Source organism: Vitis riparia, chromosome 18, assembly GCF_004353265.1.
Source record: "Vitis riparia cultivar Riparia Gloire de Montpellier isolate 1030 chromosome 18, EGFV_Vit.rip_1.0, whole genome shotgun sequence".
NCBI lineage: Eukaryota > Viridiplantae > Streptophyta > Magnoliopsida > Vitales > Vitaceae > Vitis > Vitis riparia.
The window spans coordinates 22,158,958-22,303,136 of record NC_048448.1 but is presented as its reverse complement, the minus strand read 5'-3'; the positions used below and the strand labels follow the sequence as shown (position 1 = coordinate 22,303,136).

The 144,179-nt window shown below is 32.7% G+C and overlaps 5 protein-coding genes and 1 long non-coding RNA gene across 8 annotated transcripts in view; 5 read left to right on the top strand and 1 right to left on the bottom strand.

Moving 5' to 3' along the window:
• The first annotated feature begins 43,160 nt into the window (after positions 1-43,160).
• On the top strand, positions 43,161-45,092 carry LOC117907346 (pentatricopeptide repeat-containing protein At1g34160). The gene has a single exon (XM_034820854.1). It carries the CDS (start codon positions 43,194-43,196, stop codon positions 44,913-44,915), a length of 1,722 nt encoding a protein of 573 aa, XP_034676745.1. The 5' UTR covers positions 43,161-43,193; the 3' UTR covers positions 44,916-45,092.
• A 256-nt stretch (positions 45,093-45,348) lies between these two features.
• On the bottom strand, positions 45,349-56,773 carry LOC117907347 (very-long-chain aldehyde decarbonylase GL1-9-like). 2 transcript variants are annotated; one of them, XM_034820855.1, is made up of 3 exons: positions 56,596-56,773; positions 55,811-56,151; positions 45,349-46,256 (listed from the first exon to the last, which is right to left on the bottom strand). In XM_034820855.1, the coding sequence occupies exons 2-3, from the start codon at positions 56,039-56,041 to the stop codon at positions 45,714-45,716; spliced, it is 774 nt and encodes a 257-aa protein (XP_034676746.1). In that variant the 5' UTR covers positions 56,042-56,151; positions 56,596-56,773; the 3' UTR covers positions 45,349-45,713. The 2 variants fall into 2 exon arrangements, with proteins under 2 accessions (XP_034676746.1, XP_034676747.1); XM_034820856.1 differs by having other exon boundaries at positions 56,602-56,773.
• Positions 56,774-64,089: 7,316 nt separating this feature from the next.
• On the top strand, positions 64,090-64,399 carry LOC117906503. Its single transcript, XR_004649845.1, has 3 exons — positions 64,090-64,119; positions 64,215-64,290; positions 64,374-64,399. It is a non-coding gene; the product is annotated as an uncharacterized LOC117906503 (long non-coding RNA).
• A 21,950-nt stretch (positions 64,400-86,349) lies between these two features.
• Positions 86,350-91,866, top strand: LOC117907059 (NAC domain-containing protein 17-like). Its single transcript, XM_034820419.1, has 5 exons — positions 86,350-86,708; positions 88,077-88,354; positions 88,446-88,745; positions 90,306-90,873; positions 91,301-91,866. Exons 1-5 carry the CDS (start codon positions 86,510-86,512, stop codon positions 91,672-91,674), a joined length of 1,719 nt encoding a protein of 572 aa, XP_034676310.1. The 5' UTR covers positions 86,350-86,509; the 3' UTR covers positions 91,675-91,866.
• A 4,177-nt stretch (positions 91,867-96,043) lies between these two features.
• LOC117906905 (cleavage stimulating factor 64) lies at positions 96,044-120,211 on the top strand. The gene is made up of 10 exons (XM_034820178.1): positions 96,044-96,228; positions 96,361-96,439; positions 99,317-99,491; positions 102,288-102,321; positions 102,411-102,655; positions 102,739-102,816; positions 106,687-106,722; positions 106,814-107,353; positions 107,781-108,116; positions 119,763-120,211. Exons 1-10 carry the CDS (start codon positions 96,198-96,200, stop codon positions 119,889-119,891), a joined length of 1,683 nt encoding a protein of 560 aa, XP_034676069.1. The 5' UTR covers positions 96,044-96,197; the 3' UTR covers positions 119,892-120,211.
• Positions 120,212-136,184: 15,973 nt separating this feature from the next.
• The window catches only part of LOC117907973 (shikimate kinase 3, chloroplastic-like), a 10,912-nt gene continuing 2,917 nt past the window's right edge, over positions 136,185-144,179 (top strand). Inside the window, exons 1-6 of one of the 2 annotated variants that reach the window (XM_034821664.1) lie at positions 136,185-136,276; positions 136,480-136,755; positions 137,590-137,648; positions 137,820-137,871; positions 137,955-138,027; positions 138,676-138,763. In XM_034821664.1, coding sequence (XP_034677555.1) covers positions 136,569-136,755; positions 137,590-137,648; positions 137,820-137,871; positions 137,955-138,027; positions 138,676-138,763 — 459 coding nt within the window. In that variant the 5' untranslated portion in view covers positions 136,185-136,276; positions 136,480-136,568. Of the gene's footprint in view, positions 136,277-136,479; positions 136,756-137,589; positions 137,649-137,816; positions 137,872-137,954; positions 138,028-138,675; positions 138,764-144,179 lie in introns of both variants that reach the window. The other variant, XM_034821663.1, reaches the window with a different exon arrangement.

Below are 144,179 nucleotides of genomic sequence, written 5' to 3'. Positions count from 1 at the left end.
GAAAATAAATAAATAATAAAAAGATTTAAAAAATAAATTAGTAAATTAAATTAGATAAATAAATAAATTTAAAAGATTTAAAACCATTTAAAATACAGATTTTTAAAAATCAAATTTTGAAAATAAGTGTGAGGGATTAAAAAGATGAGAACACGTGGCCTTTGGGACGACATGCTGAAGGCGGCCATGTAATATCAGACGGAAGTGGGGCCTGGGTAGAGAGGAGTTGCATTGGTGGTGGTGAGTTGACCTGGCACTGTTTGTATTTAAAGAATTCCAAGGTCCCTTCCAACATCTAATTTCCACATTTTAGCTTCGTATGCTCATCTTGCCAAATTCTGTAGCATTCTTCTATGCATGGTTGAGGTCTCTCTCAAGATGGGATAGCCTCTTCAAGCCTTGTTGATAATGAAGAAGAGCAACTACCTCCGGGTTCGGCTTGTAGTTGGAAAACAAGTTATAATTGCCCACTGTTGGTGCATTGGGCGAACACATGTTCATGAGCTTAAAAAGGCCATGTGACTCAGATTCATTTGGAAGAAGAGTTCCTTGTTCAATCTTTCTCTTTAAGGAACTCCACATATCACATAGTTTTATAAACTTGTTGCAATTGAGTTATGCACAAGCTGGAAGGTTGGAAGGCTGGCTAGGAATAGCTTATGCATACTAGGATGCCCATGAATGCATGGGCAGTAAGATCAAAGGATCAAACACTTCAAGGAATAACGACAACACCAAAGTGCTTTTGCTTTTCCAACTACATCGGGACTTACGAAGCTGAAAATGGAGCTTTCAAAATCATGAATGCAAGTATCCCTCTATTCTTCTTCTCAAACGTAGTCGAAACCTTCCGAAGAAAGTTGCCTATCAACTCAAAGCTCTCACTGGTGGCATATTCGATCACACTGCGGAAATGGTTGACAAGGACGACGCATTGGCCCTTGTCAACAATGCAGAGAGGGGCATTCAAAATTGAGACGATGGGACCAAGTCCAAAGGAGGATCCGACGAGGTCCATGAGAAAGCTAATTGCTGCTTGGTTGTGTTGTTCTTCTCCTTCTCCTTCATCCTTGTTTGCGGCATTGTTTAGATGTCCATAAGCAGTTAAGATTTCTTTAGGTGAGCCAAACAACGAAGCGGATGGCCATGCGACAACTGAAAGATGGCTATGTTGGAAATGAGAACCGTTTGCCTCACAATTTCTCCTTGGTTCAGATTGAGATTGTTTCTCAAGGGTTTTGGCGGGTATGAAGGGTGGGGACACGAGGGTGGCCATGCACATAGGAGTGGGTGATGAAAATTGGTAGTGTTGGGGAACCAAAACTGAGTGGTGTTCGAAGGTCAACATTAAGTGGAAAAAATGGAGTTGGGTTGATCATGCATAGGCATTTACATACACGTGAAAAGAAATGTGGCAAGGTACTGATGGCTAGGTGAGTTACGGGTGTGGGGTAAGCTAGTGAGCATGATGATGGGTTAGGTTGATGGTGATGCAAATAAGGAGTGGGTGGTGAAAATTGATATAAGAGATGAGCTGAATGAGTGAGTGTGGTATGGGAAAGAGTAATGACTGTGTGGGCTGTGATAGGCTGGGAAGGATGATGGTGGGTAAGTGCCGATGGCTAGGTGGGTTACATGCATGGGTTAGGTGGGTGTGAAGAAATGGAGTTGTGTGGTGAGTATGGAATGAGTTTGGTGAATGGGTTAAAGGTAATGGGTATGGTGTCAAGTTTATGGTGAGCTTGCCGAGGGAAACAAAAATCTTGAGTGTTGATCCATGGAAGAGAAAATTGCATGACTAGAACTGATCCAGGTCCAGCTCACTGAATATCCATAGGAGAAACAAGCATCCCAGAAACATAAAAAAGTAATGGCATCAATGGCCTGAAGCCTTGAGGAACCATGGATGGGTCCATTTCATTTCGTCCATTTGCTATGTACCGATAGATTTGATAGTTTCGGTGCCACAATGGTTTTTGCTGATGTTGCATCTGTTGGGAGTTCCCACCTATCCTTTGTCCGGGCTACCCTTACCTTGATTGTAAGCGTGAGTATAACCTATAGTTTTCAGCAAACCTCGCATGGAACACCACAAAGCCACGACCTGTACCTCTGTATTCTTCACCATGAAGAAAAGCAAAACCCTATATTATATCTAGAGCAATTTTCATTCTTGTTGACCAAGTCATTGTAGCACACACTAGCGTAGCCATGCACACGTGGGAGTCGGGGACTTAGGAAGTGAATATTGGATATGAATTTCAAGTTCTCTGATCTTTGTTCAACTTTTGATGGTTCATTCAAGCACATGACCCTTGCATCAAATCGAATTTTTAGGCACAAAAATCTGACATCTTCAACTTTGTTCCCATTTGTATAGAACAACTAAACTTAGACGAATGTTGTCCCTTCTCAAGATCATCAAAAGCAGTTGGAGAGAGTAGGCAACAGTAAACTTCTGGATCCTCAAAGACTTCCCACAAAGACCCAATTTCCAAACCTCATGCAGAATACAATGTCAAGTTCTCTAACATATATTCTAGAGGCTTTACAAATGAAAGACGAATAGCTGACGAGCGTAGGCTAGCTTCTTTCCTGATGTTCTCTTTATGACTACATGTCAAGGGATTTAGAAGACAAGAAAGTGCACCATGGTTAATTATGCACTAGGTTTGCAAGATTGCTCTTAATAGATAGCAAGCATTCGTTTGTTGTTAAACAGTGTTGAGGACTTCGAGAGTCTTTGCTAAGAGCTGGTTTAGTTTGTAGATCCTTAAGTAGAAACCAGAGCAACTGAGTGGATAAGAAACAGGAGAATGAGTGGCCACATTGCCGGATGACTTCATCGGAGTAACCTCAAAGGCATGGGAGTCCCGAGATATCTCTGATGAGGTTGCTGAGATTATGTTGGGAAATGTAAGATTTGGAAATCAGGCTTCAATATGGACTAATATGGTTACAACTATCGGGAAGAAACTCACATATCTCAATTGTTGTTACTTCGGGTTAAGCTTCCTAAAGCTTTCTTGTGGGATAAGGACCCTCTTTCTAACAGCTTTCTACAACTTTTTAGTTATTTCGGTAAGAGTAGGAACACTAGTCAGTTTACTTGATGAAATAACCCAATGAATTGTCTTACAACATTCATCATATCCAAAACCAACCATGAGCCCTCATTAATAAATACTAGTAACTTCTCCACCAAGATTAATTACACTAATGCATAGACCAACTTGACAATCCCAAATCCTCATAGTCTCATCTTCACTACCGGTATATGGCTTATCAAACCTAAATGGCAAAATAATCCTAAATACAAAACTCCAATTAAGCTTTATAGCCAATATTTTGAACCAATAGACTAGAGCGCAGATATAATCACATAAACCCTCCATTGAGTTCATTTCTCTTCACAACCTCACTTTTCCAATCTTAGCAACTTGGCGATTGATGACCTCATCCCCACCATCAATAAGAAACAGAGAAAATAACAAAGATAAGCAAAAAAACATAGAAACAGGATATTAACTTAGCTTTATTTCACGGATTGTCAAATAGCAAGGAGAAGGTGGGATCAACAGGAAACAAGAGCATGATTTTTATATATCAAGTTTAGAGAATGAGCAATGCATCTGATATTTACAAAAGAAAACAAAAACACCAAAATAAAGCCAAAACAGAGCATGCATATAGAGAGTTAGATCCGACAAAGCAAACGAGTGGCCCTTGATGTCCACACCAATCAACAAAGCAATGCTTAGAAAAGTAACTGAAAATAAGAATGAAATAGTGTGAAAATGAGAGACAAGAAGCTCACAGTAGCTTTACCTAGAATGCTCCCTCATAACAAAGAGTCACATAGCTTCCAACTCTATTTTGTTTTCTATGAATCAACAAGATCTCCTTTCATCTTCTGCTTGCCCTCCATTTCTTGAATCACTCTCTTATAACACCCAATTCTCTCTTATGTTCTTTCTTTCCCTCCAAGTCTCCACTAGCTTTACTACTTCCCGTTCAGAGACGTTTCCATCCTAACCATCACCATGCCAAGATAGCAATGTCTTTTGCTACACACCTCATGCAGCTTGCTCTCCTGAAGAGATCATCTCCTACTAACCAACATGCTACTATTTGCTAACATTTTCTCTAAATGTAGAATGTGCCCCTTAAAACTCCACCATTTGGCAAAAGAAAATGGGAGCAAAAAAATAAAAATAAAATGGTCCTCCAAATAGGGGTTTACAAATATGCCCCTCTTTGGTAGAGCTCACGAGAAGGAATGTGAACATCGAAATGAAATGAGAGTGTGAATAATGAGTGTAACGTAGCGAACTCTAAAGAAGAAAAAGAAAGACCCCTAAAGGTACAGAAGTAAAACACAAACTCGCTCAAACCAACAAAGAAACAAAAGGATGTCTAAAATCCTAAGAGAATGGTAGCTCTTAGAGTGCCTCTAAAGTTGCGCTATGGATCTATACTCCCTCTAAGATGTCTTCAAATGTGACTCAAAAATCGATGTCAAAGTTGAGTAGCATTCAAACCACCTAGGAGCATAGGGACGAGCACAAAGAGAAAAACCATACGAGGACATAAAGCGTAGGGTATATAACAATATAATCAAGATACATGCTATGAACTCAAAGGGCTATATCACACACAATGGAGGAGGATAAACCCTAGAAAATCATAACTCCAAACACCTGAAATGTTGCTCTGAAAGCCAAGACCGAGACAGACAATTTTGAACAACTAAACTATGGCTCTGAATGCCTAACTATGAGCAATGGCTTTGAACGCTAAACTGAGAAATGACTTTGAACGCCTAAGTGAAAATATGGCTCTAAACACCTACGAGAGAAATGGCTCTGAACGCCCATGGAAATGATGGCTCTGAACGCCTATGAGAGGAATGGCTTTGAAGGCTTATGACTCTAAACGCCTGTGAGAGGAATGGCTCTGAAGGCCTATGGATTTGAATGCCTATGAAAGAAATAACTTTGAATGTCTATGAAAATGGTGGCTCTGAACGCCAATGAGGGGAATGACCCTGAACGCTTGTAGCTTTGAATGCCTATGAAGGAAATGACTTTGAACACCTATGAAAATGGTGGTTTTGAACGCCTATGGGGAGAATGGATCTGAAGGCCTATGGCTCTAAACGTTTAAAATTGCGGCTCTAAACACCTAAAATTGAGGCTCTAAACACCTAAACTGAAAAATATGGCTTTGAACACCTAAAACTGAAAAATGATGTCTTTGAACACCTAAAAATGTGGCTTTGAATGTCTAAACTGAAGAAAGTGGCTCTAAATGCCTATATTTAGTAAGATGGCTTTGAACACCTAAACTGAAAAAATGGCTCTGAACACCTAAACTGAAAAAATGGCTCTAAACGCCTAAGCTAAGAAAATGGCTCTGAACGGCTAACTGAGGATGGTGGCTCTGCACACCTAAGCTAAGAAAGTGGCTTTGAACACCTAAGTTGAGAAGTGGCTCTCTAAATGCCTAAAATTGTGGCTCTGAACGCCTAAAATGAAAGAAATGGCTCTGAATGCCTAAAAAGGGAAAATGACTCTGAATGCCTATGAAAGAAAGTGGTGGCTCTGAACGCCTATGGGAGGAATGGCTTTGAAGGCTTAAACCAAAAGTGGATGGCTTTAAAGGCCTAAAACTGTGCAAGGTGGCTCTGAACGCCTAAATTGTGGAAGGTAGCTATGAATGAGTAATTGAGGCAGGTGTCTCTGAATGCCTAAGTTAAACAAGATGGCTCTAAACGCCTAAACTGAAGATGGTGGCTCTGAATGCCTAAACTGAGAAATGTCTCTAAGTACCAAACTAAAAAAATACAACTTTGAACGCCAAACTGAAAAAATGTGGCTTTGAATGCCTAAACTGAAGAAGACGACTCTAAATGTCAAACTAAAAGAAAGTGACGACTCTAAATGCTAGGAATGTGGCTTTGAACACCGAACTAAAAGAAAATGACAACTCTAAATGCTAGAAATGTGGCTTTGAACGCCGAACTAAAGAAAACGACAACTCTAAATACTAGGAATGTGGCTAACGCCGAATTAAAGAAATATGGTGGCTTTGAATGCCAAACTGACCAATGACTCTGAATGTTGAACTAAAAATACGACTTTGAATGCTAAACTGAATATACGATGGCTCTAAATGCCGAATTGAAGAGGGTGATGGCTCTAAATGCTGAACTAAAAACTAATAGCTTTGAATGCTAGGAATGTGGCTTTGTACATCAAACTGAAGAAATATGGTGGCTCTGAATGCCAAATTGACCAATGGTTATGAATGTGGAATCGAAGAAAAATGATGGCTCTAAATGCCAAGTTGACCAATGGCTCTAAATGCCAAACTGTGAACGATGACTCTAAATGCCAAACTGTGAACAATGATTTTGAATAACTAAACTATGAACGACGACTCTAAACACTAAACTATGAACGATGGCTTTGAATGCCAAGAATACAACTCTGAACGCCATAACTATGGAGAGAAGGTGGTTTTGAACGACTAACTAAAAATTGATAGCTTTGAATGCTAGGAATGTGCACCAAGAATACGGCTCTGAACACCATAACTGTGAAGAGACGGTGGCTCTGAAAGCCTGAATTGTGGAGAGAAAGTGACTCTAAACGCCATAACTATGAAGAGATGGTGGCTCTAAATGTTATAACTATAAAGAGATGGTGGCTCTGAATGCAAAAAATTTGTGAGTGACGACTTTGAACGCCAAGAATGCGGCTCTTAACGCCATAACTGTAGAGGAATGGTGGCTCTGAATGCCAAGCTACGAGGAAATGATGAGATGAAATATGCCCCAACATAGCATGTCACCACAACTCTCGATCCATTGAAAGGGTCTAAAAGAGACTCCATGAGTCTCAAAAGATGCTTTACTGATGAGTCGAAATGGTCAAATCAACTATAAAATAAAGTCTCACAACCCATCTGACTAAATCACGTGGCCTAACGAAGTGTCATGATAATCTGGATGCCTCTAATTCGAAATGCCCTACTAGAGGAATCTGTCATCGTCTCAAAAGAACGATCCACTGGCAAGTCTCAAACAAAATAGTATATTAGGGAAACTATCATCGCCTCAACATAACGATCTACTAAGGAGTCATAGGTACCGGAATGGTCAAAACTCAAAAGTCATGCTCCCTTGAAGGCTCGTCTCGACAAAATCATCGAAACTATGACCAGCAAAGAATGTCATAAAAGTTAAGTGAGAAATCAATCATTTTGATAAAAAAAATAAAATAAAATGTCCCACTATAGCAACTGATGCATCATACCATGTAGGTAACCGAATGTCTCTAGCCAATCACCTCCGTATTAAAAAACCAAAACTATCCATAACTTAGAAAAGCATAAGCGTACCGATCTGCCCTGGTGATTCGACAGGAACCCAATGATGGCCTGAGGTGATCAAACTGTACTATCTCACTGAGAATCGACGTGTAGGAACCTATCCATCACTGGCTAGAAAGCGTTCCATCAAGGAACAAAGAATGTGAGTCAACCTATCAATGGCTCAACAACGTCCCACCGAGGAAGCCTATCTGTCAATAGCTTAAAAATGATCCACTAAGGTAACCAATGAGAAAGTTTGTCATTAACCCAAATGCTCCATTGGAAGTGATGAAAATGTGCAAGCCTATCCATGGCTCATAAATGATTTGCTAGAAAGTGAAGAAGGAGTCTATCATCAACTTAAAGATACTTCACTAGGGTTACAAAAGTGTGTGAGTCTGTCATCAGCTCAAAAATACCCCACTAAGGATGATAGACGTGAGCATGTTGGTGGCTGACTCGAGAATACTCTAATAAGGATGTCTAAGAAGTTTGGCATGTGTCATGATGAAACAATGGTATGAAAATCTATGCACCCTAAGATAACTCCATCGGAGAATCGTGTCAATATCGAAAAGTGTAAGTTTGAATGAATGGCCCAAAAGAGGCTCCACTGGGGAATCATGATAAAATAACAATGGACCATTAGTTCGACATGCATTTCGTAAGTGAAGAGGATCATGAAAAGCCATGAAGATCTATAAATCTCAACCAAAAGGGAAATATGCCTCAATATGGCATCAGATGTGCGGTAGGTGGGAAAATCAGACAACATCAAATCATTCATCATCAAATGTGTAATCCCAATCATTCATATCCATAGCTGAATCATATCCAAACATCAAAAGAGGCATCTCCCAGAAGAAGAAGCATGATGACATCTAAATATCAACAAAATCTCAAACACCTGTCCAAGTAGACATTGTCAAAGACAACATCTAATCTTATGGCCTCAGGGTGGTCTTAAGACACGAGACGAAACGTAGGCTAGGGTGATAGGGTAATAGAAATGAATGGAAACTAGGCTTAAATACCCAATGATCAAACTCATACCCTCGTGTATAAAATGAAACATGTATAGAAAATCTCATGAGCCATGGACCTGAGGATGCCTAATGTGAATATAATAGCAATAATGAGACAATGAAGAAAAACGAATTGATACTGAGATGTGTAAGAATGATGTAAAGAAAGTATCAAACTTGGAATAGGTCGCTATAAGAAAAGAACAATGGGATGAAATGAAGGGGATGAATCAAAAGCAATAACAAGGATGATAGCGAAACAAAGAACATACAAAAAAGAGTAATGATCAACTCAAATCAAACATAAAGTGAAGTCACATCAATAATGAATGCAATGATAGAAAAGACAATGACCTAGAGCCCTTAAGAGAATATCACTCATCTCACTTTAAAAAAGATATGACAAAATGGATATGAGAAAGAAAGGGTCTTGGAAAGCTCACATATGAACTCTCACCAATAAACATACTCAATAAAGTAACCCTCGGATATCAATGCACATGTTCAATGATGGAGAATACTATGCACATACACACATGGATTTTTTATTTATTTTTTATTTTACATATATTCAAATGTGCATACCTTGAACGTTAGCAAATAAGCTCCAAATATGAGATCAAAAAATGGATAGAGATACTCTCAAGTGCTAATGTGGCATAAAATCTCTTTGATGAGATAGCCTTCTCAAACTAAGGATCTCTAGATCAATGTCCGTGGGATAGATAATGGAAACGACGTGATTATCCTCCATGTAATGAATTGAGGATGATCAACAATTAGGGTGGAGTAAAGATGAAACAGAACAAGTAGCAAATAAGACTAAGAAGAGGATAAAGAACATGAACAATAATATGTGATGAAGTGTGTTAATGAGATGATAGAAAAAAAATAATGAGAAAGATGTGCCCATAGGCCTAGGGGTCATGAAACTCTCAAACAAAACATGCATACACTGAAGGGCCACTATTTCGGTGCAAAAATGTAAGTAGGCAATAAGAAATGAAAGCCATGATGTACATGCGAGCCTTAATGGGCTAACTGTCTATATGTCAAAAGAGGGATAACAAGGTATATGGCTAACTGAAATGATGCCCCCCCATCATATGACTATGGTCTCAAACATAATACTTCTTTACTTGATTTACATTTGTTGGCTCTGAGAATTGGTTTCCATCTAGATCCATCAACCATGCATCATCCTCTAGGGTCAACTCCCTAATGAAATAAGGTCCGCTCAAATTGGGTCTAAACATCCCTCTGGGATCTCTGATCAATCCTCTTATGACCTTCAAAACCAAGTCACCTCTCTGTAGTGGTCTAGGCTTAACCCGTTTTTTGAATGCACGAGTCATCTTCCTTTGATAGGCATGAACATGGTCTGTTACCCTCAATTTCCTCTAATCTAGGAGGCTAAGTAGATTGAATCAAGATTGAGCCTAGTCTGCCTCTGAAATCTACTACTCCAATGCTACCCTCAATAAATCCATTTCTATCTCAACTAGTAGCACTGCCTCCATACCATACACCAAAGAGTAGGGTGTGGCTCCCGTAGAGGTGCGAAAAGAAGTTCGATAAGCCCACAATGCAAATGGAAGCTTCTCTAATCAATATTGAGAAGTCTCAACCATCCTTTGTAAGATTCTCTTAATATTCTTATTTGCAACCTCTATTGCCCCATTAATCTATGGCTTGTATGCAGACGATTTATGACGCTAGATACTGTATCTCTGTAATAAAATGTCAACATCCGCTCTAAAATGTACTCCCCTTTCTGAAATCAACTCTTGAGGGACTCCATAGCGGCATATAATATGTGATTTGATGGAACTAACGACCCTAACTGATGTCAATCTCGCATATGAGGCAACCTCCACCCACTTTGTGAAGTACTCAATGACAATCAATATGAACTCATGACCATTGGAAGACTTCGGCAAAATCTTCCCAATAATGTTTATACCTCATACTGAAAATGGTCATGGTGAAGTCAATGCATGTAACTCTGAGAATGGCACGTGAATGAGGTTCTCATGCATCTGACACTCTGGACATCTTTGAACAAACTAACAATAGTCTATCTCCATAGTCAACCAGAAATAACCGGTCCTCATGATCTTACAGGTTAACATATGCCCTCCCATATGTGGTCCACAGACTTCTGCATGAACCTCTCTCATCACTCGATCGGCAAAGGCGCGGTCTAAGCACAATAGTAATATCCCATCAACTAATCGTCTATACAGTGTCTCCTCACAGATCACAAATCGGGTGGCTAATTGTCTCAATGCTCTCTTATCCTTGGTCGTAGCAACCTTAGGATCTGTGTCAAATCTCAAAAACCAGTATATGTCATGGTACCAAGGCAAACCATCATCTAACTTTGCTTCATCAATCAAGAAACAGTAAATAGGAACATATCTCGACTCAATCAGTAAAGGGAGAACAATGGTATTAGCAGGAATATCAATCATGGAAGTTAAAGTAGTTGAGACATCAACAAACTGGTTCTGCATTTTAGGCAAATGTGTATACCTTAAATCATCAAATCTCCCAATCAGTAGCTCTAAGTATGCATGGTAAGGCCTAGTCTTCCAATGACCCTGAATCTATCTCAATACCAAATTGAAGTCACCAAACACCTCCATCTATCTAATCCAGAGCTTAAGAGTTGTCTCTAACCCCAAGATACAAGCATCATACTCAACAATATTGTTCGTGGTAGGGTGTCGATCAGAGAACCCCAAACGAATAGATTTAGGAATGTGGTCACCATGAGGGGATATCAGTAAAACACCTATCCCATATCTAGAGTGGTTGGTTGCACCATCAAAGTACATGCGCCAACTTGACAAACTAGTCACTATAGTGATATCCTCATTTGGAAAGTCATCATTAATCGCTCTATCATTAAAAACTGGTAATAAGGCAAAGTGATCTGCAACAATGCTCCCTTTGATAGACTTCTGAGTAAGATAATGAATATCAAACTCAATCAGCAGTACCAACCATCTTATAAGTCAACTAACCAAAGCAGGTATGTCAAACAAATATCTCAAATGATCTAGATGGGATATCAAGTGCACTAAATACTCCATCATGTAATGTTTCAATGTCCGAGTAGCCCAAACCAATGCCAAATAGAAGCACTCAATCATGACATATCTTACCTCATAGTCTAACATCCTCTTAGTCGAATAATAAATAGCTTGCTCTTTTCCCGAATCATTGAGCTAAGCTAACATGCATCTTAAGGCTATGTCTGAGACTAACAAGTATAGAAGTAAAGGAAGATTTGGTGTAAAAGGCACTAAAACTGGAGGCAAAATAAAATACTCTTTGATCCTGTCAAATGCACATTGGCATTGATCATCTCAAATAGTAGGCTGACTCTTCTTCAAAAGTCGGAAAATAGGCTTGCAGATGTCTATCAGTCTTGCAATTAATCTGCTGATATATTGAAGTCTACCCAAAAGGCCTATGATCTCTCTCTCAGTCCTCCACACAGGCATGTCAAAGATGGCTTTGATCTTATCTGGATTCGCCTCTATGCTTCTGTAGACCCTCAATTTTGTCCCTTTAGCACATGTCTTTAAAATTCGTTTTCAATGCTCCACAATAGTTCCTTGGTGGCCCAGTACTACTCACCACTTACCTATTTCTGAGTCACCTTGGAGACTTTGGTTGAGGGATTATTTGATCCCTTATTGTGACCCTTGGCAGCCCTAACTTAGACTTAGGCTTTTCTTGTTTTTTTTTAGGATAGCTTTTAGATACACTTGGCCCATTAGGCACCACCCTAGGCCCACTTAGTCTCATCATAGGCCCGTTTAGGCACACTTGGCCCATTTAGATATTTTTAGTGTGACTCGTATGACTTGCATGGTTACGTGGCTTTTGGGCTCGGTTTTTGTTTATTGGTTTATTTTTATTTTATTTTATTTTATTATTTATTTTTATTTTTTATTTGTTTTTTTTTAGTTTTAGTTTTATGATTATCATTCACTTTTTATTGGTTATCTTCCTCTTTATATTATTTTCCTTAACTTATTTATTATTTATTTATTTATTTATTTATTTTTACCGTTTCCTAATTTATTTACTTGCTTATCCGTTCATTCAATTATTTAACTTAAAAAATTTCATGTTTTTGCAAGGAAACTTACTATTGGAGTTTAAGGAAGATGAGACTCTCTTTCGAAGGTTTTGGAGAGGAATTTGAAATTGGGAAGATTGCTTTTGAATTGGAAGATTTAAAAAAGGATAAGGAGAAAAGAAGAGAGAAAATAGGAGATTTCGCCTTTTTTTAAGGAGATTTAGGTTTTAGGAAAAAAGGGATATATATACGTGAGAGAGGAAGAAAAGAGAGAGTTTTTTTTTTTATTGTGGGAGGAGATTATTTTTTTTTGAGAGAACACACAAGAGAGAATTTTCGGAGCAAAGGGTCGTGATATTCTTTTTGAAATAGAGAGGAACAGAGGATTTTCTAGGAGGAGCTACCTTAACGCATCAAAGACGGATTTTTTCCATAACACAGGTTAGTTTTTGAAAGAGTTTTCATTTTTTTTATTATATATCTTTTTTTTCTTTTTTTCTTTTTAATTCCAATTTAATTTAGTATTAATTTATTTGTTAGTTTGAATGAGTTTGTGTGTTTTAATTTTGATTCATTATATTAGAAAAAAAAAAGAATGATTTGATCCCTATTTAATTTTGATTGATTGCATCAGATTGAAAACATTTGAGTTTTATTTATTCATTTATTCATGCATTTGCTACTCTTTTAATTACTTGTATTTCATTTATTTATTTATTGATAAAGTTGATCCCATATTTGAAAGTTCATATTTTTAGTATTCTTTGATTTAATGTGATTCATTTTAATTAGTTTAGATACTTGAATAATTTTAGTTCGTTAATAAAATTGATTCTATATTAAAAGTTCATGTCTTTAGTTTACTTTTGATCTAGTTTAATTCATCTATTTAATTCAAATATATTTATAGTTTTAGTTCATTGATAAAATTGATTTTATGTTTGAAAGTTTGCGTTTTTAGGTTGCTTTAATTTAATTTGATTCATTATAGTTAGTTTAGATATTTTTTATAGTTTAGTTCATTAATAGAATTGTCCCCATGTTTGAAAGTTTCAGTTTTTTTTTTAGTTTGCTTTGATTTAATAATTTGTATTCATTATTTTAGGTGTTTTTATAGTTTTAGTTTATTAATAAAATTGATCCCATGTTTGGAAGTTCATATTTTTAGTATTCTTTGATTTAATGTGATTCATTTTAATTAGTTTAGATACTTTTATAATTTTAGTTCATTAATAAAATTGATTCTATATTAAAAGTTCATGTCTTTAGTTTACTTTTGATTTAGTTTAATTCATCTATTTAGTTCAAATACATTTATAGTTTTAGTTCATTGATAAAATTGATTTTATGTTTGAAAGTTTGCGTTTTTAGGTTGCTTTAATTTAATTTGATTCATTATAGTTAGTTTAGATATTTTTTATAGTTTAGTTCATTAATAGAATTGTTCCCATGTTTGAAAGTTTCAGTTTTTTTTAGTTTGCTTTGATTTAATAATTTGTATTCATTATTTTAGGTGTTTTTATAGTTTTAGTTTATTAATAAAATTGATCCCATGTTTGGAAGTTCATATTTTTAGTATTCTTTGATTTAATGTGATTCATTTTAATTAGTTTAGATACTTTTATAATTTTAGTTCGTTAATAAAATTGATTCTATATTAAAAGTTCATGTCTTTAGTTTACTTTTGATTTAGTTTAATTCATCTATTTAGTTCAAATACATTTATAGTTTTAGTTCATTAATAAAATTGATATTATGTTTGAAAGTTTGCGTTTTTTAGGTTGCTTTAATTTAATTTGATTTATTATAGTTAGTTTAGATATTTTTTATAGTTTAGTTCATTAATAGAATTGTTCCCATGTTTGAAAGTTTCAGTTTTTTTTTTTTTTAGTTTGCTTTGATTTAATAATTTGTATTCATTATTTTAGGTGTTTTTATAGTTTTAGTTTATTAATAAAATTGATCCCATGTTTGGAAGTTCATATTTTTAGTATTCTTTGATTTAATGTGATTCATTTTAATTAGTTTAGATACTTTTATAGTTTTAGTTCATTAATAAAATTGATTCTATATTAAAAGTTCATGTCTTTAGTTTACTTTTGATTTAGTTTAATTCATCTATTTAGTTCAAATACATTTATAGTTTTAGTTCATTGATAAAATTGATTTTATGTTTGAAAGTTTGCGTTTTTAGGTTACTTTAATTTAATTTGATTCATTATAGTTAGTTTAGATATTTTTTATAGTTTAGTTCATTAATAAAATTGATCCCATGTTTGAAAGTTTCAGTTTTTTTTTTTTAGTTTGCTTTGATTTAATAATTTATTTTCATTATTTTAGGTGTTTTTATAGTTTTAGTTTATTAATAAAATTGATTTCATGTTTGGAAATTCATATTTTTAGTATTCTTTGATTTAATTTGGTTCCTTTTATATAGTTTATGTGTTTTTATAGTTTTATTTATTTATTGATAAAATTGATTCTTTATTTAAAAGTTCATGTTTTTAGTGTACTTTGATTTAATTTAATTCATTTATTTAGTTTAGATACTTTTATAATTTTTGGTTCATCAATAAAATTAATCCTATGCTTGAAAGTACATATCTTTAGTTTGATTTGATTTAGTTTGGCTCATTATAATTAACTTAAGCACTTTTATAATTGTAGTTCATTAGAAAAATTAATTCTATGTTTGAAAGTTCACGTTTTTAGTTTAATTTAGTCAAACTTGTTTTAATTAGTTTAGGAAATTCTATAATTTTAGTTCCTTACCTGAATTGATCTTTTTTTAGTTTTTGATTCAAAATCATTAATGTTAGATCCTGATCACCCTTATCTTAACTTATTGCTTTTAAAATCCTAGCGGTTAATTCATGAATTGATACTCTGTTAGTTTGTCTAATTTAGAATGTCTTGCCCGTTGCTTTAGTGATCCTTCATTTAATTTGATTTTCTTTTTTTGAGGCTTTTGGAAACTCATGAAGATTAGCCTCTATTCTCACCTTCAATTTTCTTGGTTGTCAAAAATTCTACTTTGTGATATTGTTCTCTTTTGTTTTGCTTGGTATTTTGATTCATACACTTTATTGCTTTCAAATTAATTTCTTTATTTTTTTTTTAATATAACACTATTCTCAAAATCTCATTTTCTTTAAAAATCCATTTCAAAAATTCATTTAGAGTTTTTAGAATCAAAATCTCATTTTTTTTAAAATAATGTGCAACCTTGTTTTGATCAGTTCACATCTTTCAAATAAAATTACAGTTTTGAATGAAACACGAATCAAAGCTTGTGGTCCCAAATAAATGGGATAGTTCTAAGCTAAATTCGTGTATATCGATTGGGGAATTGGTGAAACCCCTACATAAGAAAATCTTTTCAAAATTTATTTTTGTTGCCACATTTGACACTTGTTGAAATCACATCTATCTATTTTTTAGGAATTATATACAAGATGTATGTGATAATTGATGATTCCGTATACTTTGATCACTTTTGCTATGCTAATTAGATAACGAGCATGCTAGGATTTCTATATTTTATTATTTGTTATCTAACCCCTTACAACTTGAGGAAGCACGTTACAAATTATCTATGCTATCCAGGTATGTCCTCTATCACCTGCTTTCTAAATTATGTGAATATGCTCGTCATTGTGAAATAATGCTTATGTCTAATAATGTTTGAGTGTTCTGTTATATATGTTTCATTGTTTGCTTATTTCTAATAAAATACATGTTGGATGATATATTGTTTAAATTAACTATCGATGTTTTATGATAGCGCTTGAGAAGCGGTCCAGGTACGCATCCTAACCTTTCTTTATTATGATTTGATCTTGTTTGGCATGCTATTTTTTTTGGAACCACCTAGCCTACTTAGGTATCCATAATTAACCGATTAATTGCCACGTTTCCCTCAACTTAGTCAGTAGAGACCTTTTTAGGGCTTAGAGGGGTGCTACCTCCTAAAGGTACCTTCCCAATAAGTAACCTAATCCCCGGACCAAGACTCGGGTTTTTCAAAGACATGTCTTTTTTCCAAAAATTATGGAGTCACATTTTAGGGTTTTTCTTTCTTGTTTTATTTTTCCTTTAAAATAAAAATAAAATAAGTGGCGACTCCAACTTTTTCCAAAAATTAATTTTTCACCAAATAAAAAGCAAGTCTCGCCGATCGAGTGGGGGCGCACGTGAAAAATGCGGGTCCACAGCTTCTCTCACTGAACATGTATCCCGGTAGCTTCCCAGAAGTCACTCCAAAAGTGCACTTCTTGGGATTCAATCTCAATCTGAACTATATGATATTCTCAAAGAATTTCTCTAAAGCTATCAGGTGATCTGCTCTATCTCGAGATTTCACTATCATGTCGTCTACATAAACTCAACATCTCGATGCATCATGTCATGGAAAATGGTGGTCGTGACTCTGTGATAGGTAGTGCCAGCATTCTTTAACCCGAATGACATCACTCTATAACAGTAAGTACCTCACTCAATAATGAAGAATGTATTCTCCATGTCCTTTAGAGCCATCAAAATTTGATTATACTTGGAAAACCCGTCCATAAAGAACAACATCAAATGACTTACTGTACTGTGAGAAACAAGAAAATTATCTTTAGGATTAGCCTTGTTGAGATCTTGAAAATCAACACAAATTCTCACCTTGTCGTCTTTTTTAGGAACAGAGACAACATTGGCCAGCCACTCGGGATACTCGACTACTGATAAGAATCCCACATTGAGTTGCTTATGAATCTCCTCTTTCACCTACAAACTCCAAAGAGGATGCAATCGTCTCAACTTCTGCTTAACCGGTCTGGCATGAGGTGAAAATGGTAAGTGATGCTAGACTATGGATGGATCAAGGCTCAACATGTCCTCATAAGACCATGAAAAAACATCCAAATATGATCTGAGTAACTAGACGAGGTTATCTCCCATTTGTAGACAAATCCAATCCAATCATCAGCTTCCTAGGTTGGTATGTTGTACCAAAATCAACAATCTCAATGTCTGCTATGGTAGGCGAAACTCTCTCATCAGTGGGGCTCGAATCAAAAGCAGAAGAAGAGTCCTCATCTGAATTGTGTTGTAAAATCTCATCATCTATATCAAATATTTATTATGTAGGTGAATGAGGTGTAAATAAAGTGATGTCATAAGAGACAAGCAAATACTAAAAAAGACTCATATCCATATATGAAGAAAGAGTCGGTACATCTTCAGAATGAGAGACAAATCCTGACAGTACATCAAAAGAAAGTGGTAGGTCCACATGCTCGGACTCTACCACAACTGGGGTAATAATGCCCTTAAATACATCATCATCATGAGCAACAACAGTAAGTAACCCAGGAATAGGGATAAGTTAAACATCCTCAACCATCTCAATAGCAAGTACCCCAAATAGATTGAGTAGAGAAACAATCTTTAGTTGAACATCATCGATAATTTGACTCATGTCTACCACGAACATCTCATCACTATACTCATCATGTGAAATAACCCCATCTATCATGTCTGCAATCTCAACAGATGTCCCATACTCATCAGTTTCCTCTGGGAAATAAAGTGTTTGTAGGCTCGTATGGTTTGGAGATGGGAGAGTGACTAACATAGAAGTAGAAGTGTCAGGAGCTCCATCACTCAACTGCAACTGATGAACTAGACATTGAAGCTCAGTCTCCTGATCAACACTAAGTCCACTAGTGATCATCTCTAAATACATCTATGCCTCTGGTGCCCTCACAAAATAATCAACTAAGTTCATCCTGTATAGGCGAACAAGATAGTTAAATGGCATGTGGAGCAAATGAGCTTTGAGTCTCTCTTTCTGCAAAAGCACCATGTATCTGTAATCAGTCTCTGTACGAACAAAACCAAGACTGAAAGAAGTATCATGATCAATTATAGCAATTAACTTTCTAGAGCCATGCTGATGACGCCCCAAACCCAAGCCAAGTAAGAAAGACATAGATCTCATCATGTCTAAAACCACTGTACTACCATGCTCATCAAAGGAAAATACCACATAATCTCTACAAAATTGCTCAACCTCTATAGTCTGTATCTCATAAAAGGTGAAGCTAGTCAAAAATAGGTCGTTGTCGCTATGACCAATCTCTAATATTGGCTTTGAAGTAGAATAAGTGTCTCCAATAGACTATACAATAATGACTCTACCCTCATGTATAAACTTCACCTTTTGATGAAGGGAAAATGGTATAGTTCCTACACTATGAATCCAAGGCCTACCCAATAAAATGTTAAAGGATGTGAGGATCCTCAAAACCTAAAATAGAGTATGGAATGTGATTGAGCCTATCTACAAGTCCATTATCAACTTAGCTAAAACCTCTTTGTGTGTACTGTCATAGGCTCAAATTGTTTGAGAAGATAGCTCAAAGTTTAAAGGTCTGAAGCCAAGAATGACTGTTGTAGCTAGTGGACAAATGTTTAAGGCAAAGCCATTGTCTAGAATGATAGATAAAACTCAATGCCCGGAACAACCAACAAAAATGTAGAGAGGTAGAGTATGATCGAAACCCCCAAGGGGTAAATTGTCAATAGAAAAGATAATGCATGTGTTTCTGTCAGCTATCAACATATGGATCAATCCCTCAAGGGAGGTAGATGTCTCAACTCATATTTAACTCAACGCCCTGGTCAGTGTCTCCTAGTGAGATGTAGATGATGTCAAAAGACTCCAAATGGATATACGAGCCTGAGTACTTTACAGCTGCCTCAAAATCTCATTGTCCTCTCTTCTGATATCTTCTCGAGTGGCATCACCCTCTAAAGGTCTAGTAACTGTGTGAGGTTGTTGTCTATTACCCTGTCTCCACAGATGACATACTGAACATCTTAAGTAATCGTCTCATCAGGATCTCGACTCAATATAAACGGAAACTGAATGCTATAGCATAGGGTGAATCAACAACCCAATCGAAGTCAACTGCACTAGTGGTGTGTTATGAACCAATCTAAATAGTGTAGATGCTTATAGGTCTGAGATCATTCCATCAACCTCATAGTTCTCATCCACTACTATAGGCTCTGGCTCAGAATCATCCCAACTCAGCATGTTAATACGATCATCAAGCTTAGTGAAATCCATGAAGTGTATGTCGCCAGTTGGAGGAAGGACTGCATGTGAAGTATGAGCTGGTAGAAGGTTGGTGGTTACACTTGGATGACTTAAGTGAACTAAACCCTGATCTATCAAGTCCTAGATAGCATGCCTTAAAGTAGTACAACGATCAATCTCATGCACTGGCCCCTGATGGTATGCGTAGTGTAGATTCATTATAAACTGTGGCGGAATAGGCTGAGGCAATGGCCTAGAAGCAAAAAATATCAATAATCTAGTATCTATGAGCTTCTAAAGAGATTGGCTCAATGGCATACCCAACTTTGAAAACTATCTCAGTGTTCTCAAAGCAAAAAGAGCAGATGCCTATGGAGCTCTAGGTCTAAGGTATAAAGTTGGAGGTATCTCTGTGACCTGTGTTGTATAGCATGGTTGTACTAGAACAGGATATGAAATTGGAGGTCTCTTTATGCCCAGTACTGCATAACTCGGTTGTACTAGAGTGGGAGATGGGTAAGTTTGATTATACGACTGAGGAGGTACCCATGGCCTATATGGTGAGGTAAATAAGAAGGTTAAGTCCCAACAGGCTGTGAAATTGGTTGATGACGCTTGGGAGGCCTCAGACTTGTAGAAGTAATAGTACTCACATCTGTCCTTTATTCTCCAATTGGTTTCTTCCCATTCACATCAACAGGGGAAGAATCAGAACATAACCCTCTTGAAATACCATCATCCATGTCATATAGCGTTGAAACCAGAGATCCAAAGCCTGTAAAGGGTACTCCGACCACATGTCTGGCAATCCTAGGCTGTAGACTCCTCAAAATCATCTGTATCTGATCTTTCTCTAATGGTCTATCAACAATCTCTGCTATCTTCCCCCACCAATGGGAAATGAGATAAGAAATAGACTCATATGATCTCTGTCTCAAAGCCTCTAGTTCCCTTCTCGACACATCTATAACAATGTCAAATGAAAACTATTGTAAAAACTCTTAAGTTAAGTCATCCCATGTCCTACGTCATGAGGACTCCAAATATGCAAACCAACATTGGGTTGTGCCACTCAAAGATAAAGGGAACATGGTTATTATTTGTGACTCATCTAACTCATGGGCCTTCATCATAGTACTGTAGAGTCGAAGATGAATGTGGGGACAACCAACACCCGTGTACCTTTTAATGTCAAACATCTTGAACTTGGTCGTTAGATTAACCACTGGTATACTATTAAGATCATCTCAAACAACTGAACTATCAGATACTCTCAATTGCTTGATACGCTACTCGATACGATCAATGAGTGTATGAGCATCCTCATGGAATGTGGTGTGTATTGTTGTAGGTGAGATGACCTCGGATTGATTGTGTAATAGATAGGGTGGAGCCTGTGGCACTATTGACTAGGTGGTGGTGGTGGTGGTGGCAGTAGTGAATCATGAGGCACCTCGTCCTAAGCTATAGGCTGTCTACTTTACTTACTGCCCATCTTATGTCTAACATTGGTCAAGGTCTCTTGAATAGAAGCCATGGTGGTCATAAACTGGTCAACTATAACGGTATGTTGATCCATGTCTAATCTCAAGGGAGTGCGAACCAATCTGCCCTCTACTCTAACCTAAGATGGTAAATCCAGACTGAGAATGAAAATCCAATCCTACAAAGCATGAAACATGGGATAAGGTATGGCACGGGGAAAACGCAAAAAAAATGCTAATCTAAACTGGAAGAAACAAGTCAACACAAAGCAGAAGAGTAGTATAATTGTAACTCAAAATTCATATTGATCTTTAAACACTCTCAACTGGAGACCAAAGGAGAAAGAACTAGATCTGAACTGTAACTAAAAAGGCCCCGAAAGCTCTCAGATGCACCCATGTGTAGGAAAAGAATCCTGATCGAATGATCTAAGGCTCAACCTACAAGGTCAAGGTAGATCTAAAAGAGAAATGGTCAACTTTAAAAGATCCTTAGTAGAAGCGATCATACCCTCCGATAGTACGCAACCCTCTACACGCCTCTAAAGAGACGGAGCACTTCCATGCAAGGTGGTCATCCCATTCACCTATGCACTATCTTGACAACTTAGGGGGTTTTCTATAGTGAAAACTCTCACAACTCTCAACACTCAATAGTCAACTAAAGTAAAAATGACCATTATAGAGTAAGAAAAAAGGCAAAAAAACATGGAAAATGAGGCATGAAGCAAGATTCAGCTGCATGGAAATTTAGAACTCAAAAATATGATGACATTATATACTCTGACTTTGAGGACAAATTTAGAGTACTTCATGGAGTCCATTGTATACATACTATATATCATTTTGAAGCTTAGGAAGTCAAAAGTCTAACTCTTCAAATGGTGTGCAAATCAGAGCTGAAATGAAGAAGTTATGGCTATTTGAAGACAACTACACCAAATTGGAGGGTCATTTCGAAATGATTTCGAAATTCAACTTATGAATTCGAAATCCACTTCGAAATGAAACCAATTTTGAATTCACTCACTGCCACTTTGATGTTTCACCTCCTCTACCTTGGGAATTGCATCTAGGGCACTCCATCCACCTAAGTGGACCCCACACAAATAGAAATCACCATTTTATTTTATTTTATTTTTATCATTTTTAGGAAATTATTTTGTAATAAGTGGGCAATGAGAGTGTGCCACATGTTAGGTAATTGATGGTATTATATAAACTCTCTCAATTCTAGGTTTTAGGGATCTTGGATTTTTTTTCCGGAGAGTTTGACATTGAAGGTGCAAGAAGACGAGAACTTTGGTTTGTTTTCTTTTTCTTCTTTATTAAATAAATTGTTTTTAGTTTCTTTTGATTCAAATTATGGATTTTTACCCTATTATGGATTGTGAATGTGACATCACCCCCATAAGAGGCTAAGAGCCAACTTGGGGCTTGAAGCATGAAAATCTAAGGGCTAGGAAACCTATAAGGACAATGGGTAAATTATTATAATAATGAGATTAATTATTGGTTGGGTGACAATTTATCAATTTTTTTATTCTATTCTTGTGAGTTAGTTTAGGGAATGATACGGTAGGTTATTACCCGATACTAGTGATTCTTGGTAATTCTTGATCATTGGTTATTCTCGTCTTTCCTATCATTATTTGCCCCAAAAAAAAGCTATAAGGAGTATGAAGGGTTAAAAAGGCAAATCTTAAACTAGTAATTAATCTCATTCATTTGATGGGTTTATGAATCTATTTTAAAAAGGAAAAATTAGGTTTCAGATGCAATTTTGAGTTATAGAACTCAACTTGATCGCGAGCGACCAAGGATCCCAAAACCCTAAGATCATATTAATTAAAAGACCCTTGTTTTCTCTAATTTTTATACCCTAGGTTGGATTGTGGAAAACCCCAAACTTGAATCAATTGAATTTAAAATCAATATTCATTTTTTTATTAATTTAATTTCTTTTACTTAGTTTCACATTATTCATATATTTTTTTCACTTTAGGATTTAAACAAAAACAATTCATTTATTCTAGTATTGACAATTTCCATAAGCCAGTCCTTGAGGACGATACTCGGAATACTACAAAAGTTGTAGTGACTCTTTTTCTAGTTTTTCTTTACTAGAGTTGCTATGTAAAAAGGCTAACTATTTTGGTATAATAGAGAAGTTCGATCAGATAAAGCCCTAAAAAACAAGACATGATGTAATAAACTCTTGGATTTTATTATTTATTTAATAAAGTTTTAGTTCACTTTTATCTACCCTATTTCCATGCATTATATCTTGTAAGCACTCTAGCTTACATCTTTTGCATTGTACATGACTTGGGTGCAATAGGAGTTGCATGGAAAATTCAAGTCATGGATTCCTAGCAAATAGATGACTCCTTCATAGTTGATTCATGGGTTTATACAACTCATTAGAGGTTGTAGTACACCACTTCCTAATTGGAGGGATGATCGGTCTTGGCTATTGGGATGAGTTTCCCATGGTGAGTGCACTAATGTGTATGGTTACACATTAGACAAGACTTATGGTGAGTTATGACTTAAGGCTATCAAGTAGTCATGACTTCAATAAGTTGTTTCATTGTGTTATCTTTCAACCTTGAGAGAATATTGAGCTTGTACTAAAATTAGTAGTGGCTTTGACCTACGGGTGATATCATAAACCGATCATATATTCCCTATGGATTGGGTCATTATTAATGGAAACCAGTAGCAATAGGTATTCTCTATAAAAGCACCATGATATCTATTGGGATAGAGACATTGTGTCTCATTGGGTGATCTTAAGGACGTATGTTCATGGAAACTATGGTCATAGTAGTTCCTTAAGTGAAACTTGACATAAGATCTTTCAGAGTTTAGACATGTTAATTAAACACACAATAAAAGGATTTGTAACTCGAGAATAGTAGAGGTAGTCTTGAAAGTTTGATAGTTTTCACCTTATTAACTTACAAACAACAATTCATGGAGAAATTGAACATAATGGATAGCAGGTCATGAACCTGAGCACTTGGTGTCTCGTTGTTATTTACATAAGATAATGGAGTTTAGTTGATTTTCTATAGTGGAATATTGAATCAACTTCTGAATTGGATTATAAGGGAGTCAGTATTCCTATGGGTCCCGATGGTCCTTGCTCTGAGCTCATATGCCTTGTTAGCATGGGTTATAAGGGACAAATTGGCTCTAGGTTCACTTTTGTGCATAAAGGCGTTTTGGTAATTACGTAAGGTTGCATAAATAGAGGTAAGTGAACAAGGTCTCTAGATTGGGTTAATCGATTAATTAGTAGGTCTTGTTGGGTTAATTAATCAATTAGGACCCATTTTGGGCTAAATTAGGTGATCTAAGCCCTTAGTGGGCTCAAGTCACTTCAGCCCAATAGGAAACCCTATAAATAGCCCTTTCGAGGTTAGGGTTCCCATAGTTTTTTCTAGAGATTCGTATTCTAACTCCAGAGAGAGAGAGAGAGAAAGAGAGAGTCATAACCTCCACCATCACTTCTATTATCACCAAAAGTGTGTCAAGATCAAGGTTCGAGTTATCGGGCAAAACACTTCGGGTCTATGATACTTTTACGATTTTGTTCTTCATCTTCACCACGTGGATTTGATTCAAGAACATCCAAATCTGATGTATGGTTTTCGTCAGCACTTTTTGAATCCCTTTAAAGTTTAAAAATACTATTTTTTTTCGTTGTACATCGGATTTAGAAAAGCCTAGGATAGTTATGCATGTTCATAACCTGATCCGGTCTTGGGAAATGGAGAGATCCAGGTTTTTCCCATCATAACCAGTTTATTGTAAGGTATTGTCATGCCTTGTAACCACAAGAGTCACCATGCCATGCTCATGTCATGTCCCTCACTTTTGCATGTGTTAGCCATGTCTCACCATGCCTACCTCAATGTAGTTTTTGCAATAGCACCATGTCTCATCCAAGTCCATTTTTATTATGGTAGACATCATGCTTAGGGCTTGTCATTCCCATGCACAAGGCACAATAGGGAATGGGGACATCAAACCTATACGTATGAAAGCAGTATGCAACTATAAAGGCTTTAATAGAAATTTATAATCGTGAAAAACATCAATGTGAAACCAATTGGCAATCTCTTCTTTTCAAGCCCCATTAAGATCGGGACTTGGGGTAGTGCCTCTTACTATGTCAACCTTGGTACTGTTTTGTGATAACAGTGGGGTGGTGGCATAGTCTAAAGAACCAAGAAACCATAAAAAAGGTAAACACATTGAGAGAAAGTATCATTTGATATGTGAGATAGTAATGAGAGGAGATATGGCTATGGAAAAGGTCATTTCTACAAAGAACTTGATGGATCTCTTTACAAAGACTTTGTCTTCTAGGATCTTTTATCGTCATAGGGATATCTTAGGTGTCGGATGTGTTCCCAACATGCTTTAAGGCTAGTAGGAGTTTGTTGGAATGGAGCTCTGGAAAGCATGACATGATGTAATATAGATTGAGATTTATTTATAAATTTATATATTTATGTTTCTTAGTTTCCTTTTATCATGTCAATTGCATTAATTGGTTATTCGAGCATACACTCCCCACATCACTTGCATTGTATACGACTTAGGTACATTACGAGTTGTATAGAAGATCCATGTCATGGGTTCCTTGCATAGTGATAAGTTGTTCATAGTCGATTCATGGATTTGAGCAATCCATTTGTGACTGTAGTGCACTACCTCCTAATTTGAAGGATGACTTGTCTTGTCCAATTTTATTAAGGTTATATTTTGAATAATTTTTTTCATTCACCAAAGGCAATATTATAAAAGATAATACTATCATTGTAAAATTTGTATTAAATATTAAAAAAAATATCATGTAGTTTGAATTTTTTTGTAAAAATTATAGTTCAATAAAAATATTTGTGTACATGTATAAGTAATCTTGTTAAAGTAGCTTATAACTTTTAAAAAATATCCTATTTAAAAACTAATCTAATTATACTAACAAACAATCGATGAATTATCCAAAATTATTTATAAATAAAAAATAAAAACTAACCTTTGTTTGTTAATTATCAATCAAGGCATGAAAGTAAAACATAATAAATTAGATATTATCAACAAATAAATACCTTGATATATTTAAAATGGGGAGAAAATAATTTCTTCAACCAGAATTGGTCATCATTTTTATCTCTGAAATATGAAAATAAGAACATAGATAAGGTAAAAACCAATATATGTTAAAAAAAAAAAAAAAAAAAAAAAAAAAAAAAAAAAAAAAAATTGAGAATAAGAAAATGACAAACAGTAAATCAGAGAAGTTCATTGCCTAAGATGAAAGCTTAGTTTAGTATCAAATTTCATGGGAAGTTGTTATGAGATATGTATATATATAATATCAAAGGACTTAAAGTATGAGATATTTATTTAGGTTCAATTTTAATATCATGTAAATAAATGAAAGTCATAAATTTAAAGTTGAATTTTTTTTTTTTGGGAGAATTATGTTTTAGGGGTAGATGGACCCCCAAATTAACAAAAAGTCCGTGTAACTCTTCAAATTGAGTTGAAGGATATGAAATAGTAACGGACAAATATACCCTTTAAGAACACATATAAAATATTTTATAAAATTAAGTTAAATAATTTTTTTTCAATAATTTTTTTTTCAAATACTAAATTAAATAAAAGTGATTTTCAAAAATATTAAATTAAATTTTTTTTTCAAAAATATTAAATTAAATAAAACTATTTTAAAAATATTAAATTAAATAATTTTTTTAAATAGTTAAATATTTTTTTTCAATAATTTTTTTTCAAAAAATACTAAATTAAATAAAAGTGGTTTTCAAAAATATTAAATTAAAATTTTTTTTTCAAATTAAATAATTTTTTTCAAAAATATTAAATTAAATAATTTTTTTTCAAAAATATTAAATTAAATAAAACTATTTTAAAAAAAATATTAAATTAAATAATTTTTTTAAATATTAAGTTAAATAAAAGTATTTTTTTAAAATATTAAATTACATAAAAGTATTTTTTTAAAATATTAAATTACATAAAAGTATTTTTTTAAATATTAAATTAAATCAAAAATATTTTTTTTAAAATATTAAATTAAATAAAAGTATTTTTCAAAAATATTAATTTTTTTCTCAAAATCAACAAAAGGCATTTTTGAAAATACTGAAGGATAATATCCGTCAACTCAATTTCCATACTTTCATTTAGTCTTGGGCTCAATTTGAAAAGTTACACGGACCTTTTGTTAATTTGGGGGCCCATCTACCCCTAAAACATAATTCTCCCTTTTTTTTTTTTTAACCCTTCAATATTTATTCAAAAAACATCAAAAGATACATGAATATGAATTTATTATCAATTTAACTATCATAAAAGTTATTATAAAAATATGTGAATTTATTTATTATCAATTATACATGCATATGTATTTATTATTAATTTATTAATACATGATAGTTATTATGAAATATAAATTTATAAAATATAAAATAAATTATAAAATTCTGTGCAAAAATTATATAATTTTACAATGATTTACTGAAGTTTGAGTTTTTTTTTTACCCTTTCCGTATTATTTTATGAATCAAAACTAGTGTAAATGGGAACATTTAGTTGGGACAAAAATATTTTTTTGTCAACTTTTTATTTATTATAAATTCAGTTATTACAAAAAATATATATAAAAATTATTAAGTGAGCATACACTTTCTGTTATGATTCGTCATGAAATTAAAGGCAACATGGAGTTCACTGAGGAGGCGTGTTGGTTCCCAACTCATTAGGCTACAAATCTAATAAATATAATATTGAATAGTTTTAATTCATCACAAAATTAAAAGGAACATGAAGTTCATTGAGGAGGCGTGTTGATTTTCAAGTCATTAGGTTGCAAATCCAATAAGCATATTATTGAATAGTTTTTATCGTTTTGAAAATTAATATAAGTTGTTAGGTTATCGCTCTGGTTTTCTCATTCTATATTCACCCTAGGTATTTGATTCTGGTTCAAATTTTATCAATCAAAGATTAAAAATATAAATTAATTTGATGTAATTCTTTAATATAATTCTATCTATATCCATCATTTTCACTTCTTAAAATAATTAAAAATTGATTAATAAATTCATACAGATTAAGGACGTAACTTGGTTTAAATTCTTCTAGGTTTCCATATTATTTTTATGAATCAAAACTAATGTAAATGGGAACATTTTGTTGGGACAAAAAAAATTTTTTATCAACTTTTTATATTGATATGAGGTAGAGATGAATGTAATTTAATATTTATGTTGAACTTTTTTTAAAACTATTGAAAAATGGATATCATATATTTTTTTATCTGTTTTCCATATCGAAAAAATGTTTGTAAATTTTTTAATAGAAATTATTTTCTAAGATTTGTTATAAAAATATAGTATTTTCTAATAATATGATAATATTAAAACATAATTTAATTTTTTAAATTACTTTTATTTGCTTTCAATGAATTGTTTTAAAAAAAATGTAAAAAATAAGTATTATAAATGCATATGTATTTATTATTAATTTATTAATACAAGATAGTTATTATAAAATGTAAAATATGAAATATATTATAAAATTATATGCAATGTTTTCAAAACTAGATCGGTCATTGAATTAGAAAAGTTACCAGTTCACAGTTCATTGGTCGAACCGACGGTTGAACCGCAGTCGAACTGGTGACGTTATAAATATATATTTTATATATTATTAAAATTAAAAAAAATAAAATAATAAAAATAATAAATTCTATCTAAATTTTGACAACATCTACTTTATTTGTTGAGTTTTTTCACAAATTGTTTTACCTATAGAAGTCATCAATCATCATATATCATATCTTTAACATAATATAAGATGTTATACATTCATGATGTCAATCAATCCAATATTTATCAAATAATCAAACGATTGCCACCCTACATCTAAATATGAGCAATAAACCAACAATATCCAAATTATCAAAGAACTGTTAACACATTATCCATAAAAAATAATATAAATGTCAACCACAACACTTAAATAGTTAACTCAAAATATAACATGTCAATGTTTGAGTATCCATGAAGAACTTTTCATACTAATAAATATAAAACATGTCTTCATTCATTTTGAAAATTGGGATATGGAGATTCAAAATGAACATTTGGAAAACCAAAGTTTTCCACATCAAGCCCTTCTACAGCCACACCACCACCATCCTTGTCATCTAGTTACCATTTTCACATTAAAAATAAGAATAAAAAAATCATTGGCAAGTTTAAAATATTAAATAGGAAGTAGGTAACTAATAAAAAAGAACAAACACACTAATAAATTAAAATTATATTTTACCAGGTTGAATTACTTCACGTGAAGAATAAGTAAGGTCTCTTCCAAAACTTCCCAATCGATCATGAAACAACTTCATTTCATTCATCGTATCAAGCTTGCCTTTCAGAACTTTCTAATCAATAACATCCATGACACTTCCAAGAACAGTTGGCTTATTACAAAAAAAATTTATTGATCATATTCGAAACATGGATTCAACCAATAAGTTGTTGAATAAATGCTTTTCTTTAGTTGTTGATCCCAACGTTGCTTTATGATCTTCGTATAATTAAGGCTTGTATAGTTTTTTGTTGTGGTTAAATAATTTTTTGATACCCAAACAAGTCCTATACATGCCTTCATACACATATCCCATCGAAGGCCTCTCATCACAATCAACAATACACAATAAGCGCGTTAGTGGAGACATGAGATCACAACTATCAAACAATCATTCCAAAATTTATTATCCAAGATGATGGAAATTGCAACTCTACTTTTATTATCCCTTGAATATCTAGAGTCCACAAAGACCTTGCTAGTCACCAAAGCTTGCAAGTCATGTTTATGATCATGAAGACTCTTGAGTGCAATGAATGTAGTAGCAAAGCGAGTTGCACCAGGCTAGAGAATCTTTGTCCATTCTTATTTTTTTCTCAACCAACTTAACAAAACAACATGATTGTACGCAAAAATTGTCTTCCTTGATACATGTCTTATAAGTTTAGCAACATGGTCCATTTTACCAATATCCTTAAAAATTAAGACAATAAGTTGCACAAGGTGACAAATTGATGTGTTTATGCTTATGAGAAATCAATATCCCTATGACTACATAATTTTTTGCATTATCTGTCACTACATGAACCACATCGAGTGGACCCACCCATTCAATCACCTCATCAAATAACTAAAACAAATTAGTTGCATCCTTAACAATATTTGAAGCATCAACAGATTTCACAAATGATATTCCCTCAAGAGAATAAATAAGGAAGTTGATGAGTGTTCTTTGTCTGCTATCTATCCAACCATCACCCATTATTGTACATCCAACTTTTGCCCAAATTGCATGATAGGAGTCCACAAGTAACTGAACTTCCTTTTTGGCATCCTTTAAAAGATTAACTTGTAGTTAGTGGTCATTTAGACCCTTATATCCAGGATCAATTGTAGATATAGCATTCAACATTGGCTTGAAGTAGAAGGAAATCACAACATTAGTGGGAATGCATGCATCATAAAAGAATCTCCCAACAGTCATATATGCTCTCCAAACAGTTTCTTTCCTAACTAATACACTCTTAATGGAAGGTTGAGCTCCTTGAGTATTTCTTGGTGCAAAATACTTATCCACTATTGCTTTTTTTTCTTTTTCTACTACTAGTTGCCATAGGATTTTGCATCTCTTAAACCTCTTCTTCACTTTCTAACATATCCTCTTCAAATTGTGACACATTAGGACCATAAGGATTTCTATATTCATATGCTTCTTGGGTTGCTTTCTTGGAATTCACAAATTCCTGGAAAGAATTTTCCATTCGAAATCTAACATCAAAAGGAACCGATTTACATGGATTAGTATCCATTTTCACTCCAGCAAGGTGTTGCTACATTTTATGAGTACCCCTACCTTTTGCAATTTTTTTACAATACAAACAAAGGAGAGTTTTTCTTCCATTTGCATATCTTTCTTCAGAAACATGCTCCCATGCAAGGTCGGTCTTGCTTCTAGTTGTTTAGAAATTGGCAGTTGAATCTTGACCAGATGATGAGGTCAAGTTTGATTCCATTTTTTATTTCTCTATCAAATTATAAACAAAAATCACAATTTTAATCATAAAATTAAATAATCAAGTCATCAACAATTTAACTTAAAAAAAAATCAAGTCATCAATAATTTATCAAAAACCCCACATTAATTTAGAGAATCAAATTATCAACAATTTTAAAACTCAAAGAATTAAAGAATTTCAAATTTTTTACACAAAATTTTTTCAAAATTAGAAATTTACTTCAAATAAAATATTCATTCAACATTTAAAAATCAAAAAATTATTTTAATTCCTAATTTTTTAACTTTTCAATGATTTCATTAATTTATTTAAACTCAAATAAAAAAAAATAAAAATCAATAAATAAATAAATAAAAAGGAAAATAAAGTAAAAATATATATATAAAATCTAAAGTCTAAAACTCTAAACTAAAAAAAATATGGAAATGATTCAAATTTCAATTGCAATAAATAAATCAACAAAATTTTCAATAAATTAAATTTTCAATGTGCAATAAATAAAAAAAATGAAAAAATTATAATATTAAATATTAAACATAACATAAATTATAATCAACAAAAAATTAAGACATTAAATATTAAACATAAAATACAAGGATGAAAATATCGATAATAACGGATATATTGATACTTCGATTTTATAGATATATCGGATGTATCAGAGATATATCGGTGGATATTTTAGAAAAAAAAATCGATAGGCCTAAAATTGATCAAAATTCATGAAAATATAAGAAAAACCTCATAGAAATTTAATTAGAAATATAATAGACATTTTAAAGTTGTTTTGTTGAATAATTTAATATATGTATGATATGATTTATCATATATAATAATATCATATGGATCAATAAAAAATATGAATTTTATAAGTATACATTTATTATTAAATTACATCAAATATTATGTCATAATAATATTGTGATATTTGATTATAATATGTCTAATTTTAAAATATATTTAATATTAAAATTATAATTCATTTAATTCAATTATATTAAATGATATAAAATAAATGATGATATATGTATAGTTGTGATATTTAATAATAATGTTTATAACTTGAAAACATATTTTATGCATATTAATCTAATTTGGATGTATTTAATGAAAAAATAATAATGATAATTTGTCTAAGTATTTTTTATTTTAAAATTTTAATAATTTTATTCAAAAATTTATATTTATTTTATATGTAATTATTATATAAAAGTCACAATAAACAAAATTTATATATATATATATATATATATATATATATATATATATATATATATATATATATATATATATATATATATATATATATAAATTTAATCAACTGAAGCATGCTTGCTCGGATGGTGTTGGTGGGGGATTTATATATATAATACGTACATTTAATTAACAATAGCATGGTTGGCCAGCTGGTGATGGTGGGAAAGTGTGGGCTATGGGTAGGGGTTTATACTCAATAAAACAACATTGTTTTGATGAGGTAAAAAAATAAAATAAAATAAAATGGTTGAACTGTTCAGTTCATCAGTCTAACTACTAGTTCACCCTAGATCGGGTTCAACCATCCATCGGCTCAACTAATCGAACCGAAACCGCCATTGGACAACAATCGAACCATCTAGTGTGTCCGGTTTTTAAAACCATGATTATATGCAAAAATTATATAATTTTGAAATATAAATATAAAAATATTTAAAAATATAAAAATTATATTTTTAAAACCATCTAATTTGGTCGGGTTTTAAAATCATGATTATATGCAAAAATTATATAATTTTGAAATATAAATATAAAAATTATATCAAATAGATATGAATTATAAAGAATTTTCATAAAATATAAAAATTAATGAATTGATTATTAATGTATTAGTCTTATTTGTATCAAATAGATATGAATTACTACAAACGATTTTTTTTACCCTTCAATATCCATCGAAAAACTATCATGGGAAACATGAATGTGAATTTATTATATATTCATTGTAAAAGAAAAAATATGATTTGTAACGAAATTAAATGCAACATTATTTGATAATAGAGTTAACAAAGGAGGCATGCACTGGTTCCCAACTAACACATTATCTAATGATGGAGTTAATCGAGGAGAGGTGCACTAGTTCCCAACTGATACATCATCTAATGATGGTGTTAATCGAGGAGGCGTGCACAGATTCACAACTGATTAGCCTAAAATTTTGATAAATATATTATTTTCTATCATTCTTGAAAATTAATATAAGTTGCTAAGTTGTCACTCTAGTCTTCTCTTTTTATATTAGCCCTGGGTATTTGATTCTTGTTCAAATTTTATCAATCAAAGATTCAAAATGTAAATTAATTATACCTAATTCTTTAATATAATTCTATCTATATTCGCTATTTTCACTTTTTAGAATAACTAAAAATGGATTAAATAAATTTACACGAATTAAAAACATAACTTGGTTTAAATTCTTCTAGGTACAGTGATTTATTAAAGTTTAAGTATCATATATATATATATATATATATGTATATAAAATTTTCATATGATCAATAAAGTTTAATAGTTGGACATAAAATATTATATAAGTAAATTAAATTATTATAACTAAAAAATATTTAATTTAGATTTCAAAAGTCATTTTTTGTATTTATCCTTTTTTTTATCTTATTATATTTTTTAAAACTTAAATTATCATATTTTTTTGAAATTGGATTATAATCTCAACCAAGTTTTTTTTATAAAAATAATAATAATAATAATTTCTACAAAAAAGAAACATTATCTAAACTAATTTATAAGTTCTCCAAAAACATTATATGAATTAATTACATATAATAATAATAGGATATAAGCGTACATAATAAAAATGATTATTGTTATGCAATATTCTAAATGGAAAAAACACAACAAAAAAGAAAAAAATTGGAAAGAATGGGAAAGTGTATTGTGTATCAAAATCAAACCAACCATAATTAAACAACATTATAATCTATTTAAATCTTTTACAAAAGGTGGAGAATTCATTGGCTACCACACAAGTTTGGCAATGTTTTTCATTTTCGACTTCTCCAAAATAAGTGTCATTCCAGCCTTTGTCAACAACAACTCCTTTTTTTTTTTTACAACATCTTTCTACACAATAGATATTAAGTTCTTTATATTTAAGATTGTGGTTTCTAACCCACATTGTCAATATGAAAGACTTCGCTCTTGCTTTTCATTCCTCTAACTGGGTTGATTTCCTAACCACATCTAAAAACTATAACCCTTCATTTTCGTTTGAACTACCACCTCTGCACAATAAAATGATTTCATACACATGCATTGCTCCCATGTGGTTCACTGTAATTGCTTTCTTAGAAAGCGCAAAACCTTATTCTACTTTCTCTAAGCTAAAAAACTCTAACTATTCAAAAAAAAAAAAAAAAATCAACTCCAAAGAGGTTCACAAAAAATAAGACATAAATATTTATTCAAACATGACAACCAAATCTTCTAAAATCAAAGCTTACCATTCCTTGCCTATATAATGTCTTTGTATTTCCAACATCTTTGCAACTTTTTAAGAATAAAGCAATGTGACTTATAGCTTCAAACCATGGGTTGGCTAGGATTTTTTCTAACGAGATATATCAAATGATTTCTCTTTCCTTTGATGCCTTATGTAATTCACTACAACTATAAATTTAGATCGGATGATTAATCTTTATTTTTAACATAGCTATATATCTATATACAAATAGAAATAATTCACAGACTTGATGCATACCTTTTTCTGGCATTAAAGAAGTTAGTTGACGATGTTTTTGCAACACGAATCATGTTCTTGACCAATATTTTAATTGGAAGACACTAAAGATTACAACAAATGTGAGGATTCTTCATTTTCCAAAAAACAGAGAGATGGCCTGGTGAAATTTCTATAATGGATCACATTCAACTCCCTTGCCCTACTTGAAGAAAAAAGAAGTGGGTAACAACAACTAACACCCAAGAAGGCAATTTAAAGGCAATTTGGTGCATGACTGAGCCCACTATGATCATATGTGTGGCAATTCATGCATCCGCTTAAATTTAAATTTATTTAATAATTAAAAATATTTAAAATAACAATAAATAGAAAATTTGTTTAATATGGATAAACAAATCATATATAGGTGTATAAAATTTTAATATAATCAATAAAGTTTCATATTTGGCCATAAAATATTATATAAATAAATTAAATTATAACTAAAAAAGACTTCATTTGGAATTCCATCAAAAGTCTTTTTTTGTATTAATCCTTTTTTATCTTATTATATTTTTTATTTTAAAAACATAACAATTTATTAATTATTTTCTGTGAAAAAATTATATCACCTTCAAATATTAATTTTTTTTAAAAATAAAATAAAATAACCATTAAAATAATAATATATTATTATTATATGAATTCAATGCATATTAAAGAACAATTTTTGTTTAAACTTTGGATTCAAAAAACCAAATTAATTCGGATAATTTTTTGTATTTATGTGATTTTAATTTAAATCTCTATTTTATTGAATTAATTGATAATGAAAAAAAAATGATAAGCTATTAAAAGAGAATCATTATCTAGATTAACTTTTAAACATTATATAATTAAGTTTGTAAAAAGAAACATTATCTCAACTAATTTATAAGTTGCCTATAAACATTATTCGAATAATTGAATAAATTAAGAATGAAAAATAAAATTATGATAAGCTTTTAAAAGAGAATCATTATCTAGATCAACTTTTAAACATTATATAATTAAGTTTGTAAAAAGAATCATTATCTCAACGAAGTTTATATATATATATATATATATATATATATATATATATATATATATATATATATATATATATATATATATATATATAAATACTGATAATTTTTATTAAAGAGAAACATTATCTAAACTAATTTATAAGTTGTCTACAAACATTATTTGAATTAATTACATATCATAATGATAGGATACAAGTGTACATAATAAAAATGATAAGGTTATTTTTGGGGGAAAAAAGCGTTTAAACACTTTGTATTACATAGGTATTCAAAATGGTGGAACAAACTCAAGACACAAAAATAACATGAAGCTAATGTTAATAGCGAGTTGGGACGAGCTTCTTTGGTAAATGCAAAACCTCACTTATCTTTTATTCCATAAGTAGAACCTCTAAGTGATTTGACTCATCTCAATAATCAAGGTAACTATGGCTTTACACTGCTTAGTTCTGATCAAGATAATTACAATGGTTGGACTATTGATTCAGGGACAACTAATCACATGACATTCAATTCGAATGATTTTATCAAGATTACCCCACCATGACGAAGTAGTGTTGCTAATACTAATAGGGTCACATACCCAATTATGGGGGCTAAAATTGTTGCTCTCTCACCATCTTTCTCTTTATCTAATGCTTTACTAGTTCTATTCTTCTCAAATAAGTTGGTGTCTATAGGCCGAGCCACTGAAGAACTAAATTGTGTTGCTCTAATCTATCCTACTTTTTTGTTTTTTTTAGGATATTCTCACAAAGGAGATCAATAAGCATGGTACTAAGAAAGAGGGGTTATACTATATGGATGATTTTAGTCTTGGTAAAGCAAATAACATCGAATACTCAACTAGTGTCAAGGAAATACAGATTTGGCTATGGCATTAGCATTTGGGACATTGACCAAACTTCTCTATTGTACCAAAATATTTAACCTTTTTACATAACAACTTCGATCAAGAAAAACTAGAGAAAAAGTCACTACGGCTTTTGTAGTATTTCGGGTATCGTTCTCAAGGACTGGCTTATGAAAATTGTCAACACCGTAATAAATGAATTGTTTTTGTTTAAATCCTAAAGTGAAAAACAATATGAGAATAAAGTGAAACTAAGTAAAAGAAATTAAATTAATAACAAAAAGGATATTGATTTTAAATTCGATTGATTCAAGTTTGGGGCTTTCCACAATCCAACCTAGGGTATAGAAATTAGAGAAAACAAGGGTCTTTTAAGTAATATGATCTTAGGGTTTTGGGATCTTTGGTCGCTCGCGATCAAATTGAGTTCTATAACTCAAAACGGCATCCGAAACCTAATTTTTCCTTTTTAAAACAGATTCTCAAAACCATCAAATGAATGAGATTGATTACCAATTTAAGATTTGGTTTTTTAACCCTTCCTACTCCTTATAGTTTTTTTTTTGGGCAAATAACGATAGGGAAGACAAGGATAACTAATGATCAAGAATTACCGAGAATCACTAGTATCGGGTAATAACCTACCGTATCATTCCCTAAACTAACTCGCAAGGATAGGATAAAAAAAAAATTGATAAATTATCACCCAACCAATAATTAATCTCATTGTTATAATAATTTATCCATTGTCCCTATAGGTTTCCTAGCCCTTAGGTTTTCATGCTTCAAGCCCCAAGTTGGCTCTTAGCCTCTCATGGGGGTGATGTCACATTCACAATCCATAATAGGGTAAAAATCCATATTGAATCAAAAGAAACTAAAAACAATATATTTAATAAAGAAGAAAAAAAAAAAAAAACCAAAGTTTTCGTCTTCTTAACCTTCAATGGAAAAAGATCTAAGATCCCTAAAACCTAGAATTAAGAGAGTTTATATAATATCATAAATTGCCTAACATGTGGCACACTCTCATTGGCCACTTATTACAAAATAATTTCCTAAAAATGATTAAAAAATAATAAAATGGTGATTTCTAGTTGTGTGGGGTCCATTTAGGGCGGATAGAGTGCCCTAGATGCAATTCCCGATATAAAGTAAGTGAAACATCAAAGTGGCAGTGGAATTTGTGTCATTTCGAATTCATAAGTTGAATTTCAAAATCATAAGTTGAATTTCGAAATCATTTCGAAATGACCCTTCAACTTGGTACAGTTGTCTTCAAATGACCATAACTTCTTCATTTAAGCTCTGATTTGTACATCGTTTAAATTTTTGGACTTCTGATTTCTTGAGCTTCGAAATGATATATAGAATGTATAAAATGGACTCCATAAAGTGATCCAAATTTGTCTTCAAACTCAGAGTATATATTGTCATCCGATTTTTGAGTTCTGAATTTCTATGTAGCTGAATCTTGCTTCATGTCTCATTTCCCATGTTTTCTTGCCTTCTTTCTTACTCTATAATGGTCATTTCTCATCTTCCAAACTCATGATGTCCTTGTCTTGCCTTTTCTTATGGTCCATGAGTCTCGACTCACTTATTTCCTCATTTAGCCATTTCTTGATCTTTCAAAATCTAAAGTGATTCAACCTGCACCCTTTTCTTCCCTTGAACCTGAGATAAGTTTTCAAAGTACAAATTAAACTCATGGCTAGGGCCTTAGCATCGATTTAGGTCAAGTTGGGTGATTTGAATGTCCTTTAGTGCACAAATCATATCGAATATGTGCCATTAGAGCACATATTTTGGCTCCAATCAGACATCCATCATTCGATTATATGAAGTACTTGTTTCCAAAGTTATTTTCCAACTTACATGATTTAGATTTTAAATATGAAACTTGCATTATAGATAAAAGTCATTGCGTACCCTTTTCAATAAGCTTGAATAAAAGTGATATTCCCTTTGCATTAATTCATTATGATGTTTGGGGACCTTCCCCAGTTACTAATGTTTCTGGAATTTGCTGGTTTGTGACATTTGTTGATGATTGTACTCGAATGACTTGGTTCTATTTGTTAAAACATAAGATGAGATGTTGGGTGTGTTTTGATATTTTCATGCTATGATTGAGACTCAATTTTCAGCTAAAGCTCAAATTCTTCGTCTGACAATGGTGGACAATATGTGAATAAAGAATTTCAAGTTTACTTCCAGAATCATGTTCTTCATGAAACCTCTTATACTTAAACACCACAACAAAATGGAGTTGTCAAGCGAAAAAACAAACAAATTCTAGAAACTGCTCGAGCATTATTGATTGGAGCACATGTGCCAAGCTAGTACTGGGATAATGTTATGTTCATAAAACTACATCTATTGAGCTATATGCCCTCAAAGGTGTTGAATTTCAAGACTCAATTACAGGTTCTTTCTAATCATGTTTCTCTACCCTCTATTTTGTTGATTCCTCTTCGAGTTTTTTAATGTGTTACCTTCATTCATATCCATTAAAAAAAACGCACAAAGCTTGACCCTTGCAGAATTCATTGTATTTTTTTTTGGTATGACACATAGAAAAAGGGATAGCAATGTTACCATCATGCCACCAGGCATACCTATGTTACCATGGATGTTACTTTTGTGGAATCTGAAAGTTTTTTCTTTTCACCGATGTCCATACTTCTGTTAAGAGGGAGATATGATATGAACAACAAAATTGGTGGGATTGTGTTACATCTAAAGAAACTCCAATACAAATCGAAATTGAACAACTTGACAACCCAATAAGTGATCAAACGGTGGTTAGTAAAGAGAATAGAATCATTATTAAGTAGTAGGCTAGGAAAGTAGGGAGTGGCAATGAAGTTAAACCTAGACTGGAAATAGAAATCATAGTAACCAACCACTCTCCAATACTTTCCAATACCCAATGACCCGTCTCTTAAGAATACTCCTGAGATAAGCTCTCCTACTATGCCTTCTCCTCTTAATGACTTGGATACCTCTATCAATCATAACTTACATTTCAGACATAATTGTGGAAAGCCCCTAAATCGATACTCACAAGATTTTGAGGAAAAAAAGATCAAAATACCCAATTGCCAACCATGTATCAACTTGGAGATTATCATAACATCTCAAGGCGTTTGAACACAACTTGTCTTTATGCCATGTTCCAAACAGAATATGAGAAGCCTTAACAGATCCAAAGTGGGCATAAGTGATAAAAGAAGAAATTGAGGTGCTATAGAAAAATAAGACCTAGAATCTTGTTCCATTGCCAAAAAGAAAAAAGACAATAGGGTGCAAATGGATCTTATCCATTAAACATAAGACGGATGGATCCATTGAGATATATAAGGCAAGACTTGTGGCAAAGGATATGCATAAACATATGGCATAGACTATCAAGAGACTTTTTCACCAGTGGCAAAATTGAATACTATCAAGGTCTTGTTATCTCTTGCCACAAATTTAGACTGGCCATTGCACATGTTTGATGTAAAGAATGTCTTTCTTCATGATGATCTTGAGAAGGAGATTTATATGGATATTCCATTAGAATACACGACTTCCCCAAAAACAGAGGTTGTATATAAGTTGCAACATTCATTATATGGTCTAAAACAATCACCTCATGCTTGGTTTGGATGATTTAGTTTGGCTATGAGGAAGTACAATTTCTATCATAGCAACTCAGATCATACTTTATTCTTGAAACGTCAATAGGGAAAAGTAATCGCTTTAATAATCTATGTGGATAATATGATTATCACATGGGATGACAAGGAAGAGATCTCTAGACTTCAAAAAAGATTGGCAACCAAGTTTGAAATGAAGAATCTTGGAGGTCTCAAATATTTCTTAAGGATTGAAGTATCTAGACCAAGAAAATGTATATTTCTTTCTCAAAGGAAATATGTGCTAGATTTATTGTCTAAAGTGGGATTGCTTAACTATAAGCCAATCGATACTTCAATTGTCCATAATCACAAGCTTAGAAAGTACCTAGATCAAGTGCCAACTAACAAGGAAGGGTATCACAGATTAGTAGGCAAGCTAATCTATTTATCTCATACTCATCCGGATATTGCCTATGTCATAAGCATGGTTAGTCAGTTTATGCACTCACCTAGTGAAGATCATTTGGATGCAATACTTCGAATTCTTCATTATTTGAAGTCCGCTCCAAGGAAAGGACTTTTGTTCCCCAAGAATAATCATCTTAATATTGATGGTTATACAGATGTAGACTGGGCAGGGAGTGTTTCTAATAGAAAGTCTACATTGAGTTACTTCAACTTTGTAGGAGGCAATCTTGTCACATGGAGGAGCAAGAAGTAGAAGGTAGTGACATTATCCAATGCTAAAGCCGAGTTCAGAGGAATGGCCAACGGACTTTGTGAACTCCTTTGGCTTAAGAGATTGTTGACTAAGATTGGCTTTGCTCCCAATTTCAAAATGAACTTATTTTGTGACAATAAGGCAACCATTGAATTTCACCTAATCCAATCCAACATGTCCATACTAAACACATTAAGGTAGATCGAAATTTCATTATATAGAACCTTGTAATTTTTTGCTTTTTTACAAGGGTCAACCATATTCTTAACCTAAAATAGTTTACGTGATTGTCTCTCTATGCTGATATATACATTTATATTCATTCAATAAAATGTATGAAGAAAAATCTTCACTAACTATCAAGTTGCACACCAACATTTGTCTCGAAGCCTATATGTGAGTGTTAGCAGTGCTTGCCCATGTGTGGGTGTTAGTAAGGCTTGCTCACGTACCTTGCTTATGTTTGAAGCCTCGCATTGATGCCCCTAGGTGTGGCCTCGCCCAAGCCACCTTGCCTTCCTTGAGTTATATACCCCACCCTTAAAAGTATTAAAACCATGAATTCATTAAATGATATACAAGGTGGGTGGATGTATCCACTAATCATGTCTTTTGTATTCTTGGTGAAGATGTTGAGGCTTCAATTGCTACTTTGGTGGACAATGACTTGACTATGAATTTGCCTTGCTTTGGCAACACCTAGATGGTCACCACGCAAAAGAAGTTTTATTTTTTAAAAGGATGCTCCTGTAAGTTTTATATTATTCAATTCATCATTGAGGGTCTTGAATATCCTAGTTGGTAATGCTATAGCATAAAACTCATTGGATTAAGGAATTTTGAATTCACTCCATGTGGTGCTTTTACTTTTAAAAAGTTGAAGAATCACTTGTAGTGTTTCTACCATTTCTAACATTTTAAAAATAAAAATTATCAAATATTAGAAATCTAAGAAGTGTTTCTACTATTTCTAACACTTTTAAAATAAAAGTTTTCAAATATTAGAAAGATTAAAAGTGCTTCTTAAAATCACACTATCAAATAGACTCTTAATAAGTGATTCTTCTAAAGAACTTTTACTAAAATCACTTCAAATAAAAATACTATCAAATGTACTCTTAACCTGTTTTTATGATTGTACAAAAAAGAAATTTTTTAAATATATATTTCTGACTATAATGAAGGTAATATAAAGATATTTTACACTATATTTCTTTGTACTCTTTATGATATCCATTCCTAAGAATATATTTAAAACTAAATAATAATTTTTTGGATTTACTTAGAGTAAACCTGTCATCTACATGAAATCTAGTTTCCACCAGGTAACATAATTTTTTGCATTAGAGTTGTAGTACTTACATGGTATTAATATTAATTTTATCGATTTTGTGCATTGTCACAAAATCCACATATAGACTTTGTTTAAAAGGTGTTTTCGAAAACAATTTTAAAAACTATTTTATGATGTTTTGAAAAATAAAAAATCTATTTAGGAATTTAAAATATTTTTAACTTATTTTCTATATTTTTAAATATACTCTAAAAATAATTTTTACATATAATGTTTTATTTTTAATCATTTTTCATATTTTTAAAATAATCATAGAAAAAAAAAACAATAAAAATTAACTCTAATATGTTCCTCAAAAACATCTTATTCTCTGTTTTTAAAAATAGAAAGTTTTCTATTTTTTTTTATTGTGAACACACAGTCATTAAACATAACCATATCTTCTCTACTCATCTTTGAACCATTAACATATATTATTTTCAGGAGGCACTAATTAGCATCGATGTTGTATCCACTAATGAAACTGTCTTAAGTTTCTACTAGGATGTTGAAAGAAATCATGGTCTATGTGAGTCAGGTCTGAGCCTCCACCGAAGTTCATTTCTACTAGGAGGCTTGGTAGTTAGTTGGTAGTTAGTTGATATGGAGTTACAACGTTACATGTCCACTTGATCATCATCATATGGCATTCATGGATTCCATAATCCAAAAATGCACTACTCTCTCACACATCAAACAAGTCCAAGCCCACCTCCTCACCACCGGCCAATTCAACCTCCGCATCTCCCCCTCCCGCACCAGGCTCCTCGAGCACTGCGCCCTCTCTCCCTCCCCCGCCTACCTCCCCTACGCCGCTCACATCCACCGCCACATCCCCCACCCCTCCACCAACGACTTCAACGCCCTCCTCCGCGGCCTCGCCCGCAGCCCCCACCCCACCCACGCCCTCTCCTTCCTTCCCACCATCCCCCACCCCGACGCCCTCACCTTCTCTTTCTCCCTCATCGCCTCCGCCCGCGCCCTCGCCCTCTCCGAAACCTCCCAAATCCACTCCCACCTCCTCCGCCGCGGCTGCCACGCCGACATCCTCCTGGGGACCACATTAATCGACGCCTACGCCAAATGCGGCGATCTTGACAGCGCACAGCGCGTGTTCGATGAAATTCCTTTGCGAGATGTTGCCGCGTGGAACGCTCTCATTGCTGGGCTTGCTCAGGGGAGCAAGTCCAGCGAGGCGTTGGCTTTGTTCCATCGGATGAGAGCTGAGGGTGAGAAGATAAATGAAATCAGCGTTTTGGGCGCCCTCGCGGCTTGCTCGCAGCTCGGTGCTTTGCGGGCTGGCGAGGGGGTTCATGCGTGTGTGAGGAAGATGGATCTCGACATTAATGTGCAGGTCTGCAATGCGGTTATTGATATGTATGCAAAATGCGGGTTTGCCGATAAGGGTTTTCGTGTGTTTAGTACCATGACTTGTGGGAAGAGTGTGGTCACATGGAACACGATGATCATGGCCTTTGCAATGCATGGCGATGGATGCAGAGCTCTCGAGCTTTTTGAAGAAATGGGAAAAACCCAGGTTGAGATGGATAGTGTAACGTATCTGGCAGTGCTATGTGCCTGTAACCATGCAGGCTTGGTGGAAGAGGGGGTGAGGCTGTTTGATGAAATGGTAGGGCGTGGAGTGAATCGAAACGTGAAGCATTATGGGAGTGTGGTTGATTTGTTGGGTCGAGCTGGGAGGCTGGGTGAGGCTTATCGCATTATAAACTCAATGCCTATTGTCCCTGATGTTGTGCTTTGGCAGAGCTTGCTGGGGGCTTGTAAGACTTATGGGAATGTGGAGATGGCAGAAATGGCATCCCGGAAGCTAGTTGAGATGGGATCCAACAGTTGTGGGGATTTCGTGTTGCTGTCGAACGTGTACGCAGCACGGGAGAGGTGGGAAGATGTGGGGAGGGTGAGGGAGGCCATGAAGAGTAGGGATGTGAGGAAGGTGCCAGGGTTCAGTTACATCGAGGTTGAGGGTGTGATACACAAGTTCGTGAATGGTGATCAGTCTCACCCTGACTGGCGAGAGATTTATGCAAAGCTAGATGAGATTAGGTTTAGGATTAAGGCATTCGGGTATGTGGCTGAGACCAGTCTTGTGCTGCATGATATAGGGGAGGAGGACAAGGAGAATGCACTGTGCCATCACAGCGAGAAGTTGGCTGTGGCTTTTGGTTTGATCAGTACCAGTGAAGGGACCCCAATTCGAGTGAACAAGAACCTAAGAATATGTGGGGATTGTCATGTCGTGATTAAGCTTATTTCAAAGATTTATGATCGGGAAATTATTGTGAGGGATCGAGCAAGGTTTCACAGATTCAAGGATGGATCTTGTTCTTGCAGGGATTATTGGTGAAACTAACTTATTCTTTTGATGTAACAGAGCCATTACATGGTGATCCGACTAGCAGTTTCCAATCATGTCTGCATTCTTCTTAAAATAAGAAAAACAAGCATAAATATAAGAGGTCTACTAAATAATCGGAAGGTATTTTTCTATATATATAGATAAGGATATCACATATTCCACCCAGGTCCTATGACTTTGGATTAGAGTTTCATTCATTTGTACCCTCACATCTGGATCTCATTTGCCTCATTTACTTGTACCCTTATCCAATGATTTAGATTTCACTACACACGTTCAATGGCCAAAATAAGAAGTCCTATAAGTATCAGTTCAATTCCCCAGCATTTTATTAAATGCGAAGAAGGGAGATGGTCAAAATCCATTCGAGTGCCTCAGTGGAACTGCAGGAGCCCATCCAATGCTGAGCTTTGATATGTTGAGTACTGTTAAGTACATTAATTTTAACTAGATGAAAGATCAATACAATCATTTAGTACATCGATCCGAACCGGCTGAAAGATGTGAAGGTTGCATGCCCATAAAACAAGTATACTACACAAATACATAACCCTGGAGAAGACAAGGTTACAGGGTTCATGAGTGCTGTAATGGTGAAATTTACCATATCGACCAAATATAAAATGGTCTCAAGCAACCAGAAAAGGAATGAACAACTCCTACAAAATCAAACCTCAAAAGAATAGTAGTTCAGCTTCTCAAGAATGGCACAACCCCAACCGAAAAATGTTCCTGCATTGAATTGAGAGCTGGAAACAATACAAGGATGAATGGTCATTGGTGTAACTAGTCCTTTGTTAGTCTTGCCTCAAACCCCCCTTGAGGTCGCCTTACCAGTTTGTAAGGCATGTGAGTCCCAAGAAGTTTGTCCCATATGGGGAAGAAAGGCTGAGAATAGTTATATTTTAGGCCCTGGAGTTGATGATGGATGTCATGATAAGCAGTGTTGTTCTGGAATAAGAGATGGAAGATGTTGCCAGGCAGCCAGAGTCCACAGTGATCATCAACAGTTTTTATCACAGCAAAGCAGAAGAATATCACAGCTGTGCGTGCTGTCATTCCTGAGACAAGGAAAGAGATTGCTCCGCCCACAGTGTCAAGCAGGAGACCCTCCAACGGATGATTGTAAAGGGCCCCAATTGCATAAGGGACAACCAGCTTGTGATGTTGAGAGTGGACATGGCGATACAAGAATTTGTTCTGGTGCATGTAGCGATGCACAAAGTACTGCCATGTGTCCATGACTAGCATCCCTATAATAATCTGCACAATTTGGACTGCAATGGAGGGCTGAATTACAGTCCCAGATGAACCTGTCTTGGAGGTCAGCTGTAGAAAAAAAGTGGGGAAACAAGGGGTTTATTATTAATTATCAGTTGATAAAACACTTAACATGTAGAACTTTCTATTGGGTAACTTCCATAGTCCTGATATGACCAATATGACACAGAATTCAATGAATTACTAACAGTCTACACCATTCATTTGATTTCCCAACAAACACCTAACAAACTAAAGTATTCACAGTTGTTAAGGTGTTTGGTCTATGATTAAGGTTAAACAAATCATTTCTGTTAAAAAATTATTTGTATGACCAAGCAAAGCGGAAGAAGCTAACAGCCTGAAATCTCCTCTAAACAAAGGACCTGACCTCTTGAATGCAAATTTTGACCATGAATGCAATATAAATAATCAGAAGTATGCTCTAAAATATCAAACCTCATGAATTATTTTCACACGTGGTCAAAGCACAGATGGTAGGCATTGCCACTCCCCTAAGGTCCAGCAGTGCATTGTGAACTCAGCAACAATAATTTGAAACCATGTTCATTGAGCAGAGATCATGTGCATCGCGGGCAATTATTCTAGCCTTATTGATCTTATTAACATGTCATTCAAATAATAACCCTTCAATAACATATTAATTTGACCATGACACCCTTACACCTATTGACATGCCATATTTAGATAAAAGCCTCCAATAAAAACATTCCAGATGGGACCAGATGATCGAAGAGGCAGCAAACCCAGGCTTGTTGATCAACAACTTACAATTTAGATTTTCTAAATCAGGCTTGTCAAAATGAAAGATCAATTTAAATGACTTGGTTTCAAGGCGAAACTGCTCTTGCTTTCAAGAATTACATTTCATAACAAAGAAAAAACCATTACTAAACAGTGAGTAAAAACCATTACTAAACGCTAAGTGTACATTTCGAAGGATTTCTAAGGGATTGACTTTTTGGAGCTTCCTTTGCTCCTCCACATCTAATTCCCAATACTCCAGGACATAGGTTCCACAGGAATCTTAGCAATGGTTTCCTTTGCAAATACAAAAGATAACCAATCTCGATATCCCAGCATTTGCCAGAGGATACTGTAAGGCACTCAAACAAGGATATGTTTAAGAAATCAATCAATTAATGTGGACGCAGCTTCACTGCTGAAATGATCCAATGCATTTCTAATATCTAGGCTGGATTTCTCACCAGTTACATTAAATTTATCATTTCTAACCAAGTCAGTGTCATGAAGAAATAAAGAAAATGGCCTAGTGGGCAACATGCATAATTCTTGAGACAATCCCTATGATATCCCTGAAACATCTTACTATAAAAACATATATCCCTGAAACTCTCTCGTAGACTTTTTAGATGCTAAAGATTTGAACAGAGATAAGCATGCAGGGCCATAGCAATCATTACTTTCAAGTGTTACAGATGAAAAGAGGGGTCACATGTAGTTGTCCTGCAAAAACTGACTGGTCCCAATATGTTTTATGTACTTTTGTTACAAGTTCATCACAAATGAGGTCATTGCAGAAAACGGCACCATCAACACCACTAAAAGTGAAATTTTGAAGATTCTATGAAGGTTAAAACTGATTCCATCGTATGAGTTGCAGACCTAAGGGTGATTACTCCAATTCCCTCTCCATAAAATCCATTGTAGATGATTTGGTGCCTTCAAATGCTATGTAAAATCTATAATTGGGGACATCAATTTAGGACAACCAAACATACAAAAAGAGCATTTAAGTACAAATGAATAGAAAGTATGCCCAATTGAGAGTGACTTTGGTAGAAATGCTTTTGTTGGTAGCTCTTTTATCATAAATGATTCATGGAGAATCTGTTAGTATCTGGAGTCTGGACATAAACCAAAAAACCACTTTGATGGCACTTTGGTAATGTATGACATTAAAATAATAATAATAATAATAATAATAATAATAATAACAACAACAACAACAATAATAATAAATAAATAAATCAAATAATCAATAAAGTGATTCTTAAAAGGAACATCTTCTAAGTGCTAGTCTAAGAATCACTAGAAGTGATTTTCCAGATTTTAAAAAATGTGATTTCTAAAACTTTATTAAATACCTAATTTTTTTAGGGAAAGTACTTCCAAACATAAGGAAGTGCTTATAACCTTCCCAGAATCACCTCCCAAACAACTTTTAAATTCAAATTAAATCCTTCCACAAAAAATGGATGGAATTAAGCAAAATGGATCCATATACCAAAGAAAACAATGGCAAATGATCAACAACCAGATAACATATGCATCTTAGCTTGAGATTGCAAAAATCCTTGTTTAGAAATCAAATATGAACTTAACTAGTAATCAAATATGAACTCAAATTGTACTATATTTATATATAAACACATACATAGAGAGATGGAGAGAAAGGTAATAAGATTGCTAGAAAACTTTGTTATCATTTATTGGAATATAATCCTTTATCTAGTAACTTAAGGAAATTAAGAAAATCTAGGAAACTTCATTGCAAATGATTTTTATACAAAATTGAAAGGATTAGCAAGCACTATAAGCCCAAGGAATTCATAAGACTTCATAACAAATGATTATGCAAGAAATAACTTAGAAATTTCTTTTTCCCTCATTGCGAATGATTGTTATACAACAGTAGAAGGGTTTTTCAGGAACCATAAATAGGAATAATTAACATGACTTCATAACAACCAATCACTTATAAATTATGACAACAACTTAGACAAATCTTCCTGACTTACAGGTTGTATCTCTTAATACTTTTTGATAGACAATAAAGTGAAGGTGATGCTCAAACTCAAGCATTCCTAAAATCCAAATGAATTAGGTTGGGCAAGGTATCCAGCACTGTTTTTCATTTAAAAGGCTTAAGCCTAGGAACCATTCTATTAATAACTCGTACTTGTGGTTAAAGATGTTCATGTTATAACTTTTAGTGTCTGATAATTTCCTCACTGCAATTGTATTTTTCTAAAATGCCCTAATTGGCTTTGCGTGATTGTTCATTGAATTATCTGTATTCTTTAATCATTCGGGTGTTTATTAAGTTCTAAAAATGGCATCTACTATTCTCTTGAATAAACATTAGTATTTAATAAAATGATAATGAACCAAAGACAGTGTACAACTAAAGAGGCTTTATAATTCCAACAGAAATTCCTTCATCATTCTTTCAAGTTCAGATGATCATCTTTCAGGTTGTCATTGTTGTGAGATGAGGAAAGATTCAAGAGAAGATTTACTTCTTAGAAATGTCAGTATCTCTTGAGTGGGGGAGACTAACTATGTTGAAAAACACTCTATCTAGCCTTCTGACTTATTTCTTATTGGCCCTTGTTATTCCTAGTATGGTGGGAACCAGGTGGGAAAGAACTTAAGAGAAATTTCTTATGGTGTGGAGGTCTTCTCCAAAAAGAGAAATCACCTAGTAAGGTTATGGGGTATTTGATCAGAAAAGGCTTTCATGTGTTTAGGGATTAGGAGCCTTGGCCTTCTCAATAAGGTGTTCCCAGGTGAGTGGCTATGGAGATTTACTTCCAAGCATAACAACTGCCGGAGAAAATAATAGTAGGGAAGTCTGAGGGAATGGAGGCAGGTTAGTGTTCAAGAGAAGGTAGGAATGCTTATACCTCAAGCCTTTGGACGACCATCACCCTTAAAGGATTGATTTCCAGGCCTTTACAATATGGCAATCCATAAGAATTCTTAAGTGGCGAACTGTTGGAATGGGAGTTGTTGGAACCCTAGATTTAGAAGGAATTTTTAAAACTGAGAGTTGGCAATGGTGGAATCCTTGTTGCAGATCTTAAATCCTTTCTCTGACTAGTGATTTGGAAGATTGACAGGAAAGAATCATTCTCAATCAGATCATACAATTTGTCTCGTCTTTAATGTAATTTTGACTTTTCCTCAAAAGCTGATTTGGAATTCTAGAGAACCTTCCAAGATTGGTTATTTTGAGCAGGAAGCAGCTTGGAGGAAAATTTTGACTTTAGACCAACTAAAGAAGAGAGGATGGAGTTTGCCAATAGTTGCAATACCTAAACATGAACCTGCAGTTGACAGTTGTGCTCAATTTGGTGTACTCTTGCTTGGAGGATTGACATGTACAAAACTATGTTTGAATGCACGTTATGAAATACTTCAAGAAAAAGATTAAGCAAAGAAATTTAATTACTTACATGAGTTTGATTTGTTATGAATCAATAAAATCTGTGCCGAGATGATTTTTCTTTGATAGGCAAATAAACAACATTATTGAAAAGTCGCCTAACAAAAAGAGAGGGGGGGGGGGCAACCTATGTACACACAAATATACAAGCAATGCATAAAACAGTAGACAACATGACTCCTTCACAACTGATCACTGCACTATCCACAAAATCTGAAAAGGACAAAAAAACAAGGAAAAGACTATATCTCAACCTAACCACACAGACTCTTGAGAATTACTTTTTTCAACTCTGCACAAGACCAATCCAAACCTTCAAAAGTTTTTCTCTTGACTCTTTACACATGATCTAAAATATAGAAATTGGGATTGGCCTCAAACCCCTGTAATTGGCTCTAACAAAGTACCTTGAACACTAAGAAATACTTTATAACTGAATGATGAAGCACCCAAGACATGCTGAACAAAAGAGAATGCCAGACACAACTTGGAAGTCCATTTCTAATGAATAAATGTGTGGACTGCAAATTCAAGATCTTGGCCAAACTCCACCCTTTCTTCATTACTTCCAGGTTGTGGCAATCCTCTGTCCATTCCTAGCAACTTAAAAAGCATAAGGCGAGCCTTTCTTTTTCTCATTTATTTCCACGACATATCCCATACTCACACCCATTTTTTTTCATGTGAATAAAAGTTTTCTTTTTTTTTTTTCCTAGAAAAATATCAAATCATCTTGGTAAAAGTATATTAGACTCCTTTCCCAAATCCACATACTAAAGCCTCCCAGTAACACAATATCAAAGCATACAGCTGATCCACCTACACTATTCTTGTTAGAAAGGAGAAAAGAACAAGAATCCAAGTTTTACAAACTTTGATCATCCAATTTCCTCTAAATCCTACCTTTTTCTTTTTCGATATATTTGTTATTTCCTAAATCCAATAGGCTTTGATTCTTTTAACAAAATTACAATCTCAAGATATTTTTTTGCTTTTGATGGTCAAAAGTACATTCTCCAAATCATCACATATTTTAGGTAATAAATGGTGCTATTCTTATATACAAAATTTTATTTTGTTGTCTCTTCTATATTTCTTTAGTTTGCAACAATAACTTGCTTGCTATTTGATTTGAGCTTCTAATCTAATTCTAGTGTGGCAAATTGAGATAGAACAACTGTTAAACAATAAATTACAGCCAGTGGGTTTCAATAATTGACACATTACAACTAATTTTCATGCTCCTCTTCAAATTAAAGTGCAATATAAACAGCTCCTCACTTACATAACAAATCAATATTAATATAAGTCAGTGGTTTTTTATTAAGCATAACCCTTTATTTTAATGAAGTGCATGAATCTAGTAACTTCCCTGATTCTGTTTCTCTACCAACCATTGTGTACCTGGACTCTTCAACTTCACCAAGCATACTCAGGTTACCACAACACAATATCGGTGTTGGTATGAGATCCTGCCTATACGCTTATTTTGCTCTGGACACAGATATTTGATTTTTAATTGATTCCCTTTTCTTTCTTCCAACTTCCTTGGCAAATAATTACATCAAAGAAAGAGAAGAATTAGCAAGAAAGTGAATTTTAAGAAACTATCTAGGGATTAAAATGAAAAAATATATATAAATAAGAGAGAAAAATAAGGCATTTTTTTATGTTGGATATTTTGGCTTCTGATTGATTTCTAAATGATTTTTTTTTTCTTTTCTTTTATTATGTCCTATCCAGGTACTCATACCCATTATTAAGATCTTTTTAAATACAAGTTCCTGTGTTCTAAAATAATGGTTGTTAAAGATCAAACCCCTCAACACAATCCACACTTGTCATCAACACCCAAATCCATGCAATGTAGACCATTAGAAAGTTGAAGCTTTGAGATGAAAAATATCTTATTTTCTCTTTTGTTTTTTTTTTTTTTTTTGATAGATAAGCAAAAGTTGTATATAAATAAAAGAAGGGACACCAAAAACAGTGCCCTTAGAGTATACAGGAAGTATACAAAAGAAATCAAAAGGCTCAAAACAGAGGAAGAGGGATAGAAACAAAAAAACATCACCTGCCCTTACTTAGAGCCTAATCAATCAATGAAGCTTACAAGCGTAAAAGGGCTCAAATCTATAGACACCCTAACCCAAGACCAAAGGTTACAAGAAAGGATGATCCATATTCAAGCCGGCTAAACAGGCAAAATGCGAATAAAATAAAGGAAATACAGCAAAAACAAGACAGTGCAAAACGTAACAAGGAACATTAAGAAACATTAGAAGAATTCATCTTGAGAAGGCAAGAAATCCCAAAAAAATTCTTTTAATAACAATGCTTGATACTATGCTACCTACTCTACCAATCTTAAGAATCCAAGAATAGAGCAAACCCAAAACCCTCACTAGATCTGTTATTTATATTGTTTTTTAAGGACTCAAAGTATGACTTTTTGAGCTAGGGCAGAGGTTAATCATGTTTTAACCTTTGGAAAGCAGGGCTTTTTCAAGCTTTTACAATAAAAAGGAATGTGATTTATTGCATCATCATCATTTATATCAAATAGCATTTCAAAAAGTTTGGCATTTAGTTTGCCAGTTGATTATGTCGTCTGAGGTGGAGGCAGCAAGCACCTGCTAATCCTCTCACAGGCCAAATTTCAACTGGGAATTTTGGAGTGCTGGATTATATTGTCACTCGATTAATAATAACAACCATTCCAACAAAATGCCAGTAGCCATTTCAATATCTACAAAAATTTAAATTTTACAGCATCAAATGGGAAACCTATTACAATCTTAGAAATTAGTCATCGAGATGGCAATAGCAGCATACAAATGGATACTCAATGAATTGATCAAAAGATGCAATTAACCAATTAACTGATTTAATACACTCTTTAAAATTAAGATCATGGATCACTAAACTAGTTACCCACAATTATTTTTTATTTTTTATTTTATCTCTTTGTTAAGATATACTCCTAATTCAGGCTAGGCCAAGCAAGATACTAGCAAAACAAGCCTTCATAAAATATGGGAAGCAAGCTAACAAGGCCCCTTGGGTGCTTGGTTGCCCAAAGCTTATTTGTTTGTGATAAACCTATGTCTAAATAGACAACCATAGTTCCTTCAAGACAGATATGATTAGATTCAAACCATATGTTTTGCATCCAACATGATTGTCCTACGATCATCTAAAAATCAGTCAAATTCTCAATTAGTGACCCATCTTATAGTTGAATGCATCACTAACACATTTGAATCTCCTCTTTGAAGAAATTGAACAAGACTTGCTCTTGAAATCCTTTATGAAGAGTAAGGTCACAACTCAAGTGGGTTAGTTAGTTGGAAGCTAACCCAAGCTCAAGCCAACCATAATATTGGCTAGAGATTTTCAACCCAAGCTCAATTTAGTTGGGTTTGGGTGGGTTTTGGGTTGCTCTAGTTGAATAAATAAATATTTTAAAGTTTCTTGTCAAGTTTATATATTCTACAAAGATTGGTCCATTTTAGGGCTATCCCATCCATGTTCCAACTCTCCATATGTCTTGTTTAAGGCCTTCTGTTTTTGTGCATTTGGAGCCTAGCCCTAAGGTACAAGGTTGCCTTGAGAGCCAACATTATGAAGAACTAAACAATGTGGAAGACATTTCACTCTGCCTAATCAAAAGCCATGGAAACAAAATATTTTGACAACCGTAAAACTTAACAGCACAAACCACACTTGTATTTCAGTACAATGGTGAGTGCTTTGGCACTCCTGCAACTAAAGCTACATCCTTTCCTACTACATGCTCCAAAGACATGTTGGGGCAAAAAGGAGTTTAATAATTCCTTTTCCATATCACTTTGTTTAGGAAGATTTGAGGAGAAGTTTTAAAACCCTCATAATTTAGGATTTAAAACATGTGCTATATCCATGGTACCACCACTGCATCACCATGGTATCACCCCTATTGCTATTGCCGCCATTACCATGTCTCACTACTACTATAACAACCCACAGCTGCCATGACCACAACACCATGACACCACCATTGCCATGATTACACCACCACATCACTGCCACTGTCGCTGCCACCACCATTGATGCCACAGCCACGTGACCACCATTGTGTCACCCTGCCACTGCTGCCATTGTAGAGCCTGTAATAATCATTGTCACTCGCACCACTACCACCACTGCTGTTGCCACAATCAGCACCAACATCACCACCCCCTTTCACCCCCATAAATTCTTGACAAACCAGAAATTACTTTCTCATTTTTTCTCACTGTGTGTCATATATTAATAAAATGAGCTCAGCCATGAGACATATATATGTAAGAGAAAAAAAGGCAAGTCCATATCCATACAGGATTACCAAATGCCTAAATCTGAACAGTGCAAGGTTAGGCAATGCATCAAATAACAATCAGTGTCCTCTTGGTAATCAAGCAAAACCAGTCTTGAAGTTGACATTGAATTCTTGCAATCCGCAATTTCCGGAAACATGATACCAAAAAGATCAAATCTGGCATTGTGTAGTAAAAACCTTGGTAATTATATATGCCATCAATGGTTGATAAGCCACGACGATCCGGGAGAGGCCATAAGCCGAATCCCAAATATTTGGGTTAAGCCTGTACGTGAAAGATCATTGCATGCAGTAAAATGCAACGTAGCAGGCAATAGACGGAACCATTTAAGCACGTGGAAAATGGAGAGCAGGACTGGATCTTCAATTGCGAATGGGTCTTCAGTAGTTGCGTAATGGTCTTCAATGGTTGCGTTATTTACGTCACTTTTATTTCATGCAGTTGTGTTCTGTTTTACGTGTATTTGCACGAGTTGTTTTAAGTGTGTTTGCATCCAGTTGCTGGTTTCTCGTTTCCTTTTATTTCAGTTAATTTGTACATGGCTTTGCTTATTTAAGCAGCCGAAGTTTATCAATTGAGGGAGAAAAAAATCGTTTGTTACCAAAAGCTTGTGGTACTTTCTCACCCAAAGAGAAAACAGTTCACTTATCGTTTGAATATTTACTGGGACCTATCAATGGTAGACAACCAGAGTAATATTTTTAAGTTTTCATGCATCACTAGTCCTCCGGAAAACCATTTCATGATTCAAATGTCTTTCCAAATCATTTTATGTAGGGCATTGGGACGCCATATACACTTGCACTCACACCATATCTCTCTCCCCACCACCACCCATTTTCCTAACAAAATACATTTCTGGGAGCATTTTTTCTTTCCCATTTCTCCCTCATGTGGGATTCATCTCATATTTCTCTTTGTTAGTCATTTTTCTTACTCCTATGCTTCAGCCTAATTCAAATTTATACTATGATATTTCAACTAAAAAGGAACCACATTTTAAAGTAATGGAATTAACACAAATTACTAGAATGAGGTCAAGGACTAACCACAAAGAGCAAATGAGCTACGGTGGCCTGAACTAGCTGTTGAAGCAAAACACCTTTAACCACCGAAGCAAGGGGCACCGAGTTCTTCTCATCTTCCTCTTTTCTTGTATGCAACCGGTAATTGTCCAAAGGCGGTAACAGCTGATAAAATCCCGCATACAACCAATAAACTATAATCGGGGCAAAAGTGCCCATAGCCTCATCACTCACATAACCTTCCCAGAAAACCATGGTTGATTGAGCCAACGAGAAGAACCCACAAATTCAACTTCAAAACAACTCAAGCTTCAAAACCCGAACCCACATTACAGTTTGTGATCTAAATATGCCTTCCTTTTGCCCTGAAAATGTGGAAGAAAAAGAAGAAGAAGACGAAAGAAACCTCAGAATTCGGGAAAGGACAAAAATAAAATAAAATGAATAGAAAAAATAAAATTTTTTGAATCTTGTGGTTTAGCTGTTTGCATTACCAAAAAAAAAAATGAAACGAAAAATCACGACCATACAACTTCAGTTACTTGCAGAGAAAAAGTGAGGAGAAGGAGAGAAAATTTAAAACCTCATACAATAGAAAACAACGAGCTTCCTTCAAGTAAGTCAGATAGTTGATGAAACATCCAAGATTCAAATTTCAAAATCTCTTTTTTTTTCCCTTCCTTTCATTTTCCGACATTTCCTTAGCAACCAAACAGGATAATACACAATTGGAAAGAAAAAAAATGAAACCACGAAATCGACAGATGAAAGCTAAAGACTGAAAGCTGAAACTAAATAACATCACTCACAGATACTGTGATTGATTTGTGAACAGAATGCGGAGCGATGTCATTCAGATCTGGGCCTTGCTTGGGCCAAATAACAGCAATTACAGGTAAGGATTCGAGATTTCGAGAAATAAAATCATTCGAATTTTGAGATTGGATCTTGTTTGGAGGCGAGGAAAATAATACCTTGTTATTTCGTTCTCTTTTTCTTTTTTTAAATTTAATTTAATTTTCCCTTTTCCCTTCCCGTGGAAATTTCAAAAGAATAATCAGGTGTTTCGTGGACCACGACATGATTTTTCTCGTCAAGTCATGTACTTACACGTGTATAACATTGTGGGTGGAACCCACTTGATGTGTGTCTCGGTGAAGCACGGGCAATGACTATGTGGGCCCAATATCTGGAAGGGAAATCGTGTTCACAGATCACTCTTTGTTTGTAAATGCTTAGATATTTTTAATAGCACTCTGGATACGATGGACACGGTGAACAATACTAATATCTAATATGAAATCTTTTAGGGAAAATTATTAGTAAGTTAAAATTAGAAAAAAATTTATATATTAAAATAAATTTATGATTAAAATTGAATAATTTTTAATTTGTTTTCTTCTCATAAACAAATCCAAAAAGGTAAGGACCACTTTACATTACTCAAAAATAATTTTCTATTTTTTTAAGAATAAAATGTAATTAATATTGTTAAAAAAATAATTTACTTTTAATTATTTTTATCTCCAAAAAAATTTTAAAAAAAACTTTAAATGATTAAAATATATTTACAAGTTTTTAAAAAAAAAAGACTATATTTTATAAAAAAAAAAATTACTAAATAACTTTTACTTTTAATAATACAAAATTGTTTTAAAATAAAATTCTAAACATGCTTTTATTCTCTCCAATTTTTTAGGTTAATTTTTACTTAACCTAAAAAAAAATAAAAATATAATGGTTCTTTGGAAACTATTTTTTAAAACAATTTTCTATTCTTCAAAACAAAAAATATAGAAAACACGTCTAATAATTAAAAACTATTTTCTATTTTCTATTCTTAATAATATAAAATAAGATATTTTCAGATAACATTTTTTAATTGTTTTATATTACTTTCACTTATTTTTGAATAGTTGTTTTAAGAAATAATTAAACAAATATATCAAATAATTAAAAATAAAACGTTAAATATAAAAATTATTTTTAAAACATATTAAAAATATTGTAGGTTTCAAATAAACATTTATTTTACAAAAATTAGAGAACAATTTTTAAAAAACTATTTTCAACAATTATTTTTTAGAATTATTTTCAAAAATAGATACCAAACAAGTCCTAATATTTTAGATTTTCTTAATAGAGTTCCTTTTTATTTTTTGTTTTTTATCATATATTTATTTAATTATTTATTCAAATCAAGCCAAAATTCGTCTGTTATATTAACAAATTAAATTCATCTTTCATTTGTGGGCATCCATCTTATTAAAGAAAATTAGAAAAAAAAAAAAAAAAAAAGACAAATGTGAAGAAAAAAAATTAGTATATACAATCTTAAAACTAAAAATAACAGTAACAATAATAATGATATTTATTATTAATATATAGTACAAATTACAAACATCCATGTTGTATGGGTAATTTCCACTCATTCAAAGTAACTTGTGTAAATTCTGAATTTTTTTTATCAAAATTAAAATAATAACCTTTTTTATTTCATTTTATTAATAAAAGTATCCAGTAAAATACAAATATTTTGAATAAAGAGGTTATTCCCCGTTTGGCCATCTTTTCTAAAATTTGCTTTTAAAAATTGTTTTTTTATTCTTTAACTTAAAAATAAGTTTCAAAAAACATAATCAAATGGGTCCATGCTTTCCTTTTGTTCTTAAAAATTGTTGAAAATAACTTTTACTTATTCTTTAAAAATTATTCTCTATTTCCTCTTATTTTTAAAAATTATTTTCAAATAATAAAGGTCAAACAGTATTAGAAAATTTTAAAGACAATTTTTTTATTTTTAAAAATAGAAAACCGTTTTTAAGCTATACAACCAAATAGACTCTATATGACTTAAAATATAGATGCAAAAAATTATTAGTTTGTTTGATGGGAAATTTGGTAAAAATTAACTTATTAATAAATTCAATTTATGTGGGGTTTAACTTAAATTTGAATAATGTAAATTGCAATATTACAAAGTTTATTTTTAATTAGCTAAATCATATCGTAAATGATAATCATTAAAAATATAATCATTTTCTCTTCAACATTCAAATGTTTATTATAGATAAATCATCCTTTCTCAAAAGATACTACAGAGAAAAATTAATTTATAGATTTTTGTTAATATTAGATTATATGGTGTTACGCTAAATGAAGCTTATATCTAAAAGCTTTTAAATGAAAAGTAGACATGTAATTGATTAGATGGATAATTTGTTACTTATTAATACACTTTTCACTTAGCAATCGAAGTAATAGCTCAACCAATCATTTTCCTAATATTCCTTTACCATCTATGCTTATATTTTCAACTTTATTTGATGATGATAGATTTGAACTACTTGAGTGACATGAATGACTCCCCTAAGAACACCCCTTATAAAAGCAGCATTTAAAGAAAAAAAACTAACAACATAGCTAAATAGTTTATAATAAATATATTTTAGTAAATTATCATACTATGAGAAACAAAGATCATATAAATATTTCTTGTTAGCATAAGATTTAAGAGAAAATTTCTCAAATATAAAATGTCATTGGTTGATGACACATTTGGATATGTCTTAGGTGTCTATTTGCTTATTTGTCTCCACCCTTTGATGAAACACATAAATTATTTGTCTATTATGTTAATGTAAAATCAATAATTCATTTCACCAAAATCATTTGTATATCATGTTAATGTAAAAATCAATCATTCATAATGCATAAGTTTGGTTTGATCTCATTTCATTTAAACCACATTTTCCTAATAGAACTAAAAAGTGTAAGAGCACTCCCATCCAGATTAAAAAGAAAAAAAAAAAACACTTAAATAGACAAAAAAAAGTTCAAGACTTACAACAACTAATAGTTTTGAAACCTTGCACACAATTGAACTACTTAGATTTTTAAGCATAAATAAAGAAAGATAGGAAAGTTAACTTTGTTAGGAAAACCCTTAGATCATAGATGTGTACTTTTATCAACTAAGGATACTAAATCTAATTGTAACCAAAGACATAAAGTGAAAGAGAATCTAAAACATTTTACCTTCTGATCTAGATGTTCCTAAATCAAGTTCTAGTCAATGAAGAGGATCTCAAACACCTCGTGATCTTCCACCCAGTCACTTCTTTAAGATTTAGCACTTGTTTAGAGTGGTTATATATCTTTGAGGTAGAAAAAGATGAAAGTGTTTTACTTTCTCAAGATCAATGTCCCAGGACTACTAAGAAGAAAGATAGCAAGAAGGTAGTCTCTATGCTTTAGCAGTGGGTAACTCTATGTATGTGATGTTATGTATTAGACCAGATATTTACTTTACTATAGGTTTTGTGAGTAAGTATTAGTTCAATTCGAGCATAGAGCATTAAACGACAATCAAGCATATACTCAAGTATTTTCGAAGAACAAAAGATCATATGTTAATATCAAGGAGGAAAAAATCGGAGAATATCGGCGATATATCGCCGATATATCGGCGACACACGATAAATCGCCGATTTTTTCAATAAATCGCCGATTTATCGCTTGTGTCGCCGATTTATCGGCGATTTATCGCCGATTTTTTGGCGATTTTTTCCGAAAAATCGCCCCTCTCTCCAGCTTGATCTGACGGCCCAGATCACGGCCGCCTTGATCCAACGCCCAGATTTGAATCCCAACGTTAACAAAGAGATCCAACGGCCAGATTGCTTCCAAATTGTGATCCAACGGCCAAAATTAATTTTAAACGGTAACTTAACTTTCCAACGGCTATTTTGGCCCAAATTTCACCTATAAATAGCCAATTTTGCATCAATTTAATCCATTTTTACTTGGATTCTTCATTTGCTCTCTTGTTGCTCCAATTTTTTCCAAGATTGCTCAATTATTCAATCATTTTAAGGTATGTTTGTTTTAAATTATAATTAATTTTGTTTGCAATAATTAATTCATGTATTTTTAATTAATTAGTATGTTTACATTCAATTGTAATTATTTTGTATATTTTTATTGAATTAATTTAGGTTATGATATATTTATTTTAAATGATTATTTGTGATTTAAATTCGCATTTAGAATTACATTAAACTAATTAACTTAGCTAAATTATTTAATTAATTTAATTAACATAGTAAATTATGTAATTAATTTAATTAACATGATTAATTATGGAATATTAAATATGCTAAATTTTTTATATTATCGCGATTTATTTTCATATTCAATTATGATTAATTTCAATATTTAGTAAATTTGTCATAAAATTACATTTATATTTTAAAAATTAACTTAGCTAATTTATTTAATTAGTTAAATTAACATGAACTACTATATATGGTATGATTAATTTCAATATTTAGTCAATTTGTCATAAAATTACATTTAGATTTTAAAAATTAACTTAGCTAATTTATTTAATTAATTTAATTAACATGAACTACTATATATGGTATGATTAATTTCAATATTTAGTCAATTTGTCATAAAATTACATTTATATTTTAAAAATTAACTTAGCTAATTTATTTAATTCGTTAAATTAACATGAACTACTATATATGGTATGATTAATTTCAATATTTAGTCAATTTGTCATAAAATTACATTTATATTTTAAAAATTAACTTAGCTAATTTATTTAATTAGTTAAATTAACATGAACTACTATATATGGTATGATTAATTTCAATATTTAGTCAATTTGTCATAAAATTACATTTAGATTTTAAAAATTAACTTAGCTAATTTATTTAATTAATTTAATTAACATGAACTACTATATATGGTATGATTAATTTCAATATTTAGTCAATTTGTCATAAAATTACATTTATATTTTAAAAATTAACTTAGCTAATTTATTTAATTAGTTAAATTAACATGAACTACTATATATGGTATGATTAATTTCAATATTTAGTCAATTTGTCATAAAATTACATTTATATTTTAAAAATTAACTTAGCTAATTTATTTAATTAGTTAAATTAACATGAACTACTATATATGGTATGATTAATTTCAATATTTAGTCAATTTGTCATAAAATTACATTTAGATTTTAAAAATTAACTTAGCTAATTTATTTAATTAATTTAATTAACATGAACTACTATATATGGTATGATTAATTTCAATATTTAGTCAATTTGTCATAAAATTACATTTATATTTTAAAAATTAACTTAGCTAATTTATTTAATTAGTTAAATTAACATGAACTACTATATATGGTATGATTAATTTCAATATTTAGTCAATTTGTCATAAAATTACATTTAGATTTTAAAAATTAACTTAGCTAATTTATTTAATTAGTTTAATTAACATAGATTTAAATTTAAGTGTATTTTTCTTGCAATAGATTTAGCATGGCTAGTGAAGGTGGTTCTGGCGTGCCAGGGCGAGATCCGGCTTGGAGGTATTGTTCAACAATTGAGGGTAATCGAAATGGAACAATTTGTAATTTTTGTGGGTTGGTAATGAAAAGTGGAGGCATCACACGATTCAAGTCTCATTTAATGCATAAGGACCCGCATAACAACACCAAAAAGTGTCCAAGAGTGCCGCCCGAAGTGAAAGAAGAAATACGATTATTGGTGCATGACAAACAAAAAGCAAAAGCAAAGAAAAATGCTGATATTGAAGAAATTCGTAGTCAATTACGTGGCACAATGGGGACGCATCATACACATTTGGTAGACGAAGATGATGGTGATGAAGATGCTGAGGATGAAGATGTGTATATGTATCCGGCAGATATGCACCCAGATGAGCGAGATGCATATCAAGCTGCAGTTCGTGCCTCGAAAGCATCTAATTGGGAACGTGAACAACGTGAGAATATTGTAGGAAGCAAACGCAAATCGGGAGAGTCTTCTACTGGTATACCGTCGATGATGCGAAAATCACAGAGTATGCGACATTCGCAGCATTCACCCCCTATTGCCCCTTCGCTTTACAAGTCTTCTGCAGCAAAACAAAAAAATATCAAAGATATATTCAAGGGTGGTGCAATTAAAGAAACGATGGGACGCTTAATCAGCAAATTCTTCATTTATGAGAGTGTCGCACCCGCAAAAGCAAAGTCTCATCACTTCAAGAATATGATTATTGGTGCACAACAAGCAGGTAATTACTAATTTATCAAATGTTATATTGTGTTATACTTTTAGTAAGTATAGTATTTTGTGACATGTTTTACATATGAAGTGCAGGAATGGGAATCGAACCTCCATCTCCATATGAAATAAAAAACAAATACTTGGAAATGGAGTACAAAGAAATGGAAGCTTATGTGGACCAACAAAGGGAAAAATGGAAGACATATGGGTGCACAATAATGTCAGATGGATGGACAGGGCCCACGAAATTAAGTATTATTAATTTCATGGTTTATTCTAAAGGGACTACAGTGTTCCTTAAGTCAGTCGATGCATCGAACTATATCAAAGACCACAAGTATATATATGAGCTTTTGAAGACTATTATCAAAGAAGTCGGTAAGGAAAATGTGGTCCAAATTGTCACAGATAATGGGTCGGCATTCATGAAAGCAGGGAAACAATTGATGAAGAAGTATAACTTATATTGGACTCCGTGTGCAGCACACTGCATCGACTTAATCTTTGAAGACATCGGTAAAAGACCCAATGTTATCGAGGTGATAAACAATGCTCGCAAGATAACTAACTTCATTTACAATCATGGTTGGTTACTAGCACAAATGAGAAAGTATTGTGGTGGAGACATTGTTCGACCAGGAGCTACAAGGTTTGCTACCAATTATATTGCTCTTGACAGTCTTCTCAAAAAAAGGGCTGATTTGAAAAAATTGTTTATGAGTGATGAATGGGCACAGCACAAACTCAGTCGAACAAAACTTGGACGAGAATTGGAGCAATTATTGTTTGACCATGCGTATTGGGACACATTGACAAATATAGTTTCATTATATGAGCCATTATACGTGGTGCTTCGACTTGTGGATTCTGAAGTTGTTCCCACAATGCCATTTGTGTACGAGCTTATGCACGTGATGAAAGAGAACCTTATTCGTCAAGGAGCTGGAGATTGGATGTTCAAAATAATACAAGATCGTTGGCAGAAAACACTAAAACATCCACTTCATGCAGCAGGTACTTAAATACTATATATCTTTATAAGTTTTTACTTTGTTTTTAAGTTTCTTTAAAAAAAAAATACTAACTCTACTAAATTTTATTGTAGCATACTTTTTGAATCCAAGATTTCAATATAGGCGTGGAGTTGGTAGTGATCCGGAACTACTTCAAACTGTCCATGATGTTTTTGCAAAATTAGATCCAACTACTGAATCGCTTGGTCAATTTGGAAATGAGGTGAATAAAAAATTGTTATTTTTGTCAATAAAACAATAATTTCATTCATCAATTTATTTGAACGTTTACTAACAAATTAAATGTTGAATACATAGCTTGTACTTTTTCGAGATGCAAAAAGAGGATTCGGTGATCGAGCGGCAATTGCATCAAGGTCAACCATGGTGCCCGGTGAGTCTTTATAAGAAAAAATTGATTATTATTATTGTAAATTCACCACATAAGTATTTATATGATTATCAAATTCGTTGCAGCTGAATGGTGGTTTATGTATGGGAATCAAACACCTACATTGAGAAAGTTAGCCATCAAAGTTCTCTCACAAACTGCGTCATCTTCTGCATGTGAGAGGAATTGGAGCACGTTTGCTCTCATCCACACAAAGCAACGAAATCGTTTGGCTTACTCTCGATTGGAGCAATTAGTGTTTTGTTACTATAATATGAGGCTAAAGTTACGCGATATGGAGGCAGAAAATGATCGAGTTGCTGAAAAGGATTACCTTGATCTTCTTGACATTTCAGCCGAGGTGGGTGAAGAAGAAGATAATCAGTTGTTCCAGTGGGTTAGGCCTATACACTTGGATGACGAAGTTGGAAATCCTGATCCACGAATTGCCGCTCATGCTCGAGAATTTGGAGTTAATGTTGAACGTGTGTTGTCCGAAGAAGTTCACTCTGAAAGTTTTAGCAAAGATACTGATGATTCATTTAATGCGACATTGCATTCCCACCAAGAGATTGACTCCACAAGTGCTGGCCATAGTAGTCGACCTAGTGCTGCAGGTACTTCTGCTTCTGGTTACGATGGTTCAAGAGGTGGAACTGATGATGGAGGTGATAATGGGGGAGGAGATATTGATGAACGTCGACATAGTCAATATCCAATCAGCCAATTTACTTGTGAAAATGATTTCACACACTGCACACAGGATGAAGACCATGGCTCTAGAAGAGCTGGTCCAGGCATAGGAGCTATTGGGAGGCCTTATAGAGGAAGAGAACGAATGATGGAACCATATAACGAGGAGTTACTTTCAGGGAGTTTTGAATCTATGAGTATAGGGACTCAATTTAGTGACTCCTCGAATGAGGCTAACGTCTACCCTCCTCATGTGATGAGTTATGGTCAACCTTCAAGTTCAACAGATGAAGAGTATGGTATGTCGCATTATTCCCCTTCCAGACAAATTCCATATCAGATGGAAGAAGGATTTGGCGTTAACACATGGGTGAACTTTGAGTATCCTATCCATGTAGAGGCAGTAGGTAGGACTCAAGAGATATATGCATGGCATATTAGAATTTATAACCAATATTATCGAGGCTCATTGACTTGGTATCAATATTGTCTCCAACAGCAAGCCGGGGTTCCTTCATCTATCAATCCCATTGAACCACATCGATCCTCATTTTGGTACTAAAGGGACATTGCAATGTAATGTGTACAAATTATTGTTATTTAATGAAATGAAGTATTTGATGTGACTTTATAATGAGAACAATTACGAAATTAACATTTCTTATAGATCGATATGATATAATTACATCTAATATCGCAAATTATATCATATATATATCAAATTTTTCAATAAAACAACTTTAAAATGTCTATTATACTTCTAATTATATTATTATGAGGTTTTTCTTGCATTTCCATGAGTTTTTAACAATTTTAAGCCTACCAATAATATCCACCGATATATCTCCGATATATCCAAAAATATCTCCGATATATCCGATATATCCGTAAAATCGAATTACCGATATATCCGTGATTACCGATATTTTCATCCTTGGTTAATATATCGTTATGATGAGTTGTTACCTCTTGAGTATACAGATTCAAACTTTTAGTCTAATAGAAAGTCTCGCAAGTCTATCTCTAGTTTTGTGTTCACTCTAACTGGTGAGGCTATTAGTTGAAGAATTTTGCAACAATCTTATATTGTTGACTCCAATATAGAAGTCAAGTATGTTGTTGCTTCTAAAACAACAAAGGAAGTTGTTTGGCTTCAGAATTTCCTGATAGGACTTAGGGTAATGCCATTGATCTATAGGTGAGACCCTAAAGTGGTCACACATCCTTATGGATTAGGTCACTATTGATAGAGATTGGTGGATACAAGTATTTTCAATAGAAACCATGATATATCATGGATTGAAACGATGTGTTCCCTTGAGTGATTCAAAGGACATGTGATCTAGAAGACTATGACCATAACATTTTCTTTAGTAGAACTTTGATATATGCTCCTTAGAATTAGAGTATGTCAACTGATCACATAATGAATGAGATCTATAACTCAAGATTTGAGAGGTAATTTTGATAAGTGATAGCACTACCTTATTAGATTATGAATACCAATTCATAAGGAGTCTGCATGCAGTAGTTAGTAAGTCACAAACCCAAACTTCATCTCATTTTTATTTACATAGGGTATTAAAGTGCGGTTGATTCTCTATAATGGGTTGTTGCATCAACTTTAGAATTGGATTATGAGAGAGTAAGTACTCTTATGGGTCCCAGTGATCCCTATTCTAAGCTCATATACTATGATGGCATGGTTTATAAGGGTTGGATTGGTTCTAAGTTTAGTCTTATGCAAAAGATGTTTTAGTAATTGTGTAAGATTGCATAAAGAATAATAAATAAGGTCTCTAGATTAGGCTAATTGATTAATTAGATGGTTTTGTGTAGTTATTTAATCAATTAGAACTACTTTAGAGTCTCACCCATAGGTCAAAGTTATCTATTGATTTCAACACATACTCAATATCCTCTCAAAGTTAAGAGTCATGCAACATAGAAGCTTGGTAAATCATGACAATCTAATAGTTTTATGTCATGATTCATCACAAGTCCTATCTAATATGTAACCATACACACTAGTGTACTCACCATGGGAACCCCATCCCGATGGTCAAGACAAGTCATCCTTCCAATTAGAAGGTAATGCACTACAACCTCCACTGGATTGCCTAAATCTATGAATCGATTGTGAATAACTTGTCATCTTGTAAGGAACTCATGATTTGTATTCTTTGTACAACTCCTAATGCACCCAAGTCAGATAAAATACAAACGTTATGGGTTGAATGCTCAAATCAATGTCAATACATAAAAATAAATAAATAAATAAATATATATATATAAAAGATAGCAAAGGGACAATTAAGTCTAACTTTGTTACATCATGTCTTGCTTTAAGGGACTTAATTCCAACAGTTGACACCCCTATAAAGAATTACAAAGATAATTAGTGGCTTTAGAATCTATCCATTAAGAGTTGGTGAAATCTATCACTAAAAACAATTCAACTATGAGAAAATGATGTGTACCTTTTTTTTTTCTTCAGGTATTGTAGACACTCTTTTTTCTAGTGACTCTTCCTGCCATAGAAGAAACACTTATCATTTCCTTTGCCTTTTCCACTCCTGACCTTGAACTTGCTCTATTTGGTATTAACCTTCTTGTTGTTCTTCTTTTTGTTAAAATAATTTGAAGAACCCCTTTAACTCTCATATGAACACATATATGATATTTGAAAATGTTCTCAACCATTTGGAGTTCCCTCATCAACTCTTGCAAGTTTAACAACCTCTTATTCATAGAATAGTTAAGCTTAAATACTTGAAGGAATCCAATAAGATCTCTAAGATCATGTGAGCCTTGGTCTCACCATTAATTTTGACTTCAATGATCTTCATCTCATTAAAGGGTCCGATCATACAAACCATATGATCTTTAATAAAAATTCCTTCCATCATCTTGGTTTTTATAATAATCTTAAGGATTGTTTGTCTAACTAACCCACACTTATCACCAAACATCTTTTGCAAGCTAAAGAGAATATCATAAGTCATGGGATGTTACATGTGTTATTATTGGAATCCATTATCTAAAGACTCAAGTAAAAGACACTTGGCCTTCTCATTTGCCTTATTCCATCTTTAATAAGTTTCTCTATTCTCCTACAAGGATTGTTCATTAGGAATTATATGAGCAAATTCTTGTGATACCAATTTTAGCTCTTCTAATGCGAGTATTATGTCCAATTTTCTTTTCTAGCCCACATAATTAGCTTTGATTAATTTATTTATAGTAAAAAAGAGAGTGATTGGATTATAAGACATGATTATTTAACAATAAAACCACATGCATTAATCATTGAGCATTCAAGGCAAAAAGAAAGTTTAGCAAAATGTAGTGGTTTTATACTACATTTTTCATATGCAAAATATCCTAGAATCATAAGAATCAAGTCTGCTAGTTAAACACACTCTTAGATAAATCTTTTTGCCTTAAACTTGGAAAGTTCCTAAGCCAAGATTAACAAAAGCTTTTATGTTTAGCCCTTAGACTATGGAAGTGAAACAACTTTAAGTAGCCCACTTGCATATTTAAGTGTATAACCAAGACTTTTGACATCAATGTTACCAAGTAAGATTCCATCTTTAGGATTGCTCACTCTCACTATTAACATATATAGTCTAATCCTTAAGAGAAAAATCCATGTCGATCTCTTGATTCCTTGGCTTAAACCATCTTTAGGATGATGAGGAACTAAAACAAAGATGATCTTGATCTTGAAGATTTCAGGCTTGCCAAGGGCCCTTTCCTACTTAATATTTTGATAAATTAAGAGCCTTTTAATTTTAGTAACTTCCTTAATAGTAAATTGTTTATAATAAAACTTTTCAAAATAATATTTATTTTCTTAAATTGGAATCTTGTGTAATAAGAAAAATACTATTTTTATAAGATTTAGGGTGGAAAAAAAAAGACACTTTACCTAGAACAAAACAAAAAAGATTCTTAAAGATCTCACAATAATTTTAAGAAAATTTCTACAATGTTATAAAATATAAGATTCTGTACCACTATGGTAACTTGTGGATGATCATCCATAAATATCTTGTGTAACTCCCTATAAAAGGGAAAGACCCCTAATGAATTTCAATAAGAGAGTTTTCCCGTGCATTCTATTCTCTTCCTACGTTCTAATTTCTCTTTCTTGTCTTCTTCTTTCACTTTATAATTTTACAACACGTTATTAGCACGACTAGTCTTTACAAAAGAAATAGAAATATTTTTCTCTATTAAGAAAAATAGAAAGGTGTTCTCCTTTTCAGAGAAATAGAAAGACTTTTTTTATCTTCTTTTTTTACAAAAAGGTATGTGATAAACTTATATCATGATTTTCTACTTTATTACCTTTGACTCTCTATTTTTACTTATTTTATTCGAATGCATAAATAAGTACAATCCCTATAACCAGAAGTTATGAGATAAATTATAAATTATTGAGTAAATTCATAACCAGAAGTTATGAAAATATGTACAATCCCTATAACCAGAAGTTATGGGATAAATTATAAATTATAGAGTAAATTCATAACTAGAAGTTATGAAAAATATGTGCAATCCCTGTAATCAGAAGTTATGAAAAATATGTACAATCCCTATAACCAGAAGTTATGGGATAAATTATAAATTATAAGATAAATTCATAACCAAAAGTTATGAAAAAAAAATATGTTCAATTCATATAACCAGAAGTTATGGGGAAAAATTACAGAATTACAAATACATGACCAGATGTTATGTATATGATCCCCAATTATTTATTTTTAATTATATGGTATAACTTCCAGTTATACCAAACAATATTATAGCCAAAAGCTATGAAATAAATAAATGTTCATAACCTGAAGTTATGCACAAATCTACTTAATGAATAGTTCATAGCCTGATACTATACACAAATTTATATAAAAAACAGTTCATAACTTGAAGCTATGTACAAATTTAAATATTTTCTTGTTTTGACAAAATCATCATGGCCTGAAGCTATGAAAGATATTAACTTTTAATTTCTTTAATTTCTTTTAATTATATTGTGTAACTAGAAGTTATACATAAATAGTTCATAGCCTGAAGCTATATACAAATTTAAATATTTTCTTATTCTGACAAAATTATCATGGCCTGAAGCTATGAAAGATATTAACTTTTAATTTCTTTAATTTATTTTAATTATATTGTGTAACTAGAAGTTATACATAAATAGTTCATAGTCTGAAGCTATGTACAAATTTGAATATTTTCTTGTTTTGACAAAATAATCATAACTCAAAGTTATGAAAAATATTGGATTTAATTTTTATTTCATACTCATTTATTTTTCACAACAGGAATTATGGAAAACAATTTTTATTAACAATTGTTTCATAGCCAGAAGTTATGCATACAATTTCTAATTTTCTTGTATAACTAGAAGTTTTTATTTAGTGACTAGTCTACCTACATACTTAAAAAGTAGAATGGCATGTTGTGCAGATTATCATTTTAATGAGACAATTTTCCCACCGTTAGGGAGAGAAGAGCCAGTTCCAGAAGAACGGCGTGAAATTATTTGGAATGCATTGACTTTGACTCATCTTGATCCTCATACAAATCAATGTGAACTAAAAGTTCAAAGGATCATTCATTTAAAAAATCTTGCAAATCAATTACAAGATGCATTCATTGATACAAAGAAAGTGACAAAGTCATATAGCCCGGCTGCAAATACTCCAGCACAGATTGATGTCCCTGTAGGACAGTTAACAAATTAATTTAAGATATGCCTGAAGCGTGGTAGACTTGTCGACTCAAAGGATGTAACTCCCCGGAAGAGGAGATTCCAAGAAAAACTTGGCACTCTAAAAGAGACCATCAAAATGACTGATCAGTTTTAAAATTGATAAATCTATAGACCTAGAAGAGGCACAAATAATATAAGAAGCCCCTGAAGAGGCACGTATATTGAACAATAAGCCCTTGAAGAAGCACATATTGAATGAGAAGCCCTTGAAGAGGCACAGGTACCTGAAAATTGTGAGATCTCAGTAAGTTATGCATACACGGGAGAAAAAAAAGATCAAAATAATATTATTTTCTCTTTCCAAGTGGCCTCCATAAGAAATGATGAAGATCTTAACCACGAAATGTGGAAGAATGCCGACATAGAAATGATTGGCCAAAAAAACGGAAAGAAGTTACACAGGCAAAGTTAAACTCATTAACAAAATGAGAAGTTTTTGGACCTATAGTCCAAATACCTGAAGATGTAAAGCCTGTTGGGTACAAATGGGTATTTGTACGAAAATGCAATGAGAATAATGAGATCATAAGATATAAAGTGCGATTAGTAGCACAAGGTTTCTCGTAAAAACCTGGTATTGACTATGAGGAAACATTCTCTCATGTCATGGACGCAATCACATATAATTTCTTAATTAGTTTGGCAATCCTAGAATGACTAGATATGCGTCTCATGAATGTTTTTACAACATATTTATATGGATCCATGGATAATGATATATACATGAAAATCCCTTAAAGATTTAAATTGCCTAAAGCAAATTGTACAAAGCCTCGTAGCATGTACTCAATCAAGTTACAACGATCCTTGTATGGATTAAAGCAATTTGGACGCATGTGGTACAATCGCCTTAGCGAATACTTGCTAAAAGAAGGGTATGTGAATAACCCTATATGCCCATGCATCTTCATTAAGAAATCAGAAACCAAATTTTCAATTATTGCAGTGTATGTTGATAACTAAAATCTTGTTGGAATTCCCGAAGAGCTCACAACAACAACAAATTACTTGAAAAAGGAATTTGATATGAAAAATATTGGAAAAACAAAATTTAATCTTGCCCTATAGATTGAGCATTTTCAAAATGGAGTTTTAATACATCAATCAACATACATTAAGAAAGTTTTGAAGTGTTTTTATATGGATAAAGTGCATCCTTTAAGTTCTCCAATGGTTGTCTGATCACTTGATGTTAAAAAAGACCCATTTCGTCCTTGCGAAAAAATGATGAATAATTACTTGGTCCCGAAGTACCATATCTTAGTGCTATTAGTGCACTTATATATCTTGCCAATTGTATACGTCCAAACATTCTTTTTCTGTCAATTTATTAGCAAGATATAGTTCTGCTCCAACTCGAAGACATTGGAATGGTATCAAACATATATTGCGTTATCATTGCGAAACTACTAGTATGGGTCTATTTTACTCAAGAGAATCAAAGCAACAATTGCTTGGATATGCAGATACAGAATATATTTCATATCCATATAAAGGTAAGTCACAAACATGATATGTGTTTAATTACAATGATACTGCTATCTCATGGAGATCTCTCAAACAAACAATGGTGGTCACATCATCAAATCATTCATAAATTCTTGCAATTCATGAAGCAAGTCGTGAGTGTGTATGACTAAGGTCAATGATCCAACATATTCAAGAAACATGTGGACTACCTTCCATTAGAGGCAATGCAACCAAGTTACATGAAGATAATGTTGCTTGTATTGCACAAATTAAAGGATGATTCATAAAAGGTGACAAAACTAAGCATATTTCCCATAAATTTTTCTATACTCATGAGCTCCAAAAGAAATGTGAGACCGATGTTCAACAGATTCGGTCATGCAATAATCTAGTAGATATATTCACAAAGGCGTTACCTTCGACCGCATTGAAAAAGTTAAGGTATGACTTTGGAATGCAAAGATTAAAAGATCTGCCAATTGAAATGTTGAAGAAATCATAATCATGTTTACATAAGGGGGAGAATAATAATATGGATATACTGCACTCTTTTTTCCTTCGTCCAGGTTTTGTCCCATTGGGTTTTACTAGTAAGGTTTTTAACAAGGCAGTTATAGTAATCCAAAAGAATATTGTACTCTTTTTCCTTCACTAGGGTTTTTCCCATAGGGTTTTTCCTATTAAAGTTTTAATGAGACATATTTTTATGATCATCCAAGGGGGAGTGTTATAAAATATAAGATTTTGTACCATTATGGTAACTTGTGGATGATCATCCATAAATATCTTGTGTAACTCCCTATAAAAGGGAGAGACCCCTAATGAATTTCAATAAGAGAGTTTTCTCATGCATTCTATTCTCTTCCTACGTTCTAATTTCTCTTTCTTATCTTCTTCTTTCACTTTATAATTTTACAACATACAATAAATATTTAAGAATAATTTTTTGTAAAAGGAAAAAGATGTTCTTAACTATTATAATCTTTTCCCAAAAATTTTCCCTCATGCACTCTCCAATTTAAATAAATATCCTTATTTGGTAGCAGTTTTTCATGAAATTTATTTTATTTAGGATTACTAAGGGCATGTTTGGGAATTGTTCTCAAGAACAATTTTTTATTTTCTAGAAAAAACTAGAAAACACGTTTGACAATCAGAAACTGTTTTCTATTCTCAAAAAATATATAATAAGGTGTTTTCAAAAAATATCTTTTAGTTATTTTCAGTTGTTTTCAATTGTTTTTTTAGATATGTTTTAAAAAAATAATTATACAAACATATATAATGATTAAAAATAAAATTGTGGACATAGAAATTATTTTTAAAACATATTTAAAAATATTAAAAATAGGTTAAACATTTTAAATTCTCAAACAAACTTTTGTTTTATAAAACTTCGAAAAACAGCTTTCAAAAACTATTTTTTAGAACTATTTTAAAAAACAATTACCAAACGAGCCCTAAAACTTTCTACTTTAAAACATGCATTATTCATATTTAATAAAACATCTCTATAAAATAAAAACAACATATAAATGTTATTTTTTATCAATTTTTTATTTTTTTAATGTACTCATTTTAGAAAAATATTTTTTTTCATTATAAATTAATTTTATGATTAAAAAAGAAAAACAAAAAATATTTATAAAATAATATTAATATATGATGTATAAATTGTTTGTATATATAAAGTAACATAATATTAAAAAAAAATAGTTGTAAAGTTTAAATATTTTAATCATGAATATTGTTAAACATAACAAAATTTTCATTTTAAAAAATATAAAACATTTGAATGTGATATAATTTTTATTTTAAACATTGAAAATAATATATATTTCATATTATTTTTTATTCATTTCATAAATTAAATATAAATATAATATAATATAGCATATCCCAATGGATATGCTACCTTAAAATATTATGTTCATAGGATATGTATATCCATGAACATCATATCCCATTGGAAATCATATCTTATTGGAAATCATATCCTATTATATGCATATCCTATCCTGGGATATGATATCCTAAGATATACACATCCTATCTTATCATATCCTATCCTTTCAATTAAACATAGCCTTAAAGTATATGTCATCTAAAAAGTGTGAGCTTGAGTGGGTATCCACTAATATCCATAAGAAAATACCAACTCCCTCAAAAATTGATTCTATACTCTACTTGATGAGTTAGAGTGAGTGCAAGGTTCATCCCTAGACGTTGAGTGGGTTTATATAGACTCTATTGTGGGCTTAAGTGACTCGAGTTCATCATGGGCTTAGGTTACTTAATCTATCCCACAAGGTCTTAATTAATTAATTAGTTCTAATCGACTTCAATTAACTAGTTAACCCAAACCAGAAAAACTTAAGTCATATGTTCTTATGCAATAGTGCATTTTTTTTATCAAAACACCCTTATGCACATATATAAATAAAAACCAATTTTCCTTGAAGTATATCTCATCCAAAGAGTGTGAGCATGAGTGGGTACCACTACCCATAGGAAAATATCAACTCCTTCATAATCTAATTATAAAGTTGACTCTATACTCCACTTTAGAGAATCAACTACACTCCAATATCTTATTAAATTAAGTTCAGGTAAAAAATGGATTGAATCTAATTTAATCAATTTCTCAAGTGTGTTACCTATTAACCACCGCATGTAAGGTCCCATGAACTAGTATTCGTAATCAACAAGGTAAAAGTCATCAATCCCTTAAGATTACTTCTACAATCCTTGAATCTCAAATCTTTCTATTATACAATCAACTAACATACTCTAGTTTATAAAGGACATGTAAAATTCCATTAAGGAACTTACTACAACCATTGAATTCATAATCACAAGTCCTTAAGATCACTCAATCGATATATCATCTTGATCCCACGAGACATCATGTTGTCTTTCTTGAGAATACCTATTGCAACCTATCTTAATTAACAGTGATCCATTCTGTTAGAAAAAATAGGCTAATCCAACCTATGGTAATCACCCTAGAGGGGGGTGAATAGGGTGATGGTCGTCTTTTTTTTAAATGTAAACTATGTGAATGTAAGAGACAAATATATGAAAGTATATAATAAAACAATATAAAGTCAATTGCATATAAAGTAAAAGAGTATGGAAGAGAGAATGCAAACACAAGATTTTATAGTGGTTCGGCGCAACCCCACCTACATCCACTCTCCTCTAGCTTCAATCCTAAGCTTGAGGCTCCACTAATTCAAGGCTTCCAAACCAAGCCTTCAAGCAATACAATTGGATTATGGTTCCAATTCACCCTCTTGTATTTTTGGTTCCAAGCACCCTTTACACTTCTGAAGAGATACCCCACTCTTGAACAACCCCTCAAGTGATACCCCACACTTGAGAAACTTCCTCTCAAAGATTTATAAATAATTGATCTCACAAAATCCTAGTACAAAAACTTTAAGCTCAAATGATACAAGAAAACTGGGATTGAATGGTGCACTAATGATATGCAAGTTTTAGAACAATGATGCACTCAAAAATACTCTTCTAAGGCTCAAATATATTCAAGAAATGTTTGGGAAGGTTAAGCTCATAAACAATGAAGATTTGGAGCATTTTTATAGAAGAAAAAGTCAAACTAGTCGTTGAAGGTTCAACCGATCGAGTTGGGGGTCGACTGGTTGACTAACCGTTAGCATTTAATGTTTGACAGGTGACTGTTGGACCTCGACCAAACCTCAACCAGACCTCGATCGGAGGTCGACCAAAAAGGAGGATACCTCGACCGAGAAGGGAAGGCTATTGGAAGAGAGAGGGTGTTTTTAGCACTCCTCAATCGGACCTCAACTGAGCAAAGGGAATTGGTCGACCGGTACCCTGGTCGGTTGAGTCGGTTGACCCAGTGCCACGACCAAGGCTATGGTACACTAATGATATGCAAATTTTAGAATAATGATGCACTTAAAAATACTCTTTCAAGGCTCAAATATATTCAATAAAGGTTTGTGAAGGTTAAGCTCATAAACAATGAAGATTTGGAGCCTTTTTATAAAAGAAAAAAGTCAAACTAGCCATTGGAGGTTCGACCGGTCGAGTTGGAGGTCGACCAGTTGACTAGCCGTTAGCATTTAATGCTTGGTAGGTGACCATTGGATTTCGACCGGACCTTAACCGGAGGTCGACCGGGAAAGAGGATACCTCGACCGAGAAGGGAAGGCTACTAGAAGAGAGAGTGTGTTTTTAGCACTCCTCAACCGGACCTCGACCGGGCAAAGGGAATTGGTCGACCAGTACCCTAGCCAGTTGAGCCGGTTGGCCCAATGCCACGACCAATTCAATGTTTTGGCCCTGAAAACCTATCTTTTTCTATTCTTTTCTCTTCTAACACTTAGACAAGGTTTTTAGGTAAATGAATATTCCAATTTGAACATTTTGCCTAAGGTACATTTGATATAACACGGATTTTAATTGAAAACATGAAATCATCCAATTTTATTTTAAACAAAATAACTTTTGGATGATTTTGGTGCATAAATAAAGAATGTAATGCATGAAAATCCCAGTACACCAATGACTTTACAAAGAGATCTTATGAAGCTTGGGTCTTAAAAAACACTTTTCTTTGAGGTCTTCTTCTTCTTTGGTTTGATTTGTCTTTGTGATTGCCACTTTGGAAATCGTCTTGTCTAATCACACTTGAAATATAATCAATAGTTTTAAACCTTATTTTGTTATCATCAAAACCGAGATTAACCAAAGCTTAATTTCACACATTCTATAAGGAAAATATTACCACCTCAAGGTCTTAACTTAAATCAAAGTCAGTGAAGACCCCATTACTAGCTCAATATTCTCTCAAGGTCAAGAGTCCATGCAGCACAATAGCTTGGTGAAGGTATGACGAACCGAGAGTCAATGTCATAACTTACTATTAGTTTTATGCATATTTAACATACACACTAGTGCACTTATTATAAAAATCCCTAAAATTTGTCCCAAAATGTTTTTTACACTAATTTTGAACCCCATTTTTATCCTTAGATTCCAAACTCGAATACATTTGATTTTTTTTTTTTTTTGGCTCACTTATACGATTTAAACCTTTTTTTTTTTGTCTTTTTATTTTATTCTTATTATTATTTTATATTATATTATTTTAGTTTAGTTTTCCCTTTTCCTTTTTTTTTTTTCTCACCTACTTCACCCACTCTCCATTTTTTCTCTCCTACCATACCTCCTCATTCCCACAACCATACCCCTATTCTCCCTTATTTCATCCTTTCTTTTTTCTTTTTGATTTAGGGGTTTTTTTTTTTTTTTCTCTTTTTTTCCTCTTTTCTCCCCCCATTTTTTTTTCTCATTTTCTTCTTCTACTTCCAGTCACACTCCACTGCCACACGTCATTCCCCCCTCTATTCTCCCTTATTTCCTTTTCTTTTCTTCTTTTCTTCATTTTTTTCTCTTTCTTTCTCTTTTTTCATTTTCCCCTCACCACACCATCTTCCACTATTGACAGTCATCGACACCACTTCTAGCGCCCCCTCACTTCTCTATCTCTTTCTTTCTCTTTCTCTCTCTCTCTCTCTCTCATTTTAAAATTTTTATTTTAAATTTTAAATTTTATTTTCCTCTCTCAACACACTGCCACCCCCAACTTCCATGGTCTCCAAAAAAAAATGTTTAAGTTTATTTTGTTTTGTTTTATTTTATTTTATTTTTTCTTGCTTTGACTTTAATAGTAATTGTTTGTGAGATTTGGGTTGGTTAATTAATATGGAATTCGGGTTCATTTTTTATTGGTGAATCAATATGAAATTTGAGCTCATTTGTTATTTGTGAAATTTGTTAAATTGGTTGATAATTTATATGGTTTTGTTCATTTGAATTATTTAATTTGGACATGATATAATATTGTGGTATATATGTGTTACATTTGGACTTTACATATTAAATTTGACTTGATTGCGGTTATAGATTTTTTATTTGTATATTAAATTAGACTTGGATTATGGGCAATTAAGTCTATGTCTAATTGAACTTAATTTAATTTGTTACATTTGGGTTTAACTTATTGTGCTTATATTTATGTTATTAATTTGAAAATTTTGGGTTAAGACCTATAGTAAGTGGGATGTTTTTTATTTTTTATTTTTTGGCTTATTTTTGTTTTATAGGGCCCATTATGTTGAGTATGGATCAATGACACATGAAAAATCGAATTTCATCGAAGGAAATGAGGTTCAGGAAGGCTGTAAATGAGACATTGGATTTGTTGTAGGCTTGTTAAGGTATACCTTTTATTTTCCACTTCCATTCGGTTTCATTTTTATTGGTTTCTATAAATATTCGTTTGCATATGCTTACTCATTGTGTACAAGATTAAATATCAAACAAATAAGAAATTTTTGTTTAAATAAAAAGAACAATTCAATAAATTTTTTTAATAAAAATAATAGTTTAGAAAATATTATTCTTAATAAAAGAAAGTTTTTTTATTAATAAAAATTCAAAAAAACGTTTTTAGGAAAATCCAAAAAAAAATGTTTTTAACGAAATTCGAAAAATTGGTTTTAGTCATAATTATCTAATATTTATCTGTTTAATAAAAATTGTTCAAAAAAATTGGTTTTTAAATAAAATTGCTCAAAAGGTTATTTTTTAATTAAATTTTCCAAAAAAAATATTTTTTTAAATAAATTATATTTCCTTAATTAGAATGAGATTAAAAGTAATTCTTGTAGATAAAGGTCTTAAATAATATTTTAATGATAATATGATGAGAGTCATTTTTGCAAATTAAAGTTGTAGAAATCTTTTCTTTTCTTTTTTTTAATAAAATTGGATTTAAAATATTTCAAAATAAAGTTTTTAAAGAAATTAATTTATTTGTAAATTAAATTAAATTGAAATACATTTGCAAATAAAGTTGTAAATTTTATTTTTTTTATTTTTTTATTTTTGTAAAAGCAACTAAAAATCATTTCTATTGTCAAGTTCATTTTTTTTTCAACAAATTCTTCCGATAATAATAAGTGTCAATAACTTTATTAGAATAAAAATTGAATCAAAGCGCTTATTAAAAATAAATTGAAACTTTTTTGTAAATAAATAAATTAAAATCATTTATTTAATTTAAATTTCTTGAAAAACTAATTTTTGAAATATCTTTTTTTTTAAATCAATTTTCATAATTCTCATGTCATTTATCTTGTGCATTCTTGTAATATGCTTTTATTATTATTTTCTGATATATTGATTTGTATCATTAATCTTGGTATCCATGATTAATTGATTAATTGTCATAGTTCCCTTCATTCGTTTAGTAGAGACCATAAGTATATAAGTTTAAAGGGATGCTACGGCTCACAGCCGTACCTTCCCAATAGCTAACCTGACCCCCGAATTTGGACTTGGTTTTTGCAGACATGTCTTTTCCAAATAAGGAGTCACACAGTGTTTTTTTTTTTTTTTTTTTTTCCCTTTAAAAAATAAATTAAAATAAGTAGCGACTCCAAGTCTTTTTTTAAAAAAAATCAAATTTTCACCAATAAAAAACGAGTCACACCATCGAATAGGAGTGCACATCCACAAGGCTATTTCGAAATTTGAAGATGCGGTGTGGCTTGAATTTCTTTAAAGGTGTAGGTTGTGAAGAGATTTAATGGATTGTGCATGTTTGTGTTACTCCCTTCTACAATGCACACCACATGGAAGCCTCTTTGAAGCATGGATGATGGGCTTACAAGTGATCCTCTCAAATGGTGGAATGTCCTTATGCATATGAAAGCACTTTTATGATAGCATGCTCTCCAAAAGTGGTGCATGCTGTCTTTTCTATATGCAACCATTAAACACAATTAAGGAATTCAACCTGAAGACTTCCCATTAAAGCCACCAAAACCCCATTATCTTACCACAATACCAACCTCCAATTCATGTACATGCAGCCACCAAAACCCTATTATTTTACCACAAAACCAACCTCTAAATTCACCTAATGCAACCACCAAAATTTTCCATTATTTTACCATAAAACCAGCCTTCAAATTCATGTACATACAACCACCGAAACCTCATTATTTTTCCAGCAAGCCAATCTCTAAATTCACCTTATGCAGCCACTAAAATTCATCTTTCCTCCATTGCATTTTCACCATAATTTTTTGTCATTAAATTCTCCATTAACAACACAAAATTCCAACCACACAACTTCCTCAATTTAGTCTGCACACCTTTGAATTTTTCAACCGCTTATATTCACCTATGCAGTCTCATATCATGGACTACATATCCATGGTTTTTTTTCTCTTTGAATTTCGGCCATTAAATCTTCATCTATGCAGCCACCAAACTCTCATCTTCATTATAAAAATTTAGCCCTAGAATCTCTCCACTAAGCGGTCATACCTTAGCCATGAATTAATACCCATTAGGGTTTTTCTCTATTAGAACATTCATACATTTTATTGATCTCTTCTTTATCAACCTACATAAGTCTCCATTGAAGCCATTCGGTACTACAACTCCCAAAAACAAATAAGTCGTGTATTTGTTTTGCCTTGGAACATTAGCAACCACTCTCCAAAATTCAAAAAATGATCATGATCTCCTCTCTAATTTTTCATTTTTTATTTTTGCTCTCAATCTCCTCTCTAAGATCACTACTTTGACCACCCCAATTCACAGGGTCCCTTCCACAAAGTCTCTTAAAAATCTCTCCTTGAGTGTTCGACTCTCCAAACGAAATTCTTTTTCATCTTTCCCTGTCATGTCTCTCCAAAGTGACAATGTGGTTGACTCATTCTCCCTAAAACAAAAACCATGTGTGCTCATCCTCCCAATATCCATGGTTGTACCTAAAAAATTTGATATCTATACAATAAAAATCCATGTTCTTCAATTTTCAAAAACAAAATTCTGATTGTTCTCCACCAAGAGAAATATGATCATCATCTTCAAGGCTCTCCACTGAAAATTCTGATTTTTTTTTTTTATCTCCAAAGCCATCCATCGAAAATTCTTATTTTTATCTCCAAAGCTCTCCACCAAAAGTCCTGATTTTTCATCTCCAAAAGCTCATCACCGAAAGTTTTGATTTTTCATCTCCAAAAGCTCTTTTCCCCGAAAGTTCTGATCTTTCATCTCCAAAGCTCTCCATCAAAAGATGTCGCATCCCATCTCAAATTCTCCAACATCCTTAAGTCTTATCGAACTCTAATAACATGATCCCCCCATTCAAGTGGCAGCCCTCAAGCCCCCTAATGAATATCAAGTAGCATCCTACATGCACTTCTCTAATAACCCGATTATCATTTCCATGTCACCCTTATGCGTCTTTCTCTTCCTTTTCACTTGCATGTTGTGAAGACCTTCCAAAAAATGCAATGTCTGCCTTCCCAATGCATGTAGTCCACATATCAACCAAGATGTCACCTTCAAAATCTTCTCTAATCCTCTTTCCATATGCTCACATACGTGCTTCCTTAGAGAGAATTTCAAAGATGCGGTTGTAATGTCTCTTGGAGAGAATATTTTTTTCTCTTTGGAAAGTAGGTTCTTATTCTCGTATGTGGCTGCATGTTATTATGGGAATCATCTCCTAGTTGCACCGTGTTATCCTTTCTCAATGACACCCATGGAGAATTCCTTTAGAAAGGTAGACTATACATGTTCAAAATCTCTCCAAGGTGTGTGAATGTGTCCTTTTTTTTTAAAAGTTGGCCGTCTTTGTCTTCATTTTTGGAGAGTCATTGAATTCCCATCCAAAAAAATAAAAATAAAAAAAGATACAAGTTAGAAACCTTATAATAGACAAAATAAAAATAAAAAATCATGCCAATTTGGAAAAGAAAAATGAAAAATAGAAAATATCAATACATGTATATATAAGAAAAACCTAAGTATTAATTCATGCAACTTTAGCAACAACAACAATAATAATAATAATAAGATAAGATCATCAATCACGTGCAATTTTCTGAAAATAAATAAATAAACAAATAAGTAAAAAATAAACAAATAATTTTACAAAAAAAATAATAAATAAATAAAATAGATAAATAAATAAATAAGAAATCAAGTACATGCAAGTGTTAAAAAATGCAAATCATGCGAACTATGTAAGCTATACAGGAATTACCTAAAGGTGACCTAAATGAGTTGTGGTGCATCAAGATGGGCCAAGGTGTGCCTCAATGAATCTAAGTGGGCCTAGATGTGCCTAGAGATGGGTCAAAGTGTGTCTCAATGAATTTAAGTGAGCCTAGATGAACGTAAATGGGCTTAGGTGAATTTGAAATGTGCCTAAGTGACCTAGGGTGAAGTGTAATGTGCTTAGGTGACATATGGTGAGCCTAAATGTGCCCTAGGTGAATCTAGGTGAAGTGTAATGTGCCTAGGTGATCTAGGGTGAGCCTAAGTGACCTAAGGTGTGACTCAGTCATCCTAAGTGACCTAAGGTGTGTTCAGTTATCCTAAGTGACCTAAAGTGTGGCTCAAAGGTCCTATGTGACCTAAGGTGATTAGCAAGGTGCCTAGGTAACCTAGGGTGAGTATGTGTAAGTGTCCTAAAAATGTACCTAAATATGCCTAAGCAAGTTGTCCTAAAGGTGTACCTAATTCTAAAAGAAAAAATGAAAGTCCTAGATCTAAATCGGGGCTACCAAGGGTCACAATGAAAGGCCAAATAAACCCCTCAACCAAAGTCTCAAAGATGGCTTAAAAAAGTAAGTTGTATAAGTAGCAATGGACTACCAAGGAATTATTGTGGAGTACTGGAAAAAAAACCCACCTAAGGCATGTGCTAAGGAGACAAAACAGAGGGTCTACAATAGTACACTACATCATTATATGGATTACCTAAGTCTATGAACCAATTGTAAACTACTCATCAATTCGTAATGAACCTATGACTTGAATGTTTTATGTAACTCCTAATGCACTCAAGGCATATACAATGCAAGTAATGCAAGTATGAATGCTTAGATAAATATTAATGTAAATTAAGATATTAAAGTAAAACTGAAATTATATTAATTAAATCTTATGTTATTACATCATATTATGCTTTTAAGAGCTCTATCCCAATTATTTAATCTACATTCTACCTATAGTTTGCCTAAGATAGTAAAGTGAAACTAAAATCATATTAATGAAATTTAATATTGTTACATCATGTTATGATTTTAAGGGTCTTATTTCAATAACTATGACTTTGGTGTACATTTGAAATATAGTTTACCATGAATAGTTTCCTTCAACTTGCACTTAAAACACTACCAAACGTCTCTTACTTATGAATCTTTAGTTGTGCAATATATGGAACAATTTCATCCACACAATGCACTAAATTAGGTCCTCAACAAAGACTTGAGATTTATGTAATTCTCATTCTTCATATATCATAAGGTATCTTGAACCCTTCACAAATGATATTTTTATGGTGCACTTTGTTGATTACCATTTTGATGAAACTATTTTCCCACTTAGGTGGAGCAAAGTCAATTCCTAAAGAACAACGAGAAATTACTTTGAATGCATCAACTTTGTCTCATTTTGATCCTTGTATTAACCAATGTGAACTAGAAGTTTAAAGGGTCATCATTTACAAAATCTTGCAAACCAATTACCAGATACATTCATTGATATAACAAAAGTGATAAAGCCACATATTTTTACTGCAAATACTCCAACATTGATTGATGTCCCTATAGGACAGTTAGTAAATGAATTTAAGATATTTTTAAAGCGTAGTAGACCTATTAGCTCAAATGATGTGATTCCTAAAAAAAGGAAAATACAAGGAAAACTTGTCACTTTCAAAGATGCCATAAAAATTATTGATCAATCTAAAATTAATGAACCAATAGCCCCCAAAAAGACACAAATAAAATATAAAGCCCTAGAAGAGACACATATTGAACAAGTAGTCATTTAAGATATATAAATTAAACGAGTAACCACTGAAGAGGCACAAGTACCCTAAAATAATGAGATATTAATAAATTATGTACATATGGGAGAAAAATAGGATCAAAATAATATTGTTATTAACAATATTCTTTTTCTCCAAATGACCTTTGACATCATAACAAATGAAAGGATCTCAAACCACAAAATGTGGAAGAATACTGACACAAAAATGATCAGTCAAATTAGAAAGAAGTCATATTGAGAGTTAAACTCGTTAATAAAATAAGAAGTATTTGGATTTATAGTTCAAATACCTAAAGACAAAAGTTTGCTAAGTACAAATGGGTATTTGTATAAAAGAACAACAAGAAAAATAAGATTATAAAATATAAAATACAATTAGTAGCACAAGCTTCCTCACAAGGACATGGCATTGACTACGAGGAAATAAACTCTCTTGTCATGGACGCAATCACATTTCAATTTTTAACTAGTTTAGTTATCTCAAAAGGACTAGATATGTATATCATGGATGTCATTACGACATATTTATATGGATTTATGGAAAATAAAATATACATGAAAATCTCTTAAGGATTTAAATTGCCTAAAGCAAATAATACAAAGACTCATAACATGTACTCAATTAAGCTATAATGATCCTTATATGGATTGAAGTAATCCATACACATGTGGTATAATTGCCTTAGCAAATGCCTATTAAACAAAGAACATATGAATAATCCTATAATCCATGCATTCTCATTAAGAAATCAAAAACCAAATTTGCAATTATTGCAATGTAAGTTTTTTACTTAAATCTTATTATGATTGTTGAAGGAGTTCACAAGAACAATAAAAGTGTTCGAAAAAGGAATTTGAGATGAAAGATGTTAGAAAAAAAAAATGTCTTGGCCTACAGATCAAGCATTTGTGAAATAAAGTTTTAATACATCAATCAAAATATATATAAAAAATCTTAAAGCATTTTCATATGGATAAACACACATCTATTAAGTTCTTTAATGGTTGTTTGATCACTTAAAGTGAAAAAAGACCAATTTTGTTCTTGTAAAAATAGTGAAAAATTACTTGCTCTTGAAGTATCATATCTTAATACTATTAATACACTTATATATCTTGTCAATTGTGCATGCCTAAACATTGTCTTTTTCTATGAACTTACTAGTAAGATACAATTTTCCTTTAAGCCAAGAACATTGCAATGGTATCAAATATATATTACGTTATCTTCGTAAAACAATTAATATAAGTCTATTTTATTTAAGAAAATCAAAACTGCAATTATATAACTAAAATTTATAATCTAACATATTCAAAAATCAAAATGGATTATCCTCGATTACAAACTAAGCTCAACCTAAAGAATTACAAGAATATTATATATTTTTTTTCCTTCACAAGTTTATTATATAGTTTTTTACTAGTAAATTACTCGTGTTCCAACAAATGGGAGCACGAGGAAAAAATGTCCTTATACTCTTATTATGCTATTAAGTGATGATTAAAGGTACTCTCTTTTATCATTTAGTACTACCTTTTAATGATATAAGTACTACATTTCACTGTCTTAGATAGTAACCTTTGATCGATGAGTAGATGAAATTTGAATTAGTTTTAAAAAGTTCATATTTTATGATTATTTTTATATGAGTACATGAAAATTCACATTTTCCATTTTTCATTATTTAAAATATCTAATAATTTTGAGAATTTATTTAAGTGAGAAATTTTGAAATTTTGTATATGACACCATCTTGGAGGATAAGTGGAGTTTTTTTTTTCATATTTGAGTTTTAAAACATGATTTTTATTTATGAAAATAATTAAAAACTACTTTTAATAATCATTCTCAAAAATTATTTTTTATTTTCAAAATTGAATAGCCAAAATTAAAAAGAAGTTTCCAACAAATTTTAAAATGGGAATTGGCATACACATTTGATCCAAGGTTTATCAATTGTGAACAAACTTTAAAATTTCACAAAAAAAAAAAAACCAAAAAGGGAAGAAAAAATTTCTTCAATCATGAAAGAAAAAGTTGGTTTTCGCTTATATTTTTATTTTTGTTTTAAAAAATAAAATCAAAAGTAGAAAGAATCATTTTTTTCACTTAAAGTTCGAACCCTTAAAAACCCACACTAAACCCTTCCTCACCCAATCCTCTCTCAATATAATTAATTCAGAAATAGGAAGTTTCCCTTCGCCCACCACCTCGCTCTCTATCCTATTACTTCTTTGACTATGCCCTCTCTTCTTCCAAAACTCGCTCTCTTTTAGGGTTTTCTCATTCCCGATTCTCCCCATTTCCATCTTCTATTCTCACTCTGTTTCAGTAGAATCTGACCCGAATCGATGAAGGTGACAGTGGGTGATTCGTCGCCGTGCTTTGACGGAGACGAAAAGTCTGCGTGGCCACCCGGGTTCCGATTCCATCCCACCGATGAAGAGCTGGTTCTGTATTATCTGAAGAAGAAGATCTGCCGGCGACGGCTGAAGCTCGATATCATCGCCGAGGTCGATGTTTACAAGTGGGACCCCGAGGATTTGCCTGGTATCAAACCCATTTCTTGCCTTTGATTTTCTTCTCCTTGGACTTGATGAAGGAATGAATTTGTGTTTTTAATTATCTGGGTTTGTTTTATTCTTAGTCCGGGATTGGATTCTTGGATGGAGAACTGGGTTGTGGTAATTTGGTTATGAGTTGGGGATTGTCTTGAATATAATTTGAATGCCTGGGGTATTGGTTTTCTTCATTGACCTGCTTTACAGGTTAACTTTTGCGTTTATTCATCTGAGTTTGAGTTGGTTTGGTTCGTTTTGGATTCGAGTGTTTTGATTATGATAAGAATTGTGGTTCTGTGGTTGATATTTGATTTGGGTTCAATTGTTTTCTTTTTTGGGGTTTTCTGGTTGTTTATGATTGGTTTTGACACAAGTGAAAGTGTTATTTAGTTTATTTGTTACATTTGAAATTTTCATGAGGGATAAGTGTGTAATTTTGTTTTGGTTGGAAATGTTCCACAGACCGAAATGTTGTTTGGATGATATTAGCTAGTTTTGTTGTACTAGGGATTTGTTTGAACTGGAGTTGAAGTTCTGTTTGCTGATCTGATTTGTTTTATTGAGGCATCAATTCGGTCTGTGGTTTAAGGTTTTGTGTGGTTTAGTTTGATCATATATTCAGGTCAAAATTTTTCTGGATTAGTTTGTTCTGTCAATTGAAACATAGGTTTGGACTCATGTCAATATGTTGTTTGTTTAATTGTTTGATTGGTTTTGTCTCAATATTTGAATATAAGAGTGAGTTTTTTTGTTTGTTTTTGGAAATAAATTATTTTTTATTGTTTAAAAGTGGGTTGGATTCAAGCCAAAGCTACACTTTGAAGTGAACATTCTGCTTGGCTGATTCATTCTGGTTTTGTTTAGTTGATTGATTTTCTGTAATTTTGGTTTGAATTCTAATAAAAATTGCTGTTTGCTTAAATTTGGTTTGTAACATTGGTGGGTGCAATTCTGACTTTCTTTGGTTAACTGATTTGTTTTATTGAAAGATTGGTGAGGACTAAGGTAAAGTTTGTATGATTGGTTTATTTGTGGAAACTTTGAATGGAGGGAAATCACTCTTCAAGCGTTGGCATATACACTATTTTTGCACAAAACAGGAATAGGTAATGATAAGGTCTCTTGCATTTTGTTGAGTCCTTTAGTATCCACCTTGCTTTTCTGAGATTATATAGAATTTGTGTTGAAAGGTTTGGCAGTAAATTCTCTCTCTCTCTCTCTCTCTCTCTCTCTCTTGGTTTTGTGGGAGGGGGGTTGGGGTGAGGTCGATTATTATTGATGTTTAAGAATTTCAAATTATTGGTTTTGAGAAAAGTTTGGTCAGTTAATTGATTCTGTTTTAACAAATTAAATGCAGGGCTATCTAAATTGAAGACAGGAGATAGGCAATGGTTCTTTTTTAGCCCCAGAGACAGGAAGTACCCTAATGGAGCTAGGTCTAATAGGGCAACCAGGCATGGATACTGGAAAGCAACAGGAAAGGATCGAACTATTAGCTGTAATATTCGGTCAGTTGGTGTGAAGAAGACCTTGGTTTTCTATAAAGGCCGTGCTCCAAGTAAAGAGCGCACAGACTGGGTGATGCATGAGTATACAATGGATGAAGAGGAGCTCAAGAGATGCCCGAATGTGCAGGTATTTTGCTCAAAATGATTTTTTTTTTTTAATTATTAGTATCTTATGTCGATAATTGTCTATTGAAATTGGTTATCTTTCCATGTTTCAGGATTATTATGCACTTTATAAGGTCTTCAAGAAGAGTGGACCTGGTCCCAAAAATGGTGAGCAATACGGGGCTCCATTTAAAGAAGAGGAATGGGCTGACGAAGATGACCCAGATGTTAGTAACTACTCTGTTGAAGAGACTCCTCCAGAGCAGTTGAATGGCGTTATTTCTGTCAATAATTCCCAACCTAATGGGCAAGACTGTCAAGCAGATGCTTGGGATGACATCTGGAAAGGACTTGCAGAAGCACCTCCAGTTGTTCCTCCGCGTGTTGATGATTATGTTAATCTACTAGCTCAGGTTGGTTAACTCTCCTTCACTATTTTATTTTCTATTTTGTAATGATTTCTAATTTTTTGTATTAGAAAATAGTAATGGCTGCATTGTTGAAATGAGGTTTAAATTTTTTATATCTTGTTCAAGTTCTGGTATGCTAGCTTTCCCTTGCTGGTAATCTTTGAATTGGGTTATGCTGATTAAAAGAAAAACATATTCAAATGGGGTTATTTTCAAGAAAAAAATGTATGCTCTGCACCATATGGGACAGTGTGGGATCTACTGAATGGTGATTGGAATGCCAGATTCCTTATAGAAATGGAGAAAGGTGTTTCTTGTCCCCTTTAAAAAAAATTAGAAATAAATGCAGATGTGTTCTTTTCTCTTTCTTTTTCTTGATCTTAATGTTTCCATATAATGAGGGGGTTAGAATATCCCCTTTTTATAGGTGGAAATAGCTCGTGTTTTATTACTTTTTATATACTTCCATTGACAATCAAAGTGGTTGTATTGACTGCAAAGCAGGTTACTTTTACATTTTGTTCATGTATCCAAGGATGAAAATTTTGGTTTTTTTTGCCGAAATTTCGTGTTTTGGGGGTCAGCGAAACGAAAAAGGGGGGCGAAATGTCGACGGAAGAAATATCCGTAAATTTCGCTAAATTTCGGAGAAATTTCCTTTTGTTTCTGTTTATTTCGGCGATTTTTCACCGATTTTTTGAAAAAATTGGCGCCTTGCACCTACTATTGATCCGACGGCTCCCAACTTCCCCTCATTGATTTGAATTAGTACATTTTTCCCAATTAATTAGTACATTTTTTAAATCTTGAATGAATTAGTAGATTTTCATAGAATTAATTTAGTTTAGTTAATTTATTAACTTAATTAACAATATTAGTAGCTTCGCAATTTTTTCAATTTTTTTTTATATTTTCAATCGTAATTAATTAGTACATTTGAATTAATTAGTACATTTTTTAAATCTTGAATGAATTAGTAGATTTTCATAGAACTAAAGGGTCATTGCAATGTAATATGTACAAATTATTGATATTTAATGAAATCAAATCTTTCATGAAGCTTCATAATGAGTGTACAATTACAAAATTCACATTTCTTATCGATCGATATGATATAATTACATTTAATATCGCAAATTATATCATACATATATCAAATTCTTTAACAAAACAACTTTAAATTGTTTATTATATTTCTAATTACATTGCTATGAGGTTTTTCTTACATTTCCATGAGTTTTGATCAAATTTTGGTATACCGAAATTTTTTTCCAAAATATCCGTTGATATTTCTCTGATATATTCGATATACCCTTAAAATCAAGTTACCGATATATCCGTGATTACCGATATTTTCATCCTTGCATGTATCCTTGTCTCATAGGGGGGAAATCGAACCTATTTCAACCATTTATTTATACAACAGTAACCTGTGAGCATAACAGTTGCATTGGCGAAAAAATGTGGTAGTTTATTGTGCTTGTGCTTGTGCTTGCACATGTGCTTGTTTGTTTAGATTTATTCATTTGTGGACGGATTATTGATTTATATAATTTGTTGTAGGTTATTGGTGAAGAAGAAGCTCAAACTCCTTTGGTGGATTCATCACTCAATGGAGCTTTCGTTGCTGATCCAATAAGCACAGTATTAACCCCTACCTCTCAGCAGTATGCTGTGCCAGAGAACGTTGAGTTTACACAATCAGCCTCCTCTCAGTTGCAATTGCACGAGGCACCTGAGGTCACATCTGCTCCTAACATTAGTGAGCAGGAACGTGGATTAAGTGAGGAGGACTTTCTAGAAATGGATGATCTCCTTGGTCCAGAACCCATTCCTCAAAACTATGAAAAAGCTGAGGAGAACTTGCAGTTTGCAGACGATGGATTGAGCATCCTTGACCTGTACCATGATGCAACCATGTTTCTTCGTGACATTGGCCCTATTGATCAAGGAACGGTGCCGCATCCATTTTTGAATACCATTGAGAATGAGATGGTGAACCAGTTGAATTACCAGCTGCAGCCCCATTCTGTTGGCGCAGATCAGATTAGTGGTCAGCTGTGGACACTCGATCAAAGTGTCTGTACCTCAGCAGAATCTATTCAGGGGATCATTGGGCAGCCAACCTCAGGTACATATATCTGCAAAGACCTCAATGTCCATTCTTCTCCTTGGCAATGAGCCTGCAACTGAAGCTACAAATTTTCCTAAACTATGTTTTGATTTGTCCAAAGCACAACTTTCTACATTGCATATCTGGCTGGAGGGCTTGAATCAGATGGATGGTTTTGGTTGACATGTCACATCCACGTGGCAAAAAAATAATAATAAATAAATAAAAAGAAAAAAGAAAAAACTACGCGGATGAAGGGTTTTGACTTGGCTTCAAGATCTCTTCTAATGCAATTTTGGATTCATCCAACGTTCAATGAAATGTTGAGAAAAAATGTAGCCTTTCCTCTCTCATCAGGGGAGGAGTTTTCAGCCAACTTCAAGAGTTCTTCCTCCAACTCAGGTAGTATAGTATTCTAATACTCCAAGTTTCTGCTATTGTCTAGGTGTCGTATATGCCAGCAGTTCTACAAATGTTCCCACCGAAGGAAATCAAAACATGAATGACGAAGGGGGTAACGGTGCAGGGAACCGATTCACTTCTGCTCTATGGTCCTTTGTGGAGTCAATACCTACCACACCTGCATCAGCTTCAGAAAATGCGTTGGTGAATCGGGCATTGGTGAGAATGTCTAGCTTGAGTAGAATGAGAATGAATGCATTGAACACAAATGCAGGTAATGGAGGTGCAGCCACATGGAAGGGAGGTATAAATAAGGGGGGATTCATCATTCTTTCAGTTATTGGAGCACTGATAGCTATATTCTGGGTCCTAATGCTAGGACCTGTGAAGATGTTAGGAAGATGCCTCCCCTCATGAGTCATGGGTAATGAATAAAACTAAGTATTTTATGTAAATGAAAAGATGAAGACGAAAGATGAAGATGGGTGTTTCTTGTTATGAGACTCCTTAGCCAGATTCAAATTTTAAAGCTCTCAGACACAATGGGAGAAATTTTATTTGGCAGTATATACAGAGGTTTTAGTGGGTATTTGTTTGCTGTGAGTACAAGTCTTTGATCATTATTCCCCATTCATTTACATCTATAGTCGTGTAATATTTTCTCAAATATAACTCTAGTCAGATGAAATAGGAAGAAACTTAGCTCTCGGCAATTTGTGAGCTTTCTAACGCAGCTTTTTACAAAATTTAATTTATTAATTTTTAATTTCTACTAGATTTTAGTGTAGTTTTAAAAAAACCAAGTGGTGAATGTATTTAACCATTGGGGGTTATCTTTGATTGATTGATTATAGTATGTAATAGGATTAAAAAAAGATAATATATTTTATATGGTTGGTAATAGAATAAAATAAATTATCTCATAGAATAAGAGATATGTTATTTATTTTTTATTTTTTTATGTAAAATATTTTAATTTTAAGCTTAAAAACTAAATAGCATAAGGTTTTTTTTTTATATTACTTATTTTATAAAACAATAAGATATATTCTCCCCCTTCCGTTATCATATCCCTTGTACATGAAATATATTAATTTTAAGCTAAAAAACAAAACACACAGTTCCCATATATCATAAGTTTTTTCTTTAAAAAATTGATTGAAAAATTAAATTTGTTGTTAAACAAAAAAAAAAACTAAAAAAACATTTATAAAATATATTATAAAAAAATATTAATATATTTATTGTTTTTATTTATTGAATAATGTAATATAAAAAATAAATATTGTTGAAAGTAAAAGAAATTTTATATTTTTTTTAGCAAATATCAAACAGTAAAAAATAATATATATATATATATATATATATATATATTCATTTTTGGTTTTAAAAATTAAATATAAGTATAATATAGCTTTTATTTATTTTTCCAAAAGTACTTAATTTTTATTTTAAAAAATATATATTATGAATGTGGTATTTGGTTTCAGCCGCGAGTCTCATACCACTTTAATCATCATGTGAACGTGACAATTCTTTGAATCATAATTGTCGCCTTTTTAAATTCAAAGTAAATCTGATATATGAGAAGGGGTTTAAGGTAAATGTTTGTGTTAGTTACAAAATTAAAAATTATTCCTCTATTAATTTAATTTTTTGAATAATATTAATCATAAATTATGTTCAATGCCTAATAAATATTTTTATTAGAATTTTTGTTAGATTTTAATAAAGGGTTAATTTTTGTTAAATTATGTTGGATGTCTGGACTAAATACACTTAGCTCTTATTAATTTGGATATTTTCCTTAAATACCTCGTCTATTACTTTTATTTGTTATTTTCACTGACATCCCTTTAACTTGAAATAAGAAAGATATGTGATAGAATTTCAAACCATAAAAAATTAGATGTATTTAGTTAAAATCTCAACAAGGATATGTAAAATTAATCATTTAATAAAAATGATACGGTATGCAAATAGATATTAATGATTTTAATATTATACGGTTTAAAATATATAATTTAAAGTGCATATGATAATGCTTTTATTTGAAGTGTTTTTAGCGAAAGTATTTTCTCTTAAAGTGTTTTTAGAATAATCACTAAGTGTTTCTCCATAAAACACTATAACTGATTTTCCAACATTATAAAAGTTCGTCTATTTGGTAATATTTTGAAAAACACTTTTAAAAATTCAGATAAACACTTGAAGTGTTTTTGAGGAAAGCATTTGGGGGTGTTTTTTTTTAAATATACTTCAAAAAAATTCAAATATTTCTAAAATACTCAAAATATTTCTTGCTACCCTTCTTTTGTTTCGCACTAGCCACTACCCTTCTTTCCCTTTCACTCTTTTCTATTTTTTACGAAAACATCTCACAAAAAGCCAAAGAACTAATATGTATAAAATAATTTTGAGATTTTGTACAATCTTATTGAAAATTACTGCAATGACGTCAATTTTAAATTTTTCCTATATTCTACATTGTTTCTATTTTCATAATCATAAAAATATTTTTTTGAGTTTTTTTAACAATATAAATGTTTATATATATTTAGAATAAAAACTTTTGGTTTATTATAATATTTTATTTTTGCAATGAATATTATTTCTAGTAATTTATTAATATTAAAAGTGTGCACTTGTGCAACATTGTCAAAAAGAATCATTTTTTCAAATTCTCATAAAAGCGTTTTTCATATAAGAACTGCAAAAGAAAATACTTCTATTAGAAGCATTAACAAACGAGTTTTAAGTGATTTTTTTTTTTTTTTAAGTGTTTCCTAAATTTTGTCAAATACAAACTCTATTTGGTAACTGTTTTTTAAAACAGTTTGAAATAACAATTTTTAAAAACTATTATTTGATGTTTTGTAAAACAAAAGTTTATTTAGGAATTTAAAATATTTTTAATCTATTTTTAATATTTTAAAATATGCTTTAAAATTAATTTTTATGTCTAGAGCTTTACTTTTAATCATTATACATGTTTTGTATAATTATTTTTTTAAATAACTCTACAAAATCAAGTAATAGCAATTAAAAACAACAAAAATATGTTTTTTTTAAAATACTATGCTTTCTGTTTTTGAAAAGAGAAAACATAAAACAGTTTTCTAATTATCAAACGTGTTTTTCTTCAATAACCTTTTTATTTTATTTTATGAAAAACAAAAGGCTATTCTAAAAAACTATTATTGAACAAACAAATATTTTGTTTCAAAAACTTTTTTTTTTTTTTTTTTTTGTTAAAAGCGATTCCTACAATCATCTACTTAACAAAATCCTATTTTTTTTTTCATAAGGATTGTTTTCATCAAATTTTAAACAAAAACTACTAGTAGACTAACCTAGCATTGATTTATGATTGCTATTAACAGAAAAAAAAAAAGAAAAAAGGATTAAAGTGGCACTTCATAAAGAAAATTAAACTTGAAAAAAAAAAAAAAGGTAAAGTTGGTTGATATAAACTATAAGCACGTTATTAAAATATATTTTTTTTGAAAGAGATTAAAAAATTATTATAAATGTAATGATTTAAACTTGTTAATGAAAATTTAAAATTATTATAAACATAGAAATAAGTTTTTAAAAACAAAATAAAATAGAGAACAATATTTTAGAGAATGACTAAAAATTGTTTTTACTCTAATTTAAAAACAAAATAAAAATATAAAAACTATAATAAATTATAATAAATATATAAAAACTATAATAAATTATAATAAATAAATAAAAGTAAACATGATATCTCTATTTTTCTCACTCCACAATTCAATATCAATATTGAAAATCTTTAAATATGATATTCCTTTAAATCATAAGTGTTTTTCTTTACCTAAATTTCTTTTAACTTCTCTAAAGTTTTTACTAAAAAAATAATTACCAAATCAAGTTATAATTGATGTATAAAATTTATTAATTTTTAAAATAATTTAAAATTCAAAAACCGATTTAACAAGTACTAAAAAGTCATAAAACTTAATAAAATAAAAAATTATAGACCAAAATTCATTTTTACTGAATTGACTAATTTTTTATTTGCATATAATCATATTTTTGTAATTTTTTATTATATAAATAAACTTCGAATCAAATAAAACTTAATGTGATTGATTTATTAATGAGTCTACTAATTTTTAAACAAATTTGAAATTTATGAACAAAAATTGGTCTACAATGATTTTATTATTTTTCGATATCCAGATTCTTATAATATATATAAAAAAAATATTTATGATTTTATTATAATAAAAAATAGTATATTGTTTTATTATAATATTGAAATACATATTTTACTAAAAAAATAGTTATTTTTAAATTTATTTATAATTATAAGACTATTTTCATTTTTAACAAGACTTAAAATTAATATTATGTAAATTGAATTTAGAATGATTGTATAAAATTAAAATAAAAAATTATTTTTAAAAACAATTTATCCAAACAATATCCTTTTTATTTATTAAAAACAATTTGTCAAATATTCTTATTTTTTAAAAAATATTTTTTATTCTTTAAGAATAAAAAAATTATTTTTGAATAAATTCTCAAAAAATTGATTTTATCTAACTTATTTTTGAATTATAAAAATTGTTTTATATTTTAAAAATAGGAAATTATTTCTAAAAAAAATTATTTATAGATTATTTTTATATTAAGAAAGGAAATATAAAGTGAATAAGATGGATTGCGATGGATAGAGATTCCATAAATAATATTTAATATTTTAAAACCTAATGTTTTCTGAATATTTTGGAGTTTGAAGTCCAAACACGCTATTTGGATTTGGGCATCTGACTCGATTCTAATTGCGAAGGCCGCCTCCAATAAGACCCAGAAATAAATATGGAGTTGCAGAGAGGAGGAGGAGGAAGAAGAAGAAGCTGAAGCTCTGCTTCACCTTCTTCTTATGACGACGTATTCATTCTTCAGTCATGGCCTCTTCTCAACACCGCTGCGTTTTTGGTCTCTCTCTTCTTTCTTTCTTTCTTTCTTTTCCTTTCTTTTTTTCTTCCTCCATCTTTGTTCTTTGCTTGGTTGCTGAGAAATCCGAATGGAAAATCTCATCTTTTTGGTTTCTTGATTTTTTCTGTACAGTTGGGAACATACCCTATGATGCTACTGAAGAACAGCTTATTCAAATCTGCGAGGAGGTCGGTCCAGTCGTGTCCTTCAGGTCCATTCCTATCAAATTCCCTGTTCAACAACCCTAGAATTCTATTTTTTTTTTCTTTCGATATTTAAATTCTCTCCGTTTATGAGTTTTTATGATTGTTTTTTGGGTATCAATTCGAGTGCGAAAGTTGAATCTTTTTTGAAATTGGCAACGACCTTGGGTGTGAAGTTCTCTTTTTTCTTTTCTTCCCACTGCTGTGATTGATATTTGAGAAGGAAAATAACATCGGTATTAGAAAAAGATTGGAAATTGGGAATGGGGGACTGCGGGATATCGGGATTACAGTAGGGGTTTATCAGGAATGGTTTAAATTGGGAGGGGGAATCGGGGATAGTTGAATATAAGTCATGTTTGTCTCATTCTTGCAATGTTTAAAGTTGGTAAAAGAACCAATTTTGGGTTTAAATATCTAAACCTTATAGGGACCCACTACCAAGTAGTGGTGAGAATGGTGTAAATGTTTTCCAGATCGAAACCATATGAGATCCTTAAGATTCCTTTCTATTTTTCCTTTTTTCCCTGATACCTTCTGAGATCCAATTGAAGCTTAAGAGATCGTATCAATGGGAATTGCTGATACCAGGATTCTAGCCTTGTTTCTGATAAGCAGAGGACAGGGAAGTGGGATTGAACAAGGAGTGTTTACCATGATAGGCATGAAAGCTAGGTTGCAAAGAGAAGGTGGAGTGAGTATATTATAAAAGGCGATTGCACAAGGAAAATAGATGACGAGTGCCGGATCAAATTTGATCTTGTCATGTAGGAACATTCTTTAATTCTATTGGCACAGGGAGATGCCTCAAGGATGGCTTTTAGCTTCATAATGTCCTATGACTTAGGCACATGATGTTATTCACTAGCTATCAGACAGCTTGATGGTGTAACAACTTTCATTTTCATGCATCTCATGTACAAACATGTTGGAGACACCCAAGCAAATAAATAAAGAATGGTTCAGAGTTGAAGCCCTTTGGACATAGGGTATTGTGGTGCTTGAATTGCCTCTTGCTGCTTCTCATTTTCTTGGTTGTTAGCCTGAGATGTTTCCCCTTGCTCAACATGTGATGATTCATTAGTGGGCTGAGATATTCATGTCTTAACGTTGCTTAACTGAATCTGGAGGCTATCAAGCTGATCCACCATTTGAATTAGCATCTCATCACGCTGGCTATTAATTATTCTTCCTCTACAATTCCTTCTAGATTGTGTAGCCATGATCTCACCCTAGCTTTGATGCCAAAATTGCTACAGGACAGGAAAGTAGAAACCTTTAGGCTTCACACCCAAGTGCTCTTTGTATTACTCAAAGAAGATAGTGGCTATTGAAAATTTTATCATTCATTCATCAATTATTTTCAAAAGATACATCAACTACTGTATAGAACTTTTCTAGGGACTTATAAATTCTTGGATTTATTCACATAATAGTGATGCAACTTGAAAATGACAAAAACTTGGACTGACTACGAGATCATACTAAAGACTCTTGGAAAATGACAATATTAATAACTGAAAATAACAACTTATGACCATTGACTAGGCTCATAATTTGATTTTTGAGAAGTACTTTCTAGGCTGAACCCATATTGAATTATATAAGATTCGAATTAAGCCCATCATCATTCAGAGAGTGCCAAATTAAAGTTTAGGCCTTGGAGCTCACTCCTTTGCACCTTTGATAAACTTTTAAAGGTGGCTGTCCCTTGTCTCTATCAAACCTACAACATCTTTTTGGAGTGGGCTAGAGTGTACATAGATGATCATTCTATAACCATGATAGGCTTTATAGATTGGTTGAGTTTCAAGTAAGGAGAGGATGGTTGTTTTTTGTTTTCTCTCTTCTTATTTGCTTGCTTGTTGGCACTTATTGTATACTTCATGTGACTTTTGATGCACCTTTTTTGAGGCAGTTTTAATACGTTTTGTTGTTTTCCCTATCAAAAAAAAAAAAAAAAAAAGGGTTGTACCTATGGGGTTAGTTCTTGATTCCGTATGATGCCCAAACTCTCCAACTTCACCCAATGTATCCTTGTCTACACAATGCGATGCGGGTGTAAGTCTGGGATCCTTCTCGGATGCTCTTACTTTGCTTTTGGTATGATTGTTTGATTTTGATTGATTATTTTATTTTATTTTGAATTTCTTTCTCTAATTATTACATTGAAAAAAGAGAGAATATAAGAATATTTAGAGTTGAATAAAAATTAAATATAAAAGAAAAAAGATAGGAAGTTCTTATCAATGAGAGGTTCCCTGATATCAATTGTTTGGGGTCATTAAAGCTGTTGAACTTGGATTAGTAGCTTGTAGATGGATGCATTCTTCAAATAAGACCATGCACAATAGGGGGTAAAGAAATAAGCTACCTCTGGGGGCCATTAGGTAAAACTGCTATTGGTCATATTTTATTTCTCATGGAATTATGCAATAACGATCCCATTCAAACATCATAGGGTGGGTGCCCCTTTTTATTTGTAAGTGTAGTCTAGACATGCCTACTTGCTGCTAGATGGTATTGCTTCCTAATTGAGATAAATTGGCATTCCTTAACTCAATCCTGAAGTTTCCCAATTCTCTCCTAACTGGTTGCTCTATGGATACCACTGGACCATGAACCTAACAATTACTTGGTGGCAGCTTGATTAGACTAAAGTCCTTGTTCCTTACCTCAGCTGCAGCATTAGGGTTTCACAACTGCTTTTTCAATAATCCAAGTTAAACCCTTCAAAGCTTCTTAGATGAACAGTATTTTGTCCTTTGATTTAAAGAAACTGGGAAATGAATGTTTTCTCCACATTTCCCTCACTTTCTTTTAGTAACAGCAATTTGTTTCTATTTCCTTTTTCTTTATTTATTTATTTATTTATTTTGCTTCAGATTGGTTATTGATCGAGAAACAGGGAAGCCAAAAGGTTATGGATTCTGTGAGTATAAGGATGAAGAGACAGCATTAAGTGCTCGTCGTAATCTTCAGGGCTATGAGATCAATGGCCGGCAATTACGAGTTGATTTTGCTGAAAATGATAAAGGTGCTGACCGAAATAGAGAACAGGTAAGACTTTTAGATGCCTGGCTATGAAATCCTTCATTTTCTCTGTTTATTTTGCTTGGTTTCATCATGAAGGTCCATGACTTTCTTAGGAGTCTGAAAAAGTTAATTTTTTCCTTTGTGGCCACATATTTTGTTTAGTTTATTTTCTTCTTCCTTGCATGTTATTTATCTTCTCTTGAAGGACATCTTGTTTTCTTCTTGTGTAATTTGGTTGCTCTTCAATAAATTGTGGTTTCTTTTAGAGAAAATGTATTTGCTTGGCTGTTTCAGTGGTTGAAACCAAGTGTGGGATATTCATTTTTTCATACACAATCTCTAATTTTTGCCCAGTTTGATGTTTATCTTCACACCCTTAGTCTGTTAGATGTACTCCTTGCTTAATAATACATAAAAAGTGACATGTGTCCTGTAAGTTTGCATATTTACAGAATCAGAAGGTCCCAAGAGAGTTTTAGGGAATTTGGGGTTGTTAATAACTTGAATGGCAGTTCTAATTGCAAAAGTAAAGTCTTAATTTATCAAATATATAAGGCTAATTTGGGTGTTTATTAAGTGATAGTAGCATTATCAGAGTATATGAGGAACTCCCTTATAAAAAGCTATACAATCTGCACTCAACAATGCAAAAGAAAGGAAAACAATAAAGAGCCAAAACCAATGGCCTTAGATCTTCTTCAACCTATCAAATGAAATCTGAAAATGATAAGCTCCCCTTCACTAGGGAGTCCTTCCACCAGACAAACAAAGATTTAAATGAAGATAAATTTCACTTTACCTTAAGTGTTACGAGGATTGGGGTGGGGATATGCGGAAAAAAGAAGAAGAAAAGAACAAAAAAATGTTACCTACACATATATGCGTGTCTGTGTGTATAATATTTCAGTTTCTAATGTGACAGTTCCAAGCCCTAAAAGATTATGTAATTTTTATCATTCCAAAGACAGCAAGCTAAACAGCCTAAACTTTAAGGGGCCAGTCTCCGCATTTTCTTCCTCACAAAACTGCCTTGTGAACTACCCAGTGTAGCCTTCAGTTATTAGACAACACCCAAGCATCTGCAATGAGGGGAAACAACAAAACAAGTTCAAGTATTCAATTCAAGCATGGTTTTGGCCGGTGAGCCTATTTCTGAGTGTAACCTTGCTTGTTCATGGTCTAATATGATAATTGCCGGAGGGGCCCTTTTGTGGGGAAGAAAAGGAAAAAGATATGGAAATCCATCCTATTGTGTATTTTTTGGACGGTTTGGAAGGAGAGAAATGGATTAGCCTTTAAGGGGGGGGGGGGGGGGGGTGTTAGGTATTCAGAAATTCAAGAATTTTTTTGTTTGTAATTTATGGAGTTGGGTTAGATTGTATATTGGAGAGGAGTCTCTCTCCCTTGTAGGCTTTTTGGAGTGGTTAGCTTCCACTTAAGGGGTGGTGAGGCTCTTTTGGCTTTCTTTTTTGCTTGTGAGGCCTTAGGTTGCCTTGTATACCCCTTGTATGCAATGTGGCTTTTTGCCTCTGGTTTAATACAATTCTGGCTTACTTATCAAAAAAAAAAAAATGATATTTGTATCTATCTTAGAATTCTACATTTGTATGAAACATACAGTTGCTGATACAGCATAGACCCATTGAAATGGCAAGGGCTGTGTTGCCAAATAAAGACTAAACCTACATCGACCATTTATGTACCTAGTATGGTGTTGCTCAGGATTGGTCCTTGCTTGGCTAGACTTGCTAGTAAGCTTGAACTAACTTGCCACCTAGCAGAGCTTGAGCTACACTCGACTAACTTGTTTCAGTTTTCTTTTTCTAACCTTGCCTCAAAATCAGGTCTGAGGTCATCTTTTGGGTTAAGTTGAGGGTTTAACCAGAATATCAATATAAGAAATGCATTAGTTTCTTTGTTCTATCATTTCTTGTATTGCTACCCATTATCTCAGCTATGTAGAATTGATTGTGTCTTAAATGTTCAGTATGGTTCTTTCCTACTATTTGTTAGAATTGAAATCTGAGATGAATTAAAGTTGCATGTGATTTTTTTCTCCTTTTTTGCTTTGTAGTTAGAAGCTATTGGTTCTTTTTATCTTTTGGTGTATAGAAGAGCAAAAAACCCATGAATAGCAAAAATAGTATAAAACATTTTTGTTTAAGGCTATTATAACATGTAAAAATAATTTTCAAGTTCCGTATGCTCTGATTTTTTCAACAATATATTTTTGGTATTTTTCCAGGTTTATTTGTGAATTAGTTATGGTTTTTTTCTTACATTTTGAGAGGCTTATATCTTGCCCTATTTTACGATAAAAGCTTGTATCTGCTTCCTGCCTCTTCAAATATGGTGCGGACCAAAATGCTGCACTTTCATTACTCGGTGTTTTTGGTCTTTTTCCCCCAACCACCTTAATGTAAATATAGGTATTGGCAACAAATATTGCTGCTATCATAACTAAGAGTCTTACACTTCCAGATGGAGCTTATGTTGATCCTTGGTAAGTGAGCTAATAATATGATTAAAATGAAGGGGGAGTTAAGTTTTCTGGAATCTTACATCTTATCCTACTTGCTTTTAAAAAAGTTTCAATTTTATGGAAAAATAATAAAAATAGCATTCATCCTCATTCCAAGTGTAATTTTCTCAGCTTGAGTGTGATGCTTTATGCTTCCACTGTTTGGATCAGCCATTGATATTTCATGCCATGGCATTGTGTCTCAGCTTTTTGATAATTTATGATTGAGCAATAAGTGGTGTTAAGCATCATTTATTTTTGTAAGCATAACACTGCAATAATCGCTTCTCCTTATGCAGGGTCGTGGTGGGCCTGGGATGGTTGCTAATGTTGGTCAGTCTTCTTGTTTATCCACTTCCTTTTGCCTTTTTGGCTAATACAAGTTCTAATAATGTGTCTTTTCTTTACGAGATATATTACAGAACCTCAAAAACAAGTGGGTGGACCAGCAATCCTTGGGGATGCTGCTCTGCATCAGCCAGTTGGTCTTCCATTGGCTATGGCTGCTTCATCTGTCATGGCAGGAGCTCTGGGAGGTGCTCAGGCTGGTAGCAAGTCCAATCAAAATGGTTTTCAGAGTCAGGCAATGTTGGGAAGTGATCCTTTAACTCTTCATCTAGCAAAAATGTCTAGAAACCAGCTGAATGAGGTCATTTCTGACCTGAAGGTGAATATTTGAAGAAGTCCATTCGTTTTTTATTTTTATGAATAGCTTTAAATATATAGCATAGTTTTATTCTTAAATGACAGGTAATGGCTACAAAAAACAAGGAATTAGCAAGACAGCTACTGCTCACAAGCCCACAGTTGCCAAAAGCTCTTTTTCAGGTTATCATCTCCCTTTTGATGCTTCTGTAAATTAAAACATAGTGGGTTTTAAGCAATGTTTTTTTTTCTTGTTCATACCTTTGTAGTTCATATGAATCCATAGTACTCTAGAAGTAGGATTGCTTGTTTCCCTGCTCTGCATGTCTTCATGTGGTTTGTGCAGCAAAGTTTCATGGATAGCACATCCTAAACTGTCAGTTCTGAAATTTTGAGGATGTTGTCCAGTGTCTATATATCTGCTTACCACCTGATAGTGGTCCTTTAATGGTCTCCTATATGGTTTCTCTATCCACTTGCTTCTAGTACTTGAACTTGAACTTGACTCTTTCTTGATAACTAGTTCAAAAAGAAAATGTTGATAAATGGAAACCTCTTTGAATGAAAATGCCACTTAAAGAGAGCATTGGTTGGAGAATTGTAATGACTTGTTCCTAACCGTGTAGATATTGTTCACTTTAGGCCCAAAAGACTTTCATGACTTTAAAATGCATCTATAAGGTTAAGAAGAACCCTTACATATGTAGTGTTGGGAACTTTTTCCCCTATTCGACATGGAATATCACAATCATCCCCCTATGTGGACACAATGTTCTCATTGTGTTTCATGAGATTGCGGGGCTAAACAAATAGACACTCCTTACGAGACTGAACAAACAAAGACTCATATTGGGGTTAGGGATTGGTTCTGATACCATTTTTAACATCTCGCTCCCAATTGTGTAGGTATTGTCCATTATGGGCCCGATGAACCCTCATAGCTTTGAAATATGTCTATAAAATTAAGAAGAGTTCATACATATATAACGCTAAAAGCTTTGTTCCTTATCTGATGTGAGATATCACAATCACCCTCTCATGAAAATACAACGTCCTGGTTGTGTCTTACAAGAATTTAATAGATAAATACCCCTTGTAGGGTTAAACATACTCCCATATTGGGGTCGAGGATCGATTCTGATACTTTTTGTAATGTCTTGCTCTCAGTTATGTGGATATTGTCTTCTCTAAGCCCAAAATCCCTTATGGTTTTAGAACACATCTATAAGGTTAAGAGGAACATATATATATATATAACGTTAAAAACTTTTTCCCCCATATGATGTGGGATATCACAATCATCTCCAATATAGACACAACGTCCTTGTTGTGCATCATGAGATTTCAGGGTCGTAGACACCCTTTGTGGGACTAAACAAACAAAGGACCACATCAAGGTCAGAGATTAACTCTGATACCACTTTGTGGCGATCCAAACTCAAAGGCTAGGACACCATGATCATTTCACATATGAAACCCGAAGGTTTAACATTAAAGTCACCTAACGACTTGGAATAATTAGTAACATGCTAATCACAAAACCCGTCTAAAGTAGTAATTAAGCTAATAGAAAGTATTAATGAGAAATTATTGTTCCATATAAAAATCCATAAATCAAAAAATGACAATTCTCCTAAAAAATAGTAGTAAAATAACCATTAATATCTTATTAATTAGTCTCATAACCAAAGAAATGAAAGAACTTCTGGAGCCCTCCCTATCTATGTTACTCCTCAAAATCAAGTGTACTTGTAAACATTTAATAGGAGTAAGCTTGAAAGCCCAATAAGGGGTAGAGATCAATTACATTTATTTTTTTAAAAATGAAATAGAGAATGTTTGTAACATGAGTATAATCATATGAAATAAACTTGTATTGCACGTGCTATTTTAAAAAGTTTCAATTTTAAATTTTTTATAAATGTGGATATATTAAAAAATTTCTCATTGTTAATAGAAGTGTCCATCATAGTGGGATTGATAGAAGTGGTTAGCCTTAGATGTTCCTTACATGTTGGTTGACGGAACTAGAACCAATATAATGGTATACTATAGGTCAATAACTACCTTACTAATTGGGATTTTAGATCATTATTATCTCGGTCAACATTTTTCCACTTATTGACTAGGGCTAGATAACCATAATGCACATGTAAGGCAAAATAAATTGTGGATGGTTGGATGCCAGAAAAAAAACATTAGGCTAAAATTCCTTAGGAAAGAAATTGGGTTAATTCTTTAGGAAAACAAAGTCAAGTTACCTTGTGTGATGGAAATTGGAGGTTTCCCTAAATGAATTAATTCACCTAATCTTGGCATAGGGTTCAATAGTAAATAATTGTATACTTAAAGTATAACAATTATTGGAACTTTAGCCTGAAGGATTATTTAAACTTCTTAGGTGTTTCATAAGAAAATTCTGTAATTTCGTTCATTTAGGATTATCAAACTCATGCAATGGGATTTTGTGAAAAAATGTTTTTTTTTTAATTTTAATTACCAAGTACATTCTTCTGTAAATTCTGAAAAATGTTTACATAAGTTTGAAGTATTAATATCGAGAGTTGACTATATTTTGTCTTGCATGTGCATTCTGGTTATCTGGCCTTAGTCAACAAGAGAAAATATGTTCACCTTCATTACCTTTGATGGGGGTAATGATGATTTGAAAATTGTGTTAGTTGGGTAGTTACTAACTTATGGTATACCATTATATTGGTTCTGATTTTGCCTACCAAGATGTAAAGAACTCTAAGATTAGCTACTTCTATAAATCCCACTACGATGAACACTTTTGTTAACAATGAGAAATTTTTTTAATATATCCACGTTTATAAAAAAAATTGATTTGAGACTTTCTAAAAATAGCGCATGTAATACAAGTTCATTTCGTATGATTATACTCATGTTACAAACATTCTCTATTTCATTTTTGAAAAATAAATGTACTCAATCTCTACCCCTTATTGGGCTTTCAAGCTTACTCCTATTAAATGTTTTCGAGTACACTTGATTCTGAGAAGGAGTGACATGGGTAGGAAGGCCTCGAGAAGTTACTTTATTTCTTTAGTGATGAGACTAATTTAAGTGGATATTAGTGGTTTATTTTACTGCTACTTTTTGGGAGAATTGTAATATTTTGATTTATGGATTTTAATATGGAATGAAAATTTCTTATTCATACTTTTTGTTAGCTTAATTACTATACTTCACTTGTTGGATCACTTTAATGTTAAGCTTTCAGGTTTCACATGTGAAATGACTGTGGTGTCCTGGCCTTCAGGTTCGGGTCACCACAAGGAATCCTTGAATCAGTTTGGGTTGACACTTCAGTTGCACTCTTTAGAAAGCCAATATGTGTGACTATTTGTAATAAAACTGAGCTTTAGAAAACCACAGAAAAGAAATGTTTTGGGTGATTTCTACATGTTAGTGATGATATATTTCCTGCCTATTGTTAACAAGTAAATTCTCTATTACTGTCTCTCTCAATAAGGATCAATTGTCAAATGGACTAACAAGATTGGTGCAATGAACGAAAACAAAACCATGAAAGTACAGGCTTGTCACCGGATCTCAATAGTAATTCCCGTAAGGCCTTATTAGGCAGCACCAAAGATCTCAGTCCTAACTATCTCTGACCTAATTTCTGTGAATGTATTCTCCATTTCACAAGATCTTATTAACATCCATCAGTTCTTTGCAGGCTAGATTCTCATTTTTGTGCATTAAATTTCTAGTCAAGAGATATTATTTTTTTGTGCATTGTTTACTTCTTCTTCTTCCTTTGGAGGCTAGATTCTCATTTTTGTGCATTAATTTTCTACTCAAGTGATGCTATCTTGTTGTGCATTGTTTATGTCTAATATTTTATTTGTTTACTTCTTCTTCTTCTTATTATTTTTAAATTGTGACATTTTCCACACACTTACGATTATTATCATCATCATTGTAATTGTCATTATTAATATTATATGCATCATCGTCATCATTTTAATGATGACATTTGCCACACACTACTTCATCTGACAAGTTGTTGAACTTCCACTGCAGGCGCAGATAATGCTAGGAATGGTGACTCCTCAAGTGGTTTGTTTCATTACCTCAAACTATTGTGCGATCATTTATTATTCAACACTTGAATTGCATGACAGATACTATGTAATCTTTGAACTTGCAGTTGCAGATGCCTAATATTCGGCAGGCTTCAGTTCCACCCACACAGCCTGTGTTACAAGATGGTCAACAGGGTCAGCAGCTAGCAGTTCAAACTCTTAGTGGGCTACCCCCTCTTGCACAGAGCAAGATGCAGCTTGGGTTGATGCCCAAAGGACAAGAAGGCCAAGTGTCTGCCATGCCTCATAATTCTTTGGTTCATAGCCAGTTTTCTGCACTTCCACAACAGCCGGCACAGCCTCAAATTCAGCTTCCACCCCAAGGCCACAACCAAGCTCTACAACAAGCCACATTTGCTGGACAGTCAGGAGTTACGGCGCTTCCATCTGTACGCCCACAGCCGCCAGCCAAATTGCCTGTTAGGCCACAAATTCAGGTGGCATCTTCCTCTTCTTTGAAGCATCAAATGCAACCCCCTTTGTTACAACAACCAGGACAGTTTGGATCTGCAAATTCAGGGCATAATAGTCAGCTGGTTATTCCAAATGCAACTCTTCGACCTACACTTATGACTCGTCCTTCATTCCCAGATCCAGGCTTTCAGGTGCCGAACTTCTCTTGGTGATAACCGTGCTTTATTTCGTGGAAGAATAATCCTGATTGCATTCCCATCTTTGGTCTTGTCATAGATTAACAAAATAAGAGAGGAAAATAAGCTGCATAAAAGAAGATTAGTTGGTTAGTGAGATTATTCAATCATTTCGTCACCATAGATTTGCTAAATTATTCTATTGTTTTATTGAAGATAATTTAAAACCTAAGAAAAACATGTCTAACTTTTTCTATTACTGGAAAAAAATCAGTATGCCTTTTGCTATTTTCCTTCTGCAAAATATGTAGTAGTTAGTGGCTATAGATACTGTTTTCTTGAATGGTTTTAGTTAGTTCTATTAAATATATATTTATTTTTCCTGTGTCCATTTTTTCTTTCTTTCTTTCTTTTGTTTCATTTTTTTTTTTTTTACTAACAGCCTGGCTCCTCAACATTTTCGAGCATTCCGGAGACAACTAATAACAATGCTGATAGATCTTCTCAAGTTACTAATAACACCTATTCAAACATGCCTTCGGGGTTATCTATGAAAAAAAGCATGGCCCGTGATACTTCTGAACCAATGAATCACCCTTCAAAAATGGTGAAATTGGATGATGGACGGAGGGCCCCTTTTTCTACTGTGGGTTTGAATTTATCTACCAGTTCTGCATCTGCATCTGGACCATCCCAAGTTCTTGGAATTGGCTCAGTCTCTGCAAACCAAATAAGTAAAGCAGAAGAAGTGCAACACATGGATAAGAAGGCCCCTCAGGTACTGTTTTATCATTTTATGATATGAATAATTCCTGGCTTTCCTGTTCTCCACTTATTAGGCCATTGCTTATGCTTGATTAGTGTTAAGACTTCAGCCAAATCAACCTGATATATGTTGTACCTAATGACTTAAGGTTTTGGGTCCAATTTTTTTTATCAGAAACAAAAGAAGTATTAACTATGGATAAAAAGAACATTAGCAGAATGAAGAGTCCTCCCCACAATTACAAAAACCTGATCAAAATATGATTGAACTCCTCCACTATACAAAAAGGTCTAGTCCATACAAATGCATATAGATGTTATCTCCTCAAGTCCTGACTAAACTCCCTCATTGTTTTCCAAACCCTTTAGGGTCAACTTGGTAGCTTGACATGACATTAGAGCCTTGATTTAGGGAGATCATCATGTTGATGTTTCCTTCCTCATTTATTAAGCCAAAGTGCAAGCTTAAAGATGGTTATCCGTGAGGTGGGGTGTTAGTGTTTTATCTCAATCAGCTTGATATACATTGTTGGCTCATTACCTAATAACTGAAACTTTTGTGTCAAATTGGTAGTTTAACCATTAATTTAATGTTTGTTATTTGTAGTCGCAAGTGTTTGTTCTAAGTTTTCTTTTTGCTCAATTTTGGGATCAGATGGTTACTGTGAATAAGAGAAGCTCAAAATATCAAATGCTGCCTCATATCCATTGACTAGGGTAAACTGATAACCTGATGCATGCAATCCTATCATTTCCATTTTATAAGCAAAACAACATATTGAGGTCTTAGTTTCTGCTTTTTGAATCTTTCCATGAATCTCGTTACGTATGAATTACATCTGCATAAACCAAAGTAATTTTTCCACACTGTCATTTGTTGTCTATAGCTTTGTTCATTGTCTATCAAAGCTTCATCATATGACTCAAAAACTTGATACCATGATTATTGGCTTAACTTTGAAATATACTTTTGATCTTATATATTTCCAAATGCTTCTACTCCATTTATTCGACATCTTCATCCTTGGGATCTTGTTGAACAAATTACTTGAACAGACCACAACATTTTTTTGGTAATGTGGACATCCACTATGTAAGACTGAAGAACCAAGGATAAATGTCTCCTTCCCTAGGAGCAATATTTTGAGTAAGCCCCGGATTTGGACCTGCGACCTCCATTCCTAAACAGGAATGCTTGCTAGTTGAGCTGCTTGTGGGGGCTTTAACCAGATTGCATAGTTGTTAAAAACTTACGATATACGATATAAAACAATGGTACGATACATTTCTTATAGAAATTGATACGTATTGCAATCTGTATGTTACTTTAAAGTGTATCTTACAATACATATACGATACGCAATAGATTAAAAATTGATCGTAAAAAGGAGAAATGAGTAAAATAATCTTATATGAAAAACTACCTTCTTATTATCAAATGCTATATTAGAAGTCAAGTTTCTTTTTACAATGAATATTGGAAAACTTTTATTTGAATGGTTTAAATGTTGACAATGAAAATGATGGTGATTAATGAATAAATTTTTTTACTTAAAACATTAGTTTTTTTTATAAAGGTGTATATATATGGATCAATTAACAACACAATAAGCTTATATACTTAGTTAGAATTTGGAACTAAAAATTATAGCTAAAAATTGAAGAAGTTTGCTTTTGTGGATTATGTGATGAATCTATATATTAAAGTCATTTTGTTAATTTAAACTTTTCAAAATTTTAACATTCAATGTTTTCATGTGATATGATATAGTTTAACTCTTTAGATCTTACTATCTTGCATAAAATTGATTATATATTACTCTATACTTCATACTTTCAACAGATATACACACATATACATATTTTTATATTTCTTTTTCACTATATAAAATACTTACGATACACGATATAGAAAAATAGAAAAATGATACACGATATGTTTTATGAGTTAACAACTACAAATTTTGTCTGATTAGAAAAAAAAAAAAAACTATAGATTTACTTTGATGAGAATTCGATCTAGTCCTAAATTATTCCCTATATTTTTGTCTTTTTCCACTGCTTTGCCTCTATTATTTTTTTAATAGGAAACGACAAAGGGATATATTGATAGAAAAAAGGAGTACAAGAGAAGGATGAGGAATCCTCCCACCAAAGAAAACTAAACTACAAGAATACAAAAACAAGAAAATACATAGTAAAAACAAACAAACTCTCTAGATTAGACCAACCCTTTGGAATTGCACACTGCTAACTAGTCAAGTTGTAACACATTAAGGGGAGTCCCCTTAAAAACCTTGGAACAGAAAGCTCAAAGAGAAGCAAGGAAATGAATAGAATCCCAAAAATACTTTGAATTCCTTGCTTTATCCTAAAAAATCCTCGCATTTTTTTCTCGCCACACAACCCAAATTAAAGCGATGTTCGCAGCTTGTCACAAAACTATCCCTTTCTTAGATAAACCAAAACCATTATAATTGATGGACAACATGTCGAAGATGCTCCTCGGGGGAACCCAATCCATCTTGGCTAACTAAAATAATCTGTGCCACAACCCCATCGTCAAAGAGCAATGGAGGAAAAGATGATCTGTTGATTCTTCATGCACATATTACAAATATGAGGACTAAGAGCTTTGTAGGGTCTTCTCAATTGTAGTAAGTTATTAGTATTTACCTTCTTGTGTGCCACTAACCAGACAAAGGACTTGACTTTAAGAGGGACTTGAGAATTCCAAACAAACTTAGTAGGAAAAGTTGGAGGAGAACCAGAAAATTGGGATAAGGCTAGAAAGTAAGATTTGATTGAAAAAAGCCCTGAAGAAGATAAAGGTCAGGATCTCGCATCTGAAACTAAAGGTGATAGATGCAAACCATCAAGTGACCGCATAAGGCCTTCTAAATCTTCTTTCTCATAATCGAAAAGGTTACAACGGAAATTAAAGTTCCAAGAGAAAGGACGAGTAGAACCGAGAATTGAAGAAATATGAATATTTTTATCCGAGACTACTCTAAATAGTTTTGGATATTGGGATCTCAAAGGTTGGTCCCTCCACCACAAATCTTCCTAGAACCGAATTCTTTCCTCATCTCCTACCACGAACCGAGTAAACTTGGAAAACTCGTGAAAGGCTTGTGCAATAGCCTTCCAAGGACAACGATGTGACCATCTGACTATAGTGTTAGCATCCCAACCATTAGAGTGTGATCTATAAATGCTTAAAATGACCTGATGCCATAGAGCTGAACCCTCTCTAGGGTACCTCCACAACCATTTCCCTAAGAGAGCGAGATTCCTTAGAGAAATATTCCCAAATCCCAATCCCCCTTTTGCCTTCGAATTACATACTACATCCCAACTAACTAGATGATCTCTTTTACCTTCCCCAATCCCTAACCATAAAAAATCCCTTTGCAATCTCTCAATTTTTGCAGCCACTGAAGCGGGTATCTTAAACAAGGAAATCAAGTAACAGGGCATGTGAGTGAGGCAAGATTGGATAAGAGTTATCCTTCCTCCAAAAGATAAATAAGCCTTTTGCCACCCATCTAATCTTCTCGAGATCCTCTCAATCACTGGATCCCAAAAGCCACAAGCCTTGGGATTCCCTCCCAAAGGAAGACCCAGATAGAGTATAGGCCAACCAGAAGTCTTGCAATCAAACAACTCAGCCAACCTAGAAAGATGATTCCGATCAAGATTGATGCCATAAATATTGCTCTTGTCAAGGTTAACCTTAAGCCCAGAAATATGACCAAACATTAGCAATAGACTCTTGAGAGTCTGCAATTCTTCCTCCCTAGTGTTAGAAAAGAAAATGGTATCATCTGCAAATTGCAAATGGGACACCTTAGTTCTGTACCTACCCACCTTGAAACCCTCTAACGAATTTCTTTCCCCTGCTCTCAATAACATCCTGCACAGTACATCTGCAACTAAAGTAAACAAAAAAAAGGATTTAGGGTCGCCTTGTCTTAAACCTCTAGATGCCTTGACCCACCCTTTAGCGTTTCCATTCACTAAGACTGCATAAGATATCGTGGACAAACAACCACTCATCCATTTCCTCCATCTAGGACTAAACCCCTTCTTCTCCAACACATGATCCAAAAAATCCTAACTCACATGGTCGTAAGCCTTTTCAAAGTCAATTTTGAAGACGACTCCTTCCTCCCCTGATCATCTTTTCTCATTTACTATCTCATTGGCTATGAGAACCGCATCCAATATTTGTCTCCCTTGAACAAAAGCGCCTTGAGTATAATGGATGGTTTCATGTAGTACTCCTCTTAAACGCCCTGATAGCACTTTGACTATTATCTTGTAGAGACTAGTGATCAAGCTAATAGGTTTAAAGTCTGAGATTTTCTTTGTCAAGCTTTTTTTGGGTAACAGAACTATGAAGGAGGCATTAGTGCTTTCATTGATAATCCTACTTCTATGAAACTCTGCAAACACTCTCACTAAATCCTCCTTGATCACATCCCAACAATCTTGAAATACTGTAATGGTAAAGCCATCAGGCCCCAGCGCCTTATCCCTATCCAACTGAAAAATAGCCTTAGAAATCTCTTCTTTAGTATCACCCGATGGGGAGACCACAATATCAGCTTGGCTAACTATAACCAGGTTGGAAACCTCCTTAGGCAAAGTGGGTTTAGACTTAATGGGGTTAAAACTCTCGGACATCTGGTTTGAATAAGCAAATTGGGCCTCCACCACATCACGGATAGGATTGCCAACAGATTTTTGATAAAAAGTGCCAACATCTTTTTTAGAAAAAATTTCAAAAATTACTAGATTTTCCATAGGAGACTGAGAATGAAAGACTGAACTAGGAAGATCTAGACCAGAGGGACTCGACAAAGGAAGTGCCAAACCACAAGAAGGGAGAAAAGAAGACTCGGGTGACTGAGAAGGTGAAGACGGGCATACCTCCATGTTTTCCACTACCGACATTCCACAATTCCCCTTAAAGCTGAGCCCTTTACCTCTGATTTCTGGATTAGAAGGCAAATCCGTGACTGATGAACCACGAAGATCAAACCCCACTCGGCCCAAAAATCCTTCTTTGTCTTTTTTGAAATAGGGTTTGCGCAAAGCCGCTTCGCCTCTTGACGACGAAGTCCCTTCCCCCGAATACCGCTTTCAATTCCTTGACGATTGACAGTGAAAGAGAGGACTCACTCTGAATCCTCGTTCCACCTGAGATCCCGCCCCGAAATCCTCTTCCTTTGGACACTTTTCGCTAGCTACTTGGAGGAAAAAGGGTAGTCCATAGCTTCCTTGAACCAAATTTCTCTTTCTTCTTCACAGAGCCTCTTGTTTGAACCTCAGAAGCTTTCCCCTTCTCACTACAACATCTTCTTCCCTTCGTAACAAACCCGTCTTAACAGAAGGCTTCATTCCTCCTATTCTTTGGCCTAACCACGACGGGCCTTTTAAGTTACAACCCACTATTGCGGTAGATAGTGGACTAGGGTTGGGAAGAGACTGGGCCTTTCTCTCAAAGGCCCAACCATTCTCATCTGAGAAAGCCTTGTCCCTGCCGGCCCTAGCTTCGACTAGACCTTGAGAGCTTACAAATAACGGGACCCCCTTTGCAGAAGATTCTGTGCACTGGAGCGTTGAGGACGATCGCGCTACAGTCTCGTGGGCTTGAATAAAAATTGGACCAGTAGGAGGCCCAAGACTTTTCGCTCCAATCTGGGCCCTAACAGACCAGGCTTTAAACAAGGCCTCAGGCTTAGTGGCCCCATTATTGTTTCCCTTCGCTGGGCCTAGGAGACGATAACGTGATCGAGGAAAAGGCCTCCTTCTGTAGCACTCATTATCCCTAGTGCTACCACATAGCCCCTCTGCATTCTTTGGCCTTTGAGAGACGCAACCTCCCGCTGGCATCAACTCGTCCCTGCTATGGGTTGACTCAGACCAGAAAAGGTTGTCTTCTTCATCTTCTCCGGTGACTGAAACTGCAACTGTGAATGACCAGGCCTCATCTTCCACCTCTAGCAATGCAAGTAGCACGACATTTGGAAGCATCTCCACCCACAACTTCACCTTCGACAAGTCTACAAGCTTCAAAGAGTCCCGTGCCACCTTCGTTACCCTCTCCCACTTCTTCAGAATGTATTTCAACTGATCTTCGTCCCACAAATGAAAAGAAAGACCTTTTAGTTCTAACCAACCCCTGCTGAATTTTCCAAATACAACCGTATTTTCTCTTGGCGACCATCTCCTCAGAAAAATAGACCTTCCTCTCATTAATAAACTTCCTTGCTCTTGGAACCATTCAACTCTCCTTGCAGAATCCACAAAGAAACACCCCTTGTAAGCGGACATAGGGGTTACAGACACCATTCCTTTTGTACTCATCATCCCCGCAATAGCTTTTCCTACATGAACCTAATCTTGAACTTTTTCTTTGCTTTCACAAATTACAGCTCTGACCCATTTTCCCAACTGGCAATAGAGCTCTGTTCCTAGGTCCTTCCTCTGCAACCATATCTGCATAGGACTGACATCCTCTGTAAATGCCCTTACTCGCCTGAAAATCTTCAATCATCTCCTTCGAAACTCTTCTAGCTTGATCAGAAAAATCTTGTACTGAAGAAATCGCCTTCCTTAGGGCTTCCCACCCATTGCCTTTAACACCCTCGGGAACAACAAGGATTAATGGTGTCCTTTTTGTAACAATTTCTGTAATTTTCATGAATCACCCTCTACTATTGAAACAAATTTCCATCAAGTGAGTCCTAGTCTTGCCCCTAATCTTTTGAATAAAACCCCTGGAAGCCTCTAACTCCACAACTTTCTTCAAATGCTCCAACAACCATTCCAATTCCTCCTTTCCAAATCCTATTGAAACAACAAACCCTCGACTCCTCTTTGTTATTGAGATCCAAGTTCCCCCATTGGCTTCAAACTTTACCTAGAAAGCCTTTTTCTCCATTTCAAAAAACTTCACCATCATTTCTTGAAAATTACTGCTTTGCCTCTATTATCCTAATTATTAAAAACCAAAGTGTATAATTTGTCTCCTGTAGTATTGCTAAGATATCTCAAACTTACTCCCCCACTTGGTTTTGCATTATGTGAAAATAACTTCTTTTTTTTTTTCTTTAATTTCTTCATCTCTTACCATATATGTTGACTCCTATCCAAAGGGGGCACAATCCACGTATGTGTGTTGTGTACAAGTTGTGAAAAAGTAGGGGGAAAAAAAGGAACTACAAATTACCACACACTTCTAAGTGGCTCACCCAATCTATCTACAAAGTGAAAATTGGAGAGGTTACATTCCTCATTGCTTCATTAGACCAAAAGAACAAGGCTTTGAGAAATATTAGACAACCAAGTTTCCTAGAAGTATAAGCTTGTAGGATTTGGGCCCACAATGTATATCATGCATTCCAACACCCCCTCCCTCATGTGTGACTTCATACCACACGTGGAGAGACATAGGCACACATAGCCTTGCAAATAAACAAATCACTAACTGTCTCATCTTCCTCCCCATGCTTCCTTGCAATCACCCGATTCCAAAGGGAATTCGCCTTAGTAAAGAATCTCCAATACCATTTGCCGAGAAAGGCCTTATTGAGAATGGATAGGCTTCTAATACCCAAGGCCCTATTCCTCTTCTGCATACAAATTGTTGGCCAATTCACCAAATGTGGCTTATTCACTTGGGCACCTCCCCTCCCCAAAAGAAATCTCTTTAGATCTTCTCCTATCTTAGGCTCACCTTTCTAAGGATGATAAGTAAAGACATAAAGTTGATTGGCAAGCTTAAAAAAGTGTGTTTTATCAGAGTTAGTCTTCCTTCTTTTGATAGGTATTGCTTGTTCCCTATAGTAAGTCGTTTCTCAATTCTTTCCTCCAGCACATCCCAAACCCATGACGATCTGAAAGTTGGTCCCTATGGTATGCCCAAATAAATAGTCAAGAGGGTGCCCACCCTACAGCCCAAAACACTTGCTAGATCCTCCATATTCATTACCGCTCATCTTGACCTGGATCAACTTTTCTCCAAATTGATTTTTAATCCTGATGTTATCTCAAATCATATGAAAGACTAACGCAAACACTCCAAATGTTCTTGATTGGCATCATAAAGGATGAGAGTATCTTCAGCAAACAACAAATTAGAGTATCATATCCTTCTTTTTTTTCTTTTTTCAAATTTTCCCTAAGCCTGTCTTTATCTACTTAGTTTCTGTACACAAGCTATAGCAATTCTCTATTGATTCAATCCTTTCCTCTGTTAGTGACAATATTTGAAGTTCTTAATTGAATTCTACTCTCTTGAGCTAGCTTCTTCACCTTGTGTCATCAGTTGAACTGTGCAACACACCTTTGCCTACTTACACTGTATCCAGGCTATGATGTGGTGCTTTGCACCCTGGGAAATCTAGATAACCCTTGTCCACTTCTCACTAAGCTTGAGGTCCAATAGAATGCATTTCTAGTAGGGAATGGCCCAACACATTCTTTTTCAAGATTATCATTCATATGTTGACTGTTTTTCGTGTTAGCCTTCTGCCTATCATTGTTCTCCCTTATCCAGGCTTGAAATCGGCCATTTAAAAATAAATAACAAATTAGACAGCATAGATGAAGTTAGACTGACCAATAACACCATTGCTTAATTCTTTTGGATTTCAATCATTCACCTTTGTTCTCAAGAGCAACTCAATCTTGATTGCATTAAAGTGCAGCTATTAGCCACTAATTCTGCTTCCTGGTTGATGGCTATGAAGTAGTTTTCCAGCTTTTAGTTTCATTCAAGTCCTGGTTGAGGTAAAAGTAAGCCTACAATAGGTCATGTAGATATCGTGTTGCATTTATCCCCTTATCATATTGGTCAAGAAAGTAATATATGATCTATGGCCTTGTGGTTTGGATTTCCAAAGTCATACCATTAGCAAAAAAGGGGATTTCAGAACAGGTGCCCCAGGTGAATTGGCGGATGTCTACCATATGTCTGTTATACAGGCATCCCCCTCTAAAGATTAATGCTAATCCAAACTGCGTAACTTGGTCAACTTCTATTCTGATGTAGCATCTATCAGTGACCCATACAACATTTAGGCCTACGTTTAGGAGGAAACCTTAAGAGGTTTGAGTTTCTGTTATTCAGTTGCAGAGAAAGCTTCCAAGTGTTTGGATGTATAGAAGAAAGATTCCAGTTGTTGGGCCTAGGGTGAGTAGGGTGGGTTTATTGGGTTTGGGTTTGGTTGGTTAGGAAGAGTCACGTCATCCTGTTTTGCCTGGCTTGTATCCCCATTTAAAGCGTGTCTGTCTCTAAAATCTCCAATGATGTTGCCTCTGTTCTAGAGAAAATTCTGAGCATGGTTTAGGCATGGGGAGGTTAGATGCTATCCTCTCAGTAGGGGGGAGGTTAGATGCTGTCCTCTCAGTAGTTGGGAGGTGTATCAAGCCCTGAAAGAGACGGGAGTTCGGTATGGGGGCCATTTTATTTGAGTTTACAAGTAAATGGCTTTGGAGGATCCCTAAGTACTGAACTCCTCTTTGGAACTCTTTTATTAAAACGAAGTATAATCTGCAGTTTAATGGATGTGATGCTAAACTCATAGTGAAAACTCTTATTTTTGCCCTTGGACATCTTCCAAGGTTTTTCTGTGTTTTCTCCTCTCATCTCCATTCATCCATGAAGTTCAGAAAATTCAGATTTTACTTTCCTCTCATTCGTTCTACCCTCCCTAGAAGTAATGAATGGTCCACTTTCCCATCAGCTTCTTCAATTTGGAAGACAGAAGGCATTGGTTTCTTCAATTTTCTTGCTTAGAAGTTGCAAGAGCATCAATAGACTCGATACCATTAACTCACACCAAATCCACCCACAAGGCTATTGCCACAGACATTTGTTTATTGTGCATGGAGAAATGGACAAATAATCAGTATTTTTTCTTCATTTTCCTCTATCATGCCAGATATGGTCAAATATAATTGATCTTCTTGGATTGGCTTGGTTGTTCATATCTAGTCCATTTGTATTACAATATGCATGTACTGTATCTTTGTATCCCTACTTCTAAACTATTTAGACTCTTAGTAGAAAGCCTAAAATGGACATGCTTCCATTCTCAAAATCCAAACTGCTCACCAGGTATGCTTCTATCAAAGTAATGATATGTTGACCACTAAGTTTTCATCTTCTCACAATTGGAACATACTAGATGAAAGAGTTCCTATTCAATTTGATCTGTTACTTATCACTTTCTAATGAGCTGTGGATGCTTCTTTACTATGCCACAGTGTACCCTTCAGTTTTCTCCTCTTGGATCAAAACTCATCTATGCTTAGCCTGCAGCTAATCTATGACTAACCTTACCCTTGTTTCTCTTAGTCAAGCTTCTCACTTGCTTGCTTTTAAGTCCTGGTTAGGGAGTTTCAAATTTGATGGTTATCTCCTTTGATGGTTTGGTTACTGGGTTAAAGTGTAAAGTTCTCAGGAGGTGTGCTTCTGTAGATACTATTCAGGTCATCTGGTTGGAAAGAAATGCATAATTTTTTCGAAGAGAATATGGGGAATGCTAAAAATATGTGGTACAAAGCCTGTTCCGGTTTGAACTGCTTTTTGAGTTTCTATCTCCAGGTAATTCAATGACATTACCTCTAGGCCATTGTTTTCCACTAGGGGGGCTACTTCTTTGGAAATCAGAGTAAAGTGAGTGATACTCTTTAATAAACTCTTGCTCTTGCTGAAACTTTCAGCTCAATTTTGATAGGTGGTCTCTGGGTAAACTAGGCCAGGTGGGCATCAGGGAGACTATTATGAGGAGTGTCCTTGTTCAAGCTTATTCTAAGCTTGCTTGAGTCGAGTTTGCTATAGAAGCAGATATTCAAGCTCATTCAAGCTTATTCTCTATAGCACTCCTACGGAGTAACTAAGTGAAGCCATGTATGGAGTTTATTTAGTATTATTATTATTATTATTGCTACTATTACTATTGTTATTATTATCATGAGATAGATGTAAATTTCCAGGAACTTTAGCTAATATGAGAAAGGACAAAGTTAAGAGGAGAAGACTCTTAGGTAATTAGTGATCTTGGTTCAGCTTTGTATTTTCTTGTGCCTGCTCTAGGTGTGATATGATGTCAAATGGAATAGGAATTTGGAATCTCTAGGCTGAGTATATTAGAGTTTGGGTGAATGCTCTGTTTGAAGGATATTTCTGCCTCAATGTAACCTACAAGTTGAATTGTTGCTTGCTGCTTGCTGATCCTATTGCAATTTGCATTCACGCAAAAAGAAGCAAGACATGACATCATTAAGTTAGATAAAGGGCAGTAGCAGGCGCTACAGGACTATAGAGGGTTGTCGATTTACCCTTTTAGGTTATAATTTTGTGATATAAAATGGATTTCCGGGTGGTTGGGGTTGAAGTTTGTGGTTTTTTAAATAGATGCCAACCTTCCCCACACCACTCCCTCCCCTTCTGTAACTTGTCCTAGATAGTTTGCTCAACACATAATTTCTTGAAATTATTCAAGCTTGTCAAAGTCTTTTCAATGCATATTGTTTTGAAAGGTGCTGCAACTGTAACTTGTCAAAGGCTTTTCAATGCATATTCTTTTGAAAGGTGCTGCAAATGTTTTCTTGCATTTGAAATTTTGCTTTGTTTCTGCAGTTGCAGCTTCCACCTGAGATTGAGTCAGCCTTGCTGCAGCAAGTATTGAACCTGACACCAGAGCAGCTAAGTTCACTGCCACCAGAACAGCAGCAAGAAGTCATTCAGCTCCAGCAAATGCTTCGATGAGTGCTGCTCCTTCTGACTCGGGCTGACACAGCATGTAAGATACACAATGAGCGGCCATTGTAATCAGCCCAGGCAAACTTCTCCATCCTCGGTTCCAGGAAAGAAGAGCTGGTGATTAGATTATGGTTGTAAAATTATTCTTCACATGAGAGAGAGAGAGAGAGAGGAGAGAGATCCAGTTCTGGATCCGAAAAATGCATAATGATAGTTGCATTCATGTAATAGTGAGCTTGTGATTAGCACATGTAAACGAAATGATAAAGCAGAAAGGAAAAATTTTGAGCAATGTTCATTTTGCCAGGACTCTATATTTTATTTTCCCTCATCCGGGCTCAACTCCTTTCCTTCCTCCACGCTTCAAGTCTCCACCAATTATTTTTAAGACATAAATTTGCCACTTATGAACAATGTGGAACTTAGTACAATGGCTCAGCCTTAACATTTTTCAAGGAATATATTTTATTTTCCTTTACTTTTTCTTTCCTTTCCATTTTTTCTCAAATTTTTCGAGAATCAAATATAGCCTAACCGATTCCACCATTGTAAAGTAGTAGAGAAAATTATTGGGCTCAAATAAGGTTATCTCAATGTGTGACCACATACATAAACATTAACGTTATTTCATTATGTTTGGTTAATGATTTTCCCATATTTGATAATATTATAAAAAATATATAAAAAAAAAGATTAAAATTAATTAAAATTTATATATTTTTAACCTTCCTATTCCCGCACATTTTGGGTACCAATGACAGCCCAAAATAAAATTGCAAGGAGAGCAAAGGATGGTAGTTGTGGAGCAGTGGTGGGCTTGTGGAGGTGGTGCGTCTGCGTGATCACAATTTTGCGAATGGAGGGGATTAGTAGGATAGGCACGTGATGCATGCATGAACAACGAGTCCATTCTCACCCTGTATTCCTTATTTTCTCATCCTCTCATCTTTGATTAATTTATTTCTCCACCTCACCCCTCACCCTAATTTATTTCACCAGTGACCTTCCATTTTCTCAAAATCCCGTTTCACTATTCTTCTCATCTTGTCGCGGTATGGGTTTGAGGTAGTGATAGTGGTGAAGTTTTTGTTTTCCCATGTGAGTAATTGACAAAATGGTTTATTTTTTTAAAAATAAGTAAAAGATAAAAAAAAAAAAAAAAAAAAAGTTGGCTATGTTTGCTTATCCGAAAGTAACAAGGAAGAAAAAAACTATTACACTATGTTTGGTTTTCGGAAAATTTGAAAAAAAAATAGAAAGAAAGAAAAAAATGAAAGAAATTAAAAAAGAGATTAAAAACCAATAAATTATTTTTATTTACTTTTATAAATTCATTTCATTTATTTGAACTCATCGATATATAAAGATTATATAATTTGAAAAGGCATAAGTTTATAATTATATTTTATTTTCTTTGTTATTTTTTATGGGACTATCAAATATGAGAAATAATTTTTTTTTTTTTAACATTTTTTTTCATTTTCTTAATACTTTTTAGGAACTATAGCTTTAAGGAAAACGGTTTTCTCATGTTTAGTTTTACTATGGAAAATACAAAAGAAAATAAACTCTAATTATAATTTGTTAAAAATTTATATATTTTTCGATTATTTAATCTTTATATAATAGAGAAAAAGAAGTAAAATGAGTTTGAAGGAACAAATTAAAATAATTTATTGAATTTAAACCTATTTTTTGTTTTCTTTCATTTTTTATTTCTTTCTACTTTTCTTTCCCATTTTCTTTCCCCCATATTTTTCCTCAAATTTTCCAAGAACCAAGCATAGCTTTAATGAAAGTAAAAACATTGTATATCACTTGAAATTATTATCAGATGGGCCCGAACTTCTTATGAAAATAAACTCATAGCTAAGATCTTTCATTACTTGGAATAAAAAGACTAGAAAGGATAAATATTAATTAATTTTTTTTCAAAAAATATTTATTAAAAATTGGATAAATTTTTTAACTCTAAGCTTAATTAATGTGACATTCAAAGTGATATTTTCTTCTTAGTTATAGCCAAGCATGCTTAATATGAGACTATACCAATATGGTGAGTCATCACCATCTTCTGATGTGAAGATGTCTTCAATTTTCTTCTATTAATTTATTGGGTCCACAACTAGAATCCAGAAGCATAAAGAAAATAGCATGTGGGGTTTAAAGAAAATCAATTTGTGGTAGAAAGGCAAGTGAAGCATGCATGCATGCATGCATGAACAACTAGTCCATTCTCACCAGCTTCTCCAATGTGATTAGGTCACACGTGATTGAGTTCACACATCACCATCACAATACCTACCCTCTTAATTTGGTCTTCATTACGTACCAAGCCCGCATCTTCTTAATTTAACTCTTCCTTCTACTACTCTTTTGGGCTTAAGTTTTCATCTTGATTAATTAGATACGTAGTTTTTCTTTTATAGTTTGGTCAACATTGTGATTAGTATAAATTTTCTATGTTAATTAATTAATTGCCGGAAAAAGGGGAAGAAAAAGGGAATATTTATATATATATACACATTTGTTTTTCTTAAGAAAATTATCAAGTAGGATGAATGTGTGGTGATAAGCATCTTAAAAGGTTACCGATTTTTATAAGTCCGGAAATCAGGTGGTAGCAATGAGATCATGTGGTTGCATGATGTAACTCTATAAAAAGTTTGTTTGACAATGATTTTAAGAAGTGTTTCTAATCCAAAAAAATGTTTTTGAATAAAAAATTATGAATTTTATAAAATTTAAAAAATATTAAATTTTTTTTTTTAAAATCATTAATAAGATTGAAAAATCATTCGTAATGTTTTTTGGAGAACGTTTGATAAGTGATTATCTTAAAAACGTTTTAAAAGAAAATGTTTCCATTAAAAATATTTTAAATAAAAATACAATTAATCTAACACACTCTAAGCAGACTTGTTTCATCTTTTAAAGCGTGTTTGATAGTGTTTCTATTTAAAGTGTTTTTAATGAAAGTATTTTCTTCAAAAGTGTTTTTAGAAAAATCATCTATAAAATGTTTCTCCATAAAACATTATAAGTAATTTTTTAATATTATAAATAATTTTAAAATATATTTCTTAAATTTTACCCGATACCTAATTTTCTTCCATAAATACTGTTTAAACTAAAAGTGATTCGTAGAGTTACCATCAAACTGATTCTTAATCAAGCTTAATTACGTAATGAATAAATTAAATTTGACGCAGTGGGTGAAGGGCTGATGTCAAATTAATGAAGTAAAATCTATTCATTTTCTCCCTCTTGGTGGACTAGCTAGAATATCGAAGAGGTTCATGATGGGAAGTACGTATAACCATGCACCAGAATGATCAAATTCGAGCCAAATTAGTCAAAGAATAGTGGGTCGCCTAGTTGTTGGATGGCCTTCTTTCATTGTTCAACACACCTCTTGGATATATACGTAAAACTTATAAGCCACAGCAGGGTGCATCCATGGTTTTCCAACGACGACCTGCATGCAAACCCCCCCACAAGGATGCTTCTGAGCCCCATTGAACCCTTCTAAAAACCCTCAAGGTCGACCCACTTGTCTGAAAAGCCCTGAGATTGAACTATTTTTGGACAAATAATGACTAAAGTATCATGAATGCTATACAAGAGTACATAGCATGGGCCTTCTAAATTTTGGTTTTCCTAGCCTTTCATGTTATTTGTCTCAATGGTTAGTTTTACTTTGGGTTTGCCGTTATATTTTAATATCTACCAAACATAAAATAATTAGGGAAGATTCAACTATGCATTAATCTTAAAGCATACTTATTTTTGCCTCCTTGGTAGAATTAGTCTTGCCCACTTGTTCAAAATACCAAAAATGATTCAGTGGCTTTGAGTTGGTTGATTGAAGTAGGTAGTTGGCGTAGATTTTGGATGTCTTAATCTGTTTGGACTTTCCCTCATTGTGGATGTCTTCATTAATGGTTTCAATGTCAACCACCGACTATAAATTTAAAATTATGAAAAAATTTAATTAATTCAGTTGATATATAAAGAATAATAACTTCAAATTAAAATCTCCTTCCAACCAAAAGGCAGCCTGGCTTTTTGAGGAATCTCAAAGGATTAATGGGACTTGACCCGTTATCCGAGTACCCCTTAGTTGTGGTCATAACTCATACACATGGAACCTAAAGGAGTCCATGGACAAAACCCTTGATGGGACTGCAGTAAGGGGAAGTTTTCAATAAAAAACATCAACATATATATGCTTAAAGACTCCAATTTCGTACTAAAAATTGTACATTGAACTTGAAAATTAAATCTTAGTCAACCCAAAATTAATCAATGTGATCTTGTGTTTGTCAATGTCCACATGGGCCTGTAATCATTTTCCAAGAATTACAAAAATATTTTCTATTTTAAATAATAAAAAATTATTTTCAACAACAATTTTGGAAGCATTACTAAAGTTATTACCACTTTGATTACAAAGAAGTATTGCTTGGATGACAACCTATAAACCTAACATATGGGAAAGTATTGTTTGGATTTAACCACTTGGTTATCCCTTATACAATGACTTATATTTCTAGATTTGGGAAAGATATCATCTTAAGCTTAAGATAATACCCACTAATTATATAATCCCATTACTACTCACACAATGAAAGCAATATTAAGGATTTAATTATTTGGGAAATCATAATACAATCCCAATTTAAGGAATTATTATATAGAGCTTCCTACCATTCTTAATTGGTGGGGTAGTTGTTAAGATATGTGGAGCCACACAAGCCTTCCTTCCATTCTTTGTGGTTGTTGTTAGGGTTGATTTTATCGACTTTATTCATTCAATACATTTTACAGCATGCGAAAATGAAAAGAACTCTCTTAATTATATGTAAGTAAAACTTTATATCATGGGATTTTTCTAAAAAATATTCCCCCCCTATGAGGTTAACCTAATTGTTTTCTTTTTCATGGGATCATGGCATGGCATAAACCTAGTATTGTAATTGTAGATCTCATTATATTATCGAATCATACATATCGAAAAGTGGGATTAATAAAAGAGTCATATAGTTAGGTGTCATGTTTAATGCTTAATCACATTTATTAAACTTTATAGGAATTAGAATAATAGAAAAAGGAATCCAACAAGGGAAAGAAAGAGAATACGAGGAAAGAGAATCGAATAAAATAATTTTATTATAATGTTTTAAAATGAAATCATAATGAATATGGTTGTTTAAAATACCATTGAGTTATATCATTTCTCTACCCTACTAAGAAATGGAATTGATTAATCTTAAGTAAGACAAATGGTCAAGAAACTTAACATCACTATTTTTGAACAACTTGGTGTTGGACCTTTTTTTCACACTATTATGAATACAAAAATAATGGAAAAAATTGGATTCAATTGTCAATTGCTCTTATAAAAAAATATGATTAATTATAGATTCAAGTCATAGCACATGGTTTTATAAAACCGTAGAATTTTTCCGCTCTAAAACAAGTAGTGAATTAAAAAGATTTGGCTTAACATATTCTATTCGATATAAATAGGAAAATAACTCAACTTGATATTCTTAAAAAAAGAAAAATAGAGGAATAAGAAATCAAGTCAAGATGATATGGATTAACCCCTTCTTCTTGTGCCAAACATCTTACAATTTTCGAAGGAACTAGTGTAATTTTATTACTCTACCTTTTTACCAACAATTTTCACAATTATCATTAAAGATAAAAGACCTTATTTAAATTGATTTGAAGATGAATAAAATTATTTTTAAAACATTTGCGTTTGAGAAAAAAAAAATAATTTAAATTATAAGATTAATTTTTAAATTGAAAATATTTATCCTTTGGGGCTTAATTAGATGTCACACTAATTTTTACCAAATTTTAATTATAGCATGATAAAAATTAAAATTCATTTAAAAGTTTTGATTTTTAAGGTTTTCTTAAGATCAAATATTCAAGGCATTGTAATTATCGTTTTGAAAACCCCATGATTTGAAAATTTAACAAATATATATAATATTATCGATAATTTTAAAATATTTAAAAAAAATTATTAAATTAAGATATTCAAATGTAAAATTATTTAATTATAACAGTAATTATTTATTTTTAAATATTCAAATATTTAATAATTATTTTTAATATTGGAGTAAAATGATCGATTTTTGTGATTTCGTTTTCGACAACCACATTTCTCTACTATGTGGGAAGAAACACATCCTGCATTTTGGAGAATGGTTTCCTTAAAGTTTGATGGGATGCAAACTCTTTTTCTATTCCTATATACAAAGTAAACAAGGAAATGAAAAAAGAAAAAAAAAAAAAAAGATAATGACGAAGTGTCATATGAAGTGGGCACTTGGTTAACCACAAGAAGACAACAACCGACATTTAGCTACATGAACCACTTGTGCTCAACAGCTACACAAACTGTTTGTACTCAACAGCTACACAAATCATTCATGCAAAAAAGAACTTGAAAACACTTAATGTGAACACGACCTCGTCCCAAATCCTGAAAAATATTTTTCAGTTATACATTAAATCAATGGAAACACGACACATAGAAAGTTGTACAACTATATATATATAATTTAGGTCTCACTATTTTATATCTTAGTTACATTTGATTGTAATATGATATTATTACTTTATATTTTGATTCTATTTGCTTATAATTTAATAAAATAATTAGTTAAAAATAATGAAATATTCTCTATATTTATGAATTTATCAATTCCTATGAGTAATTATATAGTTCAAAATGACTGAAAGGTGGATATGAAGTATACTTTTTCAACATCATTTCGTGTATCATATATATATTGAAGTACATTTTTTCGATATTTATTGTATGTTTGTTTAATAGTTGAAATTTTATCATATATTTTCGAAGATTAGGATTTAAAATTCAATAAATATCAATGATCGAGATTTTAAATTCAATAGATATTGATTCGATGCTTTCATATCTCTCCATGTATATATTATGAAATGGTGGTAATATTTGACTGTTGGCATCCAGAGTCCAAAATGACTGGAAGGTGGATATGATTGGATGATGGGTGATTAGGACAGGAATGAGTCTGTCTTCCTCGTGTCTCACCATCATCTCATCAGTTCTCTCCTGCCACCAACCCCGGCCACTTCCTTTGTGGTGGTGGGTGGTGGTGAGGTTGGTGTAGGTTCAATTTCCATCCATATTTGCAGGTGAGATGCTGCATGAGCCTCACCAAACAGCCTACTCCTTTGAATCACTGGCGTCTACGACTTTAATTCCCTTTGTATGGCGAATTGCTAGCCATTTTGTTATTATCTGTGGTCACAGTGCACTGCCCACATTTTCTATTTATTTAGTAAGGACTGCCTTGGAGTCTAGCAGAGACTTATTTTTGTTAAAGATTCCCAAGCTTACCCTTGTGAAATTTTGTAAATTAATGCCATGCATGTTTCAATTATTCGAGTAGAATGAGACTCACTTGATTAATTGGGAAGACAGCATCAGTGACTGTGAGTTTAAAAAATGGAGAAGAATTATGAGATGGTGGAAGTTATTTATGGAGCATAAATGTATATTTTTGGATACATAACACCAAATTGAAACACCCGAACTAAACCCACTGAGTTTTCCTTGTCCCACCTAAGAAAATTAAGTACACATAGGGGCCAAAAAGTGTTTTAGCTTCTTAATCCTCATGAGCTTGTGGAGAGAAAGTGGAAGCTCATGCTAACACACAAGGTTGAAGTTCATCCAATATGATTTTGGAGGGCTTGTTCCAAAAACCATTTGATCGGAAACATCCAATGAATTCATTATGCGAATGTCAAGAAAGAAGTAACAGACAAGTTCATCATACGATCTTGAGCGTCCTATCCAATGAATGTTTATTACTCCGTTAAAAATATGAATGATATATGAGAAAATTGAGCAAAAAACATGTCAAGGTGCTAGAACCTAAAAATATGTCTTCAAAAGTTTCATAATTTTTTAAATGACTTAAGGATTGATGTATCATTTCAAATCCATGCCTATCACGTATGTATTAATTAGTGAGAATGAGAATACTATGTTGCATGAGTCTTTTGTTGTCGGGTATCTTCTTGAGGCCTTACTTGAGTCCTGAAAAAAATAATAAAAAAGTATGGAGCACAAGAGGGAACTAACATTTCAAAAAAAAAAAAAACACAATAATATATATTAGGATTGAAGAATAGAACAAAATCAAAGAAAGTAAGGAATTCAATTTCAAGGCTAATCTACTAGAACACAAATTGAAGAATAGTGAGAACAATAAAAACAACCACCAGCCTAGAAATAAGAAATCTAAGTACTCCACTTCTATGAATAAGTCTTAGAACACGGAATTTAAGAAGTGAGGAAATTGCTTTGTTCATAGAAAACTTGGGTACCTTGCAAAAGAGTGCAATTATAAGAAGGGGAATGAAGAACCAAAACCTAAGACATAGCTAAAATTGATGTGATAGCTGTAGTAATTTCCTTTTAGATGAACATGGTCATTAGTGTGAAAAACTAGGTGGTAGACTTAGAGGCTATTGACATACTAGATCGACTCTTGTGATTTGTGGCATACTAGATTAGGACATACGAATTATTCTTATATAAAGAAAATGGTAAATATTGAATTGATACTTAAAATATTATTAGAAAACCATAAAAATATAAACATCATGTGAAATCTAAAATCATGGAGAAAACTTAGAAGACACTGCAAGATAGTTAGAACTTTGAAGTCTTATTTATATTGACTTAGGAAATTTAAAAGGTACAACTAGTAGAGGTAAAGGAATTTACATAACCTTTATAGATGATTAATCAAAATATACAAGGGTATTTTTTTTTAAACGCAAATATGAAGCTAAGATATTTTCATAAAATATAAAATAGAAGTAGAGAACCAATTAACTAAAAAAATCTAAGAGACTAAAAAAAGATAGAGGGAAATACGGGTCAAACCCTTTAGTGAAAATCATGCGATCATTCATGAAAAAAATCTTACATAATTAATCCATTGATTCAAATGGTGTAGAAGAATATATAGGACCTTAAATAAGAAATAAGATAAATGTAATATAAGTATAGGAGCACCCTTGAATTTGCGTGTGTACGCAATCATCTCCCATGTGTGACATTTAAAATAAGATACTCTTTAAAAAAAAAATGACAAAATACTATGTGAGATATGAAAGGGTCATGTGCCTAGCCTAGGATACCTTAACCTGTGGGAGTGTTTTGGGAAGACTCTCCTACCTTAATATAAGAAAATTAGGTCTTAAAACTTTTGATGCAGTGTTCATTGGATGTTGAAAATAATATAACATACAAGTCCCTTGTGGTTAACTATGACAACAACTTAAAGAAAGTGGATGCCTGATAAAAACAAAGAATGTTGACTTTTTTAAAAATAATCTTTCTTATGAAACCAATAGGGAAAATTAAATTCAAAGAACAATTAAAGATTAGTATGATGAATACTTTGAAATTAAACTACAAAAAAGTAAAAAAAAAAAAATGATTCGAAATTGAACTAAAAAGAAGTAAAAGAGATAGGAAATAAATAAACTTTGGAGATGACTTCTTCACTTTCTTGGTAAATGATGACACCCTGAGAACTATAAAAAAACTATGTTTCTCTTGATTTTTCTTTCTCCAAAAAAAGCCATTAATAGGGAAATTGAGACTATAATGTCAGACCATACATGAGATATAGTATATTTACCTCCTTGTACAAAGACTAGAGGTTGTGAATGTATCTTTAAGAAAAAAGACTAAATTCAATTAAGTCAATAGAGAAATACAAGGCACATATGCTTTGCTAATGGATACAAACAAAGGAAAGATTAAGATTATTTCAACATTTTCACCCATGTGACTAGGATTTCCTTTTAATAAATTTTGATGTCTTTACTTTCCATTTGTAACTTAGTGGCCGACCAAAAGGACATTAAAATCATGTTCCTAAATAGGGAATTGGAAGAGAATATCTACATGGGCTAACCAAATAATTGTATAGTCCATGGAGAAAAGCAAAATGTGTGTTGGCTAGTCAAATCTTTATTTGAATTAAAATGAGCACTTAATTAATTCAAGATCCAATCTTTTAATCCAAGAATAATTAGGTATATAACAATCATTCTAAAGAAAAAGCTTATCCTAAAAAGTATTTTTGAAGAAAAATAAAGTGTTTGGTACAATTTAGGAAACATTTTTAAAATTTTTAAAAATTACTCGTAATATTAAAAAATAATTTTTAATATTTTCTGAAAAAACACTTAGATAGATGATTATTCTATAAATACTTTCAAATAAAACGCTTCCACTAAAAACACTTTAAAATAATATCGAACACGTTTTTTTTCTTTTTCTTTTTTCAAATCATTTTTGTCTTGTTTACTTGTACTGGTAAGAATATATTAAACTTATGATTTCACATATTTGACTCATTTTTTATAATAAACAATTTATAATTATTGACACATGTCATGACACTATTGTGACACACATCATCCACATCCATGATTCATTTTTCATAACAAATATTTTATGATTATCTTATTTATTTTATAATACTTTAAATAAGGATGTTTTGTAAATAAATTTATTGCTTAAAATTAATGATAATAAATATGAGTTAAAATTAACAAGAATAAATAGGTCAATTTGATGATTTAAAATAAAATTTAAGTTAATTTTACTAAATAATCTTAATACTGTAAAAAAAACTTTCAGAATTTTATTATTTTCCTTGATAATTTGTCTTACGTTGATGAGAAAATATATAGAAACTCAACTTAGTTATACAAAGTAAATTGACCTAAATACTCAATTAAAGGAATTTAAAATCAATAAAATTAGTGCTTAATTCTAGGAATATATAAGTCAATAATCTCAATAAAGATAAAAGAGAAGATCAAGTCTAAGAATAACGTATCATGTAACTTCCTTTGGTTGACTTGAGGATATTTGATTTTGTATAATGGTAGAGTGGAGCACAACCCTTGGCTCTAACTACCATCCCACCAACCACCCAACACTATTCAGCCTCTCCTCTCCACACATTGTTGGCTCATTATTCAATGACTTGAATTTTAAAGTCAAATTGTTAATTCAAGTAATGGACTTTAGACATCTTGAATTCAAATATGTTTTGTTTGTTTCATAAGGTGTGTTGATTCATTCTTATTTTTTCTTGGGTTTTTTTATTAGAAGGGATGATATCATTCCTATCTATAAATCTAGTCCTCCAACTTTTTCACCCTAAAAAATATCCATTTTGGACAAAAATGCCCCCATTTTTTCTTGAAAAATACATGTAAATAATTGAAAATTTGAAGGGTATTTATGTTAAAAATAGATTATTCTTAAAGTAAAAAAATGAGAGATGTTAGTTTTATAAATTTGGACTCTTTCCATCTCTTTTAATCAATTAATCATTTTTCCTTATAATCTATTTTTACAAATAAAAAACAAATAACATTTAATTTTTATTTTTCAAACAAAAAATTATGATCAATAATATAATTTTAAGAATATATTGATGTTACTTTTAACTTAAAAAGGTTTTTGAGTTCAACAAATAGAAATGCTATCGAGAGGGATATATTTTTAGGAATCGATCCTATTGTTCTCCTAATAGGATGAGTATGATAATTTCTTACGCGTGCTCCACTTCAAACTCGGGACAAGCTTGTAAATAAATAATTAGAGTGGGATTGAAATGTTGTGAGTAGTTGACATCTCTACTTATAATTAAAACATAATGAAAAAATTATATTTTACTCGTGTGTGTGTCCGCACAACTTTTATTTTTCTTATTATTATATAAAATTACTATATTTGTTACAATAATAATAACAATGACAATAATTTCATAAAAAATATATTTCAAAAAATCATTTTCTTTTATAAACCAACTTTAAATCATGTAAGAAATATGTATTTTTATTATTAATGCATTTGTACATTATTGAAAGTTGTGAAGATCTTGTAGATTGGTTTATGTGAAAAATAAGAAAATTAATTAGAAAATAATTTATTTAAAATTTAAATATTTTTAATTTTCGTTCACTTTTTTTTTTTAAATTAAAAATATGAAAAATAGATTGGGAATATTGCATAACAAAATGCTTTCTAACAAATGTACCAACAAAAGTACAAAACTATATTTAGAGTTAAGTTTGTAAACAAAATTTCTTTCTAAAAATAATAAATAAGGGTTACAAACCCTTAATTTTCGTTGCAAATAAGAATATTATATGAAATTCCAAGCCAAACTTTATTTTATTTAATCACTAATTTTGTTAAAAATAAACAAATAAATAAGGAAAAATATTATGAAAATCATCAAAGGAAAAACAAAATAACCGAAAATATTTAAGAAATAGAACCTTCTACTTTATAAGTTTAATAAATTAAAAAAAATCATATCCACTGAACGCCCCAAACCTAATTTAAGGGTGAAAACATAATTTAAAAAAAAAAAAGTTAAATAAATTTAATTAGGATAAAAATATATTTTCATAGTTAAAGTCCTAGATATAAATTAGATTATTTTCATTTTCTCTATTCAGGAAACCCTATTATATAAAAATAAGAGGGATCAGAGAATATAGAGCAATATAGGGTTAAAAATTTGGAGGTTTAGGATTGAAGATTAGTTTTTTTGGTAAGATTTTAATATTTAAATTAATATTTTATATTCGTTAATTAGTTTTGAATACTTTATATATTATTTAAAAAATCTCAATTTAGAGTAATGTTTGTTATAAAAAATTTCAATTTAGAGTAGGGTTTGTTAAATTAATTTTTAAATCAAAAAAATGAAAATTTTATGAATATAAATAGAGTTATAAATAAAGATTAGAAAATTTTGAACATTCGAATTAATAGATTAAAAAAAGAAAATAAATTATAATTTTGGATGTGGAAGAAAAGTATATATATATATATATATATAATGAGAGGCGTGTAGGGCCTATCTAGTGTTTTGGGATTAAAAAAAAAAAAAGGAGGATCCGGTGCGTTGCTGGGAAAAGACTTAGGTATGGAAAAAATTGTATATGCAAATATATTATTATTATAATAACAATAAGGGGAAAACACATGAGGTTGATTGTCTTTACTTTCAGGGCTTCGTGCGTGTATTGAAAATAAGAAGGTAATGGGTTGATTGGGTATTGGACTTGAAACTTAATAAAAATAAAAATATTTATTTTTAGATTAATAAATAAAATAATAGTAATATTAGTTTAATGCAACTAAATATTTTTAAAAGATTTAATTTAGATAAATTAAAAAAGAGAAATAAATTATTGAAAATAGATTTTTTTAATGATAATAACATTAGCATAGGAAGGATTAATGATACTAAATAGAATGTTTTTAGGATTGTCAAATTTTTATGTGTAGATGAATAATCAATATTAATAGTTGTGTTTAATGTTATGTTAGGGGAGGAGTAGAGGATTATTTCTCCAAGATTTTTGAGTGCTTTCTTGAGATAAGAGAAATTAATATAGATTTTGTAAAAGAAAATATTTTTTTTTATATTGTATTTTGAAATATGTAAAAATATTATTTTTTATTTCTATGCATAAATTAAATATATGTTTTGTATGAAAAATATGTTTGGACATTTTTTTTTGTTTATGAATAAAAATGAAAAATTGTGGAGATATGATGTTTTGTTTTATAAGTTCGAATTAATGAAATAAAGTGTTTGACTTTGATTTATATGATCCTAGTTAACGAGTTATAATTATTGATATTTTTTACCCTAATCAACCAGGTATAATTGTTGACATTTCCAATCCTAGTCAATTGGTTATAATAGTTGACTTTATGATCCTAATCAACGAGTTATAATTATTGACATTTAGTTTATTAATATTAAAATAAACAAATTTGAGGTTAACTACTCATTTGTGAAGTCTTACCTAAATGGACATCATTTATTATTTGATAACTAGAGTAAAAATATTTTAAATGTATTTGATTTAGTTTTGATATGAAACTGTTTTGACATAAATATGAAAATGTTTTGGTTGAAAAGTTTTGAATGTATTAGCATGTCAAACTCAAACATTTTTATGAAAATGATTATAGAGTTCATTTCCCTTCGTTGATAATTTTTCAGGTACCCTTAGTTCGGGTGAGGAGTGATGGCTAGGTTGAAGAATTTTTCTTTGTTATGATTTTGGTTTAAACTTTATTTTGAACATTATTTAGATGTTAAAATTTAATTCTCGTTTGCATTATTTGGATAATAACACTTTAGTTTTTAAAGTTAAGAATTGAGGATCATATAATTTATTTATTTTATTACTTTGAACAAAAATTTGGAAATTGGAAACCATTCTAATTTGAGCTTTTGGGATTGAGATGTGAAATGATTGTCACGCTCTTGGAGTGGGTTTTAGGGAGTGAATAAAAGTAAATAAATAAAAAAGGGTTATTTTTAAGTTCTTCTACTCATGCCAATTTACCATTAAAAAATTAGTAGAAAATTATTACTTATTTAAACAATTTTAAATAAAAATTTTCATATATTTTAAAAATTGAATGTAATGACCCCTTCCTTTAGGCTCAAAGGGCTTCTCAAGTCTTTAAAATGCATCTATAAAGTTAAGAGAAACCTATACTTATATAGCCTTGGTAACTTTTTCTTGATGTGAGAATATTACAAACCCCCCTACAAACATAATGTTCTTGTTGTGTCTCGTAGATTTAAAGGGTTAAACAAATAAACATTCCCTGTGGGTATTTGTGATATCTCATAACAGATAGGGAGAAAATTTCTAACGTCATAAAAGTATGAACTTTTCTTAACTTTGTAGATGCATTTTAAAATCGTAAGGGTCTCTTAAGCTCAGAGTAGACAATATTTACACGATTGAGAGTAAGTTGTTATATTGAAACACCATCAAACTAATTAAATTTTGATTTTTTAATTTTCTAGGAAACATCAAAGTTAAATATATTAAACCTTTTTGAGTAATTTTATTGAAACAAATTTTTTATTTTAATAAAGTTTTTGTTTATCAAAATTATTACCTCAAATGAAATCTTAGAATTCTTAATATATATATATATATATATATATATATATATATATATATATATTTGTATTTATTAATATAATTTAGTAAATTAATGGGATTTTTTTTAATATACATGATTCCATACATATAAGAATTTAATTTTCAACTTATTGAAAACAATTAGAAGAGGCAAAAGAAAATAAATAGGTGGTTATGTAATGCAGATTACCATAATACCATTAATGAGACTTTGAAATTGAATGACATTTTGGTCATTTGAAGGTTTGTTTGGTTGTTGTTTTGAAGAACTGTTTTCTGTTTTTGAAAACAAAAAACACTAAAAACATGTTTGGAGAAGGGGGTGTGTTTTTGTTTTTTTTTTTGTATTCTTTATATTATCGAAAACCATTTTTTTTAGAACAATAAAAAGATGTTTTCATTATTCTTTTTACTATTCAAAAAATAGATTGTTTAATGTGTTTTTTTTTTCTAGTATTTTTTGTGTTTCCACGAAGGTGAACTCCACCTAACCACCACACCCCCACCCGCAAGCCTTTTTTTCTTCCTTAAATTATTGAAATTAATATACTTATACATAGTTATAAAGTCATAATTCCTTTAAGATAATTATAACTGGTATAAAAATTTTAAAATAGAATAATATTTTTTTAATTTAAATGAATTATACATATAAAAATTATTTATATATTTACAACATCAAGTTAATAGAAGAAAATATTTTATTAATTAAAAGAACAACTATCAAACATATTTTTTGTTTTATTTATTCTAAAATTTTTTTATTAACTAAACCATATATATATTTGAAATTTTTGAGAACAAAAATTATTTTCTAAAATTCAATTCCCCAACACAATATTTTTTCTAAAAATACCAAAAATTATTCTTAAAAACGGTTATTAAAAACGATCAAATGTGTCCGAATAATCAGATCGACCTTCCCTAAAATCAACCTACGCGAGATGTTTCCGTAATTCAAATCGACGGCAGAATCTCGCCACGTCACTCAATCCTATGGCGACAACATTGATAACGCCTACTTTCGAATCCAGAAATCACCACGTGTCATCCCGCCAGCGAGAATCTTAAACGGAATCCAAAATATCGTCACTCGAGAGATTGAAAAACTCGGACGATAAAACATTAGAAGATGAAATTAAAAAAACAAAAAAATGAAAAAGGATTTTCAGTTCCTACTTCCAGACTTCCAGTAGGCAGCTAATTAATAAATCCAAAAAAAAGTTCCCTCCCCTTCCCTTCCTCTCTTTGCTATCATGCGCACCTGCTTCGCCTCTTCAGTTGTGCGCCGCATCACCTTGATGGTGGGCCATTTTTTCTGTTTGTTTCCTGTGAAACATGATAATCTTTTTCCTTATTTTTCTTCATCTACGAAGCTGAAGCTAGTAGCTTGTTGCTGTCTAAGTTTTTTGTTTTTTGTTTTTTGTCGGAAATATCAGATACAGAGGTTCGGTATATTGGTTTTCGTATGGATCCTGATCTGTAGTGCGATTGTGCTATATTGCAGCTATGGTATGAGAGCGTGAAGGCTAGAAAATCGAGAACTCTGTGAAAATTCATTTATTCTGTGGAGAAAGCGCGTGAGGTTTTGCGAGAATGCCGGCGTTGGAGTTTTTGACGTGGGTTGGATCGGAGAAGAGCGGGAGGAGATTGAACGACATCGTAGGGTTAACGCAGAGAGGTCGGAGAGATAAGTTGATTAGTTTGCAATGGAGAAGCTGTTCGAGTCGGCAGAGACGAGTGTCTTTGGGGATTTCATCTCACTACTGTAAGGATTCTAAAGGTCAGTGTGAACTGTAAACATCTTTTGTCGCATCTGATTCATGTTTTGAGTTTTTGTTCAATGTGATCGTTTGAATATTCTCTGTGAGTTTTTGTATGATAGAGAGAGGGCAGAGACATTCACATTCAAACATTGCAATCAAAATCGGAAAAAGTTACTTTTTCAGCTTCATATCGATTTGGAGTCTACTTCTGATTTTCCTAGCATCCAAACGCGGCCTAACTGTATTGTTATTATAAAATACGATGTGTATGTTTCCCACTTTGTGGTAGGTGAAATTTTGAAATAGTATTTGAAATGCTTGGGTTGGTGTGTTTGCGAAAAAAATATTTTCGTTAAAAAATGTGCTGGTCTGTTTTAATATAAGCGGTAAATAAATGTAGAAATTGAAAAAATTCCTTCTACTGAATTAGATCTTTTAATTACCAATATGGTAACATTCGATCTGATTACTAGTCTTCTAAATTTGTGTATTTAAACTCTGATTGCTATTTGATTTCTTAATCTTGGTTGAGATAATCCACTACATCATTCCGTAATTTAAGGGTTTTTTTTTTTAATTTTTTTTTATAACACTAAATTGACTTTCCATTTTGTTTTTTCTGTTCTTTCTGAGGTTTTGTGCTTGTGGGTATGTACTGTATTTATGTATTTGCTAAATTTTTATGGCTTCAAGGGGTTCCAGGATCACCTTGCCATGAAACAGCTAAAATTGTTGACGCCAGAGTAACTGAATATTTTGTTATTATTATTATTATTTTTCTGGATCAAGTTTATTGAAACCTCATGCTGTATGATAATTGATTATCAATCTCTATTGTCACCATTTTGTAGCTCCTGCTGTGGAATCGGGAAATTTCTATGCTTGTTTTGATGGGAATTGGTTGTTACAGGTATTAAATTTTGTAATAAAATTATTTGAGCTCGGGGAGTTTTTATTTTTATTTTTACTTTTACTTTTATATATTTGTATTTGATTGCTCTCAAAGTGTGAACATAGCTTTTGGTCAATATAATTCAATTTTGTTCATCCATTTTAATGGTTGCTGATACAACCACAGAAGAAAGGGCAGGAGGTTGCCTCAAATTTAAATGGGCGCTGCATATTTCTGGTTGGTCAGTTCCCTTTCTCAAACCTGTCTTCTGAGATAACATTTTAATTTATTCTAGTGATTCAACTCTATGTGACTGAAATTCAGGAATGATGGGATCCGGGAAAACAACGGTGGGCAAGATCTTGTCAGAAGCGCTGGGATATTCTTTTGTTGACAGGTTTGAGCCTTGACTCTGTTTTGTTTTCTGGGGAACCTCTAATAAAATGGTGACAAATATGGTTCCAAGTGCCATGGTTTACTGCTAGGGATAGAGGCAGTTGTGGTTAGGTTGGATCTACCATCTAGTTTGTCTTTCTCCATTGAGGACATCTGGCATGGTCAGTTGGTTCTTGGCATCTTCCAGTAGCATCAGAACATGAGTATTGGTATCTAGTGCAAGTATGGTATATGGCCATCTCTAAAAGTTGGGTTTTGTGATGTAGAAATATATTTAAATACAAATCTAAAATGCAGCTGAAAATGTGTGCAATATTTTGTATAATCATCCTGTAGATTTATCATGTATGTAACAAAATTATCATGGCGCTTGATATTTTGATTTCATATGTGGGTACAAATGGTGCATGCTCTGTTGTATGTCTAAAGTAATAATATTCAAAAAGGAGATATAGCAGTGCTGACCATATTCTATGGAGGATAGGGTTCTAAAATGTGCAGCACATAGGAACTTCACTCACTTTAATGTGCCCAAGCAATATGGTCCACTGACTACCATAAACTGTTCACTTGACAGGCACATTCTATTTGTAATCAAATGTTACTGTAGCTTGTTATATGTTCATTAACAATTATATTGGTGTTTCAGTGACACTTTTGTGGAGAAGGCTGTAGGTGGAACATCTGTGTCTCAGATCTTTAATCAGTGTGGTGAGAAATTCTTCAGAGATTATGAGGTTTGTCTAAGAACAGTTTATTTATATTTACTGGCAGCATTTTTCCTTATGTTGTCTACTGCAGATGTGATATTTTTTTGAAAGTTCATTCTTTAGAACTCTCAATTTTTACTGTGTATTCTTTGTTTTTCAAACACTCTCCTCCAAAAATAGTAATATTATTATTTCAAATCCCAAAAATTTATTATGCTATTATTTTATCTAATTAGGATATGATATTTGATAATTAATAATTCAAAAAAAATTTAATCTAACTTATTTCAAATATCCCAAAATGCCACAATGGATTATAATTTTATGATGATTAATTATGTAATTAATTTAGGATTGTTGGTGGGTAGTAATTAGGGTTTCTAACCATGCTTGATTGCTAAGAGAATGTTAAATGATTTTTAGGTTAAGTTTCATTGATTGCTCATTGGTGCATCTTTTAATTTATGAATTTGTGATTAAAATATCTATTCAATTATTGAGATTAATTTATTAATTTTTGGATTTTCAATTTGGAGGAGAACATCAAAACCTAACTTTTTATTTTTCAAATTGGAATTGTTGATTCTAGATGAGTGTGAATTACATTGTGGAATTCTAATTGGAGAAATTTCATTTGAATTAATGATAGTTGATTTAATTCTGTTTTTATATATTATAAGGGGTTGAGCTTTGAAAAATGGTAGTAAATTGATTTTTGATCTAAATTTTATGATTTCAATGTTGTTTCTTTTGTTTTATAATAAAAAATTTACCGAAATTTAAGAAGTTTGATTTTGTTGAGAAATGGATGAGTTATGAGACAAAAACAGTAGATGCATGTGGTTGAATCTTTGTTTTGATTTTTGAAATCTTTGGATTTATTTTAGATTCATTTTTCTTAATCTAAATTAAGTGATTCTTATATTGTTGATTTTGTTTTTAGTAAGGATTCCTAAAAAACTTTTATATCTAAATTTGTTTAAACATTAAGAGGCAAAATAGTAAAAAATAGTACTTATGTCAGTATATTCGTTTTTTCTTGATGACAGTTTTGATAATTTATGCTAAATTCATTTCTCAATCAAATTGCATGAAATTTTGTGTATTTTGATTTAATTTTAAATCAAGAATTAATTTTAAATCAAGAATTAATTAGTTTTATTTTGAGTGAGAAGTTGGGTTTGTGTATTGTAGAAGTTAAATGTTGAAAAGATAAAAGAGAAAAAGGGCTTTCCATTAAAGAAAAATTAAAAAATTTCATTTTTTTTTTCTATTAAGACAATTTTCTTATTTAAAGTAAAAAGAAGCAAAAAAAAAAAAAAAAAAAAAAAGGCCCAACTAAACACCTAGAGTTGAGACCATAAAATTTAGGAAAGAGGTCTTTTCACCCCTTATAGCTCTATTCTCAAGACGACCTTCCTAGTCCTTTGACTTGAACTCCTAGGCCAACTATCAAACACCTTTGCAGTTGATCTAGGCACCACTCACTCAATGGCAATTTTAGAGTAACCAATAGTGCAGCTAGAGATGGTTTGGCATGTTTTTATCCTCCTTAAATTTACAACACAAATTCAGAAGAATCTTCCTTCTTTTAACAGTTGATTAATTGTTAAAACCCTTTCCTTGCACTTCAATATTATCACATAATAGAACTTGTTGGAGAAAATATCTCATTTTGACACCTTCCATATTATGATAGGAGAGAATATCTTATTTTGAGACCTTCCATATTATGTTATTATTCTCTCCACCTTTTGTCTATTGAAATTTTATGGATATATCACAATATGGTCCATATTTCTATTGACAATGTATTCACTTATTATTTTGATAAAACAACAAATATAGTAGTAGTGCCTAGAAGACGAGTGCACTAAAGTACACATAACATTTACAAAAAGCCCCAAAAGGCAAATAAAAAGGAAGAGAGAAAAAAGAAACAAGTCCCTCTCCCTACTTAGAGCTCAATACATTAGGCCTCGGTAGATTTTGGTACTAGGAGGTGAAGCAGTTCACAAGTCTAAAAGAAGTCTTCAAACACATCTCTAGATCATGAAGGAAAACAAACCCACTTCAGCGTAAAGTATTTATTTATTTGTTTCACAAATGATGCTGCAAAACTTTGATTCAAAATGCTAATATAGTTATAATACTTTTAATTCTAAAACATACTTAAAAGGTTACATAAATGTTGCTCCTTCTTGTGGCTAGGTGGTGAAAGCTCTATTTAGATTTGCTGACCATAATAACTCCAATCCTAAGTTCCAAACTGAACTTAATAAAAGAACATTTTTATTTGTGAATTTTACAAAATTGACAAGGACAAAAATGTCATCCCGAATATTAATTAGTTAGCTGGCTGCATCAGTCATCCCTTGTTGTTTTTAAATTCATCCTGAAGTTGTTATCATCTTATGGTCTGAAGAAAAGTTTCCCACATTGAAAGTTGCTAAAGCTCTGTTCACCAGGACCTGATAATATTTCTATCTATGATGCTTTGTTGATCTCTCATAACTCTATCACAAACATATATGTCTTCATATTTGGTTTTACTTCCAAAACAACATCTTGTCTTGTAAGTGATCATGAATGTTAAACTTGCCCAACTTCGTTTTCATGTCTATTCAAGCAGTAGCAAAACTTTGCAAAGTGATTTATGACCAATTTTCTAATGAATTATTAAAGAAATGAGTTATAAGAAATGAAGTTAAAAGGATCATCATAGGGTGATGAACATAATAAAAAAATGCCCTTTTATTTACTTCCCTTGTTGTCACTGTAACTTTTCTCACTTTTTAAGAATTTTTTTTTGATAAATAAAAGAGATAAAATTGTATTGAAAAGAGCCACCAAAACGACTCAAAGTATACAAAGTAGAAACACTTCCCCCCGCCCCAGCTGGAACAAACAACAGTCAAACATGAAGGAGTAAGAAAAACCCCAACTCAACGAGAACCCACCCAATCAATGAAACCAACTAAAGTCGAAGGACCATCTTTTATGAATAATTTTGTCTCTGACCAAAGAAAGAAAAGAAAAGAACTCTTAAGTCTTTGGATGGACAATATATCATCTTCAAATGCAATTCTGTTTCTTACCTTCCAAACCGTCTAAAAAATATATAAGGGGTCTACTCTCCAAACTTTCTTTATCTTTTTTCCCACAAAGGACCTGTCTTAGCTCAAAAGCGTTGCCTTAACTGTGGCTAGTAGCACCCATTGCACCCCAAAGAGAGAGAAAAACAATGTCCATAAAGTCCTTGTCTTAGCACAATGGAGGAGGATGTGATCTATCAATTCTTCATGCAATTGGCAAAGGTAGCATCTATTCGCTAAAGGCCATCCTCTTTTTTGAAGTTGGTCCAAAGTTAGAGCTTTTCCCCATGTTGCTTCCCACCTAAAACAACTCACTTTGGGTTGCACACAAGCTTTCCAAATAACATTTGATGGAAAAGAGACTGGAGGGCTTGAAACTAAGGCTTTGTAGAGAGACTTAACAGAAAACTTCCCACATTTAGTCTCTATCCAAAGCATCATATCTTCCACATCCCGCTAAACACTCTTTTCATTGAGGCCCAGTAAAAAACTGTGCACCTCATCCACCTCCCAATCATTGAAAGGTTTAGAGAATTGGAGGCTCCAACTCCCCCCTCCCTTAGTGGAACTCTACACATCTTTCACCCAAGCGTTCTTGGAAACAACTAGAGCAAATAAAGTTGGAAATAAAACACGAAAAGGTGCAGCCCCACACCATCTATCCCAAAATTTCACCCTTTGACCATTACCCACCACAAAAGAGAGCCTACTAATTGCTTTCCACAACTGCACACCATACCCATCCCTCACTTCCTTGTAACACCAACCCCCTTACTCCTCCCCATACTTTCCCTTATCACTTGATTCCAAAAGGCTTCTCTCTCATTTGCAAACGTCTAACTCCATTTGCATAAAAGCACCTTATTTAGAGTAGAGAGACACTTTACCCCCACCCCCCTTTGCTTTTGTCTAAGCAAACCAACGCCCACCTAACAAGATGAGGTTTCTGCTCAAGAGCCCCACCTCCCTACAAAAAATCCCTCTGAATCTGCTCTAACCTCAATTTGACATTCTTAGATAAAGAAAGCACAAACATGAAATAAATGGGTAAGCTAGCAAAAGTGCTCTGAATCAAGGTGATCCTCCCTCATTTGGAGATGTATTGGCTCTTCCACCTTGCCAATTTCTTTCGAAACCTCTCCTCCACTCCATCCTAAGCAGCCAAGGATTTATAAGAATGCACCCAACGACAATCCAAAATAAGAGGATGGAAGACTCCCATTCTTGCAACCAAGTTCTGCAGCTAGAGCCTCTGTGTTTTCCACACATCCCAGTGGGATTAACTTGCTCTTATCCAAATTAATTCTCAACCCCGAAATGGCCTCAAACCACATTAGTGTCCAACTTAAATACATCATTTGATCCTGAGAAGCCCCATAGAAAACCAAAGTGTCATCGGCGAACAAGAAGTGAGACACTTGAGCCCCTTCACCGCCTCGACCCTTCACCTTATAGGCCAACAGAAAACCCTCCTTTACATCTCTCCGTAGAAGGCAACTAAGTGCCTCCATAGCAATCACAAATATGTGCGCCCCTTGCCTTAAACCCTTAGAACTTTGGAAGAAACTTGAGGAAGTCCCATTGACCAGAATAGAAAAACTAGGTGGAGATACACCATCGCATCCACCGAAGCCATTTCTCCCTGAAACCCATCATACCTACAACTGAAAGCAAGAAAGACCAAACCACATGATCACTTTTTAAGAAATAACTTCCTCACAACTCCATTATTGATAATAGTTTGGCTATCTTGCACAAACTTTGTGTGTGGTGTGGAAGATGTTGATTGGAAGCCAATATGCCTTGGTTTCTTGATTTGGCAGCAGCAAACTTCTTTGAATAATCAGCGCCTCACTAGAACTACAATACAAAATGCTTTCATTGCCCTCCTATTGACTATTTTCTTTCTAATGATCATATAGGCACGTTGTCTTAATCATAGTTGTTATTCCATGCCAAACAACCACTAGAGGCTTGCCTACAGTCCCAAAGATTATGCAGGATTATACATGAAAGATCCTTTTTTGGCTCTCTTTAGCCCTATGTCTCTTATCCCTAGGAGGTCTTCCTCCACTAGCAAGTTTTTTCAGAACACATGGTCTTGATCACCAAAATTGAAGCAATGAAAATTAAACCCACTTCTCTGGTTTTGAATCTTCACTGAACCTTGAGGCATTGGTATATTTTCCAACTGCAGCAACTGAATGGGAAGGAGCTTCTGGCCATATATGAGGCTGTTCTACTCCTCCTTTGTGTTTGAGAATTACTCTTTGGTGTGCCAAAAGAAATTTTTTGAAGTTTGCAGTTCAGCTCCTGCCCAGATTTCATGTCTATTTTGTTGCTTTTCT

What these genes read in the sequence shown, in the direction of transcription:
- LOC117907346 (XM_034820854.1), top strand. Translation starts at nt 43,194, where the DNA reads ATGGCATTCATGGATTCCATAATCCAAAAATGCACTACTCTCTCACAC.
- LOC117907347 (XM_034820855.1), bottom strand. Translation starts at nt 56,041, where the DNA reads ATGGTTTTCTGGGAAGGTTATGTGAGTGATGAGGCTATGGGCACTTTT. An exon ending in TAGCTCATTTGCTCTTTGTG is followed by an intron (nt 46,257 to 55,810) that starts GTTAGTCCTTGA and finishes TTTTTTCTACAG; the next exon opens with CTGACCTCCAAGACAGGTTC.
- LOC117907059 (XM_034820419.1), top strand. Translation starts at nt 86,510, where the DNA reads ATGAAGGTGACAGTGGGTGATTCGTCGCCGTGCTTTGACGGAGACGAA. An exon ending in AGAGATGCCCGAATGTGCAG is followed by an intron (nt 88,355 to 88,445) that starts GTATTTTGCTCA and finishes TCCATGTTTCAG; the next exon opens with GATTATTATGCACTTTATAA. An exon ending in ATGTTAATCTACTAGCTCAG is followed by an intron (nt 88,746 to 90,305) that starts GTTGGTTAACTC and finishes AATTTGTTGTAG; the next exon opens with GTTATTGGTGAAGAAGAAGC.
- LOC117906905 (XM_034820178.1), top strand. Translation starts at nt 96,198, where the DNA reads ATGGCCTCTTCTCAACACCGCTGCGTTTTTG. An exon ending in GAATGGTGACTCCTCAAGTG is followed by an intron (nt 106,723 to 106,813) that starts GTTTGTTTCATT and finishes TTGAACTTGCAG; the next exon opens with TTGCAGATGCCTAATATTCG. An exon ending in TGGATAAGAAGGCCCCTCAG is followed by an intron (nt 108,117 to 119,762) that starts GTACTGTTTTAT and finishes TTGTTTCTGCAG; the next exon opens with TTGCAGCTTCCACCTGAGAT.